The sequence below is a fragment of the Amaranthus tricolor genome, chromosome 14 (genome assembly GCF_026212465.1).
Source record: "Amaranthus tricolor cultivar Red isolate AtriRed21 chromosome 14, ASM2621246v1, whole genome shotgun sequence".
Lineage (NCBI taxonomy): Eukaryota > Viridiplantae > Streptophyta > Magnoliopsida > Caryophyllales > Amaranthaceae > Amaranthus > Amaranthus tricolor.
Window position 1 is genome coordinate 6,258,331 of NC_080060.1, and position 121,896 is coordinate 6,380,226.

Sequence of the window (121,896 nt, forward strand, 5' to 3'; positions counted from 1 at the left end):
ATAAGTACCAGTGTTAACGGATACTAGATTAAGGTTTTTTTTGTCATCCTGATTATTATACAGGTTCGATTTCAGTCTCTTATCATTATCTCTGTGCCTCTGTTGCTTGAATGCAGGTTGCGGTTGAAATCATTGAGGATTACATAATCTTGGGTGGCAATGAGTTCTTAAGTCGACATGCCTCTAGTGTAGCTAAGCTCTTGGATATGATAGTTGGCAATGTAAATGATAAGGGCCTTCTTTCGGTTCTCCCTGTCATTGATATTCTAGTGCAGGTATACATACGTAACTCCATTGTTGAGTTGTTTTTTTATATTGTACTAGTGTTTTGATGTTACCATCCCTGTATTGACCTGATTTTATGCTTTCCTGTGACATAATCATAGTCGATTAGATGCCTGTATTGAATAGATCCATTCCTTAAAGTTTCTATTTCACTATTGGTCCAATTTTTTTAAAAAGGGTTCTGCTTCAAACAAATTAGGTTGTTGGATGTCTGTTTGATTAGCACTGAACTGCGAAGCATATTTTATTGTGAAAGGGATCCAAGTGCTCGTATTATCTCATGCTTTTAATTAACAAAATTTCGCCACTGAATGGATCACTGCTTGCTGTTACAATTTTGTGCATAATTTCAACTGGATCTAAGATTCTACAATTTTCTTTTCTGCAGTGTTACCCTATTGAAGTTCCTCCACTTATCAGCAGTACTCTCCAGGTACCTTCTGGTTTTTCTCTATAATATTGAATTTTCTGATCCCATATAATATTAAATTTGCGTGTATGTGCTTACAGAAATTGGTGGTTGTGTGTTTATGTGGAGGAGATGAGTGTGATCCCTCAAAAAAAGCTGTAAAATCATCCTCTGCTGCTATTTTAGCAAGAGTTCTAGTGCTGAATACCAATTACCTAGCTCAATTAACATCTGAGTCTTCACTTTTACAACTGCTCCAAGGTGCAGGTTTCCCTATGGATGAAAACATACTTCTCTGTCTGGTTGATATATGGTTAGAGCAGGTCAGTGTGCATGCAATTTACTGTCTACATTAGTTAGTCATGGCAGGGACCCTAGTTTTCTGTCTAGTGGATGAAACACTCGTAACAACAGTCATAGTACAAAATTGCGGTAACGGTCGCGATCATGGTAATGGAATGGTGATGCAGTAACGGAAGTGATGTGGTTATTGTAACGCCTAAATATTGGTCGGAAGCATGAGATATCCCTTTCGACGACCTAAAATACGGTTTTTTTTTTACACCTTTACTGTGTGGGAAATATCGGTTCACATTTTTTTTGAAAACCATTACAATGCGGCTGATGTTATGCGAAGCGACATTGTTTTTGCACTGGGGCAATAGTTTAGGCTTGTGCTTGTATCGTAAAAAATTGAGGATACACTTTCAGACTTATAATTCTTAGCACACACTTCTTTCATAGTTTCTTTTGTTTAATACAAGGCTGCGAGCTATTATATGGTCACTCTGAACTTGATTGGGTGCAGGTTGATAATATGACTTTAATTCAGAGAAAAACTATTGGCCTAGCACTTTCTATAATTTTGACCTTAAGGTTGCCTCAAGTTCCTGATAAACTCGACCAGATTCTGAGGTAGTTATGTTAATATTGCAACGAATCTCTATATCTGGTCCTTGGTGATGTATCCTTGATTTGATCATCTTACATTTTTCCTTCAGTGCTTGTACCAGTGTGATAATGGGTGGTAATGAGGACTTGTCAGAGGGTGAGTCCAGGTATGATATTCAAATATCTATCAGTTTTTGAATTTCAGTGGCTGATGTGTTGATTGACTTTATTCGCCCCGTCCTATTATATTTCTTCTCCTTATTCAGTGGTGATTACATGACTTCCATCAGGCCTCAAATTGAAGGAACTGTTCTGAGTAAAGAGTTCAAGAAGAGGCAGGTACACAGTTTAGGAACAAACAATTATAAAGAAAGTTATTTTTTACCAGAGTGCAGGTGATTGTTAATATTGACGCAAGTTCATATTTTGATTTAGATCAAAGCCTCGGATCCAATCAGTCAGATGTCCTTAGAGAATGCAGTGAGAGACAACCTTCAAACGTGTGTTGCCCTTCATGGAGATGCCTTTAATGCTGCAATAAATAGAATGCATCCTGCTGCACTGGCTCAAATGAAGGAAGCATTGAAGATGTCATAGCAAAGCAACTGAAATTGCCTGTTGTCAACGTAGTTACTCCTTGCAATTTTTGATTCTCATGCTTGGGGTTGATGAGATTACATCCCGTGAGTTGATATATCTATTTGTAAGTTGGCTTCTCTCTTTCCTTGCTCGTGCACTTCCTATTTGATTTATATATCTCATATCCTGAAAGTTGAAGCCTGCCTAATTTTAATCGTTTTTTATCTAATCATCCAAGATATATTCCAGAACAGAGGTTTGAGTGTTGGTCGTGGATTAAATATTATAATTATGTCCACATATCGTTAGTAAGGTTGTTTTCTATGAAAACCAACGGGTTTGCCAAACTGAACTAAATGAGATTAATCTGTATTAAACGGAAGGTGAAAATGCGACTAAAAGTGATATGCTGGTCCGAGTTGAATTGATTAATAGTTCATAACGGGCCGTTAATCTCATTGTGAATTACCTTGCAGGGAATTTATAACCCCATTTGTGAGCAATCTTATTATCTTGCATTTCCTTTTGTTTTTTCTTTACCTATGATCTAGAAATGGTTATCTGATTATCTCTTACCCGTGTCACGATGTCAAGTAAAATTGAGAAAGGGTAGGTAGTTATATAGTTATATATGCACTAATTCTTTATTGAGACCGTCTCACCATGAGACGGTTTCAATTGGGTCAGTCCAAACTTAAAAAAAAAACCGCTGCTTTTACAATTTAAATTTCATTATTTTTTTTTACAGCTAGTCTCTTGAGAGACGTATTTCAAGCTCAGCCTATTAAAGATTAATACTTATTTATCGTATTTTTAATGCCTAGTTATAATATCCTTAATGCTTATTTTGAATATCTTAAATGTCTATTTACATTATTCTTATACCTACTTACAATATTTTAAAAAATATATAATGGGTTGACTCAATTAGAGATGGTCTCTTAAAGAGACCGTCTCTCACAAGAATTTGTGTTTTTTTTTATGTTTTTCTCCAATGGAGTGCATGTATGAGCTCGTCTCACGGTGAGACGGTCTCATACAAGACTTGCCGGATAATATTTGGAGAATACTTGTTGGCTGGTTCCGTATCTATTTCATTCCGACTTGATCTATGTATAGTGAGCCTGACTAGATTTCGTGTTCCTTACAGGTGCGTGTAGATTTCATTGCCAATTTTTAATGGCGAGTTTGTTGCATGTAGCCAATTCTTTACGATTCTTTCCCATTTGTGTCGGGGATTTCTCTCCATATTATTTTTACTTAGAATCATCCTGTTCGTCATGCTGCTTGGCGATAGGAACTTTGGTCATAGGCATTTGATAGAAAAGCGCACGCAAATTATGTAATGAACTCAAATTGTGTTATATCATGTGTTAAAAAATCATAATGATTTGATTACATTAAATTTTGTGGAATCTTTTTTCTGAATTATGTGGGGGAAAATTAAAATTTTCCTTACATGATTACATTACATCCCATTAAAAATAACTCCCATGGTACTGTTTACTAAGTGGTGTTTTCGGTTACTATTGATCTACGCGTCTCTCCTCTTTGTATTGCATTAAAAAGAAAGTAGGTAAGTTTTAAAAAGTGATAATAAATAAAGAGTGAGAATAAATTGTGTGGATGAAATTAAAAAAGAGTTAAAATGTATCGATGACATTAAAAAAAAGTGATAGACCATTGTCGAAAAATAGAATGATGCAAATTAAGTGGGACGAATTAAAATAGAAAATAATGCAAATTTAATGGGATAGTGAGAATATGTTATATATCATATAATTTATTATTAAGGTTTTAATCAAATACAAATTGTCAAAAGGCGATTTTTTTGAGAGACCTTTTCCAGTCTGGTCCAAGTTTTAAAACAAAAGATAATTTAAAAAAAAAACAAAAAAAGATAAATACTATGTGACATATTATAAATATCTACTTCACATATCATAAATAAATATTTTATATACAATAAATACTTATTATAAATATCATAAAAATAAAAAACGTACTAGTACTACTATATACAGAGACTAAATAGTTTCAACTTCCAAGTATGAGTATAAGTCGAATGCTTCAAGGCTTAAACGTAGGAATGTCTCCCACCTCAACATTACTGGGGCTCTTTGAAACTTGGTAGCTCAAGGAAGTACCAATTTGACTTCTTAGGACTTATTAGGGCAAAGGATATCCTCGTATTTAGTGATAGTTAAATCTCTTAGAAATGATTAACTTTAAAAGACTTTACTCAACCTCCAAAATGGACGTGTTGAATTTATGTTATACACTAAATCATTAAAATCAAAGATAAATCGCGAGTTATAATCCTTTTAACAATTTTGTAATGCCAATCAAAAGGCATAAAAGATTTTGTGATATTCCACGCACAACCCTCTCACCTTAGTCTTGCTTCTCTACATGATATTTTGGAGTCAAAGAACCGTAAATATTAGGTTGGAGCACCTTGAAAAAAGCCCAACACTGAAGAATTTTACAGATTTTCCTCACTTGAAATTCAAAACAAAAGAAATACCCTCAAAACTCGAAAGTATTTACATTACTATTTAGAAGCAACACATGCTTTTGCCCGATAAGATTGTTGAATGTAAAACAACTTTTTAAAGTGTAGATGTAGTTTTGTTGCTGATAAGTCTAAATGCCAACTTCCTTTTATCGACTCAATTTGTGAATTTATAAAAACAAATAGAAATTCTCACAAAATGTTGAAATTTTATTAGTTGATGAGACCGCAATAATTTAAAATTCAATTAAATAAAATTAAATTTTCTAAGAAGTTAACAAAGAAAAGACAAAAAATATAGGGAAATACCACGTGGTAACTCGGAGGTATTGGGTATTCCACGTGGTAACCAAAGCTTTTAAAAAATTCACGCGGTAACCCTAAGGTTTACCAAATTCTTTCTCCGTGACCTTTTTACACAAAAAAAACGTTTGGAAACATTAATTACAAAGCTTAAACCTTGTTATACGCCTATTTAATCGCTTCACCAGATCAAATTGCATCAGTTTTATAAATTTCCCCAAAAAACATAAATCCTAACTCTACTATCTTTCCTATAAATCACATTTTTCTCCCAAATTCAAACCCTAATTTTTTTCAATTCTCTTCTACTATCAAATTATAAAACCGATGCAATTTGATCTGATGAAACGAATAAATAAGCGTACAACAAGGTTTAAACTTTGTAATTAACGTTTTCAGATGTTTTAAGTGTAAAAAGATTACAGAGAAAGAATTTGATAAGCCAAAGTATTATACTTAGGGATGGCAACGGGTCGGATCTGGATCCGGGTCCAGGTGGACCCGGTCCAAATCCGTTTTCAAGAACAGGATCCAGATCCGGACCCAGATCCGCATGTCCAGTTTTTCAAGACCCCGATCCGGATCCGGGTCCAAAACGAGCCTGACTTGTTTTTGCTTTTTTTTTTTTGTATTTTTAAATGTGTTGAGATTGCAATAAAGCGATATTTATAGACTAATGTTAATAATATATATAATTTCACAATGAATCACCCAAAAAAACATTATACAACTTAAAATTGTCTTCAAAATATCCAACAAACACATTCAAAATAACTTAATATAATTAATAAAAGTCAATCATTCATGTTCTTAGTCATCCAATGTTCCCAATTTGTCAAAATTCTTCAACACTAACATCATCAATATCCTACAAACCAAAAAAAACCATTAATAGATGCAATTTTTAAAAATTTAAATATAAGAATATAAGATTATAAATTTATAACGCAAAATAAATACCATATCAAGATTGTCCATTATTTCCACATCCTCACCATCTTCGTTGATAGTTGAACAAGCATAAGTTCCTTCAAAATTAACTTCAATAACGAAAAATATAATTACATTAGTTAGTAAAATATAGACTAAATGTGCAAATTAGTATAAAATTACCTTTGACATCATCGACCATCCAATTTTGCAAGCACATCAAAGCCTCCACTATTTGAGAATGAAGCCTAGACCGGTGAGCGCTAACTACCTTTCCACTCGTGCTAAATGCACTTTCCGAAGCAACCGATGAGACAGGAATTGCAAGAATGTCTTTGGCAATTTTTCTTAAAGTTGGGTAGCTTTGGTCTATCTTCCACCATGCAAGTATATTAAATTCATTATTCTCCGGCAAAGTACGACTCTCTAAGTATTGATCAATTTCACTTTTAATGGGCACATAATCAATTTTTTGTCTTAGTCCTAGCGAAATCATCCTCATCACCAAGATCCTCAAATTGTGTCTCCACTGGAAAACTTTCATTCACATTACATTGACTTTTATACTCATCGAAAAGATTATAAAGAGTATTTCTTACTCTTTCCACTTTCTTTGGCTTTTCATTAACTGCTAAGTAAGTAGATCAATCGATTTCTCTTTTCACTTTTAATTGTGATTGATTAGATGCAAGGTTTAAATGTCTACTTGAACATGTTTTTTTAGCATGTTTAAGAAGATGTGAAGTTCCACTACTCCCTTTGTGGGAAAATATTTTCTTACAAGTCTTACATTTTGCCATTTGTACACCATTCACATGTACAAGGTCAAAATAAGTCCATGCTTCCGAAGTTAATTTCTTACCTTTAGCACTACTTTGTTCGGTAGATTCATTCTCAACATCAACATTACCCTCAAATTCCCCATATGATTCATGAATATGATGCTCAATAGGTTGACTAGAAGCACCATCAAGTCAATCATTTTGATTATCCATTTACTCAACAATACACTGATAAATTTACTAGTCATCAATTACCATTGAACTCAACATAAATCAACCACTCAACATAAATAAAAAATTACCATTGAACTCAACATAAATCAGCCACTACACTCAAATAAATAAAAAACTACTCGAACATAAATCAAAAATTACCACTAAACTCAACATAAATCAACCACTAAACTCAAATAAATCAACATAAATCTACCACTAACATCAAATAAATAAAAAACTACTCAATGTAAATCAAAAATTACCACTAAACTCAACATAAATCACCACTAAACTCAACATTAGACATATATCTACTACTCAACATAAATCAAAAGTATTGTAAGAAAAAAAAAATCAAAATTAGGGTTTATTACCTTCAAATCCGCCACTCCAGCGCCTATGAGGAAAGGGAAGAAGATCTGTCGCGGTGGGCCGGTGGCTTTGAGGAGGAGTAGGGCTGGGCGCTGGCATTGTCGAGGGAGATGAGTGATGAGTACTAAATTGATTTGAGATTAGGGATGGCGTGCCCCAGTACTGTGAGGGAGGGAGTCTGGGACTCTGGGTAAGTGCTACTGCCTAAGCGGGTATGTTAATATATTTTTGATATAAAAAAAAAAAAAAAAACGGGTCCTCCAGATCCGCGGATCCGAGTCTGGGTATTTTTCTCAGATCCGGATCCGGACCCGTGAAATTTAAACGGATCCGAATCCAACGGGTCTATATTTTTAGGATCCAGATCCGTAAAAACGGATACGGATACGGGTCGAGTCCAATATATACTCTACAATTTTCTTATTTTTTCTCTTCTCATTATCATCTTCACAATCCCCCTTCTCTTTGATCCTATTTCTTCTGTAATTAGGGTTCCTTTTCACTTTGCTCCTCTCACTCTTAGGTAATTCTTTTGTATTTCATCTTTTTGTTTTTGTGTAATATCTAGCATCATTTTACTGTTTCTGTGTTTGATTTGTGGTAGATCTGCCTCCTTTCTTGTTGTTTGCTCAGATTTTTTTTTAAAAAAATGATTTAAGGTTTTTTATAGGATTTTATTTTGCTTATTACTGTTACATTTGTTTTTTAATGGTTCATCCATTTTAGGTTTTTTCTTATGCTTAATTGTGTATCTAATTTGTTTTCTGTGTGTGCTAGTAATAGTATGCTTTCTATTGTTATTTCTCTTGTTTTTGTTTCGAGAAAAAGAAATTGCTTCCTTTTATCGTTTCTTTTTTTGTTGCTCGAATTGTTAGTGTTTTTTCAGACATGGAGACTCTATCGTGTTGCTATAACTGATTACTATATTGTCAAGGGGCTAATTAGTCTATTTTGTACAGTAGTTGATCATTATTCTGCTGCATTTCAGGCTACATTTGATGTGTTTCAGCCTCTTAATCTGCATAAATTAATTGTGCAAAGACCTTTATGCTGTTTTCTTGCTCTGAAATTATTCCTGATTTTGCTATACCACAATTTAATCATTTCTAATACTGATAATTTCGAGAAAAATGGACAAATCGTTATCTTATACTAGCACGGTATACACAGTTTGTTTCGGCATTTAGCAAGTGCCTAGAATGGGGCTTCTATAATGTCAGGACCGGCACTGTTGACAATGAACGATGTTGCTCAATTGAGTCGAAGGGTTTTGCATCCTGCCCCGTTCTCGCATTTCCTGTCTCGAGCATTTTGTAATTGTAGTTTAGATGGTGATGGTGATGGTGTTAATGCTACGAATGATTTTGGCCCTATTGAAAAATTGATTAGGGAGTTTTGGAAAATTTCTTATGTTGATGCTTCTAAAAAGGATGATGATGACAGTCGAATTCAGGGTAGTTTTGATCTTGAGAAGAATTTTTTGGACACTGCACAGAAAAATACAGATAGGTTGTTTGATGTGTTAAGGCAAGATGGTCCTGGGTAAAATATGAAGTTGGCATTGGATGAATTGAATGTAAGGGTTTCTGGCCTTCTTGTTAGGCTAGTTCTTTCAAAAGTTTTGAAGATTATAAGTTATGAAAATAAAACTTTGTGTGCCAAATTGGCTTATAAGTTTTTTGTATGGTCTAGTGAAGAGGAATACTACAAACATACATTGAACGCGTACCATTTGTTGATGAAGATTTTTGCGGCTGCTAAGGAGTTTAAAGCAATGTGGCGATTAGTTGATGAGATGACTGAGAAGGGCTATCCAGTAACTGCACGAACATTCAATATTTTGATTTGTAGTTGTCATGAGTTAGGGTTGCAAAGAACAATTGTTGAAAGGTTTATCAAATCAAAGACGTTTAACTACCGCCCTTTCAAAAGTTCCTATAATGCAATTTTCGTTTGCCTTCTTAGAATAAATCAGCACAAGTTGATTGAGGGGGTGTATCAGCAAATGGTAGCTGATGGCCATTTGCCAGACACTCTAACTTATAATACACTCATCTGTGCACAATATAGGCTAGGTAAGATAGATCATGTTCATTGGTTGCTAGATCAAATGGGTAGGAATGGACATTATCCCGATATTCATACTTTTAACCTCCTTCTTCATGTCCTTGGGAAAGGAGATAAGCCATATGCTGCGCTCAATCTTTTGAATCATATGAGGGAAGTTGGAATTCATCCCAATTCTCTCCACTTCACCACATTGATCGATGGTTTGAGCCGTGCAGGTAATATGGATGCTTGCAAGTACTTCTTTGAAGAAATGAACAAGAATGGTTTCAAGCCCGATGTTGTCATTTACACTATTTTGATTAGTGGATACATTGCAGCAGGCGAGCTTGAGAAGGCCCAGCAGCTGTTCAATGGTATGATTGAGGAGGGACAACTGCCTAATGTTTTTACATACAACTCTATCATTCGGGGACTTTGTATGGCCGGGAAGTTTGAGGACGCGTGCTCTATGCTAAAGGAAATGGAAAAAAGAGGTTGTAGCCCAAATTTTCTTGTGTACAATACCTTAATTAATAAATTGCGAAACAAGCATCAACATTAGAACTTTTCCAAAACTCCCTAATCAATTTTTCAATAGGGCCAAAATCATTCGTAGCATTAACACCATCACCATCACCATCTAAACTACAATTACATAATGCTCGAGACAGAAAATGCGAGAACGGGGCAGGATGCAAAACTCTTCGACTCAATTGAGCAACAACGTTCATTGTCAACAGTGCCGGTCCTAACATTATATGAGCCCCATTCTAGGCACTTGCTAAATGCCGAAACAAACTGTGTATACCGTGTTAGTATAAGATAACGATTTGTCCATTTTTCTCGAAATTATCAGTATTAAAAATGATTAAATTGTGGTGTAGCAAAATCAGGAATAATTTCAGAGCAAGAAAACAGCATAAAGGTCTTTGCACAATTAATTTATGCAGATTAAGAGGCTGAAACACATCAAATGTAGCCTGAAATGCAGCAGAATAATGATCAACTATTGTACAAAATAGACTAATTAGCCCATTGACAATATAGTAATCAGTTATAGCAACCGATAGAGTCTCCATGCCTGAAAAAACACTAACAATTCGAGCAACACAAAAGGAAACGAAAAAAGGAAGCAATTTCTTTTTCTCGAAACAAAAACAAGAGAAACAACAATAGATTGCATACTATTACTAGTACACACAGAAAACAAATTAGATACACAATTAAGCATAAGAAAAAACCTAAAATGGATGAACCATTAAAAAACAAATGTAACAGTAATAAGCAAAATAAAATCCTATAAAAAACCTGTAACACTTCGGCCCCTCGGACCGCTGGTGACTACTCATGGAGACTGTAGACTAGCCCCACAAACCAACACAAGTCTTTCCAACGCACTTTGGCCTCACTCGTGCGCACCCGAGAAAACTTCCTAAGAGGTCACCCATCTTGAGATTGTTCCCCACCAAGCACGCTTAACTATGGAGTTCTTAGCAAATGGGCTCCCTAGAAAAGAAGATGCACCTTGTTGATATGAGTAGTCTATCAATCTCTTTTCAACCTAAATCTGGGGTATTACACTCACCCCCACTTAGGAATACAACGTCCTCGTTGAACCGTAACTTCAGGATCTTTTCCCTCGCTAGGTGCACTGAACACTATCAGCCACGGTCGCAGGGTTGCTCTGATACCATTTGTAACACCCCGGCCCCTCGGACCGCTGGTGACTACTCATAGAAACTGTAGACTATCCCCACAAACCAACACAAGTCTTTCCAGCGCACTTTGGCCTCACTCGTGCGCACCCGGGAAAACTTCGCAGGAGGTCACCCATCCTAAGATTGCTCCCCACCAAGCACGCTTAACTATGGAGTTCTTAGCAAATGGGCTTCTTAGAAAAGAAGATGCAACTTGTTGATATGAATAGTCTATCAATCCCTTTTCAACCTAAATCTGAGGTATTACAAAACCTTAAATCATTTTTTTAAAAAAAATATGAGCAAACAACAAGAAAGGAGGCAGATCTACCATAAATAAAACACAGAAACAGTAAAATGATGTTGGATATTACAAAAACAAAAAGATGAAATACAAAAGAATTACCTAAGAGTGAGAGGAGCAAAGTGAAAAGAAACCCTAATTACAGAAGAAAGAGGATCAAAAAGAAGGGGGATTGCGAAGATGATAATGAGAAGAGAAAAAATAAGAAAATTGTAGAGTATATATTGGACCCGACTCGGATCCGTGGATCCGTATCATTTTTAACGGATCTAGGTCCTAAAATATAGACCCGTCGGATCCGGATCCGTTTAAATTTCACGGGTCCGGATCCGGATCTGAGAAAAATACCCAGACCTGGATCCGCGGATCTGGAGGACCCGTTTTATTTTTATTTATTTTTTATATCAAAAATATATTAACATACCCGCTTAGGCAGTAGCACTTACCCAGAGTCCCAGACTCCCTACCCTCACAGTACTGCGGCACGCCATCCCTAATCTCAAATCAATTCAGTACTCATCACTCATCACCCTCGACACTGCCAGCGCCCAGCTCTACTCCTCCTCACAGCCACCGGCCCACCGCGACAGATCTTCTCCCCTCTCCTCACAGGTGCTGGAGTGGCGGATTTGAAGGTAATAAACCCTAATTTTGATTTTTTTTTTTCCTACAATACTTTTGATTTCGAGAAAAATGGACAAATCGTTATCTTATACTAACACGGTATACACAGTTTGTTTCGGCATTTAGCAAGTGCCTAGAATGGGGCTCATATAATGTCAGGACCAGGACTGTTGACAATGAACGTTGTTGCTCAATTGAGTCGAAAGGTTTTGCATCCTGCCCCGTTCTCGCATTTCCTGTCTCGAGCAATTTGTAATTGTAGTTTAGATGGTGATGGTGATGGTGTTAATGCTACGAATGATTTTGGCCCCATTCAAAAATTGATTAGGGAGTTTTGGAAAAGTTCTTATGTTGATGCTTGTAAAAAGGATGATGATGACAGTCGAATTCAGGGTAGTTTAGATCTTGAGCAGAATTTTTTGGACACTGCACAGAAAAATGCAGATAGGTTGTTTGATGTGTTAAGGCAAGATGGTCCTGGGTATAATATGAAGTTGGAATTGGATGAATTGAATGTAAGGGTTTCTGGCCTTCTTGTTAGGCTAGTTCTTTCAAAAATTTTGAAGATTATAAGTTATGAAAATAAAACTTTGTGTGCCAAATTGGCTTATAAGCTTTTTGTATGGTCTAGTGAGGAGGAATACTACAAACATACATTGAACGCGTACCATTTGTTGATGAAGATTTTTGCGGCTGCTGAGGAGTTTAAAGCAATGTGGCGATTAGTTGATGAGATGACTGAGAAGGGCTATCCAGTAACTGCACGAACATTCAATATTTTGATTTGTAGTTGTCATGAGTTAGGGTTGCAAAGAACAATTGTTGAAAGGTTTATCAAATCAAAGACGTTTAACTACCGCCCTTTCAAAAGTTCCTATAATGCAATTTTCGTTTGCCTTCTTAGAATAAATCAGCACAAGTTGATTGAGGGGGTGTATCAGCAAATGGTAGCTGATGGCCATTTGCCAGACACTCTAACTTATAATACACTCATCTGTGCACAATATAAGCTAGGTAAGATAGATCATGTTCATCGGTTGCTAGATCAAATGGTTAGGAATGGACATTATCCCGATATTCATACTTTTAACCTCCTTCTTCATGTCCTTGGGAAAGGAGATAAGCCATATGTTGCGCTCAATCTTTTGAATCATATGAGGGAAGTTGGAATTCATCCCAATTCTCTCCACTTCACCACATTGATCGATGGTTTGAGTCGTGCAGGTAATATGGATGCTTGCAAGTACTTCTTTGAAGAAATGAACAAGAATGGTTTCAAGCCCGATGTTGTCATTTACACTATTTTGATTAGTGGATACATTGCAGCAGGCGAGCTTGAGAAGGCCCAGCAACTGTTCAATGGTATGATTGAGGAGGGACAACTGCCTAATGTTTTTACATACGACTCTATCATTCGGGGACTTTGTATGGCCGGAAAGTTTGAGGACGCGTGCTCTATGCTAAAGGAAATGGAAAAAAGAGGTTGTAGCCCAAATTTTCTTGTGTAAAATACCTTAATTAATAAATTGCGAAACAATGGTAAACTTTCAAAAGCCCATGAAATAATCAACGATATGATCAAGAAAGGGCAATATATCCATCGCATCTCAAGATTTAAGAAATATAGAAAATACTGAGTCGCGGGTTTGTGACATTGTAACTGTTACTTGAGGTATTAATTGATTTTTTACACATACACCGCTTTCTTGCTTCAGTGCTCGATGAATGTTGAGCGCAAATGGTATGATAAACTCTTCAATTACCCGATTTTGCTTCACAAATTCTCGTATGAGACGGTCTCACCGTGAGATATTGATACAAGTTAATTGTGGTCTAGGTAATATAAGCAAGCTAATCTTCTTGGTAAGCTTGTTTGCTTAACATATGGGTGTGGTTCATTATGCAAGTGAGAACAAGGGCATTCATGCATGTGTGATGATCATGGGGAACTTGGTAAGCTTGTTATGAGCAGTTTTTATTGGGTATGTGCAACAACACACAGCAATAGTTCAGTATGTGTCTGCACAAAACATCGGGCCATCACAGCAGGCCAGCAGTAGGTTTCCTGATTCAGACCATAAGCAGGAGGATCAATACAGTAGTCCAGCACGCAGAATGTGTGCACTAGTATCAATAAATAGTAGCAGATGCATTGATCAGCAAACAGTAGTTCAAGAACAAGTCAGCATTCAAATCAATAGCAACCAACAAGCAGTAGGTGTATTGGGCATTAGATTAGCAAGCTTAAATGCAGCAGCAGTGCAGTACAACCCTCAACAGCAGATCATATGACAGTAATGGATGTGTGTGCATGAACATCAGAACAAGTGCATTAGATCAGAAGCAACAACACAGATCAAATGTGTGCATTTTGCAGATCTGAACCAACAGCAGGCAACACCCAGCCATGAAGGACTTAGAATTGAGGACAATTCTTTTCAAAGAGGGAGGAGTTGATACAAATGTGGTTGTATCAAATGAAGATACCAAAGGAGCCACACAAGGCTGCATACAGACCTCACAGAACAGGTCGTGGCTTCAGAACAGCACAGCAGCAGAACTAGCGACCAGGCCATCTTGCACAACACGTGGAGACCAAACCTGTGCATCCAGGACCTGGGTTAAAGTGAAAATGGAATCTTGGTACTTGGTTCTAGCCATCAAGGTCCGAGGACTATGCTAACAATTCACGTAGAGTCCTAGAAGCTGAGCTGAAGGAGGGCTGCTCGACAGTTTTCAGATTAGAATTTGTTCAAGTGTTTTTTGTTTTCTGTTTTCTGTTTTAAGTGTTTTGTAATAGCACATGTCTTTTTAATGAGGCGTGTGCTAATATAGCCCTTATGTTAGTTGAGAGCTCTATATAAGGAGAGCGTCACTTTTGTAATAAACAATTCAGAATTCAGATTTAGTTAACAAACTTTCCTTCAAGTAAATTGTTTGCAATTACTATCCTGAGTGATTTCTTTGTGAGTGAAGCAAAGAGAATATTCAGTTTTTTCACAAGAATTATGAGAGTGAATCTTAATTTGAGTGTGAGGAAAAGGCCAGTGGCTGAGTGAAGGTCGCTTGTTTCTATCCACGACACAGAACCATTCCAAAGGAATTGTTCTGATCACCTTCTGTTTTCATACAAAAAACTTAAGGCTTTTGTGTGTGTTTCATTGTGTCAAGATTGTTCTTGGCATTGTTCTTGGAAGGATTAATCGGGTTCTTGGATCAATCATCATCATATTCGCATCAGATATGCCTTATATTTGGGTTAAAAATAACATAAAAATGAGTTTATTCCCAATCTATGGCCAAATTAAAAAAAAATTCCCACTTTCCTTAAAATGGGAAAGTATTTCCAAGTTTACCGTCCACGTAGGATTGCTTTGAGAATTTTTTTTTTTTTTTTTAATGAAACCGCTACATGAAATGGCGGTTTTATTCAGGCATTTGGAGTAAAACGCCATCTGAGATGGCGGTTTGGTTAAGGTAAATTTTTTTTTTTTAAAAAAAAAAAAAGTAAAGTGGAGTAAACCGCCACTTGATTTGGCGGTTTGGTATTAGTACAAATCTCCAAATGTCGTGAGATGTTGTTCACTGCATTCCATTTTGCTCTTCATTCAACTTGCTGCCGGTTTTGCTAAAAAAAAAAAAAAAATTCTTCACTCTCATTTACTTCAAATTTACAATTCCTCTCATTCAACTAAGCTAATCAACTACATTCCCATCTTCTCCTTGTGTACTAGTTCATTTTCATCCTCATTTAAGGTATGAATAAAACCCTAATTTTTGTTCAATATGCAAATTGTTTTTTTTGTTCATTATTGTTTGAATTGAAGTTATAAAAACGTTAATTGTTTGTTACATTCTATTGTTTTCATGATTTAAGCTTACGTTTTACACATTTGTAGTTGAATTTTAGGATTTTTTTTGTATGCATATAAAGTGTTTGATGAAATGCTTCAATGAAAGTTTATTACTTTGTAGGGTTAGTTTAATGGTTTTTGTATATATTCATGGTATTTTTAGCTTTTATATTTGAAATGAACCTTATAATAAGTGTTCTAATACCTTAGTATCACAAATTCTTGTATTCAAATTTACACTTCCCGTTATAGTGTATTGGGGTGAGGAAGTCATGATATTGGTTGCAAATTGGTAGCAAATTGGTGGAGATATCACATGAAAGATCATTATCCCATTGAAAAACATGTTGAATTGGTTGCAAATTTGGATAATGCGAGGGAAGTCATGATATTTTTATGATTTTTATAACACTTATGGCGATGAAAAACACGTAACAGCGATCATGGCGATGCCGGGCCCAGTTGTTCCATCAGTGCTTACGCTTCAGGCGACACACAGGAGCGTAGCTGCGTGGGAGGGCTCCACTGCCCAATTGGTTACTCGTTAGCACTACCAGGCGAGTACGTTACGGTGGGAGGTGGATGACAGGGTATTAGACGTAGTTGAGCTAGCTGGTTTCAGATACATTCACCGGTTGTTGGGCGGGGGCTTAGAGCTCGATCGAGCTCTTATCACTGCATTGGTGGAGAGGTGGAGGCCGGAGACACATACCTTCCACCTCACAATTGGCGAGGCAACGATCACGTTGCAAGATGTGGCAGTTATCATGGGACTGCCGGTTGAAGGACAAGCAGTCATTGGCCATGGGGAGGGAAATTGGCCAGCATTAGTACATGAGCTGCTAGGGGTTTGGCCGGAAAACCCTCAAGACCCCACCCAGCCGAAGATCATCGTTGGATCGTCATTGAAGCTGACTTGACTTCGACAGCATTTTAGCGCGCTTGAGGATGATGCAGATGATGTGACGGTTGACAGACATGCCCGAGCTTACATTTTGTACCTGTTTGGATGCATCTTGTTTCCGGACAAGAGCGGCGACTCGGTACAGTTGATCTGTCTCCCTCTACTGGGAGACTTGGAGCGCGTAGATGAGTACAGTTGGGGAAGTGCTACCCTAGCGTATCTGTATCGTAACTTATGTCGAGCATCTCGTAAGGGTGCCAAGGAAATGGGTGGATGCTTGATGTTGTTACAGATATGGTCATGGGAGCACATTCATATAGGGAGGCCCATTATTCGGACGGGTCGACCGGATGGGCAACATGATCAGGAAGATGACGCGGATGATTTTGAACCGATATTAGGGTCACAGCATCGGCGCGGGATGGATCCTTTGGCAGTAAGGTAGCAACACTCAATTCACTATTCAAATTCATAATTTCACTATTTTATGATAGATGAAAATGTTAATCAATGTTTATTTGTTTGCAGCTAGCTTCGCGTATATCTTTCGAGATCCCACTCCCCACATACTCTCGTCTACTACAGGGACGCACTAGATCGACAACGGGACGAGCAGGTTAGTAACATTTACTATTTGTATTAGTTATGAATAAATTGTATACATTACTAAGCATATTCATTTCTATTACAGATGACATGGCAGCCTTACACAGCGGCTAAGATGGAAGCTCTACCGCACATATGTACATCGGGCCACGAGATTTGGAGATCGCGTTGTCCTCTTATTTGCTTTGACATCGTCGAGCTACATCTCCCGGATCGTGTCATGCATCAATTCGGTTTGGAGCAGGTAATTCCGCAAGCCTGTGACACCCAACGTCAACTACATGCGATCGATCGGAGGACTGGGGACAAGAACTACCTCGTACGACATAGATCGCATGTAGATGCGTGGAACGACCGAGCATCTACATTGATTGGAGGAGATAACTTCACAGGTCATAGCTCTGCTATGTACATGAGTTGGTACAGGCGCATCTCCATATTACGCCTAACGAACACCGCATTTGCGCAGCCAGGATCACATTACCATCCGACATCTACGTTACTGGTACGTTTTCTTTCAACACTCATAACAAATAGTAATAGTTTTAAGTAACTGTTTTAACAATATAATGATAACAAACAGGCTGAGCGCATCCGATCGGTGTTGATACAATGTAATGACACGATTCAAGGGGCCGCTACATCGCCAGTTGACATGGGCTATCGGCATGTTCTCAGACCTTAGGCTCCATTAATGCGTCGTTGACCGATGCATTGAGTCAAGCGGGTTATGAGTACCTCATACCGACTCCACCCGTCATTGACGACGTAGATGACACATTCCACACTCCTTCTCCAAGGAGTTCAGCCCATCGAGGTAGCTCTTCCGGAGGATCCAGTTCTCGGTCCACAAGAGGCCGCCAGCGTTCATCTACTCAGGGTCGGTCTTCCAGATCGCCATCGACATCCGCTACTATGTCGCCGTTCGTTCCCCCGTCTTCCATCAACACTCCTCCGCCACATCCATCGCCTCCGCAAAGGATTATCACATATCAGCGTGCTAGTCAACGACGAGCTCCTACTCTTAATGTCATTGCGGAGGTTAACGAGTTCACACCATCATCATCCACCGGTGCGCAAAACAAAAGGGGCCGGGGGTTGTAGTTTAACAAACTTTGTATATTCTTATATTATTTTAACTTCTTGTATATTCTTGTATGATTTTAACTTTGTATGTTCATGATTGTAATATATCTTCGCATTATTTTCATAATTAATTTTTTCAAATCAAGCTGGTTCGTAATTGATTAATATGGAATAGATGGTATTGAACTAGTTTAATGCAGGTTACGTTCACTATTTAGGGGAAATGAAAGAAAAAAAAAATTGTTGCAGGCCACCAGCAAACCGCCACATGAAGTGGCGGTTTACCAGGGATCAAACCGCCACATGAGATGGCGGTTTGCCTTGACCAAACCGCCACTTCATGTGGCGTTTTTGTGCTTTATGTAAACCGCCATTTCAAGTGGCGGTTTGGTCTGAAAAAAAAAAAAAAAGACTTTTCCACGTGGACGGTATTCTGGGAAATTCTTTCCCAAATTAGGTAAAGTGGGAAATTTTTTTTTTTAAACATTATTCTGGGAAATGACTCCATAAAAATAGAAACTTTTAGTTTATGGGCTTCTTGTATTGAGGTCGTCTCACCGTGAGACAATCTCATACAAGACGGGCTGTTTTTGCTTTATGAAATTTATGGTTAAGCTTCATACTATACACATGTTTCATCATGCCTTTGCCACATTTGACCGCAACTTCATTGGGTGCGGATGTTATACTTGCTCCGTTCCACTATATTTGTTGTATTTGATTTATCCAATTGTATTTTGATTATTTATGTTGAACTATACACTTCTAAAAACTATAAAATCTTAATATTATAAAAGTATGAGATTAAAGGATTCAATTAAGATCCCAGTTAACTATACTTTTTCTTATACATTAGACTCAATATACAAAATAAACTTGAATGATTAATAGTGTTAAAAATCCTCAAGTAGCTAAGTATTTAGAACAGAGGAAGTATTTTATGTAATAAATTAGTTTCTTATTTGAAAGAGTGTGTTTGGTGGGAGACAATTGGCCAATGGAATATTGATCATGCAGTACGAGCTGATGATATTATTTACATCATTGTCTCGTTATTTCCCTTTGTGATGATTTTAGTTCAACTTAAGTGGTTGCTAAATGTTCAATTTTTCATTTTCTTGCTTACGTACTGAAATCTAGGTGCTTACATTTCTTCGATCTTTGACTTTAACATAATTAAAAATGATTACTTTAAATAATGATTATTTTAAGATTATAATTGATCACTTTAATATTATAAGTGATGAATTTAAAATTACTAGCTTATGAATTAGAAATAAATAAAATATAAAACGAGTGATTGTAAATTCAACATAAAGTATTTCCTCTGATCCTCTCATTTATCATCATTTTTTATTTTAGGTTGTTTCTTTTATTTTACATTATTTTTATCTTTAAAACTGAACCACTACTTTATACATTTTACTCCCTCCTATTCTTCCAATTAATCCTATTTATTTTTGGGTTACTATTCACTTATCAATCTTAATATATATTTATTCTTGATATATAAGTTAAAATATAGTCAAGTGGGATTTTGTTTGATTCATTTCAATGCAAAAATTATTAATATTAAATTTTCATAATTTTTAATTAAACATAATTTGAGATATTAAGGGTCAAAATATTATCTCGACAAATATAAAAAAAATAAGTAAGACTAATAAGTTAAATAAGAGGGAGTAATACTTTATTAATTTCATCCACACAATTTAATTTTTCGTTATTTATCATCAAATATCAACATTTTCTTAAAAATAATTTACTTTATCTTTGATACCAAATCAAAAGGAAGAAAGAGTAAACGGGAAGATAATAGCGAGATGGATGAGTATGAAATTAAAAAACAATCTTTGTACAAGATCTCTAACCATGCGTTGAACACATACAATTAGTTAATTTATTTAATACTCTTATATCACTAAAAAATTGTAAATGATTATTTTATGGTTATAAAATGATCAATTTTAAATTGTGAATATCATATTAAGGTTATAAATGATTTTAAGATTATTAGTAATGAATTATTTTGAACTAGTCCATGATCTCATAGTAAAACTGTCATATTTGAAAATTTGTTTTATATTTTCACTGCCCTTCTTAATTTGTATTTCTTTTCATTTTTGTTTGTCCTATTAATTTTGCATTATTTTTTTTTTGGCAAAAACTGCACTTTCTTTCTTTAAATCTCATTTACAAACTTATTATTTCTCTCCATCTTAACCATATATTTCTTACATTCATTTAATTTTTTTATCTTATTCTCTAATTTAATTATTTGGATGTATTTTCATGAAGACGGATAGATAAGTATTAATAAGACGAACGAAAAGTAGGGCACTTATGAAATTTGAAAAATCTAGGGTTTGTCGGGCAGCAGTGACAACGGGCCTCCTTCACTCCCCTTGCTTGTACTCGGCAAAGTCATTTACCAGTAAACTCGCTCTGGATTAAACCTCCCGCCTCTTCTACTCATTCGAATTGCAATTTCATATTTTCTCTCTCCTCATTATCATCTTCGCAATCCCCTTCTCTTTGATCCTCTTGCTTCTGTAATTAGGGTTTCTATTCACTTTGCTCCTCTCACTCTTAGGTAATTCTTTTGTATTCCATCTTTTTGTTTTTGTGTATTATCCAGCATCATTTTACTGTTTCTGTGTTTGATTTGTCGTAGATCTGCCTCCTTTTTTGTTGATTGTTTAGATTTTTTAAAAATATGATTTTAGGTTTTTTTAACGTTTGTTGAGTTTTAGTATAGGATTTTATTCTTTGCTTATTACTGTTGCATTTGTTTTTAATGGTTCATCTATTTTAGGTTTTTTCTTATGCTTAATTATGTATCTAATTTGTTTTCTATGTGTGCTAGTAATAGTGTGCTTTCTTTTGTTGTTTCTCTTGTTTTTGCTTCAAGAAAAAGAAATTGCTTCCTTTATTGGTTTCTTGTTTTGTTGCTTGAAATGTTAGTGTTTTTTCAGGCATGGAGACTCTATCGCGCTGCTATTACTGGTTACTAGATCGTTATGGGGCTAATTAGTCTAATTTGTACAGTAGCTGATCATTATTGTGCTGCATTTCAGGGTACATTTATATGTTTTGCCTTTTAATCTGCATAAATTAATTGTGCAAAGACCTTTATGCTGTTTTCTTGCTCTGAAATTATTCCTGATTTTGTTACACCCCAATTTAATAATAATTGATATTCATATTTTCTAGAAACATGGACAAATTGTTACCTTATACTAATACGGTATACACAGTTTGTTTTGGCATTTAGCAAGTGCCTAGAATGATATTCATTCAGCAATATGGAAACTTTAAAGGTTTTGTTGGGATTAAAATCCGCAATTTTGATTTTTATCCTACTCTTACTTGCTTTATGCAATTCTATTGTTTTTTTTCCATTTGCTTGTTACGAAAATTGCTGTGTGGATATCGATTGCTGATTTACTGATTTCATTCTCTGTTGTGGATACTCTCTACCTTATCCCTAGTTATTTTCCCCTGATTTTCAATGATAAGAATTCTATTGTTGACATTAATCATTTGGTGTCTTCCATTGAATTTAGTGTTCCTATAATTCTATCCTTGGTCCACCTTACTGTAAACTATAGCATGATTTTCTGAAATCATTTATTCTGGTGCAAAGATCAAATGTCATTTTTTGGCTTAATTGTTGTTATTCTTTGTTTATGATCCTTATTGTTCTCTTCATGCAGTGTCAACTGAAAATGACTACAGAAATTACTTCATATTTGCTGGCTGCACAATCTCCTGATGCAAAAATTCGCACAGAAGCTGAGAATAGCCTCAAACAGTTCCAGGAGCAAAACCCGTCTGGTTTCTTGCTTGCATTGTCAGTCGAGCTATCAAATGATGGCAAGCCAATCGAATCTCGCAGGTTGGCTGGTATAGTGCTGAAAAATTCATTAGATGCGAAAGATGTTTCCAGAAAAGAACATCTTCTGCAACAGTGGGTTGCTATTGATGCGTCTATTAAGCAACAAATTAAAGAGTCACTTTTGAGGACACTAAGATCCATGACACAGGAAGCATGGCACACTTCAGCTCAAGTAGTTGCCAAAATTTCCTCTATTGAAATTCCAAGGAAGGAGTGGCCTGATTTGATTGGTTCATTGCTTAATAACATGACTCAACCAGATAGTTCAGCTTTGTTGAAGCAAGCAACATTGGAGACTCTTGGATATGTTTGCGAGGAGATATCTCATGAGGAGCTTGAGCAAAGTGAAGTTAATTCCATTCTTACAGCTGTTGTTCAGGGCATGAACCTTGCTCAACATAGTGCAGAAATTCGTCTTGCAGCTACAAAGGCTCTATATAATGCTCTTGCTTTTGCGCAAACTAACTTTGAAAATGAATTGGAGCGAAATTACATCATGAAAGTGGTATGTGACACTGCAACATCTCAGGAGGTGGAGGTTAGGCAGGCTGCTTATGAGTGTCTTGTGGCTATAGCTTCAATGTACTATGAAGTGCTAGAGCCTTACATGCAGGCTCTCTTTGAGCTCACATCAAAAGCAGTAAAAGAAGATGAAGAGGTTGTTGCTCTTCAAGCAATTGAATTTTGGAGCTCCATATGTGATGAAGAGATTGAGATTCAAGAATCATTTGAAATAGAGAGTGACCAGTCAGACCCTCCTCATTCTCGTTTTATTGGGAAGGCCTTGCAATTTTTGGTACCAATGCTGTTAGAAACTTTATTAAAGCAAGAGGAGGATCAGGACCAGGACGACAGCATTTGGAATGTGTCGATGGCTGGCGGGACATGCTTGGGACTTGTGGCAAAGACAGTTGGTGATGCTATTGTGCCACTTGTGATGCCTTTTGTGGAGGCTAATATATCTAGTCCAGAATGGCGTTGTAGAGAAGCAGCTACATTTGCTTTTGGCTCAATCCTTGAAGGCCCCAGTGTTGACAGGCTTTCTCCGCTGGTCCATGCAGGGTTGGACTTCCTGCTGAAGGCAATGAACGATCAAAACAGTCATGTAAAGGACACAACTGCGTGGACATTGAGCCGTATATTTGAGCTGCTGCATTGTCCATCTTCTGGATTTTCTGTCATTACCGCTGCCAACTTACAACCTGTTTTGGGTGTTCTGTTGGAGAGTATCAAGGACACCCCACACGTGGCTGAGAAAATATGTGGTGCCATCTATTACCTTGCACAGGGTTTTGAGGATAGTGGAGCAACCTCATCAAGCCTCACACCTTATCTGCCGCAGATTATAGCTTCTCTCATTGCTGCTGCTGATAGAACAGATGGCAATGACTCTAAACTTCGATCTGCTTCATATGAAACATTAAATGAGATAGTTAGATGTGCTAATGTTCCAGAAACAACTCAGATTATAGAACAACTGCTTCATGCTATAATGACCAAGCTATCCCAGTCTTTCGATCTACCAATTGATAAAGAAAAACGAGAAGATTTGCAAGCACTACTCTGTGGCGTCCTGCAGGTTATCATCCAGAAACTTAATGTCGATGAGTCGAAGATCATTCTTCAGTATGCTGATCAAATCATGCTCTTGTTTTTGAAAATCTTCTCTTGCCGCAGCTCCACAGTAAACGAAGAGGCTATGCTAGCAATTGGTGCATTGGCATATGCAACTGGACCAGACTTTGGCAAATATATGTCTGAGCTCTACAAGTATTTAGAAATGGGTTTGACAAATTTTGAAGAATATCAGGTTTGTAGCATCACTGTTGGGGTAGTTGGTGATATTTGTCGTGCTCTGGATGATAAGATTTTACCATATTGCGATCAAGTAATGTCCCTCCTTCTCAGAAATCTTTCCAGTGGTGATCTACATCGTTCTGTCAAACCGCCAATATTCTCATGCTTTGGTGATATTGCTCTTGCAATTGGAGCGGAGTTTGAAAAGTACCTCAGTTATGCTATACCCATGTTGCAGAGTGCATCTGAAGTGTGTGCTCAGATGGACACTAATGATGATGAAATAATGGAATATGGTAACATTCTGAAGCGAAGCATATTTGAAGCTTACTCTGGTATACTTCAGGGTCTAAAAGATGCAAAGCCTGAGCTTCTTGTTCCACATGCGAAACATCTTCTGCAGTTCTTAGAATTTATCTTTAGGGACAAACAAAGGTATGCCATATCTTCCCTTGACCTCGGAATTTTGTTACTTTGTTCACTTGTTTTTGTTACCATATGTCATTTGTTTTCTGGTTGCCTTGCAGAGACGAGAGTGTGACAAAAGCTGCAATTGCAGCTTTGGGTGACCTCACGGATGCACTTGGTCCAAATGCTAAGATATTTTTGAAAGAATGCACATTTTTCGCTGAATTCATTCATGAATGTCTTGAATCTGGTGATGAGCAGATAAAGGATACTGCATTATGGACTCAGGGTATGATTGGTCAGGTCATGGTCTCATAAGGTCTATAAATATTCTCAAGTGCCACAGAAAAATGTTACTGTTGTCATTGCCTTCATTCTCAGCATTGTGGGTTGGGTTTATCTGAGGATTCAAGAGTCCGAGGTTTCACAAGGTTTTAGTCACCTATGTTTTATGGTTTCAGGATCTCAGGTTAGGGTTCTTTTACAAGGGGGAATGGGGAAGGGGAAGTGGGAAAATTTAGTAAATGATCCTTATCTATGAAAGCCACCGGAGAAAGACGGTGACCTCTTATTGGTCTTGTGAAACTTTGATTAATTCAATGCATCCACTACTTTGGTGGTTTGAGTCTTTTTTTTTGTTTTTCATCCTCTAATTTTTATTTATGTAGTCATAGAAGTATATGGTAAATACTCAAGTTTAGTTTTGATCTAGAACATCGTTCTTATACTTGTTATCAATTTGCACTCTGCATGAACGTTGAAGCTTTTCAATGAGTATGGCTCAATCTTCGGTTTACAAACTACAAGTTTGCATTTGTGCGGTACCCGGTGAATATTATGCACCCTTTAAATAGAAAGATAAGTAGGGAAAGAAACGAAATGAAAATGGAATTAAGTCTTCCTTCACTTAGAACCAAATGTACAAGAGAGGAAATGGGGAAAGGAACTGTATAGGTTGTATTTTGCTGGTATAGTATACTAGTAAATTTCTAACATCAAAAAGAAAACATCATCCTGTTATACGGATTTGAATACCTCTTTTGCGCGCTCCCTCAAGTGATACTCCCTCCGACCCTATGATTTTGGAACACCATTGGATGACACTAAGATGAAGGATTGGTGGGTACATTATATTTACGTGGATGAGAATTAAAAAGAATGGTGGGGAATGTCTGCAAAGTTAAAAGTGACAGAACAATGGTGACGAGTATAACAAGCAGTACTCTCTCTTTCTTTGAATTAAATTTAATCCTTTTTTTTTACTTTGCTACAATTTAAAAATGTCTTTTTCATTTATATCTTTTTTTCTCTTTAAAACCTTGCATCCAATTTAAATGACCCATTTATTTTCAAACATTTTGCTAAACACTATTGTTGCAATCTCTCCAAAAATACAAAATATTAGATTAAATAAATGATTATATCTGAATAAATTCGTCAGCATCAGTAAGTTGATTATTTGTTGGTGGTTCATTCTTTCCGTCATTGGTTTAGTACTCTTGTTCCCCACAAAATGAATCGTTTTCATTATAAAAAACTGACCTAAAGGCTAACGCCACAAGCCCACGAGAATTTGAAGAGTACTGACAACAAGATGTTGAATGCAATATTAGAGTTTTTATGCAACGTAATGTATATTTAAATTAATAATATCTTTAATTATATATATGTAAAAATTATTAAAAATTCATGTATGAAAATCATATATTGGGATGTTTCTATATTTTATAAATTAGTGAGAAAACTAGAGATATTATTAATTTTGATTCACTATATTTATTTTGTTTTATTTTTATTTTTAGACAATGATTTGCCACATTTTTTTTAATCACACTCATACATTTAAATTTTTTTTTAATTTTGTTCATATTTTATTTTCTTTCTTCATTTATTGAGTATTATATACTTTTTTTTCTTAAATAATACTCATTTTTTTTCTATTATCCTAGATAGACATAGGAGTATTGTTCATAAAAGTTGTTTCGCCATTCACAATTACATCTCGTGAGCTAAACTAACTCTATTCTTTTCAATAAAAAAAAAGTTAAATACTAAGTATTTTTTTTTAAAAAAAAATCATTCATCTAACTCACATGGACATATACCAGCAAAGCTGTAAATTCGGTTAATCGATTGAATTTGGGATAAGTTTTTATTGTGTTTGGGTTTTGTGAAATTTGAGTTTTGGCATTTAATTTAATGATATGCTGTGGGCTATTTCAATGGTGTTAAATCGAATGTAGGTCTATGAAAAGTCAAAACCAAACATAGTCCAAATTAGTTATACTCAAGTCAAATTGAGCTCAATTGGACCATGAATTGGGTAACTCTTGGTTTTGGGTTAACTCTAAGTTGGATATTTTGCATTTGTGTTGACGTTGAGTCGGTTATATCATGTTTGGATTAAGTTTGAGTTGAAGGGGGCATGAATGGTCTAATGATGGTGCGCTTTCAATAGAGCATATTGACATACGTTGCACCGAGTTGAAAGCAACCAAAATGATGAAGAGGTGCAACAGAGTTCAAGTAGACTATTCACCTAAAAAAAACACAAATGCCCTACAACCAACATCCAATCCGAGGAAGAAAACCAACTTTTCTATCATTCTATGCCCCACAACAATCCCAAGTCATGATAATAGTCCCCATCCTGTTATCTCACTCGAAAACAGAATCTAAATGAGAAAAAAAAAAAAACAATCCACACCTGTACCTCTAAAAATAGGACAAAGAAGAAAGTGATCAATAATATCCCAAATGATCAAGAATAGATAGGTAATAGGTTTCCTTCCAAACCATTTGGACCATACCCCCCCCCCCCTACTCTGTATCAAGAACAATCTTTTTGTGGGCTCAAACCCAGAAATTTACACATTAAGCGAGGCAACATGAAATTTAAAACATCAGCATCTGAATAGATGTTCCAAGTTGCCCACAACAACCAAATACAAAAGAGAATCAACAGATAACAAAATTTCATGTCACATATTTCAAGTCTAATTAATTTTCAGTTGTAGCACCATTTGGGCTTGCATCCATGGCTGCTGACTCTTCTGTTTCGGCTCTGTCACTCTTCTTGCCTGAAAATAATTATACTAAAGATGTCAAGAACGTTAAAAAAGAGAATTAACATTTGGCTCTACAAATTCTTTATGTACAATCCTACTCCCATCCTGAGTTGCATTCTCTTACCTTTCTTCTTTTTCCCACCACCTTTCTTCTTTGTCTTTGTTCCCAATGCTAACCAAGCTTTGATTTCAGGATCATCAACTGTTTTAGTTGGCTGCAGCTCTTGCAACGACTGGGATGTTACACGGTCCGAGCCATTTGGCATTAGAAGAACAGTGAACTTAATATGCGCAACTAAATCACCTGCACATTCAGCATCTACGGTAAGCACAAGAAGATGAAGCGCTTGTGACGAATTTCTGATAACATTGATGAATGCTAGACTGAAAGAAATAGTACTTACCAGGCTTTTCATGAAGTACCGGATATGGTTGCAAAAGATCGTGATTGACACATTCTACCAAACCAAGGCGAGCCCTCTTTTCCTCCAAAGCCCTATTAAATAAACTCAACTATATTTCAAAACAATTACTGGCAGACCTGTGAAAGATGGATGATACGTAATAGTACTGACCTGGCTGTAAACGGCATGATCGGGAATTTCTGATTAATCTCGCTGAATATAAATCTTGAAGCTTTCATCTTCAAGTGATAGGCCCTCTCCACAGCTCTTTTGTAAATGGTCGTTTGCTTCTCATCCAACATTCTAGGCTAAATCCACAAACATGAACTATTTGAGACATAAACCGAAAAATATTAATCTCAGAACAAACTAGTACTCTGAAACAAATTTCCACCATTACCTTTCCCTCACCCGTACTTGCAACTATATCAACAGCATACACTTCATTCTCCTCAAATTCAGCATCATCAACTTTCGTTTCAGGATTTGTCACACTCAACACAACCTTGTTTCCATCAATCACAAACTGTTTCATCTGGTGAGTAAGCACACCTTCAACAATTTTGCAATCATAGGCCGCAGCAACTTTCTGGATTGCTTCTGTAACATCTTTGTTCTGTTACAACAAAAGAGCAATAAGAACACTGATGAATTACATATAGATTATACAGAGAGGAAATTATTTTGGTATACAAATAAGCATAGCATCTCAGATCAAAAGAACAATGATGAATTGCACGTTAGTCAGCAATAAATTGGATGAATATCTACACATCAATACTCAACATATAACATAGTAATCACCTAAAGCGCAAGTCCAAACATAAAGATGTTGCATAAAGAAGAAGACAACAAGAGGTTGGATATACTCGAAATTGCATCATTGCGCAAATGGGACTTTGGAACGGTGGGAATTATGTATTAAACGGAGAAAGATTAAATTGTGTGGATGACATCAAAAAAGAGTTGAAATGTGTAGATAAGATTAAAAGCAAATGATAGGGTCCATAAAAAAATAAGAAAATTAGGCAAAATGATTGGGATTAGTACCAAGATTGGACAATTATGAATACCACAATATGATTGAAATTTGAAACGAAGAAAACTACTAGTAGCACATGACAATAGTCAAGACATCTTTCTGTTACAACAGCATGAGCAAGAAATAACAGTCAAGACTCCAAATAATGATTCATAAAACAAGGCATCCAGCGTCAAGATCCAATAAATTATTTTACTATCCTTGACCAACACAACCTCTAACCCACTAATTTTCTCTTAAAAATATTAATTGATCAAATTAAGCTGTGAATTCTAGATATATGTTTGATGGGTATTAACATTTTAAATATACATAATTGTAAAATTACAACCACAAGTACTTCAATCTTCTTGATTAAAATGACTTCCATATTTCAATTACTTCCAGAGGGTATTTAAATATGAATATGTGCAACCTGAAATAAGTACCACAGACACTAAAGCATATTTGATGAAGAAACAAAATAGTTTGACCTACCATGGGTGATGTGTAAGTTAAGTGAAACACGTAACAAAATACGTTCAATCAGTGTAACTATGACAATAAAGCTTCACTGGATGAATAACCCATATAGCCCAGGTTGTCTTCATCATATCAAGCAACCTTGCTAGTCTAGCTGGGTTTCTCTTAAAACAGTTTTTATGCAGTTGGAAACACACTTCATTGATGCTTACAAGCGAAAAATGAAATCCCATAAAATCACCAGATAATAATGATCAACAGCAAAAGGGAACTGAAATACATGATGCTCTATCAGTGTAACTATAACTTTAATAGATTCATTGGATCAACATCCAAACAGCCAAAAGCCCAAAACACTTGTCATCATATACAACAATGATCAAGCAATGAAAATTTACTTGGGGTGAGGTAAACAGAACATGGACAGAAACGATTGATAAGGATCCTAATGACAGAACTTGTTAGAGTGAAAAGGATTAAAATGACATAACACCAGCAACAACCAAACTTGTTGCCGATACATTATTAAAACTTGTCTGCATGATGCCAACTTTGTACCAAAAATTATGCACATCAAGGAAAAAGGAAAAAACACTTAATAATCAAATTTAATCCAGAAATACTCCTATTTGCAGAACAAAAAGGCAACAGGATAGCAGATTATCAGCGTAATGGATAGATAACCTTGACACAGTGTCCGTCTCCCACTAGCAGCAAATCTAGAAACTACTCCTGATCAATACAAATGCAAGATAAAAGGTTTGAAGTTCATATGCTGTTGACACTGGCAGCTATTGGTGAGGTTGAAACAAGTTTAACAATATCACTCAAGGCATATCGAATCACAAAATCACATGTAGCCAAAGCAAGGCAGAATGATACAAACACAAACACTCTAATCCATAAAGCCTTGAATATGGTAACAGGATGTAGGCAACAGGAAAGCAAGTGATAAGCATACTAGATTGATCACCTCGGCAAAGTTGCCCTAGTCCGTAACAAATACAAAACCAAGAGACTAACACTCATAAAACTCATGATAAAGGAAGTGTAAGGGCTTGTTCTCTTCGTCTGATCTGAATTTACTAAGGTTTGATCTGATTTGATCTAATCTGGTATGATCTGAATCTTTCTGATCTGATTTGAACATTTTATTATTATTATTATTATTATTATTATTATTATTATTATTATTATTATTATTATTATAATTATTATAATAATAATAATAATAATTATTATTATTATTATTATTATTATTATTATTATTATTATAATAATAATAATAATAATAATAATTATTATTATTATTATTATTATTGTTTAATTAAAAAACTAATTAATTATATATTATTATATTTTAATTAATCAATTAATTAATTGTATTATTATTATTATTAGAATTATAATTTATTTGTTCATTTTTATTATTATTTAATTAATTAAGTTATTAATTAATTAACATTAATATTTTTTAATTAATATTATTATTATTAGAATTGTTATTTATGTATAAATAACTATTTTATTTCTAAAGTAATCAAGTAATTAATTAATATTAATATTAGTTAATTAATTAATTAAATTAAATTAATTAATAATCTTATTATTTATTATTATTATTATTATTATTTAATTAAATACTTAATTAAATAATTTTTTTAATTAAGTAATTATTATACTACATTATTATTATTATAACACCTACAATAATAATAATAATAATAATAATAATAATAATAATAATAATAATAATAATAATAATAATAATAATAATAATAAAAGTGTGGGTGCTCAGCTTGTGGCTCGTCTCCCCACCAACTTCTTGTAAAGCTTCCGTTTTATGATATGGAATACGGGGTTTTTATAATAATAATAATAATAATAATAATAATAATAGTCTTTCAAAAATAATAATAATAATAATAATAATAATAATAATAATAGTCTTTCAAAAATAATAATAATAATAATAATAATAATAATAATAATAATAATAATAATAATAATAATAGTCTTTCAAAAATAATAATAATAATAATAATAATAATAATACTACCTCCTATTCAGCTGAATTGTCCCATTTTTTTTTGGCACTATTCACTTATCACTCTTAATTTGTATTTTACTCTTAATCTATAAGTTAAAACATAGTCATATGGGATCTTGTTTGATTTGTCTCAATACAAGGATTATTAATATCAACTTTTTATAATTTTTAATTAAGCATAATTTGAGATATTAAGAGTTAAAATGTTGCCTCGGCAAGTGTGAAAAGTCAAATGGGACAGTTCAGCTGAATAGGAGGGAGTAATAAGTAATCATGATCTGATCTGATCTGGTCTGATTTGATTTGGTCTGATCTGATTTGAACAAATCTAATCTGTTCTGGTCTGATCTGATCTGATTTCAATAAGAATAAGTAATAAGTTCAAAAAATAAGTTGAAGAGAACATGTTCTAAGTCTCACGCCATGTAGGCAGATTGGCACATAAGTAATCCATAAAGTAATCACTATGAAAAATTATGTTGGACATATTATCCATAGTGACTTTCTCATTTAAGAAATCAAGATATCAGTAAAAAAAAAAATTTAGTATCCATTTTACAGGAATTTTAAAATTAATCGCTTACTAAGAAACACGAGAATAAGGAGAAAACAATGCAGATAACATGCACAAAAGGCTATGCTCTTTCCTTACACTGCCAAAAAAGCAATATCTAATCCAAGATCTATTTATCCTTGTGGTGTTCAAACTTTGACATCCAGGATAAGGGCCAACAGAGATAACTATAAAGAAAAATCTACTAAGAAAACTAACAAAATTTCACAAAAATAGAAATGAAAAATCAAATAAACCTCATTTAAAGGAAAATCAAACTTCGATTTTGAAAACAGCAAAAGCTTTGGTATTCCTAATCATGATTGTGTAAGGTAAAAAAATAGATTCACATTAACCAAGAGTAGATGATTCTAAAATGTGAAAAGCTCTCATGATAACAGTATAAACTAAAGAAACAGCTTTAGTGAGCACCTAGCCACTTGTAGCCTTTTGAAGTCTCTTCCTTTGAAGAAATTTATTAAGAGTACATAGATGTACCTAGGAGGTTTATAAAAATACCAAAAGAATCAGACAATAAGGTAAATAATTATTGAAAAATTTGATCACTTTGAAATTAAGCTTTAGATACAGGAAGAGTTTCCTTGTAGCAACCAACTTGCCAAAACCAAGAGTTTGACTGTAGCCACAAACATACCAAAACCACACAAAAAATTACTACTACATCTTTTGGTCCCAACAATCAGAAAGAAGTTTGAGCAATCTTAAAAAATCATTTACTTCCATACGAACGTCAAGCTTAAATTTTCAAGTTTCCTAATCTATAAAAATAGTAGTATCAAAATCATATGAAAATCTAGAAGTTAAAGCATAATTATGTAATATTCTTATAACAGATCACATGAACATACAACAAAGCCAAGAGACAGGTAGACTTGTTTAGATGTTCAAGCACGTGAAAAAGACAAAATAAGAAAAGCCATAAAAGAAGCAAAATAACCTTGCATAAGAAAATAATATGACACCCCAAGGGCCATGAAGTTGGTGATCAAGCAAGCTAACACTTACTAACGTTCATTTATCCTTTCAAACATCAATTACCAAATAACAATGCAATTTCATTAATAGAAAAAGATAAATAATACCTTTTTCCCAGGCCTGATAAGCCTCAGAGCAACTTCAGCAGCAGTGTTTGCCGCAGCCATAACATCTGCCTTCCGACCAGTTATGGGCCCTTCTTGAATAACATAAGTGTGTGCAACAGCAGCAATGAAACCATCAATATGACAACCCATATCACTGCATTGAAATAAGCACTCAAGTGTGAAAAACTAACTTCAAATAACTAATGGCAGTTACAATTAAATGATAGCAAGAATCAAGAAGCATACATTTTGACCATATCACCTTCTTCGAGCACTGACTCATCACTCGCAAGCGGTGAAAAATGGCAAACGACACTGTTGACAGATATGCAAGTTGGAAAGGCAACACCTCTCTCGATCTTCTTTTTGACATTCTTGTACATGTTCGCAGTATTCCTATTAACATCGACAAATAAACCCCTTGAATAACAATCTTTCTGAATTTCTTATTTCCAAAAAAGAGACCCAAAATGCGCAAAAGAATAGCATTATAGAAAGCATGTTCATAGAATTGAGTTACAATCAAAGAAAACCTTCTACGCATTTACTAATCAAACATAAATAAATATTGAATGAAGATAACATACTCGTTGATAAAAGAATCTCCCTTCTCACAAACATCAACAATTTTAGCTTTGGGCTTGCATTCTGATATAACTAGCTGCAAAGCTCCTGAATAAAAATGGAGAAAAAATACATTTCCGATTTCAAATTCGAAACATACATAAAATCAAACTAAAAACAGGAAGAAAAAAAAAAAGAAAAATTACTGTTGACAATGTCAGCAGCGCTCTTGTATTTAGTAACAACTTCGGGATAGCTAAGATCCAACTCTTTCTCATCCCTTTCATCGTCCGACATGATGCTTCTTTCTACTCGATAATCAATTCAAATGTCAATAATATTCTCAATCTCAATCACTGAAACCAGAAAACAGTACAAGAGAATTAATACTACGCAATGCAAAATTGATCGAAATGAACAAATGAAGAAACGAGATTCGGAAGAAAATTAATTAGGTTTCAAGAAGATTGAAGGAGAGAATACCAGTGAAGAAGGACGGATGGCTTTTGGAGAAGTAATTAGGGTTTTACGGAGTAAGAATGAGGAAGGAATCCATTTTTATAAAGAGAAGAAATATAAGGCCCCCTAGTATTCTAAATATTTCTTATTGTGGTGTCTCGATCTACGGCAAACACCACGTTATAAACGAGAATCCGATCTTATTTCAGTTGGATAACAAGTATAATTTTCTTAACAAAAAAGCTATACTAGTTTTAATTCTCATAATGTGTTCTTATACCTTTGGCATAGCCCGTAAATAAATTATAAATAAATAAAGCCAGCTTTATACTATCTTCTTTATTGAATCATTGCTTAACCGAGAAGTGGTATTAAATCGATCTGAATTGTTGGCTTTGGTCGGTGTAGTTCGATTTTAAAAACTTTTTGGAACCGGACATGAACCACGAGCCGAAAAACTTGTTTAAGCTTGCACTACGATTAGAAATATTAAATTCGACCCACTAATTAAAAAACAAAATGTGAAAATGATTTTCTTCTATAATGATGTATCAGTGTCCCTTATTTTGATGGAGTCGATGATTAATTGTTTTTTGGTTTTGGATTATGCTGAAAAAAAATGGCTCATTCATGTATATTTCTTATTTATATAAAAGATCAATTAAATACAATGTCATTATTATCACTAATAAGGATAATATCGTAATATATTATTACCTTTTATCCTAAACTCCATTTTAAGTGTGAACCATCAATTTATTGCTAATATTTTCAAATAGTCAAAAACAATTTTATCTACCCCTTAATGCATAGAGATAGAATTTATGTGCCATCAATTAGAATACCATGAAATTCTAAAATGGATTGGAGATATCAAATTTGAAAATTTTCTCATTTGGTCCTCCAAAATACTATTTAGACATGTGTTTGCAAAATAAGTTAAAATTAAATGACTCATTGATGCTCATAAACATTAAAAACGATGATGATTAAGACGAAAATGACCCGTTAATGCTTATAGACACAAATATATCAATAAAACCCCCTAGACAAAGTTGAAATAAGCGTCTCCAATTAGACAACAACTAATAAATTCTAATAAATAAGTAAACAATAAAAATGATATTATTATTAGGAGCACTTATTTAAGAGCTATTGGAGTTGTTTAAGGCTCCTAAATGTATAAGTGAATGAATCAATAATGAAAAATGACAAAAAAATTAAACTCAATTGTATTTCATAAGATTACAAAACTAATTTGTGTTTTTCTAAAATTTTTGAGTTTTTGTGTTTTTTTTTTTTTCGATTAGTATGTTTATGTAGCATAAATAAATAGACAAAAATAATTTCTCAATTTTTCTAATAAGTCAAAAGATATTAAACATAACCGTAGGGCAAGGCTACACACTCGATAGCTTTTTGAAATATGTAGCTCAACTACTCGTCGAGCTCTCTTGATTTTGCCACACTACTAAACCAAGTAGTTTCATGCTCCTTCATGATCTAATGTTCATGGACGCCTATCCCCGTGTATTAATACCTCATCCATTAGCAAACCGATTCTAGAGTACTCTAAATACTTAAAAAATTTATTGTACAATGCTATTGATATTAAAAAAATTCGATCAATTTTCCAATGATGTAGAGGAGGTTATGAGCATGTTCAACATGTTTGATCGCACAGTGCCCCGAAAAATTAAAGGTCTTAATATTAAATTACGTAGTATATGTTAAGTTTTAAAGATAAAAAGTGGATAGAAAAATACCATAATTTTTGAAATTACACGAAGCATCAGAAAAATTTATCAATTTTTACTCTGCCTTGTGTAGAATTAGTATAAACTTATGGCTTTTTTTTCACTTTTATTAATCAATCAACTCCAATATATATATATATATATATATATATATATATATATATATATATATATATATATATATATATATATATATATATATATATATATATATATATATATATATATATATATATATATATATATATATATATACAAAGCTAACTCTAGAATTACCTTAACTTAGGCAACTAGAATTTTAGAAAACAAAATATAAAAGATAACAACTAAAAATATTCCCATACAATATATTATTTCCAAAATATATTATACCCACAAAATATGTTATTCCAATACCTTGCAATGATCGTCCATTCAAATCTCGCCATTGGTTGTTATAATACTTAAGATAGTTAGGTTTTACACCTTTAAGAATGTTGTACAAACTTGGCACCAACGCACATCAATGAAGATTTTCATACTATCTAACTATCTTTTTTACTTCTACAAGACAATAAGCTAAGAATCAAAATTAAGTATTTCAATGATTTAAATGGATTGCAACACTAACAAGCCGTTTATGATTCTAGACATAATTTCCAATAAGATTTTAATGTAATTAAAAAATACTTCTAAGAGATGTAAATGGGGTTCTATACGTCTCTATGAATTTGTATTATTTACCAATTGACCTAAACATTTAAGGTTCTTATAGATAAAATGATGTTAAAGTTCATTCGTTTCATTATATTTGTATATATAAATTTTTTGCAAGCTGCTAGCTTATTTTATATATTACGATTAATATATAAAAAAAGTTAAATAGGATCTTGTCTAGCTACATATTTTAATAATATATTATTAAGTTTTTATAATTTTTTATTACACATAATTTAAAATATAAATGATGAAAATGAAACATTGATTATAAAACTAAATATAATAGGTAAATATATCATTAAAAAAAATTCAATAGTAAATACGTGTCAGTTGCCAATGTTGAGTTTTTGGGTAGGAATAAGTCAAATTCCCCATGGGCATGATCCTTATATACTCCATTTAAGAGTTTCATCTCACCTCATATATAGTCTAAATAGTCCATTTTATATATATTTTGAGAAAATAAATATTTTATTTGAGGTCATCTCATAAAAGTAGCTAATAAGGCCGGTTTTTAGCCCATTCCACGGAAGGACTCTAAAAAGAAGCACAAATTGTTGCGAGAGACGATCTCTCTAAGAGATGCATATCTATATAGGCTAAATAGTCTAACTAATACAAATTAAAGAGAAAATAAGAATGTAGACTTCTTGTTTTGAAACGATTTCTCACAAGATTAGACGAAAAAGGGGTTTCAAATATTAAATGGTGTTAATTGCTATTAAGGCCCACACCTGAGCAACATTTTTAAAGTGATTTATTTGCAAATTTTTTTTTATATTTCAAGTTAATTAGAATTTAATGTTACAATATATTTTATCTTAAATTATTTTTCATGAATGAAAAATTTTTAAGATTTTAATATAATGAAAGACAACATTTTCAAAAACATTGTGTTAAATAGGATCTTTAAAATCTTTGCTCCACCTCTAATAGCTCATTTATAAGAAGATAACAATACGTAAGTCCTTACATTAGCTTGGTCTTTAATTCAACGGGATTGATCCCATCCTTCAATCTCAAATCTTATATTATCCTTCATTTCTAAGGAAGAACAAAAATGGAGGAAAATAATAGTGGAATTTTGTCAATGAGAGCAAATCTTCTAAATGAAAGAAGAGAAGAAGTACAGATAGAAAGTGGTAATAATAATTATGGGAAAAAGGGATTAATAATTGAAGAAATAAAAAAACAAGCATGGTTAGCAGGACCTTTAGTATCAGTTAACTTAATGTTATTTAGTTTGCAGTTAATATCAATTATGTTTGTGGGCCATCTTGGTGAATTACCACTTTCTGGTGCTTCCATGGCTACTTCCTTTGCTTCTGTCACTGGTTTCAGCTTGCTGGTTAGTAATATTTTCTTTCTCCCTTTGAGTTTGTATCATATGACTTAAAAAACTCTCATATATATAAATCGTTGTGAGAGATGGTCTTTCCGAGATTCGCATTACATATATGGATTAAAAAACTCAATCAATATAAATTTTAAAAAAATAAGAATATAAACTTTCTGTTTTGAGGTTGTCTTTTTGAGAGATGGTCTCACACAAGAGTAGCTGATATATATATTAATCATATATGTTTTCTCGTTCAGGTAGATAGACTGATAGTCAACTATCAATTCAACCATCAATTTAAGCTGATGGTTAAATTGTGTAATATAGTCTTAACACTAATTTCTTAGTTCATCTCCTCCATTACTTTTTGGTCTTCATTATCTTATATATTTTTGTCTATAGTTGATAGTATCTTTATGCTAGCTGTCCAAACATTTATTTTCCTGTTGAGATAATTCAATTATTTTTATTTCTTGTATTTTTTGAATGAATAATAAAATAACGATAATAATTTCTGTGCCATAATCCCAAAAATAAATCAATATATTTTTTTCAGTGGATTCATAATCATAAGATGTTCAAAACCAAAGGAAGTGATTACTATATAGAGTTGTTCAAAATTGACCTGATTACTCAATATTTATTCGATCTTATAATTGAACCGGATGACTTAAATTCAAAAACAAATTTATAATTATATAAAAAACAATATGTACACAAAATCTGATTTTAAATCGATACCAAAAAGCTGACTTAAATTATAATTCCATAACTCTTATTGAACACCTCCACTCACATGATATCTTGTGTACTCTATCAGTGTGGAATAAGATTCGAAGTAAAACAGTTGTACTAAGCGAGGTCTTACATAGGAATATACCATCTACCATGCAAACGATGTCACTAGTTTAGCAATGAATTCATGTACAACTTCCATTGACTATTTCCCAATTGTTTTAAGATTCTACTTTTAACTAAAAGTCTAAGCTAATGGTTGAAGCCCCAAAATCTGTCGTATACTTATATACTTTAACATGCCTTCTTACATGAGAGTCTTTTAGGCTACAAGTGTAAATGCATCATAGACCATTCTTATACCTTACACTGAATATTCCACTTTAAACAAGCGGCGGTTGAAATTCGAACCCGTGACGCCTTGTCACGCTGGCTTATAATACCATCTCAAGAAACCAACTCAACCAAAAGCCTTAAAATCCCATAATATACTATATACTCTAACACATATTACCAATATTTTGTAGATGGGAATGTCAAGTGCCTTAGACACCTTTTGTGGACAATCATATGGGGCAAAACAATATCATATGTTAGGCGTACATTTACAAAGGGCCATGATCATCCTTATGGTTGTAAGCATACCTCTAGCCCTTATTTGGGCTAATACAAGATCAATACTCATAGCTTTTGGACAAGACCACCAAATAGCAACCCAAGCAGGACATTATGCTCAGTTCTTGATCCCCGCTCTCTTCGCATATGGCCTCCTTTACTCGATCTTACGATTTTTACAAACACAAAATATTGTTTTCCCAATGATGTTAAGCTCAGGAGTATCTACCTTGATTCATTTGCCTGTTTGCTGGATTCTGGTCTTCAAATCTGGCCTAGGAAACAGGGGAGCTGCCCTAGCAATTGGGATATCTTATTGGGTTAATGTCATTTTGTTGGCATTTTATGTCAAGTTTTCTGGGTCATGCTCACAAACTTGGACTGGTTTTTCTAGTGAAGCTCTCTATGATTTGATATCTTATGTTAAACTCAGTATTCCTTCTGCTTGTATGGTATGGTAAGTAAGTTCGATCAAAATTTGACAGGTGTTGGAAATGCTTCATGTAACACCCGAATTTCCTCACGTCCTTTACGGTTTTGGTTTCGTTAAGGGGTGACGGGAGGAAATTCGGGTGTTACACTTCACAAGTGAGAAAGATCTCACATCCGTGAAAGAGTGGGTTGTGAACTTGCATATAATGCTTGAAGGGTAATATTTCTAATACTATATGGTTTGGTAAAGAGTGAACCTCATTAACTGTGTATGCAAGTCAATGCTCATGACCCATGGGTTTTTAAGCCCGAATCCACTTGTGCCCCGTGAATGTGTCCACACGAGTGGGCCCACTGGGTGATTATGTGATGAATTGTTGTCACGGCCTAACAACAGGTATATTTATGATTATAATATAATATATTCTAGGGCTACGACTAAAAGTAAGTTGATACTTCTACCATGCCCCTCACAAGAGACTTTGGGCTTTAAGTATGGACACAATACATACTATGTTCATACATGGCGAATACTCCACTTGAAATGAGGAGGGATATGATTGAATCCATCACGCTTTTGTGATGTTGGGTTTCGCAATGCCTTATCAATGAATTAACTCAACTAAAAGTTTAAGTTGATGGTTGTAGCCTTAGAATATGTTATGTAATGTATCAGTCGTAATCATGACACTTGACACCCATTCTTGTTCCCACAGTTTAGAGATGTGGTCATTCGAATTGATGGTTCTCTTAGCTGGACTTCTTCCCAACCCAACATTAGAAACATCTGTTCTCTCAATCAGGTATGTGTTACTGAACATCACACTTTTGAGTTGAATTGAGTTAGTTCTTGACAAATGCATAAATTGATATGAGTATATATATATATATATATATATATATATATATATATATATATATATATATATATATATATATATATATATATATATATATATATATATATATATATATATATGTATATATATATATGTATGTATGTATGTGTATGTATGTATGTATAAATATATGTGTGTGTGTATATATATATATATATATATATATATATATATATATATATGTGCATATATATATATATATGTGTGTGTATAACAAATGCATAAATCGATATGGTAGAGTTATTACACCATCATGTCTTTCATTTGCAGTCTCAACACAGCTGGAACTATATGGATGATCCCCTTTGGTCTCAGCGGTGCTGTGAGGTATGTCGATCTCTGCTTCTTTGTCATCATTTTTAAAGCGTATATACATCATTCTGAGGCTTCAATGACTAGCTTAAAGTTTTAACATGATATTAAAATTCATGTGATAAAAATGCCACATGTACTATACTCATTTGCCTCTCATTTCAAATGGAATATTTAGTATCGTATATGAAGGCATGATATCAAAAACACAAAAGATTATGTTAGTTATGTACTTTATAAGTTTTTTCTTTGTAATTTTAAAATCATAAATTGTTAAGAATTACGGTCATTTTGAGAGATCATCTCCTTAAGTGGACTTCAATTCTTTTTTAAATAAAGAAAACTAAAAAGCTCAAAGAAAATTAACACTTATTTGACATACTACAAACATCTACTTCACATATCATAAACACGTTATTTGACATACAATAAACACTTCATAAACACTTAGTAGAACTACTGCCGAATTTTATGGTATGTTAAATAGGTGCTTAAAAGAAAAAGTTAAACATCTAATTGACATACCATAAACACATATTTCATAAAATCTTAAACATCTACTACTCATACCATATGCACCTACTTCACATGCTATAAAGTATAAACATATACAACACATGCTATAATCACCTACTTCACATCATATAAACGCCAACAACAAGTAAATCTTTTTTTAAAATTTATTAGGCCGCTTTTGAAATGATCATTTCTCAGAAACATGATCTCGAGCCAGAATTTTTTTTCTTTAAAAATTTACATGAAAATGAAATAAAAATAACACTATATGTTTCTTTTGGTGTGCATTATATATCGAAATGGACGGCAGTACCCGAGTATCTAATGAGCTAGGAGCAGGGCGTCCACAGGCAGCACAATTAGCAGTATTAGTTGTTCTGTTGATAGCCATAAGTGAGGGCATTTTGGTTGGCATGGTTCTTATATTCATCCGAAATTTATGGGGATATGCTTATAGCAATGAACAAGAAGTGGTCTCATATGTAGCCATTATGATGCCTATACTTGCACTATCAAACTTCCTTGATGGACTCCAAGCTGTTCTTTCCGGTAAGCTAACGCTTCTAACATAATCTTCATTCATTTTGATAGATATATTGTTGCTAGAGGTGTTTATTCGGGTCATCGGACCGATTTCGGATCAGGTGTTTCAGGTCGGTTTAAAATGGGGTCTTGTGTCCATTTTGGATTTAACATAATTGTAAATCCATTTTTAAGTCGGCTCAAATCGGGTTCGATTACAAAGTTGGGTGAATATCGGATCATTGAGTCTGTTTTAAATATCTCTAATTATCGCACTTCCACACAATAAGACTCAAAGGAAAGGAGAATTGACTGCATACAAACTGAATGAGATTTCATTATTAAATCAATTGGTACTTGTAGGACTTGGGAGTAGCCTTTTGCATATGGGCTATATGGTTATTTTTCAACGGATTTAAACTAGCTCGTTTTCGTGTATTTCACTAAGATCTCGTTTTAGGCCATGAAGGGTAGTTTTTTTTTTTGAATAATACCTTATTCATTAATAAAGAGTCATATGACATCTACATTAGAGATAAAAATGAGCAAATACATAACAACTTTAACAAAAAATAATTCAAAATTAACAAAACTACGGTCGTTGTGTATTACATCTGACAATTCTAAATATCTTCTTCCACATCGCTGTTTGACACAAACTTCTAAGAGGGGGTCTTTCGATCTGTTGTAGTCTTGAGATAGAATTGAATTTAATGTAATTGAAATTTTGGTGTCTGCTGCATTATCACATTAATTTCTACCAACAAATCAATCAGAGACCGAAATTCATAACCACAAATTCTCATGAGGAGAAAGATTAAAACCTAATATATGGGTAGAATCAACCCAATGAATTAGTAGAACAACTCTCCTGTACGGAGAGGACAAAAATTTTATTTTAATTATATTGAAAAATCTTAAAATAGAAAAATTAGGGGTTTACCATCAACTAAAAGGTTGATGATAGCCCCAAATTAACTATGAAGATTTGGGTTTTTTTAGAGTGAGAAGAGAGAAAAAAAAAAAAGGAGGCATATGAAGTAATTGTTGAACCCCATGATAGTAATGCAAAAGAGTTTTATATTGATTTTTCATTCAATTTGTTATGTCATTTTCAAGATAATGAAGTTCTCAAACTCAAAGAGTCAAGTATATGTTTTTTTAACAGAAAATTGTTACCGAGGACCTGATATTTATCTGATCTTGTAATTAAACTTGATTTTGACATGACTTCAAAATGAATTACAATTTATGTGAAAATCAATATGAATATAAAACTCAATTTTATACTGACTCTAAACATCTGATCTCGACCCAATTACCAAAATGAACATCTCCAACACTTTCCATAGTTTGCTAAAATTTTGGTTGGCATTGCTCGGTCATATATAGTGGTCATGAGAATCGAGAATGAGCTATACTTCGTCCGTCTATTATATTTGCAATATTTTTTATTTTGGTCCGTCTCATTTAATTTGCATTATCCACCGCTTTTTTTAATCTTATATTTTCATCCATACATTTTAACTCTTTTTTGATTTCATCCATACAATTTATTTTCTCTCTTTATTTATTATCACTTTCTTAAAAATTATCCATTTTCTTTGATGCGAATATAAGAAAACATAGGAAGTATTTATTTTTCTTTAGATGTGTTGTCATTTTCAGTGCAACAGAGCTCTTATACTCAAGGATATGTTTTTAATGCATTATTATGCTTATAATATTATCAAATGATATCCTTCAAAGTCCAAAGTATTAATAAAACAAAATAGATTTTTTTAATTATTTTTTTCATTATGGAATATTTATAACTAAATGGATCGTTCTATTAATTAATTTATAGGAATTGCAAGAGGATGTGGATGGCAAATAATGGGGGCATATATTAATCTAGGAGCATACTATATTGTGGGCATTCCTTGCGCAATCGTTCTGGCATTTGTATTGCACATTGGTGGAAAGGTTAGTTGTTTATGTTTTATGTACAGAATAAAATATGCTTATGTTTTCTTATGTTTTCAGTATATAATCATCATTTGATGACCTCTATTTATAATAAAGAGTATATTTAATTTCAAAAACATATTTCCTTAACAAATTAAAATATAAGAGACCTATTTATTTTATTTTATTTTCTAACAGCTATTTTTGTTATGTCAAGACTTAGAATCAACCCGTTTAAAGTTTAATAATTGTAGACAGTATAGCTCTATAATATATTATATATTCTATCATATTCCTCTAATTTTACTTTTATGGTAAGACAAGTCTCATTCCCTAACCTTGTTTTTTTGGTCATGATAGGGTTTATGGTTAGGGATAATATGTGCCTTGACTATACAAGTCGTTTCACTTTTCGTCATCACGGTTACAACTAATTGGGATCACCAAGTAATTATATTTAATATTTTTTATTGTTTCTTTCTTATATGCAAATTTTCCTTACTCTATTTCTTTGAGTTTGCCTTATTTATTTTTTTATTTAAATTTTTTGGTCAAATGAGGCAAACTTTAAGAGATAATGGATATAGTATATGCTAAGTTTGATTCATTTTATGGTTTCATGTCTTAGGCAAACAAGGCAAGAGAAAGAGTGTACGAAGAAGTTATCCCAATTGATCAAGTGTCCTAATTCCTTAAGTTCAACCCAACATATTGATTTTGGCCATTTTTACTTCAAACTCATTATTAAATAATTTCTATAATAATTAGGACTTATTTGATTGACATTAGAATTTAATTATCACGGTATGTTATTTGTCTCAAAAGATTATTTACTCTTACTTTATAAAATTTTTGGGGGCAATATCGACTGTTTTCTTTTGGTACTCCTTCTCAAGGGGGTACGGGTATAAATTGTTCGTCACCTTCCCTCACCCAAACTCTATTGTCAAGCGAAATATTAAGTTGATGATGATAACAACTTTATAAAATTACTAAAAAGTGATTTTTTTTTGTTTGATTAGGATCCTGAAAATCACAATGAATCTTGAAATTTTCAATAACCAAGAGATATTGTTATGGTAATTAAATTACTTTATATATAATCAACATTTGCTTATGTTTTATGTATATAATCAATATTTAATGACTTTCATGTTAGAATAATATCTTTTGATTGCTAGAATATTTTGTCTAATCAGTATAATTGTGTAGAATATTGGGTAAATATTTAGTTTCCTAAAGTATAGATTGTATTATTGTATATATATCATTCCTCCTAATGAGAATGAGACCATTCAACCAAATTATTCTTTCATGGTATCATTTGCCCAGGTTTCTTGCTTCCTACTTCTTCCTCCTCCACCACCCTTGCCGCCACCTCTCCTTCTTCTTTTTATTGTTCTCTCAATGGCCTCTCCCACAAAAATTCATCCCGCAACTTTGGTTACTAACATTAAAACAAGCGTGTCAATCCAACTTGATGAAGATGGCTCCAATTTTCATGCTTGGGTCACTTTATTTAAGCTTCATTGTAGAGCTCATCTTGTGGATTCTCACATTCTTCCCGATGAATCCTCTAAAGCATTAGTTTCTAAAGACTCTGAATGGCAACGCCTTGATGACATTGTTCGCACAAGGATTTATGGCTCCATTAGTCCATCCCTCCTCCAATCCATAGTTCGTCCTGATGATTGTGCTTTTGATGGTTGGACTCGTATTGAGAACAATTTTCAAAATAATAAAACCTCTCGGATTCTTCATCTTGGGTCTCAATTTAATGACGTTTCTCTCTCAAATTTTCCCAATGTGAAATCTTATTGCAACGAGCTTGAGACTGTTGCTACATCTCTTACTAATCTTGGTACTACTATCATCGATAATCTCTTAGCTCTACAAGTTCTTCGTGGCTTGAATTCGGATTATAAAACTTTTCGGTCTTTAGTTCAACATATGAATCCTATTCCCTCCTTTGATACTCTTCGTTCTATGTTGGAATTAGAAGAGCGCTCCAACCATAAGCCCACTTCTCTCGCTCAAGATTCGGCTCTTGTTACTACATCTAAAGCTTCCTTTTCGAAAAATTCAACCCATTATAACTCTCGTGCCCCCCCCCCCCCCCCCCACCGTGGTGGCCACCGTCACCCTTGACGTGGTGGCCGGAACAGTCGTGGCAGCCACCATGGCTCCACCAGCCATCAAGGTCTTTCCTGGCAGCACTTTCCTCCCAGGGCTCCTTTTAGTTCTCGGCCCACTAAACAAGCTCCTCCTCCTGGCCCATTTTCATTTGCCCCTTATCCTTCCCCTTACTGGGCTGGCCAACATTGGGCCCAGCCTGCTGCCCCCTTCCCTACTACATCTTAGGCTCCTCCTTCTCAATGCAATGCATCTTCTTCTACTGGTCTTCTTGGACCGCGACCGGCACAAAGTTATCACACCGGGACTAGTGCTTCTATGGGTTATGTTCCTACGGACATCGATCATGCCATGAACACTCTTTCTTTGTCTACTCCGGATGAGCAATTTTACATGGATACCGGTGTCACGTCCCACATGACTCGCTCTCAAGGTAATTTACTACCATATTTTCCTTTAAAGTATCAATTCAATAATGTTATTGTTGTTGGTAATGGTAATATGATTTCAGTTCTTGGTCACGGGCAAATTTCTTTTCCTTTCTCCCAAAAATCCCTTACCCTCAAAAATGTCTTACATGCACCTAAAACATATTAAAAACCTTAGTTATGTTCGTAAATTCACTCATGATAATATGGTTTCCGTTGAATTTGATCCTTTTGGATTTTCTGTGAAGGATTTGGCCACGGGGAGCATCGTTCTGAGATCTAATAGCACGGGTGATCTTTATCCTTTCCCATCTACACATGGAGCTTCTACTACTTCCTCCACATCCTCGGCTTTTTCCGTATGTTCTTCTAGTATTTGGCATTCCCATTTAGGACATCCGGGCAATGCGGTTTTAAATTCCTTGTATTCTTCTCGTTTAATTCAATGTAATAAAGATCCTACTTTTGTTTGTCATTCATGTCCTTTAGGGAAACACATTCAATTACCTTTTGTTAATTCTATGCCTATGAGTTCTAAGCCTTTTGATATTGTTCATAGTGATTTGTGGACATCTCCTATTTCTAGTCTATTGGGATATATATATTACGTTCTTTTTCTTGATAATTATACTAACTTTTTGTGGACTTTTCCCTTATTTCGCAAATCTCAAGTTTATGATATGTTTGTACATTTCAATACCTTTGTTAATACCCAATTTGAGCTCAACATAAAATCTTTCCAATGTGATAACGGGTGTGAATTCTTCGTTTTTCTTGCCCTTACACATCTTCTCAAAATGGCAAATTCAAACGCAAAATCCGCTCCATCAATAACATAATTCGTACTCTTTTGTGTCATGCTTCTTTTCCTCCATCTTTTTGGCCTCACACCTTAAACACGACTACTTATCTCCTTAATATTCTCCCTTCTAAACTCCTTGGCGATCTCACTTCCTTTATCATAAGTCTCCTACCTATACTTATCTACGGATTTTTGGGTGTTTATGTTTTCCTCTTTTTCCCTCTACTACTATCCACAAACTCTACCCTCGTTCCGCTCCATGTGTCTTTCTAGGATACCCGTCTTCTCATAGAGGTTACAAGTGCTATGATCTCTCATCCCGTAAAATCATTAAATCTCGACATGCTCTATTTGAGGAGGTCACTTTCCCTTTTTCTCAATCTCATTCACCATCTCCCCAAAATTATCAATTCTTAGATGATACTATTCCCATTCGTTTGCTCAAAACAGCCCATCAGTTGCTGTCCATTCCTACGCTGGGCCTGCTCCTACGCCCAGCCCATCAGTCCATTCCTCCCAGCACCAGCAACCAACTAGGCCTGCTTCTACACTTAGCCCATCAGCAACCTTCACTACCTTCCCCTGTACTGGGCTTGTTCCTACTTTCGGCCCAGTTGCTGTCCAGCCCATTCCTCTCTTCTCCTCTTCTTCTCCCATTAGCTCACCTAACTCTACTAGGCCTGCCTCACGCAGCCCAGTCCACTTCCAGCCCCATTTTCCCTCTTCCTCTTCCAATCTCGACTCTCCATCCTCACCACTCGGCGTGGTTACACGTAATAAACATGGTATTTTCAAACCCAATCCCAAATACTACTCCCAAGCTTTATCTGTTTTTTTTTCATCCTTACCCAAAACTCCTCTCCATGCTCTTCGTAACCTGAACTGGAAGTTAGCTATGTAAGAGGAATTTGATGCCTTAATTGAGAATCACACTTGGGATCTGGGACCTCGTCCTCCTAATGCTAATATCATTTGGTCTTTGTGGTTATTTCGTGTCAAGACCAATTCCGATGGTTCTTTAGAGCGCTATAAAGCGCGTCTTGTTGGTGATGGTAAATATCAAAGGGACGGCATTAACTGTGATGAATCTTTTAGTCCGGTTGTGAAACCTGCCTCTATTCGTATTGTTTTAAGTATTGCTCTTTCCCGGTCTTGGTCTATTCATCAACTAGATGTTAAGAATGTTTTTCTTCATGGTCACTTGACTGAGACTGTTTACATGCATCAGCATAGTACTCCCTTAAAACTGTTGAGACACCTAATCAACATAGTACAATTCATCTTTTTCAGTACCACTTTCAATGCTCTTTCCCTTAAAACATCCTGAACAATACTAAATACAACTATTATAACTTAATAGCATAGTACTCCTATTTAGTTCTTTAGTAAGTTGGCTAAAAGATAAGAGTTTGTGAGACAAACTTAGAACAAAAAGACAACTATTTAGGTGAAGTTGTGAAGCAATGTTAATAGTGTTCGCTCCCTTAAAATTCATATATTCCCCATTAGCCATTTTAATGGAACTTTTTTGTGATTTAGTAGAGTTTATGAAGTCCTTTGTATCATAAAACGTAGTGTCAATAGTTCCACAATAAAAAAAACCCATCTATTATGAGAATTTCGGATTTCCTCTCGTTTTTGTAATCTCCGGAGTTTGCTTCTTCAATGGAGGTTGGAATTGAAGCTGTTTGGTGAGGTATTTGGATTTTCTCTCTCCAAATTTTGCTTTTCTAAGCTGGCAATAAATTATTTCAACTTATATTATTGAATGATTTGATAGTATGTAATTATGCTCGTTGGGCTTTTCATGGGGTTAGGCATTGTTCTGTTAATTTTTTTCTGATTGATAGGAGTTTTCTATAATATCTCTATAGATTCATGTTCTTGTTTGTTGGTGTTTGCTTTTATGATTAGATCATAGATTTTTAATCCATATTTTCCGGTGTCATACATTGTTTGGATTCCAATTAATAATTCTCATGCTATAGGGAAATTTATATATTAAAGTACCAACTCTGATTCAATATTTTCAATTATACAAAAGATAACAAACGCATCTTTAGAGTCCATTTAAGTGTAAAATTGGTCGGTTCTTGGAGAATGATTGACAGTGATATGATTGAGTTGTCCTCTTCTACTAATTGTCAGATGTATTAATTGGGGCCATTTTGGTTGTTTAATTTTTCAAAAATATTTGTTGTATTGTTAACATGAGGTTGTTTGTGGGCAATTATTTGTTGCAATACCCGCAAAATTTGGTTTATGGTAAATAGAGTTTCAGCAGCAAAAGCGATTGAGTTTTATGAGGTTGTAGTTATTTTTAGATCTAATTACTCTTTATTTTTGGGTTTGCCTCATTTTATTTTTTTGTATGAAGAAGTTATCCCAATTAATTCCTAAGAATCAGCACAACATATTGATTTTAGCCGTTCTTACTTCAAACTCAAGAACCATTGAAACAAATTTTTCAATATTAAGACTCATTTGATTGACATTATAATTTAATTACCATAAAAATATATTTTTTAGATGTTTATTTACATTTCTAGAAAGTTAATATTTGTGTTTGATTACCATCTTAAAAATCACAATACTAGAATTTTCATCAAAAAATGTCATGGTAATTAAATTCCTATAAGATTTGGAAATCAATTTTCCTTAAAATTTTAAATCACAAATTTTTGTGAGATACGGTCTCTTTGAGGTTTTAAAATACCTTTAGTAGGTATTTTTTCTATAAAGAAAAATACAGAGTATGTATTGCACACTTACTCAGTGAGGTTTTAGAATACCTTTAGTATGTATTTAAGAGATTATAAGTAGGCATTAAGGATACAATAAGTAGACATTTAAAAATGATGTAATTAAGCATTAATGATACTGTAAGTAGGCATTAAAGATATTGTAAATAGACATTAAAAATATAATAAGTAAACATTAAGAATGATGTAAGTAAGCATTAAGAATGATATAAGTATACATTAAAGGTGTGTTTGGTATGAGGTAGGAAATGGATTGAAAATGTAACAAATAAAGAGGGATAAGGGTAATCATAATTGTTACAAATTGTTTGTTTTATCTAAGAAAAGAAAGCAATTACTTTTATTTCTCTTGCTTCTTGTTTGGTACTGCTATGAAAGTAATCAAATGAAACAACAAAATATATAGGTAAATTCAATTATTATGAGCAGGGGTGTAAGTAATTTTGACAAATTTAAAATTTTCTTTTTTAAAATACAAGAAATCTTCCAGACTTCATTTCTTTCTCTCTCCTGTTACAAATTTTATTTTAATTTTATTTTTTGATAAAATCCATTTAGAACAAAATCAAATTTAAATTAGGAAAAATTATGGTGAATAATACAACCTTTAGTTAATTACCCTACACTAATACCAATTATTGATTAATCATAAATAACACGAACTTATGAGTTTTTTTCCTAGAATAATACCAACGTTAATTTATTAATTAATTTACCAAATTTTTTTATCGTATAATTTTCTATAGTTTGATTTTTAACATGTTATGTATATTCTGGGAAAACACCCTTCAAAATTGATATTAAAGCAAAAGATTATATTGTTGCTGTGCTTCAAATTATGGACTCAACAAGCTTTCCAGACTGTTCACATTTCATTCGAGATCTATGCAGAAGCGTTATGAGGCGATGGCATTAGCGGTAGCGTTGAGATTTCTGCTGAAGAATTCTATAATAAAGAGAGTATCAATTTTGTTAATATGAAGAAATAATTAAAGTTAAACACTTATCTAATAAGAGAGCTTGCTATAAACTATTTAACTCATGGAGTCAAAAATCGTTTCCAGTGATATATGAAGAGTAACAAAGTAGGGTTTGGGATTCTCCTGGGTAACGGATACGGTTTCCTAGACTTTGAACCAAACAGTGTGACAGGGAATCACTTAATTGATTCCGTTTCTGAACAGGAAAAACAGCATACCAAACGCCCCCTAATAATATGTTAAGTAGGCATTAAGCTTTAATGTTGGGTCTGAGAGACGTCTCTCAGAAAGAAAAGACCGAATGATTTGAATTATTATGTTATATTCTTACTTCCAAACACAAATCCATCGCCCTTGACCGGGATAAGTTGCACTTCCTATTTTGCCGTCTTTATTTAGAGACCATGAAGTATCCGAATCAAAAGACACAGGAAATGAAGACACGAGCGAAAGAAGAATCATCAAACATAAAACGTCAACAGAAGAAGAAAGTGCTTCATGTCTTTCAAAATTCCAAAAAACGTTAGGGTAATTTTGGGGTTTGGTCACTTACATTGAACAATACACATCGTACAAGTTTGTGTACAAACAATTGATAAACACTCAGACATTTGGAGTAGTTGGTAACTCTCGTAAAACAAAGTATGACTCTACACTCGATCTTCACCCTCACCCATCACGATAATGCACTAGATTTGGCATTGCATTACCTTACACTCTCCCTATCAAAAGAACAGAAATTACAAAGTATCAAATTAATTGTTCCTGCAACGGTTTTCTTGGCAGTGCTAGTTCGTCAAGCTGGAAATGAAGTTCAATTAATAGCTACGCGCCTACACCACCTACAAACCCTCTCAAACAGCAATAAATCTTTCACCACCATCATTAAACCCTGTCAAAAAAATTATTCATTACGGGTTTATCACAGGAGCCAATCGCCTAGCAATAAGCAAGCATAGTGAATGGACGGAATAAGATAACGGAAGCTGGTGATAATGCATACCTGAACAAAAGCTCTCCCCAACGTTCTGAAATTACACAAATTAATAGTGCAAGTTTTAAGCTTTATCAGGCGTCTGGAATTCAAGATCTAGTTTGCGCTTTAGATGTGTTCTGTCAGCACTGCCAAAATCAAAAGATGCAAATTAAATTTAAAGAAAATCATTTCAGACTCACAAACACATTATACGAAATTGTTGATCAAAGAATTGCAATCCAAAAACCATATGACATGTCGAATCACATGTAAGAAATTACTGAGAAAGTGATAAATGACACCTGAGATATAGTTTAGTAGGAAAAAAAAAAAACTGAAAATTTCTATTGGTGGCCACACTAACGAAAATGAAGGATAATTGGATAAGTGATAGGAAAAGAAAATGCATTTGTCTCATCCCACATTTCATTCTTTCGTTTGCAACCGACCTCTCTTGCTATGATCGTCAGCTCGCATTTGGCTTAAATATGAGTTTCAAACATCCCTACCCCAACTTTTTTCTCTTTTTAGTCTCCTCTATTGCCTCTATTCATTTACAAACGCAATAATGGACAAGTTTTTATAACTTAATCATTGCATTTATGGTCAGGGCTTGGTAATTCATCTCTATGCTAAAATGAAACAAACAAACAGAAGTCCAGATTTAAAAAAAAGTGTTAAAGCCAAGTTCACCTCTGGTCAACGTTAAAGGGAGGGGGGATGATGAGCCATTTTGGGGGTTGATTCTTGCGGGAATTTCCTTTATGCTCTTCACGTAGTGTCCTTATTTAGATCACATCACATTCAAGGAAGATTTTGTGACTTCTATTGATGATACTCACCCATAGTGCAAAAACAAGGTCGCATCAGCCGCATTGTAAAGGTTTTCAATAAAAACGAAAAGGTATTTCCCGTGTTGTGAAGGTATAATAAAAAACCCGTCTTTTGGGTTGTATCAAGGGATATTCATATTTTTTATCAATATTTAAGAGTTATAATAACCGCATAACTCCCGTAACCGCATAATCATTCCATTCCCAGATCGCTGCAATATCCGCATATTTGCACCAAGTTTTCACAAAAATTTTATCAAAAAGCAACATCAAATAGCTTTATTCTAGATTTGTACATGAAATTGCTTGTACATTATGTCACCATCTCACTTAGAAGGATACCACCTCATTTAACAATTGCTGAAATGGATCAATGCTATTTACATCAACAGCAACAACATTATCATTACCCTAATGCCATTAAGTGGCTCCCACCAAGGGTGGAATTTGAAGGTTGGATGCTAGCAACCTTAAACTTGTAAGTGAGACAAAGGGGTTGTTTCTAATTGACCCTTGGTAGCAAACATCATATGCAACTTCACATAAATAAGAAGTATACATGATTAAATGAGTCATTTTACTATAGTCCATTATAATTCGAAACCAAAGAATTACTATTTGATTCTACATATAAAGTGGACATCTTCCTTTTCCAACTATACATTATTTTGATGAACTAATTCCTTCTCAAAGGAGAGATGTCAAAACTCAAAAGGATACCATCATACCTAAGAATTGCTAAAAAGTATCACTACCATTGTATTCTACTTATAAAAGTGGACATCTTCCTTATCCAACTATAAATAAAATTAAAACAGAGGGTCAAACTTCATATTTCATGTGCATAGTCCTACACCTCAAACCCCACCCTAGGTGGGAGCCACTTAATGGCATTGGGATAATAGAAAATGAGATAAATAGTCTAAGACCTAAACCCAAACTAGGGTTCTATAAAAACCATAGTGCAGAAACAAGGTTGCATCGCATTGTATCATCCAAATTGCAAAGGTTTACAAATCTACTGAAACCAATACTACCCACATCGTAAAAGCGTTGAAAAATCGTGTTTTAGACCACTCAAAAGATATCTCATGGTTTCACTATCTCGGCCAATATGTGGTGTCACGACAACCGCATTGCACCCGTTATTGCATTATTGCAACTGTTATCACGCGATTGAAACTGTAATTTTGCACTACACTACATATCATAAGTTGGTGATGAGAGAACAAGCTACGGAGACAGAATTCTCCCTATTTGTTCATCAAGGTGCTTGCTTGAAGAGTGCTTACAGATTAAGGATTTGAGCAGGGAGCTTCACACATCTGTTCCTCACAATCTAATCCAAAGGTTTTGAAGGGTAAGGAAAACGAAGTTGTTCAACAAGTAGAAGGGAACACAGCATAGAAAAGCACAAGCCTGTCACAAACTCCGTCTCAGCTAGCCCAGCCCTTTATTAAGAAATATTGTTCATGTATTCATAAAAACTTGACAAATAGTAGCAACCAACAGCAATGCCAATTGCCAAAGCCTTACAAACTCTGCCCCAGCCCTTTATTTAAGAAACATTGTTCACATATTCCAAAAAACAACTTGACAAATAGTAGCAGCCAACACCAATGCCAAAGCCTTAATTCCAAAATGGGGAGGGGAGAGGGAAACCATTTATTAAAAATACATTCATATATTAAAAGAAACAATACAAATTTACCTGCTAATAGTTGGTCGGGATCCAAAGCTGGAAAAGTCCATTGACATTGGCATGCAATCAGTACCTCTGGAGCTTGCTCCAGCTGTTAGTCCACTCTCACCGACATGATCATCAAACTTTGCGTTGTGAACATTTTCTTCAAACCCATCTGTTCTATTAGGCATTACTCTTCTCACCTTTCTAGGTGGAGATAACACTGTGGGCCCATCATTTGGATTACTTTCGGGAACCATTGAGTTGCTCTCACCTTTACGTCCAGGTTGCGGAAGTAAAGATGGAATAGTCGGTGCAGGTGGTGATGCGAAGTATCTGAATGGTAAACAAAATATCATATAAACATAGGAGGACAAAATGCAACAATTAGCTCAGCATAAGCATTTCGCATCCCCATTGAACATGCTAAAATGTGGTCAAGACAGAGACCTGTGCTCCAAAGCCTGCTGTGCTGTAATCCGAAGTTTTGGATCATATGCAAACATCTTAGATAACAAATCCAAAGCATCATCACTAGCCATTGGAAACAATGTGCGGAGAGGAGGTGCTGGCACGTATTGATATTCCACATAATCAGGAAGATAGATTATATCAGGCCATTGAGCAGTCTTTGGGGTCCCAAAGGCCGCAAAGATTTTGCCTAATTGATCCATGTCACTTGAACCCTGCAGGAAAAAGGTAAATAGTCACCTCAAACAAAATACGAGATATTATGCAAGCCATCAAATTCAAAGAAAATTATTGGCAGTAAATGAACAGCAGAACAAAACAGGCATACTATCCAGACTACCAACAATGTATGACAGTGGGAAAGTTCAATTGATTGATAACCCAATCTATAAGCACATTAACTCAATGAGAAAAGCATCAATGAAATAGGAACAATCAATGTATCCAAGTTAAACAGTTTTAGGACTTACAAATAGAGAGAACTCCAGCGAAAAGGTTTGGGAGAAGTCATTCAGGGCTCGAAGAGATATTGAAATATAGTGAACAGAAAGAAAACCCTAACAAGAAAATGGCCATGTGACCATGTCTTACCAAAAAAAAAACACTATGTCTTCAACACAAGGTCATCATGAGAAGTCAAGTCAAGCTTCATGGCTTCATATAAATCCATGGAACTACATCTCTCAGGTTCCCATTCCTTCTTGACCATAATGAGCCATGACGATGAAATAAGAGCAAGCTAAGCACCTGGTCAGGTGATTTTTCAACTTAAGCACTATATCTTTTTTTAAAGATCCTTAAAAACAAGGAAATGGTGGATTACAACTACAACCGATGATTCCAGTCTTTGACAAAAGTAAACTCCTAATAACTGCTGCAACAAATTCATCAAGACATGCAATATATATGTGCACCCAAGCATGTGATTGAGCTTTTAAAAGGTAATTAACAAATACATGGAAAGGGGGAATGAAAGGTCTTCAAGAAGTCTTGACGATGAAAACGAAGCTTATGCCATTTCCAACTCAAATAATCAGACAAGCCAGGGAAGATATATATGACAAGCATTCCATATGTACAGGTATATAGATGATTTCAGGAATGGATATACAATATAAAATAATTCCAAAGATCCAACATAGACACAATGTGTGAGGTATTACAAAGCTAACCTGTAAAAATGGTCTTCTCAACAGAAGTTCTGCAAACACACATGCAGCACCCCAGATATCCACTGCAGGACCATATTGTTTAGATCCAAATAGAAGCTCAGGCGCTCTGTACCACCTAGCAAAAACCTGCAAAAAAGAAGATTTAGAGTCACACTAATGACAGATTGAGTAGATGACATGTAAATGGAGAAGAATTCTAAAGCTAAATTACTAGAAAAGTGAATTTTATCGCTCATGCAATTCACAAGGAATAACAATACAATGCATAATCCTCAATCTGGTCCTCTTTTGATAAAAAAAATAATGAGGATGCGCACTAAAGTGGCAATTCGACAAGGCTTTATCCTTCTTTCTTCTATAAGAAAATCTTGCATAAACAGTTTTGCTCAAAGGCTTAGGGTTATCTATATGCTATAACAATTTTAACCTTGTATCCTTGCGCTCTCACTTCATAGGCGATATCTCTAAATTGTTTATGGAAAAGTGGCAACAACCTCCACTTACTTGCAGCAGATAAGTCTCAAACTTCAGAATCACCTTGAATCAAAGCACCATAAAATGCATGCAATGCTTCAAATAAATAATATTTGACGTTATCATGAAACAGAATAGTTAAGAAAAATGAAAAAAATCACTTAAAAGCAAATGTCATAACTTCAATACCAACATGTGGGGTTGGATCATAGCGCAAAAAACAAAGTCGGGTTATGTTGTTTCAATAAAGGTTTTCAAATCTACCCAACCAATAGTACTAGCATTGAAAAGGTGTAAGAAAACCGCAATTTGTGTCGATTCAAGTGATAAATCATGGTCTCGGACGATCGACTAGCCAACCGCATCTACCCTGTTACTACCCATTGTATCATTGCAATAAAGGTTATCAAATCTACCAAATTGATACTACACGCATTGTAAAGGTGTAAAACAATCGCATTTATGCCCGTTCAAACTTCAAGTGATCTAGGACAATATTGTCGTTACGGCAACCGCATCAACCTAGTCACTACGTCACCATATCTACCACAATGTTAACCAACACCGCAATTTTTGCACAAATGGTAAGGTACATGATCCAAAACAAATCAATGCAAGAGACTATCAGTTTAATTACTATACAAGAACTAGAGGAATCAATTACATTGACCAATCACTTAAAATTTCCTCCTGTACTTATAATCTTCTGCATATCCCAATTATCCATGCCATTTTCACTCCTATAATATAAGTGATCTTCTAAGTGCCTCTTCCTCTTTAAGACATGTTCACTTTTCCACTTTTCTAATTACTGCATTCAATAATCTCCTTTAAACATAATCAAACCAATTTTACGAGCTTTCTCTCATCATGTCTTTATCTACAACATGACTATTTCTCCTGTCTTCATATCAAACTATATCTTATGTTTTTTTGAAATTAAATTATATTATATAACCAAAAAAAATACAAAGCATTTGAAAATTAGGAGGAAAAAAAAGACCCCAAGACCAAAACATAGGGTTGATGTTTAATCACTAAAGTACAAGCACTAAGCCAACGTGTTGAAAGCCTTAAATAATAAAGCATCACTTAACAAGGAAATAGGCCCCCAAATACATGACAAAACAAAAATAGGCCCAAACAATGGCAGAAACATTAGATTAAGAATGGTTGTGACGTCACAACAAGGGCTCTTCATACACATACTAGGCATAGAAGAGTTAGACCACAATGGATTTAACGGAAAACTGCACACAATCGCACGTTCACATCATTCATGCCAACCACCGACACCATTGGAGACCATGGAGCAAACCCTAAACTAAATAGCCCCAACACCCAATCTTCAGAGTGATGTTTGTTAGTCGTTTTTAGCCATACAAACCAACTAAACCACATGAGAAGTCAACTCTAGCAACCAATCAACCCAGTGAAAGGTGGGAAGTTGATTCCAAGGGGCCAAAGACCCATATTCCATCGATGGAGACGGCCTAAGTCATCCAACCCCGAAGGAAACCCCAACTCAAGAACAACCTAAGCCCACGAACATTCATACAAACTAAAACTAAACCCAACCAAAAAACACCATAGACAACGTCAAAAGCAAAAAAATTTGTGAATCCCCCTTACCCCGTGTAGGACGCTTCAACTATCTTTGAAGCCTCACCAAGGAAAAAACCTTGGGATATGACCCCCTCTCCATCGATAGGAGGAACAAGAGAAAGGGGCAGAATTTTGAAGTCCCACCATATGAGCAAGCCTATATCCTCCACACACACCAAGCCTAATTGACACTTGAGGAGCATCGGGAGAGGGGGAACCTCCACTCTAACAAATTGTCTTCACTAGCATCTAGTACAACCTACCTTTATGAAGCCCCAACGCTAAAGCCCCTTCCATGGGAGGTGAGAGCAACTTCTCTACCTTCTCTCTAAATCCGTTCACTTAGAGACTTATCCCCTTACTGTATAACCATTTATCCATCCTATGATAGTTATCTTGATATTCCATCTTCTTAAAATGATCTTTCACGGAATTCCAGTATTCTAGAAAATATAATAGCGTAGGTCAAATGGTACCAACAGTATTTTCCCTTTAAACTTTATGGTACACTTGAGTAGAAATAGTTTATCCACACCACTCCATTTAAGTCACTCGCACTTAAATTACAATTACATGTTACCAATATTTGTGTGATTCTAGGTACTTGAATCACCCCCTTGGAGAAAGCCTTCATATCAAACTTTATCAAACTTTTGCATAGATCATTCATGCCAAAATGACAATGTCTTACTCGAACTTAAGACTATGTCTTACCCAGCCTTAGTTTAAAACCTCTCTAATTTATCAACGATCTCCTTTGAATTTTATCCACTAATACGATGCCATTAGCAAACAACATGCACCATGCCACTTGTCCATGGATACGTCTTATCTTATCTGCTCCAAATGCATAAGCGTTCAAATTCTTTTCCTTGCTATCTAAGTGTAAAGCCTAATAATCTTTTCTCATTTGACACCATCCACAACAGAATTAGAACTGCTTACAGAGTGATGACCTTGCAATACTTGCATACTTAACACTACACGCGCGGGTTTGAGAGATAAAACGTAGAGCTCATGTTCATTCAACGCCACATTCAAGCGATATGAAGTGACAAGTCGAAGATTAAATTATCCTCACCACAACTTAGATAGTTCAACGTATCGATGGGTAAAGGATAATTCGCGTCAATTTAAATTTGGTTTAGGTCATAAGATGTGACAATATTTTCGTTACTAATTTATTGGAACTCTCCTCCTTCACTCGAGTTTGGCACGAGTTGAATTAAATTGCGAAATTTGTCAAAATAATTCTTAGTAGAGTACTCTCAATAAAACAAATGTCAACAAAAGCCCAAGCCCATAGTAGCAAAATAGTCAAAAATACATAAGATTCCAAAGGAATTTAGAAAAAAATATATGAAGATTATAAGGGCAAGCGAGAAAGCATTCCATCCTTATATTTTTTCTACAACTAATAACAACCTTTATGTTGCTATTCATTCTAACAATAATAAGTAAAGAAAATACTACTTTTAAATATCACATAATATGGGCCATTGAACCTAAAAGAATGACGAACAAGGCAAGCCTATGAAATAAAATATATGCGAAAAGTATATAAGGCAAGCAATACCCCTTAAAGATAACTTGACCTAATTATTCAAGCGAATTATTCGAGAAAGCATAAATGATAAGGGGTCTAGAAGCCAAAAACAATCAACTCGAAGGTCTAACAACAAATTTTCGTTGATCTCTAGTGCCTTCCAAAATATCCTATTGACTCCTCAATGACAAAACTTGAATACAGCAACATAACTAAGGTTGATCTCATAAGCGTGCCAAAGTCAAAAAGAAGAACAAGTGTTGCAAACCCTTCAACTAAAAAAAAAATTTATCATTATTTCCAAAATTCCAAAAGGAAAGTTTATGAACGAACACTTTGTTCTGAGTTCCAAAATGGAAAGATTGCTTCAACAATTGAGCATGACAAGTATTATGTTCACTACAGTCACAAAACTTTTGACACATAATAAATCATAACAAAATGCAAAGAACTTAAAACACTGAAATTTCCTATTTTTTGTTTTCTTGGCGTATAGGAGTGAAGGAAAAATAAATGATACCCCTGGCAACTATGATAATAGAGACACCAACCACTTGCAATCCAGCAGCAATGCATGAATTCAAATGTATCAAGGTTACAAGGACAAATATTAGTCAAACTCTAATAATATTATTTCCTTTCACGTATTAAGGTTACTCATTTGTGGATAAAAACAAATCAACACACAAAAGGAAGCAAACCATTTAGGAGGCAATAAGTAAACAACATACAACAATTCAATAGCCAATGGAAGATACTAAAAATGAATCTTTAAAAGGAAGAAAACCTTTTAGGAAGCAATAAGTAAACAACATACAACAATTTAATAACCAATGAAAGATACTAAAAATGGATCTTTCTAAATCATCAGATAAAGTGTTTTTCTTTCATTCCTCACCTATTATTGTTACAAGTATATAAGTTTTTTTAGCAGAATCCAGCTGAAATAAAAGCGCAATTACTAATCAGACATACTAATCTTTTGACAATATAAGACTTTGATTCCTAGGCACTAGACCAACAAACCAAAAATGTGTTTGGACCTAAATTAGAGTAATATTAAAGTGTCCACCGGATAAGATCCCAAAAGAGGCGAATTCCTTGTAATTTACTAGTTCATGTAGAAACAGCATCCAAGATTCTAGTTATAATTTATGAGGATATTAGTGAACTCTATTTGTACTCACTTGATGCGTAAACCTGCGATCTGGACTCCCAAAAATGCGTGCTAAACCAAAATCCCCAAGTTTAAGCTGTCCATCAGATGCAAGCAACAAATTGTTGGGCTTCATATCTCTATTTATAAAAGTAAGTCCGTCAGTCCACAGGTGAATGAAAGCTTTTAGAAAAGGCAGCAATATCTTTGTAACATTTGCAAAGACTTGGATACCAACCTGTGCAAGACCCATTTCTTGTGACAAAAAGCAAGTGCTTTCAGGGTCATTTGTAGATAAGATTTAATGTCAGCAGGAGATAGAACAATATTTCGATCCCGAATGACAGCCTCAAGATCGCTCTCCATAAACTCAAATACCAGATGCAAATTATCCTTATGGGGAAAGGCATCCGTCAATTTTATTATGTTTGGATCATCAAGTTCTTTCAACAACTTAATTTCTCTCAAGGCAGTAAAATTGACACCTTCCTTCTGCTTTCCCAGGCGGATTTTCTTAATTGCGACAGTACTATTGGTCTGCATAGCATCGGCATCAAAAAAATAAACATGATCACATTAAAACATAGAGTTCAAAGAACAGGAAAAAAATCATCACAGAGTCAATAAAACTGATAAAAAAAAATATCAAACTGAATGAATTAGTAACAAAAAAGAAAACCCTAAATTTCAAAATTCAATTAATTAAACAGGCGAACCTGGGTATCGATGGCCTTGTAGACGACACCATAAGTACCTTCACCAAGAACTTCACGCTTTAAGTAACGATTAGCAACTTTCTTTGTAGTCAAATTTTCAAATTCCGACATTGCCGCTTATTTTCCGAGTTCTCCCTAAATTAGCAGATTCCTCAATAAAGGAATTTCAGTACTGATAATCACAATCATAATTTTTCTTAAAAAACCACAATTATATAGGGTTTCGGGATTTTGGGGGAGAAAAAGATTTTCAGGGTTTTAGGAGAGATGAAATGAAGAGAAACCAGAACAAATAAATTTGGAAGTGTGGTGCTGGAAGTAACACTCGGATTCGAACTCGGGCGCGGAGCTAATAAATTTAAAAATAATTTTAAAATAAATTTAAAATTGATTTTGAGTTTTGCCGGTTAGATTTAAAGCGAGTTTGACGGATTTAGAATGAATTTAGGTAGTATTTGGCAATATAAAATTTATTTGAAAATAAAAAATTAATTTTGATATTTAAATTTAAGAACTGTAAATGACACCTATATACTTAGAATTTGCAAATTTTAATACTTGACCAATTTTACATTGTTATTGAAATTCTATAAAACTCACTCAATTTCATATTTTTAAATTTAAAATTTGTAAATATACTATTTGAACCAATACAACATTTGAAAATAAATTTTAAATTGCCAAACATATCATTAGTAGATTTATATTTTAAATGGGTTCAGATAGAGAATTTATGTTGGCTTGATGTCCCAAACTTTTTTATACCCGAACTCAAATTTATTGGGCGTTGGATATATAAAATAAATCCATACCCTACATTTAGAACATGTTTAACAGAATTTTAAATCTATTAATTAATCAACCTTAATTGAGGACAATACTTCACTTTTTTTAAAAATTAGCCTAAAGAGTACACTGCTTCACTTAATTATGACCGAGACAAAATATTATAAAAAGACAAATATAATAGGAGAAAAATTTATTATTTCTATGTCATTGATTAGCTTTAATTTACAATAGTATTTAAAAATTATTTTTCTATTTTTAAAGTTAGATTAAATACTAAGTTATCCTTTTAATAACAAAGAGATACGAGAATATTTCTTTTCTTCTTGGGTGGTATTCATTTTTCATTTATTCTAGATACATTCAATCTATTCTCCTTTCTCTCTACATCCAACAAGACTTCAAATTGGGGCTTATGGTTGATGGATTGTCACTTAATGTCGTTTAAATCTAAATTTATAAATTTTTTCCGAAATTGGATGTTGATGATGAAAGAGTTCAAAAACATAACCTTTTTGTCCCTCTAGGATATTAAGAAAGAGAAACTTAGTGTTTTTCTTTAAGGAAAAGAGGTATATATTGTAAATAAAAAGAGATACTAAATTTTATAAATAAAATTAAAAGAAAATTATAGTGTATGAATGAAATTAAAGAAAACAGTCAATAAGAATCCTCATTCTGGTGTATTAGAAATGATAACTAGTTGCCACTTGGTAGCATTTAAGGGGTGTTTGGTATAAACTTTTTAATACTAAGTAAGGGACTCAATTACCATTACTCCACATATTTGTTTTGTATGATATTAGGTTAACCCAATCCCTTTCTTGAGGGTAATGGATACCCTTACTTTGTTACCATCCATTTATGTCAAGTAATAAATTCTCTTTCTATGATCAATTAAGTGTTTCCCTTAGATTTTCATACCAAACAACATATAACTACAACCCATATCCTTACCCTTACTCCTCTTTATCATTTTTCTTTCCATTACATTTTATATTCCCCTACCAAATACCTACTTAATGTGGTAATTTAAAGGAGTCTATCTACATAGTACTATTGTATTTTATTTTATGTCTTTTATATTTTTAAGTAATAATTATATCAATATTTATATGATTTTTTCCATTTTATAATTAAACACTTATTTTGTTTATATATCATCAAATGAAAGTCACTATTTTTTCTCTTTTAAAATTCCTTTTATTTCTTATTTATCTAAAAAATTATACTAGTTTATTAAAAAAAAATAAAAAAAAAACACTAGTCTAATATTAAGGTGAGGTATACTAAGGTCATAATTCACATTAAAAACTAAAGTAGCATGTAACAAGTTTTGTGACTAACAAATCGAACTACCAAGCTATTATTATTTTTTTTATCATAGTTTAGGCTGAAGGAAGGGTAGGATTATGTGAGATTCGATTTCAGGACCTTGTCTGGGAAAGTAGTACTTGATCAAATTGAAATATGACCCAACTACTCAGTTGTTAATAAGGTTAGATACTTGGATTAAATTTTTGTTAAGATCTAGATCTCTACATAGTTGAAAAGATTTGGAAAAAAAACTTTATTCTCCTTTTCCTTCTATTTCTTCCTGAACGTATAAGAATTACTTTACTTCTATTTGTCTTTCATTCCTTCCCCTTTCCTTTCTTTCTTTTCTCTCTAAATTTGTTATTTAAACATAGTATTAATCTTGAAGACTAATCCGATGTTGGATATCATTTCGTAGTATAGTAATTTAAACTTTGAACGCTAATATTATCACATGACCCATTTGTGGGCATCGGTCTTGGAGCTAGGCATAGGCAATTGGTTATTGCGCTCCTAAACAGATACTTTCTTTGCTTCCTCCTTATGAAGGAAAGTCTGTCTTGGAACTTGAAGCAGGCATCGGTCGTTTTACTGGTGAACTGGCTAAGAAAGCTTTGTAATTCATATGATGCTTTGTAATAAAATCATTTCACTTCTCTTCTTTGCTTATACTAGTATCTTGTCACGTGGTATTTAATGGGCGGGTCCGATTATTGTTTGTTATCGGGCTACATATATTTGTTGATATGGGTCAATAATGGATATTAATTCATATGGTTAGCTAGATATACTTGTTTCCTTTCTTGTCTTGTTGATGTGTTGCTTCTACCTAACATCTGGGTTTTATTGTTTTGCTTCTGTCAAACTACGAATTACCAATCAGATGTGTTTTTGAAGATATTGTTACTGGGTTAACTTAGCTTCATTAATTATATACTTCTTGGATGTAATGAAATATCATGCTACCTTGCTTTATTATGTTGCAATAACATGTTCTTACCCCAATGCTATTAAGTGGCTTCTACTCAGGCGAGTTTTGGGGGTCGGATGTATGCAAATTCACCCTTTTTAATGATAGTAAAGAGTTTGCGATTGACCCTTGGTACCAAACATCATTTCACATAAATAAGTGTTCATGATTTGATGAGCCAATCTAATAAAGTCCATCATATTCAAAAAACCAAAGAACTATAAATCTTTGGTCCCTACAAAATAAGGACATCTTTATCTTGTGGCACATGCCCCTACTGGAGGAATTGGTAATTTTTGGTTATGAACATTATTGCTACAATGAGTCTACAGCTTTAGAGGAGATAGTAGTGGGGAGCACATTTGTGAAAACATATTTTGTATTATATGTTCAATTAGAGATCGAGAGAATATTTAATTCGAGTGTGTTTCATACAAGACACCATTCCCTGTTACGGGATGCATCATCGTGGATCAAACATATTTCTAACAATGCGAAAAGTAGGTAGTAAAGAAATCACCTCTATTTGTTAGTTTGTTATGGGACATCCCCTGTAAATTATTCTTTTTGCTCGCCTTTTAGGTATTCATTGGGTGGTTGAGGGCCTAAGGAATTGTGGTTTATAGAAAGTCAACATTTTTGGATTGCATGTGTTATCTGTCTCATATTATTGCTTTGGACGCTGATCTATTTGGTGCACTAAGTAGAAACAATCAGAGTTTGTGTCAAAGCTTGACTTGAAGCCTGGACAGAAGGTCCTGGATGTGGGTTGTGGCATTCGTGGTAGTGATGCTTAAGTATAACATTTAGGGTTATGATGCTTAAGCTGTCTGACTTTCTCAAGATGTGCACACCTCCCTTATACTATCTTACCTGGCAGTGCTAGGGTGCCCTAGCCTCTGACGTTTTTCATGATTGAATAGTTACTAAGCACTGCGTTTTCAGTGTAAAAGCAATGGTGTTGCATTCAATTTGAATAGTAATTCCATGATCGTAACTTCAAGGATCTACAATGTATATTCTGAGAATAATGGTGGAAATTCAACCTCAGAGTTGATGGAGTAGGAATATTAGTTTGGGTGGAGAGGGTATATCAAAACTGCACCGAGACTTAAATATTATTTGCACAGATGTAGGAAAACCTAATTTTTGAACATGTCATTTTGTTTTAGGACAAACCCTAGTTATTTAGATCCTTCTACAAATGGTTGAGGCCCGGAGGGAAAGTTCTTATCAGCAACTACTGCAAGAGTGCTGGTCCACCTTCTCCTGAATTTGCTATGTTCATCAAGCATAGGGGATATGATCTCCAGATTGTTGAAGCATATGGACTGGTAAGTTTATACTATTAGTTCGCTTTAAATTTTGAGTTCAATATCTGAACTTGTTGATATCAGCAATTTTCAATTCTCATTAATTCTTTCAGATGCTTAGGGAGGCTGGATTTGGCGAGGTTATTGCCGATGATAGGACTAATCAGGTTATACTTCCTCATAAAATATTCTCTATGGGTGTTTGGAAAAATAGCTTTTGGACAATATAAGTTTATTTAGGTACAAATTCAGTATTGACTGGTTGGTATTTGGTAAATTGACCGGTTGAAACAGCTTGTTATGATTCAACTAATTTACAAGTAGCCGTTTGCCAAACACTAGACTTGGAGAGCCCAAAACTAAAGTTCTATCATTTGTTGTTCGGTTTTAGTTCATCCAAGTTCTGCAGAAGGAACTACATACACTTGAGAAGGAGAAGGAAGATTTCGTTCATGATTTCTCCGAGGCTTGTACGCATGCGCATTCTACTGCTTTCACATCCTTTCCATTAAATGGTCTTGTAAATTGGAATGATTTACATAACTATGCACTCTATAGTTTTGCTTAATGATTCTGTTTTTGTGGGTGTAATTTTCAGGAAGATTACAATGACATAGTTAGCGGTTGGAAGGCTAAGCTGACGAGGAGTTGCGTGGGTGAGCAGAGATGGGGTTTGTTCATTGCCTTGAAAAAGTGATGTTTCAACTGATGTACTTTACCTGAAACGGTTTTGCTTACAGTTTATAGGTAGGAAGTCTTGGCCATTTAATATGGTCTTTCTCCTTTAGAGCTCGGCTACGATGATGGTGATCGTAGCAAACATTCAGGTGAAACATTTAGGAATCCCGAGGAGACTGTATTGAGAGAAAACATACAAAGATGGTCCGTTTCCTCCATTTAGTGCCTTGGTGCTCTATGTAGGGTTTCATATCATAGATTTGATATGAATGCACCACCTTACAAGTCAAGCAACAAAGAAGTCCAAGATTGTCATATATCGATGCAAAAATTCACGGTCACGATAATGTTCGTAGAAGAAAATTCATACTCCCAAGTAAGGTTCCATCCATATGCGCCATGGAAGGAAGTCCTAGTTTCGTAATCAAAGTTTGATCGAGCGCATGAGTCGTATACCATTCTAAACTTTTTTATCTTGCTTGATTCGTTCGAGCACTCGTACTTGTTCAACTGTGAGCCTTTTCATCATATTTCGTGAACCGTCACAGACTAAGTCATCTACTACAGTCATGATGGTAGACAAAATACAATTTCTTTCAAAATAAGTTGATTTGTATTGACCTAAACAAGCCCTTTTTGTTGCATACTTTACCAGAATAAGCAACACAGTAATTCCGTCTATGAGCAAACTAAATAAGGTAGATGCTTTCGGTAATTACTCTATCGGTAGCTTGCATGATAATGCATGTTTTGCATTACGAGTAGGATATGAATAAACTAAATCGAAGAGCAATTTCAACATAACCGACTTTTCTCTCTAATACAACCTAAATCATTAAGTTAACGTACAAGACATTAACGCTACAAGATTAAGCACTTCATTTGCACAAAATTAAGGATACAAAGCATCTAGCCATCTACTAATCTAACTATCCGTGGAATTATGAAAGGTGTGTACACTTTATAAGCAAGATCTCCCTCTCGTTTCACAACATAACAATTGCTGCTTACCCGACACGTTCTACTTACCGTGTTTGTCGCAATACCTTCTTGCTAGTCGCCGGTATTCAACATCTCAATTCCATCGACGAGCAAATATCACAGCTGATATAGGATATACTTAATGGCTGGTTGCCAATGCAGTCACTAGAAGACCAAGAATCAGAAACGGTTGCGCACTCGCCTGAAAAATTGCATAATAATGTAGTCAAATCTAAACTCTAAAGGCTTAAATAAGGTTCCAAAGCAAGGGGAGAAGAGTACCTGATATTTGACATCATATTTGATAGGGTCTTTAAGGAGATATTGGGTCTGTAAAAGAAACAATAATAAGGTAAACAGAATGTAAGTTCAGCACTGATTTTATGAAGTGAAAGAACACCGTCTCACGAGATTCATGAATAAAATTCCCGTCCCTGGACGATTTTAAAGTGAAGGAACATTTTGTTTAGCGCAAGGTAGTTGTTAGTTGTCTAAGTAGTTGTAGCGCAATAATTGTAGTTGTTAGATCAGTGTCACATGTTTTACTAATCTCCTTGTAAATCGTGAATCAATAAAAGCGAATTATGGTCGATTTTGGGCTATTTTTGGTTATTTTGAGCGAATCATGAATACAAAAAGCGACTGGTGAATTATGTTACATTGTGTTTGATGTTAAGATGTCTAATTAAATGTGTAAATAATGTTATTCAGTAAAATTAGTGGGGTTATGGTAGCTGTTGGATTATAATTTGTTGAGAAAAATATAAAAACAAATCTTAAACTGCTACTTTTGTTTTTGAATTGTTACAAGTTGTAATGTTTTGAAAACAACTAATTGCATAACTAAATGCTACTTAAACTGCTTCCAAACAGTGACATTTTTTATATAGCGTTTCCGCCTCATTAAACTACTAACAGTTATTGCTATGCTGAAGTGGTCAAACATGAAATTTAGTGCACAGTGAGATGAGGTAACTAAGAGCATACCTGGAAATAAATTTGAGGAAGAACCAATCCCAATAAAGCCAATGCATAGTACGGTTTGCCAGCCGCAAGGAGGTAACCTAAATCAGAATAGTAGGATGGTAAGAATGATTTAGTGAGGAGCAAATATCTATCAATTGAAGTGCTGAACTCAAAATCAATTGGTAACAAGATTACAAGAGCTACTTTTGTGATAGATCATTTCTCGATAAGCCAACCTCAAAAAAGAAGCCCTTATTCTGATGATAATATGTATTAGATGGGCTATTTAGTCTCTTGGTGAGACTGTCTTATACAACAATTTGTGTAATTGTGTTACAAGAATCAAACGTGTATATCTTTCTCCAAATAATCTATTTACGAGCATATTCAGTTACAAATATTGAACATTTTACTCAAAGTTAACATAGTAGTGTCATTTATGGGCGCACTTGTGCACGTTAAGGAGACAAACAGGTCAAGGTTAAATTAAATGATTGATCCTGTATTACCTAATTCGCTATCGATTTCGCCTTTTGAATTGGCAATTCGACTGAAATGGGCCAGAGATAAACAAAACCTACCATAATTTGCTTGCCTCAATTTGCAGTTTGCAACTCTTTGGGATATAAGCAAAATATTGAGATTGCCGACCCCAATCTTTTGTGATCAATGGCCGGCTTTGGCATTATTGAGATAGTTTTGGCAAGAAAAATTAATCGTTTTCAAAATATTGTATTTGAAAGGCTGATTACCAGCAACGGACAACTGAGTTATGTCAATGGCCCCAACGCAAATCCATTTAGCAGTATCAATGCCAAAAGCTACCGGAAGAGACTGCAAAGAATTTTCTACGGATTAAGATCTAGGAACTAAAAAATTAAGAAAAGCGTAGCGACTTGATTCACCCTAAAGAATTTGACAAACCTGCAATCCCATCGCTCTGTCACCCTCGATGCTCTTAAAGTCATTGACAATGGCGATGCCAAGCTATAACATGGACAGAGAAGAGCTTGTGTTATTACAAATTATGCATAGTGTTCACAATTAATGGAGAAGATCAATTTAAATTCAACAAATTAAATAATACTGTTTCACATTATCTTTTCATCCCATACAATCTTCCCATCTCTCTTTTCTGGACTACAACTTTGTATTCATCATATTTATAATTTTTAATTCTGGCCAACAGAGTCAGAGTCAACAACTTGATATCCCGCACAAGTTAGGGTGCCGGTGGGGGGGGGGGGGGGGGGGCGCTGGAGGAGGGTAGCAGACAGATCATACCCGTGCCCCCTCCAAGGAGAGGACAACCCAGATGTGAAATTCATAATGACATGTAGTGGGTATTAATTTATTCGAGAATGAAAGAAAGCATACCCCAGCAATGCTATACAGGAGTGTAAGAACAATTATATCAGGCGTTAGAGTGCCAAACAAAGCTTGACCAGCCCACCTATCAACAAATCAAACAATCGGAACTTAAGCTACAAAGAAATAGAGCAGAACCAGAAAAGGCAATAGGAAGACTGGTAGCCCTCGCTATATCCCTTGTTTTGATTGATTGTTAGTTTCTAAAGAAGCTCCTAGGTCATCCAATCGGGTTGCCTAAAGATCTCATGTAGGTAGTTCACTCAGTTCTGGCAAAGAATCATCCTTGCTAATATGTATCATAAAAAAAGAGCAACTAATTCGCTTTTGAATTCTCAATTCGCTCAAAATAGGCCAAAAATAGTCCAAAACAGACCATAATTCGTTTATTTTTGAGTCGCGATTCGCGAGGAGATTCACGAATCATGTGATACTGTTTCAGATGATTTTAGTTGCTCTTAAAAATCCACACCATTCTTATAGGTGTAGCTATTAGCATGGGGGGAACAAAAATCTCTGGACTGCAATTGGCTTGTAAGTGTCAAAGAAAGAGAGGACCAAGAATGAAGGAAAAGCAGAAAGAAACACACCATGGCAAACTAATGTAGCTTGATCCAAGGGCAAAATTTCCAATCCAACCATTTTGTTTAAGCTGCAGAAAATATTAACTTGTCAAGATAGGAGTCTTTTCCAGTGTCGAACAAAACTATCGTAAAACAAGAAATCACCTTCAAAGGGGGAGCGGAATAAATGTATGAGATAAAAGATCCACCCAAGGCCAAGTAGAAAACTACCGGAAATTTATGCCCTGCCTAAAGAACAAAGGATTAACATAAAAACTGAACTAAAGAAAGCCAGAAAATTTTTGGGAATACACTATTTATGCTACGATTGCAAGATGCTTACCCACACATCGAGCCCCCCGGCAATAACAAGTCCCGCTAGAAAAAGCACCCAAATTTGAGTAATCACCTACAAGCATTGAGAAAATTGTCATCAATTACAATAAATTCAGGGGGGCTACAATTCAGTTTATGTGGTTAAAAGTAGCACTTACCTCGTTCTCAGAAATTGCACCCGAAGGAATAGGGCGATAAGGTTCATTAATTGCATCGATCTCTCGATCATACCAGTCATTCAAGGTCTACAAAGAAAAAAATATTAACACAAGCGAATTATAAATAAGGTCCTTATAGAAGATATATAATCTGCAGAATATCCAACCTGTGTAAAGCCGGTCAGGCAAGGACCAGACATCATCATGCAAAGAATTGATTTAGCCACATCTTCTGGAGTCCAATGAAAGTTTCCTACGAGTTTGGCAAATAAGATAAGTTGTCACTCTTATCTACTATAAGTATAAAAACATAGAAATATAGGGATCAACATGTCCTAGATGCTTGTTATGGAAATAATTAAAAAGACATTTGGTGACTCAGTCATCAAGTGAAATATCCAAAAAGTTGATTTATGAAGAGTGACCGACTAACCCAAATATTCAATGCCCTTGTCGTAAGTTTTTCTTGTCTTACGAATGAATTCCCACTTAAAAAATCAAGGACAATATACAAAGAGAAAAAAGAATTTTAACAGAAGCTCATTAGCCGAGCTCAGTAGCTTGAATGTCACTCATAATGTATCGAAAAAAGAATGGGCTAATATAATAACAACAAAAAATTAATCACGCCTCATATCATTGTACTTCACAGCTCCACTAGCAAAAACAAGTTGTTTCGACCTTTCAAAACTAAACCAGACATGATAAATAAAATGAAAATTTTATTTGTTTGCCCTCATTCATATCGAATCGATACAGAAATTGTGATGGGGCTGAAAGGTCACAAAATTTGCAGTATGAACAAGACTTATAGTCCAAAATCTCGGATACAGTCGCAATTGCAGCAATGGTTGAGAAACCATTTTTATAGTCAATGCGGATGGTATACATTGTTGTGGCCTTTATTGCAGTCACGATAACCTCAAAGACCTTTACAGTATGATCGCGATGCGATGATGCGACCAATATTTTGCACAGTGGCATGACAACATTTGCAAACACCAATATGTATTAATAGACAGATGATAACAAATCTCTGAAAGATACAAAGATTATATGAAACCATACCTGAGGCTGCAGCTCCACAAACTACTCCCCAAACCAATGGAGGCCATGTAACAGGCTTTGTAAGCTGGAGACGAATCTTCCATTTGTTCTGCAACAATAGCACTAAAGACAATTTAGTTCAGGAAATAATTCTGGTTTTCTTTATCTCTTTTGGTTAATTGTTCTCTTTTTGACGTGACTAAAAGTTTTTCAAAAGGGGTGGTATTCTCTCAAGAACACAACAAAATGATTTGCATTTACTCAAAAATTTAATAAATATCTTAGTTCTTATTATTAATATTCCACTTTAGATAGAATAATGTCAAGGTACCTAGCGGGTTAGAAATACTAATAAAAAAGCTTATAAAAGCATTGAAAAATTCTTGATACTTCCTCAAAATATAGTTGAAAATAATACACTAAATCAAATCACGATCCTAATTTTAGTAAATGATCCTTAAATCACAATCATATCTCTAAGTCTCTACCCCTTGATCCAAGAAGGCCCCATTTAACTCCTGAAAAGCTTTATTGAAGAAAGAAATATAAATGGACTATTATTGCCATTTTTTTCAAGTATTAAAGTTTAGTTCATAAGTCCAGTTTATTTTACTCACATTTTCACTATAAAGTAATTTAATTCTCTTCTCTTCTCTTGTGCCCTAATAAGTTCAGTTAAGAATTTTTGTCCTGATAATTCTAAGTTAAAATTCTTCTGTTCAGTTCTTTACATATAAGAACAAGTTAGACATGACGACCAGCTTTGATTTTGCATTTGACCTCTCATTCAAGTTCATTATTGAATCCTCCCTTTATTCAAAACAGATACATCCTAATGTATGCTATGTTCATGCAATGGTCCAAAATACATTTCTATTTCTATACTTGATGTTACGAATCTAGCAAGTAGCTGAAGCTAGGAGCAAAGCCCAAAATCATGTTGAATATTTTGGCTTGAAGGTGTATGTTATGAGCTAGACAATTAGTAAGTAACAACATGAAATGTGCAAGAAAAAATGACAAACAATAACACCAAATTTAATGAGATTCATCAACTTAGCTACATCCTCTTTCTAGGCTAGTGTTTTGTATTTTGTGTTCAAAAGATAAGGAGCTACTAGCTCAAACAAGCTTAAACAAATACAATGAAGGAATTACAACAATGGAGATAATATGTGAGGAGGAAGATAATTAGGAAAGAGAATTACAAGACTAATAATGAGGAAGGAAGAATTAGAGAGATACATGAAGCTCAAGCCTTCGCTTATCTTGGCTTGGCTTGGTTATACAATTCATACATATGCCATTGCCAATATATAGGCAAAGCAAAGAGGATCAATGAGTCAAAAGTCCAAAGTCCGAAGTCCAATGTACCATAATGCTCCAATTGCTCATAGACAAAGTGAAGCATTATATGTTGATACCAAAGCTTGACAACAATGCTACATGAAAGTCTTAAGCAATGCAAGCATGCTTTTACAACTTCTAGATCTCATTCACCAAAATAGTCATACACCAATTTCTTGATTATAATTTATAAAGCATGTGTCAATGAATCATTTAAAAAAATGGCAACCACAAAGTTACACTCTTCTTTATAGGTGTTTAAAACTGACCTGACGATCCAACATTGACCCGATCTTATAACCGAACCCGACTTTGACACGATTTCAGAATGGATTTACTATTATGTAAAAATTATATGGGGACAAGATCATTTTAACAGACCCAAAATACATGACCCAAAAATAACCCGATAACCCGAATGAACACCTCTGCTCTTTTTTCATACCAAGTCATGGGTAACACCCATGTTCTAATGTCCAAACAAATTGAGTCTAACAAGTGACTCGAGACACACTTTGCAACACTTGACAAAAATAGACTAACTCAAGTTACCAATCATTGGCATTCCACTCAATAAAGGAAAAGAAGGGAAGCTATAGAGAAATCATAAAACATAATCCATTCAATAAAGTACATTGAAAAGTAAGAAGAAAAAAACCCACTGTCTCTTGAGCAGCTCCCTTAATTCCAAGAAGCTGGTTGAAGCTGGAACCATCTTTAGATGGTGCCTTATCTGGTACCTGAGCTTCCACTGCCACACAACCCAAACATCAACAATTTTTTTTAAAAATCAATAGAATTCAACATTTTTTTTTCACAACTACTAATTGAATCAACTATTAATCAATTATCAAATTAAATTAAGGCTTAAAAAAGCAATTAAAAAACAATTATTTACCTTCATCAGTATCAGTATCCGCTGCTCTAATCGTGAATCTTCTCCCTTAATCAGAAATACAAGAAAAACCCGTGAATTACTGCATTAAATCAAAAACTAAAGTAGATGAAATGGAAGAATACAAGCTTACTGGTGAGGGAAATTGAAGAAGGGGAGATAAAAGTGCGAGTTCTATAATGGGTAATTCCGTTATTTGATGATAACTTAATTGCTGCAAGTGTGTTAATTAGAGCCGCCATTCTTGCGAAAGGGAAGCTTTTGGTGGATAGCTTCAATGGCAGTCTAGAAGGACTGAAGGAGTAATGTAAGCATGTAAAGATATCGTTGAAGTTTAGGAAATGTTTGTTTTGCAATAACAAAGGATTGGTGGGACCATCACATTTTTTACAAATTTTTTTTTTTTGAATTATAGGGTAAATAGAAGGAAAGAGGAATTAGTGTAAATAAACTCGAAAATTTATTTGAGATAGGTGATACTTCGAGACAAGTAGAATCACCGACAATGTCTATCATATTTTTGTAATAGCAAATTGATTTTATGCTACAATATTGGAAAGAAAAATTCTAGCAACGTGTTTTTAAGAAACAAAAGTAAACTTTTTAAAAAGATTTTTTCATACAATAATAATATGTTTATGCATTTATCAATTGATGTAGACTAAATGCTCTAATTTTTACAGATTTTCATTAAGTCTTAATGGAATACCTTTTTATCCTTACTAAGGGTGGGAGCCGAAGGGAGCCTTTAAATTCAAAGCACACCTATTTTTATGTAGAGAAAAATTCATCATCTCCAAATTGAAATCTACCATTGTTAGTACCCTCATTCTCAAACATTTTCATTTAGTCTTGATCACAATTCAGTTTAATGTGTTTTATTTTTCAAACATATGCAAATGAAGGAAAATCAGTCATAAGTTTACAGTTCTAATACACTAATCTTTCCAATTCATTATCAAAACTAACAAAGTAACCTTATCTTTATTTTCTACATCTAAGTCAATATCATCACACAACCATTTAAACCTTAACATCACAAATTTACTCATTCTGCAAATCAAAATCAAAGACAAAATTAAAATCCTAATTTTCACAATTTCAGAAAATATTAAATAACAAACATGCATTACAATTAAGCCCAATTTTAAATAATAAACTAGTAATTGAAACATATTCGAAAATTGAAATGAAATATATTAACATAATAATAAAAGCAATAAAACCCTAATTTTGCACACATATATAAACTCAAAGAAAGTTAAATTAATGAAAGATTACTTCAAAATGTATAAAAAGAGTGTATATCTCAACAACAATCCAAAATAAGGTAGAATTTAGGTTACAATGAAGGGAAAGAAGAGTTTATGTAAGAGGAGTTTAAGGAATGAGGAATCGTAGAATTTTAAAAGACTTTATAGAAAAAAGTTTTTCAAAAAGTGGATTTAACGGTTACTTTAATATTTCTTTGCTTATTAATATTATTGAATATATAAGTAGACAAATTTTATACTCCCTCGTTTTTTTTTGTTCTTCCCATTTACTTTTTGCATAATTTTCAATGTAAATTTTAAACTTTAATATCTCTAAATACATATAATAAAAAATACATAATAAAAAAATATACATTAAGACGAATCTAATAAAATATCACATAAATATATTTTATCTTCTAAATATATATCAAATATATTAATTAAATTTCTCAGGTGGAATATTCAAAATACTATACTATAAACAAATCTTAATAAAGAACAATTTTGGTTTTTCAAAAACACTTGTTACCGTATAGAATTTCAATGATTTAAAGTTGAAAATCCCATAAAAGAGCCCTTATTTACACCATCGCAGCAAACTCAACTCGAATGGCGTCCTTATTGTCGTCTGCTCCTTCCATTTGACAGTCTCCGTCATAAATCCATCAATGGCTGAATCAATGGGAATTCTCTCCTCCCTAGTAGTGTTTTGCTTCGTCTTCCCCGCTTTACTATTGGCTGCCACTGAAGATAAAGCACGAATAGAGGAGTTCAATGAAGAGCTGCTACTTAGACCGTTGCCCGATCGGAAAGTTCTAGCTCATTTTCACTTCGATTCTCAAGCTAAATTCTCCTCCAACAATGGCGGTTACCACCCTCATCTCTTTCCTAAAGCTATCTATCAGCTTGTATGTTCCTTTCCTCTTCTTTTTTCTTTTACTCAATTTTTTGGATCAATTTTAGGTGTTAAGGGGTGGTAATTATAGCTTCAGCTCAATTTTTATGTTGCTTAGTGTTGATTTGATAAATGATTGATGATGCCGATTAATTCAACTTTCCGACTGTTGCATACCTGAATTTGCAAATTTACATATAAATTAGGTGATTCTTACTTATTAAATGCTGTTGTAATGGTGATAGTGAAATTGTTTGCTCTACTAGGTTTTTAAGTTCAATCAGGAACCTGAACATTGATGAGATTCAAGATTTATGAACAATGAAGATACTCTATTGAACATTGATCAGATTCAAGATTTAATAAATGATTGATGATGGCGCTTTTGTTTCATTGTTCTTAGGTATCATCTCAATTTTTTTAGATCTCAGTCCAAGCAGACAATCTCTTTACACGGAGGATATGCTTGAGCGATAATCTTTTGTTAGAGTAAAATGGGAATGAACAATGAAATTATCTACAAAGAATGAAAAACAGAATTGCAAAACTAAAGAAAACACACAAATGTGGAACGTGGGGAAAATCCTAATATCACTGTGATATTAGACAATAAAACCCCATCCAAAACAATTAAATGAATATTATTGATCGAGAGTTTTTTGATTACAATGTATAATCCAAACTCTACTTGAAGAACCTTCTTAGTATTTCCTCTCACTAGAAACCCTAAGATTTGATGTGGCATTCATTTTGTAATTCCCAATTGAATTGATCTATATGATCCTCCTTATTCTATACAAATGATGTAAAACAACCTTTTATAGGCTTTGGAACAAGGGGAAACAAAATGATAAGTCATTTGAAAACATAACATCCCGCGCATATAAACAGAATGCTCAACATGTCTGCTTGACCCGGTTGAGCGGTTTAAGTGAGGTCGAGCGTCGGTTGGGCGAGAGATCAGTATCTTTAGCATTTCTTCTCGACTTGGTCGAGAACAGGTCGAGCGACCATCAAGTCCCTGCAAGACCATGCACAGATTCACCAATACTTCAAATGCACCCATATGCCATTTCATGCCTCTAATCCTTCCACATCATTAATATACTCAAGTTGGGATTATTGAGTCACCATATCCGACATCTTTTGTGTTTGATCAGGTTCACAAGTTTCACATCAAGGAAATGGAGCTGTCTTTCACTCAGGGTCGTTGGAGCTACGAACATTGGGGTGGATTTGATGCTATTTCAAGTAGTAATGCTAAGCCTCCTGGAGTTGAACTATGGGCAGTTTTCGATGCTCCATTGTCTCAGGTTGATGCTTTATGGAAAAATTTGACCCATACCCTTTCAGGGCTGTTTTGTGCTTCTATAAACTTCCTAGAGTCTTCAACTACTTATTCTGCACCTGACTGGGGATTTCGAGCATCATCAGGAAATTTGAGGTATGGTACACTGCCACGTGAAGCCACTTGCACAGAGAACCTGACTCCGTGGCTAAAGTTACTGCCCTGTCGTGATAAGGCTGGTCTGGCTGAACTAATGGATAGGCCATCTATTTATCGTGGATTTTACCATTCTCAAAGGCTTCACTTGGTTTCCAGTGGCTTTGATTCAGAAGGTGTTGATTCAGAAATTAAACTTGAACAGACCCTTACTGTTGTTCTCCAGCCTGTGAATCACAGATGGGCTAAGACTCATAGCACTGGCTCTGTCATGCAACCAAATTGGTCCGTAAGCACATTATTTGGAAGGAAAGTCAACAATAAATGTCTGCTTGCGAAATATAGCAATATTTATCTTCAACTGGATGGGGGCCTAGTCTCTGAACTGAAAAACAAGGGACTTGACCATGATTTTGTAACTTCAGAATTTTCGATCGCTAATCCAGTGTTTGAGTTATCTTCTATGCCTGATAAGGTGATTAGAGAAGTCGATGATTACTTAAAAAACAAGGAGTCATCTATTCTTTATGCATTCATTGAGAACTATGCTTATGATAAACCATTTGATTTAGCCCTAAGTTGGAAACTCCCTGTACTTTGGTCATGTTCCAAAGCACCATTACTTGCCAATAGATTCTTAATGGGAAGTGGGAACGAACGAGGTGCTATTGTGATCTCTTTGAAATCTTCTGGTCACCATCAACATTTAGTAGGTACTTGTGCTTCTGGGGACAATTGCAAATTGCATATCAATGTTTTCCAAGTTGTCCCTTGGTATGTTAAGGTATATTATCATACATTACAGATACATATCGATGGTCAAATTCAATCAGCTGCTAATGTCACCAGAAAGATGCGTGTTTCCCCTTCTGAAGACAAGGTATCCCCTGGAGAATTGGAGTTGTCCTTGACATTTCCCTGTAGCATGAAGTCAGCTGCACTTTCTCTGGACTTTGATAAGGTATGCTTGAATTATCTCTGTTTTCTGTTTTATATTGTTCTACTGTCACGAATAGAATCAAGAACGGTCATGTGATCAGAGGGGGGGTGGTGGTGGTGTTGTTAGGGCAGTTGGATGTGCTGACAGGATTAAGAAAACAGAAAAAAAACTCATCCTTGAAAATTTTGATTTAAATGGTGACAGGATTCAAGAGGAGCTATTGTGAAGTACTCATGTTGTCAACCTTAGTCCCTAGTCCCTACTTAAGCTTATTGAATCATTGTCTGGTTATGCTGTATTGACAGAACTAGCAATTATCTAAACTGGTTCCTGTATAACACTGCAGAGGTTGTTAATGGCACATTTTTATAGATTGCAAGTGTTACTTCTACTTCTACAGCTACAAATATGTTTCTTCATGTTGTATCTGTACTTTTTCTTATGGCAGGGAGATGTATCCCCCCTCGTCATCCCTTTTTTAAAAAGGGGGATGATGACATAAAATCAGATTTCTAAGGTCTTTTTTTCTTAAAAAGCATTTGGTTGCAAAGTCTGCGGGCATGTAATTTTTTTTTAACCATATGAGTTTTTGGCCGTATGAATAAGGTTTATGTTTATTTCTACATCAAGTGTTTTTCTGTGTTCAGGGATTTTTGCACATCGATGAATACCCCCCAGATGCCAATCAAGGTTTTGACATTCCATCGGCTCTAATCAGCTTTCCTGATTTCCATTCAAGTCTAAGTTTTGCTGAAGATTCAAATGTTTCCCCTTTATTATCAAGTTTGCAGGTCCCTAAAACTTTTTAGTACTATGTTCTCTTACTTAGATGCCATTTTCGCAGTTTCAATATATAAAAATAGATCCTTAATTGTACATATGATATTATGCTTCCCTTTGAGTGCAGAAAAGAAGTCCTGCTCTGGCTTATACAGAAGTATTGCTCGTGCCATTAACAACTCCTGACTTCAGCATGCCTTACAATGTTATCACAATTACATGTACAGTATTTGCTTTATATTTTGGATCACTGCTCAATGTAGTAAGGAGGCGTGCTAATGAAGAGGAAAGACTACTAGCAGAAAAAGGTAAATACGTAAATACAGTATTTGCTTTATATTTTGGATCAATGCTCAACATACTGATATAAAAGCAATATTAGTGTTGCATTATGGCTTCTTTCTGAGCTGAGATCCTCTCTCCAACATTCCCTCCCCTCCCCCACAAAAAAAAGAATGCACTACAATGAAAACTAAGAACCCATGGATATGCATGTGTCAAACCTTGATTTGGGTTTCTTACTCTAATCTGCAAGAGTTTGCTATAAAGCTTAAACTTCCTGAGATTCCTTAGTAATGGGTCAATAGTTTTTTACTTTTTAATCACAATTTTTCCAAAAAAATATACCATATAGAATATCAGTGCTGTTCCTGTATTTGACATATGAGGTAGCAGGTGACAATTTCAGTCAGAAAAATTGAAATTATCTGATCATTTGATATTGTTGTTCTTGCAGTTAAAGTTTTTATGCTAACAAAACCTCCTTATATAGCATGGAAAAGAAAAGTCTTTCCGTATTAAAATTCCATTACCCCAACGCCATTAAACACAACCTTAACCTTGTTTATGATGACAAAAAGGTAGTTTCCGAATTTCGATTGACCTTTAGTGGCAAGCATTTTCTCCCACTTCACATATATAAGAAGTGAACACGATTTAGTAAGCCATTTTAATCTAGTTCATTATGATATGAAACCGTAGAAGTATGAATTCTTGGCCCCATCAAAATAAAGGGACGACCAGATTTCTATGGTAGTTTTGCGAAAATTCAGATATTAATTTTTAAGCATAATCTTTGACAGAGATGATTTGTAACTCCCAAGTCCCAAATTATACTTGATCAACTTATCATGTCCTATACTAACCATACCCTTTTGCTAAATTTGAATCAGCCAAGAACAAGGGCAACAAGCTTCATCAGTTGTTTGCCAGATTGAGGGGAAAACAATTGGAAGAGGAACAAATCTCCCAAGTCTCATCTTCATCAACAAGAACTGTTCCTACTAAGCTATTTTTCAAGGTTGTAGTGGTAGCTCTGATAGCTGTAGTGTGGCAATATTACTTGAGATAACAAGGAATCTACCAAATAGGCACCTTTTTTTTTTTTTTTTTTTTTGTATTGAATGTTTTTCATTTTCTGTACTACATCTCTGTTCATAACAATATTGAGCTTTAACCTTTTAGATATCCGATTTTGTTCGATTCATAGAGTTGAATCGATGCCGCTGAGAAGTCGAATCAGTGTCCTTACTAACGTAATAATTTTATAGTTTACTAGTATAACACTTAGACACTTTAATTTTATTTAAAATATTGAATTTTTTTCATAAAATTGTCAAGTTGGATATTTACATACGCATTAATTAAGACATGGGTACAACTGTACAAGAGTTCGATAATATAGTACTTACATAGTGCATGATAAATTTATAGGTACTAATAACATAATTGAAGCTTTACAAGTCATTCATAGACCAAGTTACTTCAGTCATCACCAACTCACCCAAAAATTTCAACAGCTAGTCTCTTGAGAGATCGTCTTTTTGAGAGACATACCTCAAGTCTAGCCCATTAAAGATTAATGCTTATTTACTGTATTCTTAATGTCTACTTACATTACTCTTAATACTTACCGTATCTTTAATGCCTACTTTTAATATCTTAAATGTCTACTTACATCATTCTTAATACCTACTTATAATATTTTTAAAAATATATAATGGACCAGCCCAATAAAAATAGTCTTTCAAAGAGACCGTCTCTCACAAGAATTTGTATGTACGAAAAACATACATATAGTGTTTTGGCTTAGTTCATGCGCATTTCTCATGGTAAAAACACAACATATGTGCGTTTTTTCCTATTGATAATTTTTTGTATCTTTTCGTTTTATTATTATTAAGTTGTTATTAATATTATTATTATTAATTTTTTTAACTGTCATTATTATTTTTAGTACAATGAGATCAAATATAAAAAGTTGTATAGAGATAATTGACAATTTTGAAAGACAAGCCTACGCACTTGCCTACTAGCACAAAAACAGGAAGCAAGTTACTTATGCTCATTGGAGATATATATTCGCTATTAATCAAATCCGAATACAAATAAATATTAACCACATGCTTACAAATGATTGATAATAACCATAATCGTCTTAAACATTTAAATAAATAGGTAATTTCTTTCGAAAAATAAATAAAAAGGAATACTCTCTTTTATTTATATTTCAACCTCAAGGATGAAAATTTAACAAAATTATAACTTTTGTGAAGGTGCTCTATTCAAAATTCACCTACTTATTTATGCTCCTACTTAGCAAGCTCCCTTGTAAACAAGCCTTGAAACTAAGACTTCACTATAACTCTAACCTATTTAATACTTCTATATAAGTTCGATGTATGATTCGGTCTTTTGATACACTTGTCATTCCGTAACCCTCGACAGACGGTGTGTATGACAGCCTCACACATCTAATGTACACAACATATCGATGAATACAACTACTGTGCAGTTTCAGCAACACGCCCTTTGAAAGCACTGTGAGTGTGAAGGCAGGTGCACGAAAAAATTTAAGAGTATGAGACGTTCACCACCGTATGAATAGGTAAATATTCCATAGAAAGAACTAATCAACTGCATGAGATGGACTTCATTATGAGTTACCTCAGTTGAAGCAAGGTTAAATTATCTTAAAACCATTGACCACTTTGATGTTGTTCATGTATCACTTATCAACTACAAGAGGAATATTTGCTTTTCCCAGATAAACTTGTTGCATCTCCTCCCTCCATATCTGCAAAGTGCAAAAATGGCATATATTTTGTATCCGTTTGAATTAAGTAGCAGCAAACGTCGTTAGGTGGGTGGAGGCGTTGCCCCTCCTTTCATTAAGATAGGCAAATATTGACCTTATAAATTCAGGAAGTGATTAAGAAGAAAAGGTCCTTAAAGAGTAATTATTTCTTCTTTTGGTTTTTTGACAAGTTAATTCAATCATCACCAATATTAAGAATTCTTAGAGGTGTTCAAACTGACCTGACGACTAGCGTTGTTCAGAAAAACCCAACCCGCCCCGTCGACCCGCAAAATATACATGGCGGGTCAATTTTTAAAAACCGCTTTAACCGGGTCGGATCATGGGCCAAAATTTAATTGAAGCGGGTACCCGGTGACCCGCTTAAAAAAATTAAATACCCTTTTTTTCTGTTTTTAATTTGATATTTCAACTGGACATATATATATATATATATATATATATATATATATATATATATATATATATCATCATACCCAATATATCCCGCTCATAGAAAATTAAGGCCAGGGTCTAGGGAGGGAAAGACGGCGGCAACTCATACCCATAAAGGAGAGCGCGGCCAAAGGAGCCCCTGGCTCGAGGAAGATAAAGAGACGTAATAACACGTGAAAAATAACTTAAAAGGCCTACAAAAAATAAAAGAAGGACCATTTCAAAAGAAAACAAAGAACTAATAGAAAGGAAACAATTAAAGCAAGAGGTTAAGGACACTAAAAGGTAAACTAAGAGGACATCAGTAATATAAGACATGGATATGGCGTCTCCAACTGCTTCTATCCCTAGTCAGGTCCGCAGAGAGGTTTAACTAACTTCTTAAACATAAGAAACTAACTAATAACAAGTCCTTGACTAAAACAAGATTAAGACAACAAAATAAAAGTTGGACATACACATAAAATGCACCTAGTAGGATCAGTATATATCAAAGATCTCATGCATCAAAATATCAACCTCCTGGAGCATCAGTAGGTATATGTTCATCATTATGCTATTGTTGCTGCTATAAAATTAATCTTTTTTTTAGTTAACGTAATAAAAAGAAATAAAAATCGGGGACCCGGTGTCCCGACTTGACTTATCCGAGTACCTGCATTAATTGGGCCGGGACACAGGCCGTTACCCAACTAACCAGGTACCCAAAATGCGGGTACCCGCTAATGAACACCCCTATCGACAACCCAACCACCTGATCTTGTAACTAAACCCGACTTTGACCCGATTTCAAGATGGATTTACTATTATGTAAAAACCATATGCACACAACATAAAATCGACCCTAAACACATGACCCGAATGAACACTCTAGGAATTCTCATCAAAAATCACCAATATCCAAAAGAAAATCACAAATTTTTGGGCATCTCACAATTGTGCACGTAATTATTGATTTCAGATGAAGAGATTAGAGAACTAGCGAAGCCAAATCTTTCATATTTCCAATCATCAACAAACTTACCATGTGACGGAATTCAACTCGTATATGAGGTACATTTGTCTTGTGGATATCATTCCCATCTGGACCTCTTTTAAAGTAGTGTTCACCAATCCAGTGCCTCTGCAATAATGGTGACAAAGTTGCAGCAATTAGCCACTATTACACTAACATGTCATAAACAATGTCATGTTATGAGGATCAACACAAACAGCAGACATCATCATTTGTCCTATCATATAGAGTTCATTAAAAACTTATCATGGTTCTTCAGGATGAAAGAATTATAAACCTGACAAATATACGAATACATGTAACTACTAATAAGCAAGATACCTTCAAGGCATGAGAGAATCCAGATTGGAGAACTGAATTGCGAGCAATCTCACACAAATCACAAGAACTAAGCTTCCACACCTATCAGAAGTGCAATGACTTTAGATCACTAGAGTAAAGTTCATCAACAACGCCAACTGCACGAAAAAAGGATACTCACCGAAGCAGCTATGCTGTATTCTTCCACTAATGGCTCCTTAGTTAAATGAATTTGTAGCGGGTCATCCGTTGATAGTGATACATTAAGTCCACGCAAGAAGAACATAGGAAAAGGGTTACGATGATAATCCAGAAATAAAGAATTGTTGCTAAGAGGAGACATTGCCAGACCAATCTGCAAAAAACAACATAGAAGCTCGTCACTATATCTACTGAAACAAAAAGCAAATGATGGCTAATGCAATCAGACACTCTCGTAACCTCCAGTGTACCTGTGCTAAATAATAAAGGTACTGAAGTACAGGAGATTTCCTCAAATTGATCCCATGTGCTATATTATGGGCAGTGAGAAATGTTGCAGCCAGATGGTCAATATCACCAGCCTGAAACAGCAAACAAGAAAGTTTATATATATGCAAATCGCTTCATTATTCGTATACTGAGGACTGCCATCATTTCTGGAATGAACTATTTATGGGTCATTTGGTTGTTGGTATTATATGGTGGGAATGGTAATGAAAATATAATGTAATTCAGCAAGAAATATTACTTGAAAAACTTTATTTTCACCCATTACTACACGGGAAGGTGGTACAAGAACTAAAAGGTAATGGAAATTTGTGAAAAAAAAAACACGTTTGAGGATCAGAACTTCATTATCATAGAATGACAACACATTTTATCAAAATTAACACTCAAACTAGTTCTCATTCATCACAATTGAATACCAATAACCAAATGGGTCATTAATGTGAACCATGACTCCTTGAGGGTTCAACAGATTCTATTAAAACCACATCATCAAACATTTACAAAACTTACTCTCAACACAGCTGCTACATTAAGTAGGGAACTTTTAAGCTTAGGGAGAGGGGATACGTAACAATATCTGGAGAATTTAGATGTACCTCTCCTGCATGTGGACGGAATTTAATTGTCGTCATACCCTTGGACTCCCGCAGCTACAAGATAATATAAGGGACTCATTAGTAACGATGTGGTATAGAATAAGCATCTAACGCATAATGTTGCAAGATCTAAAATACAGTGACCATGTTCAGTTTTTTTTTTTTTTTTTTTTGAATTCAGAAACAGCAAAAGTGCTTAAGCCTATAAACCAGATTCGATATAAAACTAGTTCAATGAGCCAAACCAGTAAGAACAGATTATTCATTTAGTTCATCAAATGAAGACATTACGTCTTATTTATAACAACCATCTCTCAATCAACATTATATGTGCATCCTTGAGCCTTGAGGTACTATTACATCAATACATCACCCTCTCCATGGCCGGACACACAACAGAACACTTCACTGTTTAGTTACCAGACAGGACCAAGTGCTTTAAATTTCTTCACTCAAACTCCAAATAAGTGTATTCATTACTAAAATGTATCAGGTCATTTTCGAAAAATTCAAGGCCCCTAACGCACTTAACGCATGTTTTGCAAAGCAGTCCAACTCAAAGTCATAATCAGACACAACCGAAGATACCTCATTGATATAAATCAAAAACTTCAATTGTCCAAGATGAACGAAATCAGGATAATCTTTATGAATTGGATACAATTTTAACAAATATTTCATTATTTAGTTTTTGTGATTACTATATGCAAGTTCCAAATAGAGAATCAAGTCCAAAAATCATTGAAGTTCATATAAGGAAAAACATGTTTGAGGGTCATCAAAAGTGTGATCCATATGTTCATAAGAGACAAATTTCTAGCGGAAATACCTATCATTACAATCATATGAAGGTCCAAAAGTCGTGACAAATGAGGATGCAAATATCCAAGATAAGTCCAGTGTTTACAAGGGAAAAAGTTATAGTCAACTGTTTATGTCAAGCTACACGTGAGAAAAGAGAATCCAAGAGAAGCACTACAATGATCATTGAAGTCAAAGTATTGATAGTCGTCATAATGTTCATTCTATTGTTAATTACGATTTTTCGGAGGAAAGTTAACACTCTTGCACCGCAGGAGTTCTCTTTTGTTTTTTCTTTCCTCATTCTGTTTTCCCACCATGTGAATGTTTCGGAAAGAGGCAAAGAGAGAGGGGTGTATGCACAGCATGACAAAGATGGAATATGGATAGAGAAAAAAACAATTTAGTAGTTATAATGAAAAAAGTCTCAGATCAAACCTTGTTTAAAGTGTAGAGATTAGCATAACAGTAATAAGCATAGTACGAAAATGCTGGATTGAAAATGTTTGTCCATTGTTGAGGAGTAGGCATATGTTTTGTGGGACGCCGTTCAGGTTTACTTTCATCATCCACCAGATCTAGTCCAACCACCTACAGAGCAACATAATCCAATTCAGCAAAAGCATATTAAGACAATTTTAAGAGAACAAGAGAACAACATTTTTCAGGTCTTGTTCCAAAACAAACACAAAAAATTTTCACTTAGCTCCCAATTTCTATTTCATTTGTATAATCTCAAATTAAAAAAGTACTATTAGGCTATTAACATGTGAATCAACAGTATGTAGGCTAAAACTAAAGCTACGGCTCGATTAATTCCTTTTTACTACAAAGTCAATGCGGAAAAACAGGGTCAAAAAATATCCAGAAGAAAAATATTTTTTTATTGAGGGACGCTAAACTAGTGGCAACAATGTAATTATCCATCAATGAATGGAAGTATTTTTATGTATTACACCATGTGGCCAACGATGACGCTTAACCAATACAAATGGCACAAGGCCATTATGAGAAGTATGAAGGACACAACTGATAAAATTATGCTATGGCAGCTACGACTCTAAGTATGATTCTGCAATGCATGTCTGTTAGCAGCTTACACGACTACAATTCAAAACCGTAATATGGAAGACTCCTATTTTCCTCCGCTGGTTTTAGGGAAGATATAAGAGATGGGAAGCATGGTTAGAAGACTTCAACTACCAACTCCAATATTACTTTCTTGAAGACTGTTGAAAATCATCAAGCTAACACCAAATTATTTAAAAAGCAATTTCAACAGCTATTCATGGAATTATCAATGAAATATAATCCTTAAAAATGTGTCTCCAAATTCTACCAATACCTCTCCAGTCCTCACATGATCCTAATCATGCTCATGGCAGACACAAGCAGAACAAAAAGCAAACAGTTTAAAATTCACTAATTACATTGCTCGACATATTTAGTGAAGTTGCAGCAGTAATCTCACAGAGAGCATGATTTGGTGGTGAAAGTTGTGAAAACATATTTACCTGCTTCAAGAATAGGTGCAAATGAGGATGTGAATCTGGATCAACAGTAACCTCAAACAAAGGTAGGAAGATGTTGTCAAGCATGTTTTGAAATGATGTAACTATCCCCATTTCCTTGTATACATTGTACAGTCTTGGTATCTGAGGGAAAAGACAAAAAGGATAAGCAAACATAATTCCATAATCAGAACAAAGCCTAGGAAACAAGAACTATCCAATTGGAATACAATAGATTGAACTCAGAAGGAATAAACAAGTATCAAATGAGGTGAATGTTTGAATAAGCATAAATGCACCTTTTGATGCATAGGGCAGAACATACCTGAATCAACCAAACAACATTTTCGCTATACAAGTCATTATTAACAACCCAACTGGCGAGTTGGTCCCACTCACTTTGCTTTCTACCATATATTGATATTCTATACTCTGCCATCTGTTAAGTAGAAATTCATATTGTGTTAATACATTGATGAGATTTTCAAAAATGTGAAAACCATGAGAAAGAAAAACCCACAAATATACTTTTTCCTAGAAAAGAAAAATCGAATGACAAAGACTATTTTACATGAATACTTTACCATATAATAAACTTCGAACTCAAATATGTTTAACCACATGCAACTCACCGAATTGTTGAAGTAAATAATGCACATGCTACATACTCGAGGAAAGGCTCATTACAGGAGATTAGAAGGCAAAGTATAAGTAGTACTTCATGCACACATAACCATTAGGATTGTAAACACAATATACAATATTTTCAAAAAACCAAATTGAAAAATAAATCAGGAACATTTCCTTAGAACAAAACAATGATAGAATAATCCTCTCCTCAGCCCTTTCTTAATGTTCAATCAAATAAATAACTTTTATTTTGATGATGAAATTTTTTTACTAATGAAGACATATGCCATACATCAATGGGATGAGGAATCCCAAAAGGCAAATAAAGATAGCTACTCGCATTCCAATTACTTCTACATAAATCATCAAGAGAGCAATGTTTAAATAATTCATGTGCCTTAGCCCAAAAGTGACGCCAAAAAGACCACCTTTACCCATAGAAATCGATCATTAAAAATTCTCATATTTCTTTCTGACAATATAGACCATAGGATGGTAAAAGAACAAATCACCCACATCTTTTTAAAATCATTATCCCGTCAGATTCCACAAGGGTTAATCGAAATAAAATCTCCACTCCTTCTCGTAGCAAGCTATTCTTCACCCATGATCTTAAACAACCTTTGCGATATTCAATATTCAACCCATTCCGCTACTTCTCCTGTTTGTGTTCACAAGACCTCCAAGGTTGAAAAGGACATAGAAAATAAACGGTCTGAATTTCTAAGGGCTCCTTTGGTATTGTTCTAATTTTCGGTTCAATATTTTATGAGAACTAAAAACATTTTTGTTTTATTCCTCAATTTTTTCAAAATCATTGGAAAAGTTTTATTTTTCCAAAACCAACTAATATTGAAAACTGATATCATGGTTAAATCCTACATCCTTTAAAATCCCAAAAGTAAAGAGAAAGAAGTCAATTGTAAACAGTGAAGTGACGACTAATAGAAGGTTGAATCCTTCATCCATTAGAATGTCAAATATAAAGCCAATCCACTAAAGCTCTTCAGCAATGGAGACTTCATTAATGTCATCTCTTCCAGTACAGGGGCCATGAGGGTTATGTATAGGTGTTACACCACGCATTCTTCCATGGTTGACAAATTACGTGGCTTTGTGAGCTCTAGATCTTATCATTTACAGCTGCTCAAATATTATTACTAGAACATGAACTTGACGACGACATACTACTACGAGGGAAGTACCAAGTTTTGTTTTGACCATCTCTGCCTCTGGTAATTGTCTTGCATCATTTAATTCAACTCTGTATATTTATATTACGACAAAAAGAGATGAAACTCCGACCAGAAATTTACAAACACCTTGTTTTGGTCGCCTATAGCGACCATCACTGCCTCTGGTAATAATTCAACTCTGTATATTTATATTACGACAAAAAGAGATGAAACTCCGACCAGAAATTCACAAACACCTTGTTTTGGTCGCCTATAGCGACCACTCTTTAATTAATTTTTTTTTTTATTTTAATTTTGTCTTTTAGTCTTAGTTTGACTAATCACAAATTGGTCGTAAATTCAAAAGGAACATGGAGGGAATTTTCTCGCTCACATTCATGTCTATAAATAATACACATCCCACAATTTTAACAAAACATACCCATTATTTCAAATTTGTTTAAGATTAATTATTTTAAATTAATATTAAATTATTATTATATTTAAATTCTAATTATTATTCAAAAAAGGAGAGAATTTCAACAATTTAATATGACTAATAATACACTAACATTACTAATACAATATAAATACGACTAATACATCATTAATATGACTAATACTTTATTAATAAAACTAATATTATACTAATACACCTAATAATAAGCTAAGTAGCTAACACGACTAAAATAATACCGGCACGACTAATAATATATTAAAACTATACTAACACGACTAATACTAAACTAATACACCTAAGACTAAACAAATACTATTTATACTAAACTAATACAACTAATACTAAACAAATATGACTTAAAAGATACTAATATGTCTAATACTACACTTATACAACTAATACTATACAAATACGACTACTATTAAACTGATACAACTATTATTATACTAATTAGACTTATAACACATTAATATGACTAATATCATACTGATACACCTAATAGTATTCTAATATGATAATATTACACTAAATAAAACTAATATCATGCCTTTGTTACCTGGACTCAGGTATGAGTATCGGATACAGATCCTAGTATCCGCTATGTCATTTCTAAATAGGATACGGGGACACCGTCTTAGTATTGTATATGGGCACGAGGATACGTAAAAAAATTTCTCTAATAAGATTAAAAAAAATTGAAATTGCCTAAATATATAAAAAATTAAAAATTTTGAATAATTTATATAGTCAATAAAAATTAAATGTAGGATAAACGACCGTCATTATTCTTAGGTGGGCTTGCTTTAGAAGTAATATAAGTAATATACCAAACAAAAAAATTAGTGGGGGGAGAGAGAAACAAAAGAGGGGGGAACAACTGCCTTTAAACAATAAATATGAATAAAAAATTTAGTAGGGAGAGAGAAAAAAATAAAAAGAAACTTGTGTTAGTAAACAATAAATAGTTCTCAAGTATTTAAAAAAAACAATAAAAAAAGTATAGCAGTATCACGTGATCTCTTGCTCATGAAGAAAAATACATAGAAAGATAGAGAAAGGGCATATCAACAATAGAGAACAACAGTGGAGAAGATACGAAGAATGATGATGATGCCCATAAAGACGATTCTTATGCACTTTCATCAGTTGGGCGACCATAAGACCTAATTTTCGACCCTTGATGCAGCAAAGTTAGGGGTTTTGATTTTCAGATTTAGGGTTTTGGAAAATTCATAAACCCTAAAAAATAAAAATGACGGTATAGTTATAATATATTCCCTCTACCTTTCATATGTCGTCCCCATTTTTTGTCCGGCGTATCGGATATGTATCAAGCACCGTTATCCGTACAAGTCGTACCGAACACTGGTGAGGCGGTGAAATTTCCAAGTCCAAGTAAAAAAAGGTCGTCGAAAACCGATTTATTCCCATAAGTGATTCAATCGGCAAAAAAACCCCGGTTCGAACCAGCGAATCGAATCGTGATTCACGGGTTAAACCACCGAATAACGTGACACTAGTATATACACTTTACAAGAAAAATTACTAAACAATTTGTGGCCTAGAGGGTAAAGTGTTGTGTGACTACCTTAAGGGCATGAGGTTTGAGGTTCAATTTCTAGTTCTTTTATGATTTATTAGCCTATTGGGAAAAACATCATTGAAGACGTTGGGTGTCAAAATGAATTTCAAAAACGAGTTTTGAAAAGAGATTAATGTGGCCAAAGAAATTAAAATAATGATAATGATTTTTTTATGGTGGTTGGCAACCAGACGGCTACTAGAGTGATTGGTCGCCAATGGCAACCAGAATGGTGGTATCCACGTAATAGTCGCCAACGAATTGCTGCCAAAAGGCGAGCACATTGCTACCATTTTGTCTGTATAAATATTAAATACCAATGATAACATCTTCTAGGGTCCCTAAATGCCTATAGCGACCAAATGGCTACCATTTAGTATGGTCGCTATTTTTTTTTAAGTTGACCCAATGGTAAAGTTAAAACCACATGTAGTAGTTTTCGTATTTCCTTTTTGGTTTTTTAAAATATACTAAATTTTTTAATAATCATTTTGTCGAACAAGTTTTGGTTATTTTTGTGAGAAAATAAATGAAATACATAAAATTTGAACAGTACACACAGCCTTCAAAAGGTTTCTTTCATGTGGAATAGTTTGAAAAATAGTAGTAACATTGGCAAAATTGCCAATCTTTCAACCTAACTTATACGTACAAAGTAATTAGCTTCAGCCTCGTCAATTATCTGATAAAATCGTAAAAGCTCAAATGTGCGCGAATGTATCCCAAGTGAAACTATTTAATGAATCTGGAGCACCCAAAAGGAAATACTTATACATAATAGAAGTCAACATTGAATCCAGCCTATCCTCGATGCAATATAGAATCTTGCCTAGGCTCAAATGCAAAATGAAAAAAGATTTCACCTAATTCGTTTCCCCTCTCTTTCACAACCTAACACGTAACTGCCAAACGAAGTATAATTTGTTATCTTTAAAATCACCTCATCCAAACACTTGTAGAAGATGAATACTCCCCACCCCATCCCATCTCCACAGGAAATATTAGATCATCAAACACAATGCAAGAAAAATTACTCCCCCGAGTATCCACTTCTAACTTCTAAGGCCAATTAGATTTACCAACAAACTCTAAACTTATATTGCTGAAACTCGTTTGTACCAAAGTTTCTTAGAATTTAATGTATTCCTTGCTATCATTATCTTTGCCAAAAATGTACATAAACAAAATTGCAAAGCACTAATAGTTGGTGAAACATTACCTGATATTTACTAGCAGCAAGGTCACTGAAAACTTGCTTGGTCAGCTCCCCAAGAAAACGTCCTGTGGCAAGAAAAGAGAGACGACATGGAAGTAACATGTAAGTGGAGGAAACACTTCTCTTGGACAGCATAAAGCAACAATGAACACACAAAAACTAAATTGTAAAAGGAGCTAGAGAGGCAAGAAAGCCCCTACAAAACATGCAAAGAAACACACAAAAAAAGAGTGAGAGGTCTTTTCTAAATTGAACTCTAAAGTTAACAAACAAAACAGTGAACATTGGCACTATATTTGGATAACAACTTTGGAGAGAAAAGAAAGGAAAGAATGCCAAAGGGGGAGGGAAAAGAAGGAAAGAGAAATGAAAGGGATGTAGCTTTTGTTTGTTTAGGAAGGAAGGGAAAGGAAGGGAGATGAAAATTTTCCTTTCAAATCTTTCCAACTTTAAAAAGATTGATACCTTAACAAAAATCATCCACCCAATCCCTCCAAATCCCTTCCCATTTTCTTATTAAAATAAGGGATCTCTCATCCCTCCAAATCTTTTCCTTTCCTTTTCCTCCATTTCCTTCCATTCAAAGTTTCAAACATAGTGTGAATGTGGAAAGAAGGTAGATGAAAAAAATATAAATCTCAAGTTCCTCTATTCTTTTAATCAAACACATGTAGTATAGTCATGACTCCAGCTGCCATGCCCTTCAGAGTCTAGACTCCGAAGTCCAAACTGCTTATCTTACACAAAAATGATTAGGTCAATTCTTATACATGACAAAATTCCACATGAGGGAGTCACCCTTTTCCTATTAAAAGTAGCCATCAACACTAATAATAGTCAATATGCTATTCAACAATGTAAGTTCATCACTTTACAAACACGTGGAGCCTTTTGCTATGGCGTTAGAAAAAATAAACTGCACGAAGCAAGAAGTGATGCTAAAGCAAAGATGGATGAAACAGTTCACATAATAAATTAACCTAAGCTACTTCAGTTGCACAAACTGAGGTTGATTCGGCAAGTTTTTCGTATTCCATTTAGAGGTAATCATAGCTCAACAAGGCCAATGTGATCCTTTTCCAAACCCTAAAATTAAAGAAACCTACATTCCATTTTCATAGGTGCATTTTTTCAATCATTTAAAGCAATTAATAAATAACAAAAGTGCCATCAAAAACGTATCATCAAAGTACATTGCACAAAGAATAGAAGCTCATACAATCCAAACAACTAATTGAATAAGAAATGAGCATGACCAACCTTGGATGAGATTGTCCTGTTTAAGGAAAATCTCCCTTAGCCTACTTTGACCACAAGGATTGTACTTGAGGTTAAACTTGTCAAAACGATGGAATGTGCTCTTGTCAGCATGAACATCCAAAAGATCAACATTCAAGTCATAACTGTGCATCCCAATGCAAAAACCAAGTTACCAGAAGTTCTAGCAGCCCTAGAGGTTTCAAATGCATCAAAAAGAAAGTGCAAAACACAAACTAGACCTTAAAAGGTGGCATGAAATCACTTGCTTACCCAGTCAAGTCCAAGCTCTCAAAGACCTCTTTCAAAGTTAAATACGTCCCATCACGAAATATTACAACCTGAGAAGGACGAAACCTTAAGATAAATAATGGAAAATGAACAAATGTGTGAAGGGAGATTGGTGGGTAAACCAACATATATGTTTAAATATTAATGATGAAATTATACCCAGTTATAACTTATAAGTTATAATTGCTGAACTATCATGTATTCAAGTATTCTAGTACAAAATCACAACCCTACAAAAAGATGATAGTTCATAATGCAAAATAGCTAATGAAAATAAAAGAATAATCAAATTGTGAGCATTACCTCATCAGGCTCCTTCCTTAGCTTTGACTTAATAAACCTTAAAAGATGCTTTTGGTTCATGCATGCTGAATGATGAACATGAGTATCAACTTTCCTAACATTGTAAAAATCACGATGTGGTGCACTCTTCTGGGCAAGAAACTCTCTATCCGCGTTCAGCATCAAATGTAAATTGAATTTCTAGAAAGAAGTCATTGAAAAAATGTCATATATTGGTTAGTCTAGGAAACATACAATCATTCAAATGTAGACTATATGAGAATAAATACTTGTTCTAATAGCACAAGTCGATGATGGCATAAGGTCCGAATGTTTCCAGCTGCTATAACTCGTAGAATGTGATGCAAATCAGTGAAAAATGTTGTTGCATCAGCAACTGGAAATAGCTTCTCCTTTGCTAAGCAAAAGAAAAAAACAAAAAAGTAAAAAAAGATGGTAAGCAAACATATATATATATATATATATATATATATATATATATATATATATATATATGGAACCTTTATGAAGTCCCATAAAAGTAAATAAACAATGGATAAAGCAAATAAAAGAAAAGGTATGTACAATCTTTGCTAGCATAAACTTGGACAACTCCATCCTCCATTTGGAAAAAGTGCTGTCAGTACATGCATTAAACATTAATAACTGAGCAACTAAGGAAATACAAATACAATTCTGAAACAAAATTTAATTTCGCATCTAATTCGTTTCACAAAGGAAAAGCACTAAAGAAAAGTGAGTTGGAGAACTCACATTACTTCTTTTCTCGGGAGTAAAATAGAATGGATTTGGATTTGGCTTTGGAGTACTTGGGTCAGATATGATTTCTTTCTTCCACGGAGCAATCCTTTCCCTGAACACATAACTTTCCCGTAGCTCAAGGCATTCTTGAAGAACCAGGTATGATTCTACTTCATCAGATGCCGGTGTCTCTGGCACATATATAAGACAAATTAAAAGAAAATTCCAGAAGGACGTCAAAACATCAGTAATGAAGATTGGAATAAAACTGCACTCCTGCTTAACATACTAAGAGAACCATTGTATATGCATCCCCAATACTTTACCACACGAGTCAATCATAAATTCATAATATTATTATAATATTTTTTACAGCATATTGTTTCCTTTCCTTTCTTGATAATAATTTTGGTGTCCAAGACCAAGACAGGTCAGAGGTATATTAGTGGTATTTTGAGTTACAAATAAAAAAAAAACCAAAAATACTTAAGTAAATGAAATCAGAATTTTTAACGGATACCAAATATCCCATAAGAAAGCCCAAGATAATGAGTAAACAAGAAAAAAAATACAAGGTTTGTTGAAAATCATGAATAAATGGAATTGTACCACTTGGAGAGATTTTTAGTCGTACAAACGTTTCCTGCTCTGGTTCCTTTCTCAGGATATCAGCAGATATGGGATCAGGTTGAACCCCATGCAAGTCACCAGATATGCTATGTGAGCGAATCATGTTTGAAGTAGTTACAGGAATTTGGTCTCCATTGTTAGTATTATCGGCTGAGTCTTCATGTTGGTTCTTCAACTCTGGACCCTGATCAAGAATTTACACATTATATACAAGGGAACTTTTGTCTTTTATAACCTCCTATGGATGTATTTCAAAATCAAGGGCTCAAGAAAATGAAATTATGAAAAATTTAGACAGAAAAACCAATTAAGATATATGATGAGAGCAAATTCACAAACAAAAAATTATGCTCCTTCTACAACCCAAATTATTGCCATAAGATATCAACTTACAGCATCTCCATTTGAATGCAAATATGTAGGATCCAATTTAGAATTATTCACAAAGTCTTCCTCGTCATCAGACGCTTCTACACTTTCAAAGGCACTGGCAACAGGGGATTTTGGAGAGGTCGCTCTCATCAAAAGAGATCTACTAGCTGAACTGGCAAGGCTAGCAGCTTTTCCTAATGCAAAAGCGATGTTATGAATAACAATATCTTTTTTCTAAATTAACATAAAAAATCATAAATAACTAGAATGCAAAGTAGCGAAGGACCCATAAGCCCTTCCTCATGCACAAACTAGTTCATATTTGTTCACTACAATTTAAAAATAATACATCTTTTCTTACTTACCATGAGCTGTAGGGGCAATACATAAAGAGGAGAGATATTGAAATATGTGGGGGAGCCAAATGATCAAGAGAGACTGGAAGACAGTAAAGAAATAAAGGAAGTGTAGAAAGTACTTTATAACTTACCATAAAGGAAGTGTTGCATATCAAAAAGAATGGAATAAGTATATTCATTGTGCAAAAATGATAACGCAACACAAGATATAGCACCACAGCATAAAGGCTAAATACTAATGCATAAAGAACTAGCTTAGATTAGTGAACTCTACTTCCGAATTTCACATTAATTATTATTTCTTTTGCTTTTAAAAAGCTATAATCCATTCATACACTACAGTTTAAAGCTGTTTCACTTACTAAATTTTTTTTACTACTAACTCTAGGCTCTAGCCATTCCTCCCCATCAATCCTAAAATCAAATGTAAAAGCATTCTTATCTCAGAATTACAATTTCATATCTAGATTGTGCTTGAAAAACAGCTAAGCTTCACAATTCACATCAACAGAAATGGACTTAAAACCATCAATAATGTCACCATCTTCAAACCTTTGTAAACCTGATTTTGAACAGTGTATCCTGAAGATCAAGATTTCAATATACAGAAATTTTAATTAGGAAAAATCAGAATTATGAACTCACAGAAAGAGGTGTCGTATTACGAGTACGCATAACTCAATTATAGTTAGCCGATAATGCCCATGTCACCGAGTGTGATAGAAAAAAACTAAGAATGGTTACATCCAACCATCTAAGTCAAAACCTCTTTCTCACGCTTCAATAACTTGAAGACTTCATTACTTCAAGATAATAAAGCAAGCTTTAATCGGAATTATGTTTAGTGTATTGAAAGGAATCAACAATCCATCCAAAAATGTTGGCAAAACTGATTATTCAATAACATGGTTCTTACAAACTTTTTGAAGATTCCAAGCAATTCAAGAGTCAAATACACAGACCAACGGAAAATTCAAACAGTAATCAAATCAAAAATATACTCAAAACTTCTCAAAATCAATACCTTCAGAAAGATTACGAAGCCTAGGCAAACCATCTGGAATACCAGCAACAGGAAACACACCATTGCACTTATCAACACCATCAACATCACCAGAAATCGCCGTAACATCCGGCAAAGACGCCGAAGCTCGACGATAAGCTCCAGTATTTTTCCGGCTACGGAGATCCTTCAAATGAGAAGGCGAAACCTGCTGTCCACCAATCTCACCTTCGCCATCCTTCTCCAAACACTTAGCAAACTCCAGTAACTGCGACAGAGTTTTCCGGTGCATATAATAGGCTGAAACTGCCACAAACGATGCTCCAAATAGTGCCGCCATGGCCAAGTGAAGCGTGTAATTATCCATTGTTGTTGATAAATTATGATTTCAATGGAGTATAAGGAAAGTGAGAAGCTGAAACCCTACAATTGGGAATATTTGGGAGAGAGAGTGATAATTGGCAAGCAGTGAAGGAAAACTCTGTCGTTTATTGGTACGTATTATTAGGATGAAATTACGGTGTTTGGGTATGTATTTATAAGAGTGGGTTTGGAAGACTCAAGAGGAGGGATGACATTTGGTTCACTATAATTGTTTCTCACTCTATCCACTTTCTCCCACTAGAAATGCCCGGCATCTTTTTATAATAGTTATGCGACAAATTATACTCCCTCTCCTATCCCTACTTGACAAGGACATCCTAGGCTTGCTTCTGCGATAGTGTTTGGCAAACGACTGATTGTTGGTAGTTGATAGCTGATTATAGTGGTTAATTTGATCGGCTGATTTGAGCAACTTAATCATAACAATAAGTTGTTTCAAATAGCTAATTTACCAAATATTAGCATTGGCTGGTTTGACCATCTAACCCAACCATTTGTATCAAATTCAGCTAAAATTGCCCAATGATTTATTTTGCCAAATACTTCCTTTTTCGATTGGGGTGATTTAATATATATATATATAAAGTTTTAAAAGTAATTATTCATAACGTTAATGTGATTACTTATAATTTTAAAGTAACTAATTAAATTCTTATGCTGATCAATTTATACAACTGCAATCACTTACAATTTTAAAGTATTTACTTTATATAGTATTAAAATGATCACTCATAGCTTTAAAGAGATTACTTACAATCTTACAATGACCAATTAGATAAATAAGTTGATTATATAAATCATGGTGAAATGATTTAATACAAAAATTCCTGTCAAATTTATCAATATAGTAATTCAATCCTTATTACTCAACAAGTCTTATATGAGATAATCAGTTCATTTAATTAATTACTTTAAGTGATCATTTTAAAAAATGTAAATGATCAATTTTATTAAAGTCATAAATGATCACTTTAAAATTGCAAGTAATCTCTTTAAAATTGTAAGCGATCACGTTAAGGTAATTGATTATTTTAGATTGTAACTTGTAATTGATCACTTTAAAACTTAAAGTGTATATTGACTATGTCCAATAAAAATGATCTTACCGTGAGACTGTCTCCATTGTGAATTGGTTGATTAAAAAATACTTTCATTCTTTTTATTTCATATGGAGTACTATTTTAGTTTGTCCTATAAAACATGTATTTTCAGACATAGCCTCACTTATAATATCTCACTAAAACCTACTTTTTTTGATTTTATGTTGTTGGTTATATTTGTTTTATTTAAGTCTCAATATCTATAATAAATACTCCCTCTTATTCATATAGAATGAGACATTTGGGTTTTGCATCAAAATCAATAAGGGGTAGGGGACCACTTAAAAGTGGGTAGAAAACTCTTTTTTTTCATAAAGGGTATTGATATTTATGTGTTATTATGTTATTGTAGTAAGGATAAAAGGGTAAAAAAGAATGACAAAAATTAAAATGTGACATTTTTAATGAATTGACCCAATAAAAAAAGATTTCATTCTCTAGGAATAGGAGGGAGTATTATACTTACCCAACTCAAGAATATGACTCAACATATAATACTCCACTAAAATATTATAATTTTCATTTTTCTTAATTTTTATCTAGTTTTTGATATATTAGAAACCTCAACAACAAACATAAGACAATTAAGAGTACTATAAATATCTAATGCTCTTTCCTATTCACATCAAATATTATATTTATTTACTCTAAAAATAATTCAGTCACAAATTTTTGTGAGAGACGGTCTCTTTGAAAGACCATCTCTAATTGGATCGGCTTATTATATATTTTTTAAAATATTGAAAGTAGGCAATAAGAATACGATAAGTAAGCATTAAGGATAATATAAGTAGTCATTAAAAATATAGTAAATAAATATTAATCTTTAATGGACTAAACTTAAAATACATTTTTCAAAGAGACGATCTCTCAAAAAGACTAGCTAATCAATAATTATGGACACTCCCATGTATGTGTGCTATTGCCCATAGTCGAGTATCTAGTAGGAGTATCCATCAATAATTATCTTGATGATGATGTGACCTACTGACCCCATCTAAGCATCGACTATCAACCGCATTCTCCAAAATTGTCATGTTTTCTAGATGTGTTTTTGTTTTTTAAAGGATATTTATTATTCATTATTTTTTTTTTGTTTGAATTTGTACCATATATGATAATGATGTATAACTTAATAATATCTTACTCTTTGTATCTATATCTTTACCGCACTTTTTTTAGTCTATCTTTTTATTTTACTATAATTATGTTTCCATTATTTTTTATTTCTCATTTACATATTAAAAGCTCTTTTTTCAAACACAAATTTTTATATGAGACGGTCTCACCGTGAGATAAACTTCATGATTAGGTTAAATAGCCCAATAATAAAATCTTTTAGCTTATGTGCTTCTTATTTTGTTAATATATGGGGCTCGTATCATAAGAAAATATGTCACCAACTAAGCTACACTTGAATTACAACGAGTTTGTTAATATATGTGGCTCGTATTTTCTGGAGAGCCCTAGGCAATCAGACACCATAAATGAGTCTAAAATCGCCCCAGGAAAAGCTGATATTATAGGTGATGTCTCCAATCTTCTCATCAAGAGCTTTGAATGGCCCATGAGACCTTGGGCTTAATTTAGAACAACGTTCCGAAGAAAATCGTTCTTAGCCATGTGAATCCAAACCAAGTCACCTTGAATTTTTCTTTTCCTCTTGGAATCGATACTTTTCTCTTTACCTATGCATTCATAATTTCATATTCTCAAATTTTCTATAATTAGTCATTATAATGTAGTCTATTGTATCAAAATTTAAAAACTATAATTCTTAAATCTCATCCAAAATAAACAACACTTAAAATAGACCCACAAATCATAATGTTAAGACAACCGAACGTACATGATAACAAAGTATAACGAAAAATCACACAATAAAAATTAGCGCACCTCTAAAACTCACTGGTGCTTTAGTTTTTAAGAACAAACCCTCAAAAACAGCATAAAAACACACATAATAGTACATAAAATTATCTCAGTAATTTATTTTATGTTGTGATAATTATAGCCAAAATGTAAGATGCATAAAATTTTACCATGAAAATTTAGCAATTCAAAATGATTTCAAAGTCGAAACTTTTTCCATTTTGAACCACATTAAATTTTGATGATAGTATAATCATCGAAATTTATTCATATGTAGCAACTTTTATTTTAGTTATAATTATTATAACATATACAACTTACTTCAATTCTATGATTTGTAAAAAGCTTCCTATGGACATTAGGAAGGATCAATAACCTAGATTAGATGATCTTTCCCTCTTCTAGAACTCCTCAAACTTTGGAGAAGTCTTAAGGCAACAATGAAGAACCTCAAACATTGATACAGGGTTAAAATCTGGACTACTTTCGCTCCGGTTGTCACCCTTAAGGAGTCGGCGTTGGCTATCACAGCTTCGATAGCCCTTCTTAACTGATTCACCGGTTCACTTGTCGTATTAAAGGAATCGCCTTCTATTACCCACGCAGCATCCCTTAACACATCGATAAGTGGTGGTGCGGATGCGGTCTCTTGTATCCTTGCTACTTCATCGTCAACAATCTTTTCCTTTATTCTCGTCTCTCTTTTTAGCCTGGTTATTAAAGAAAAAATACGTCAAAAACAGTAATTAAAAAATATGATGCGACAATAAATGAAGTAATATACGATAAAGAAACATTAATATGCACATGAATTTTATTGATTTGATGATAGTGTATGTCAAAATTTCAAGTGAAGTACTTTGGCCGGTGATGGCAAAGAAAGATATGCCACGTGAATATATAAATGTGGTTCAAAATATGTATAAAGAGCGGACTTACATTAATAATTTTTAAAATTTTTTTTTTATTTATAATGGTCTTAGACGAGATAACAAGGCCAACTTCATTATATGAATCAGAAAAAACTAAAAAAATTAAAATTGAAAAGATCATTATACAACATATGAGAAGTTGAGAGATGAATTGATATAACTTTATAGATAAAATTTTAAAATTAAATGTAAGAAAGAGTCTTAAAGTTACATATATTATTTTAAAAAATATATAAGAGAACAATTTGCATTAGTTAAGCTGTTGAATATAACTTGGATAACAAGAGCCAAGAAAGACATCAAAAATTGAGATTTGCAAGAGCATGTAACAATAGTGAAAAAATAAATAAAGGAAAAGAATATATGTGGATAATATTTGGAATAAATTACACAAATTTTCACATGAGATGGTCTTACGATCAGATCATTTTTATTGGGTTAGCCGAATGTCACTTATTAATTTATTATCTTATAGTGATCACATAAAATTTTAAAGTGATCACTTTTATAGTCGGTTCACTTATAAGTTTAATTGATCTAGTATAATTTTAAAGCGATCAATTACATAAATAAACTAATTATATGAGCTCGTCTCATGGTAAGACAGTTTTATACAAGACTTGCTCAATAAATTAGATGTGGATCCATATTTGATAAGGTTAGATAAGACGTACCTGTAAATGATGAAATCTCACATTGACTTGTTTGTTTCGTTTCAACGTACCTTGTAAACTCTTACATTAAATTGTCGTAAAGTAGTTTTAAATTGACCTAATTGATAAATTAAAAAATGAGTCGACCAAATGCATAATAACCCATACATGAGAATCAAAATCAAATTATCAAAATATTTATATAAATTTAAAAATCAAAATTAACTTAACTCGAAACATTTTCTAAACATCTAAATTAACGACTCTACCTGAATGTCATTTTTTTCCTTGTGAATATAGTATATATATAGTAAAAAATAGAGTAACATCCCTCCCACTAGTGAGGAAATATTTCCCAAGTGAAAGTTTTTTTTGGAAAAGATAACTCGCACTAATGAGGTTTAAAAATTTTCATGTATGGAAAATTTTTTTTCTACTCAACATCAGGAAATTTTGTATTGATGACGGACTTGTGAAATTCAATCACAATTTCACAAGTGTCTCAATAAATATATACATATATTAAATAGATTTTTATTTATACATATTAAATTATGTATAAATTTACTAATGGTCATAAAATTTTATGTTTTATAATAAGACATTCATTTTGTTATATTTTAATATGCTTTAATTTTTTTTTTTTTTTTTTTTACTTAATTTAGTATTTAAGAAGTAATGAGAAAACTTTTTTGTTTTCTCATTGATCAGATAAATTTTTTATGTTAAAAGTTTCATATAAAATAACGATGTATATGAGAGGAAAACTGTAAATAGAGATTAGTGAGAAATATTTTTTTTCCACATCATTGAGAACAGTCTTAGAGGTACTTGTGCAAACTGAAAAAGGAAAGGCCAAAGGCCAAAGGAACAGAATATTTGCGAAGCGACTTTAGTGGGACATAACCGATAGGTGAGCCGGAGGTGACTATAGGAAAAGAAGTTGTTGCGTGTACGACTAAGTTCAGGTATTTAGGATCGGTAATTCAGAGTAATGGGAAGATCGACGAAGATGTTATTAATCATACACAAGCGGCTTGGCTTAAGTAGCGAGCAGCCACTGGGGTGCTATGTGATAGGAATTTTCCTAGTACATTAAAAGGTAAATTTTACCGAGTTGCTATTAGACCTACTATGTTGTATGGGACGAAATGTTGGGCAGTAAAGAAGATATTTGAACATAAGATGAAAGTTACGGAAATTCGTATGTTGAAGTGGATGTGCAGTCACACAATGATGGATAAAATAAGGAACCAAAAGTTTGGAGAGAAGTTAGGGCTTGCCCCTCTTTCTGCAAAGATTCGTGAAAATTGGTTGAGATGGTATGAAGAGGAAGACATATGATGCATCGTGAGAAAGATTGAAAGCATCATAATGGAGGGTAAGAGAAGTCGAGAAAGGCCTAGGAGAACATGGGAGGAACTGATAAAAAGGGACCTACATGAGTTACAACCTTCTGAGAACCTGATTAGGGATGGAGGTAGTTGGAGGCGTCTTATTCATATCTTAGATTACTGAGACTTTCCCCTTACCTATTGATGTTCTTGTTCCTTGCCTTTCATATATCGCTCTTTGACTCGTTTTTACTTTTTCTTTATTTATATGCTTAGTTTTTACATGCTTAGTAGGTCAAACTTATGGTGCAGGCCGGCGAGTAAAGGCAGGAAGGACTTCTTCGGAAGATCAATTTTGAGTCAGAAGACTCTTTAATCACATCCTTCTTTATGGGTATGGGTTGACTCTTTAATCACATCCTTCTTTATGGGTATGGGTTGCCGTCTTTTTTCTCACCCTAGACCCTGCTCATAGTCCCTGAAAACGATCGCCAAATACTTACGATGTTAAGAACAAACAACAATGAGCAAAAATAAGTTTGACAAAGTAACAAACAAGGACACAAAAATTTAAGGAGGTTCACCCAATGATGGCTACGTCCTCCGTGGTGTGTACAAATGAATACAAACAACACTTCAATATGAAGAATTACAATTGAGATAGAGATAACAACAATAGGCTATGTGTTTGGCTTAAGGGTTGTGTTTGATGTGTTTTTACATACTTGAAGTGTGGGTATGAGAGCCCTATTTATAGTGCTAGGTACTTGAAGATGAATGGCTCACATAAATACATAGTTAATTTAGGGTAATGAATACTATGAAATAACTCTAAGAACTTGAAAAGGCATTATCTCAAGAGTCACACACATGAGACTCTTCACCTTAATCTTCATTAACACCAATAATTCCCATGAATACTCTTCACCTTATTACACCCTTTTGGATTCCACAACTCAAGAGTCACACACATGAATTCAACCCTTTAATGTGCACTCAAGTCACACATTAGTATACTATCATTTATAATCACATTAGTATACTACCATTCATAACAATCTCCACCTTGACTTGAGTTCACCCAAGTCACAACATTCATCAATCCACTTCATATTCAAAAAACATACACACCTCAAAATGCCCAAGAGGGCATTATCTCAAGCAAGGAGCTAAACCTACCAAGTCAACACATAACTCAAACTTGGTAGTAGGTAATGACTTTGTCATCATGTCGGCCGGATTTTCCGTAGTGTCAATTTTCTTCAATAACACCCTTTTGTGCTCAACTTCATCCCGGATAAAGTTATACTTAATATCAATGTGCTTGGACCTTCTATGAAATGTGTTTTGATTCCTAGCCAAATGAATTGCACTTTGACTATCACAATGCACACTTACCTCACACACTTTGTTGCCCATTTCACCAACAAGACCTTTAAGCCATTTTGCTTCCTTGAATGACTCGGCCACGGCTATGTACTCCGCTTCGGTTGTAGAAAGAGCAACCACATCTTGCAAAGATGATTGCCAACTAATCGCCGAACCACCCAAAGTAAACACAAACCCACTTGTGGACTTTCTATTATCTAGATCACCACCATAATCCGAGTCACAAAACCCGGTTAGCTCACTTGAATTTTTCCCATACATGAGACAAACATTTGAAGTATCTTTCAAATACCTCAATAGCCATTTTAGTGCCTCCCAATGTCCCTTACCCGGATTAGACATATATCTACTCACCAAACTCACCGCATGAGCAATGTCGGGCCTAGAGCATACCATAGCATACATAACGCTACCAACGGCACTAGTGTATGGAATTCTTACCATTTGCTCTTCTTCCTCTTTTGTTTGTGGACACAAATTCTTGGACAATTTGAAATGAGAAGCAAGAGGAGTAGACACACCTTTAGCATCATCCATGGAGAAACGTTGAACAACTTTCTCAATGTACTTCCTTTGACTAAGGTATAAGACACCCTTAGCCCGATCTCTCAAAATCTCCATCCCAAGAATCTTCTTGGCTTCACCAAGATCTTTCATATCAAATTCACTTGAAAGCAACTCTTTCAAGTCCTCCACCTTAAGCAAAGAGCTACATGCTACTAGCATATCATCAACATATAAGAGCAAATATAGTAAAGAACCATCTTCAAATTTCTTAAGATAAACACAACTATCATAAGAACTTCTAACAAAATCATGTGAAATCATAAAGGAATCAAACCTTTTGTACCATTGCCTTGGAGATTGCTTCAACCCATACAATGACCTCTTCAATCTACACACATGATTCTCCTTACCGGCTACCTCAAAACCTTCCGGTTGCTTCATAAAGATTTCTTCTTCAAGCTCACCGTGAAGAAAAGTCGTCTTTACATCCAATTGATGTAACTCCAAATCCTCCATCGCCACCAAAGCAAGCAATGCCCTAATAGAAGAGTGTTTCACGACCGGAGAGAAAACTTCGTGAAAATCAATACCCTCAATTTGAGAGTATCCCTTTGCAACAACCCTTGCTTTGTAGATGGGAGGAATATCACTAGAAGGACCCTCCTTCCTCTTGAATATCCACTTGCACCCCACAATCTTCTTTTTCTTTGGTGTAACAACGATATCCCAAGTTCCATTCTTCGCAAGAGATTCCATCTCTTGTTTCATAGCAATCAACCACTTGCTTGAGTCATTTGAGGCCATAGCCTCCTTGTACGTACTTGGTTCATTTAACCCTTCGACTTCGCTAGCAATGTTGAGAGCATAAACAACATAATCACACTCTTCAATGTACCTCCTTGGAGCCACGATCTTCCTTCTTTGCCTAGTTGTGGACAAAGGAGGAGACCTTTGTTGAACATCATCATTTTTCTCATTATCAACATTGGAGGATTCAACCTCCACTTGTGCTTCATAATCATCATTATTAAAAGGTTTTTCAACATTAGATACAAGCATACTATCTTCATCAAAAACAACATCTCTAGAAACAATAATTTTCTTTGATTCATTACACCATACCCTATACCCCTTTACACCCACACCATACCCCACAAAGATACCTTTTCTAGCCCTAGGTTCTAACTTACCATCATTTACATGAATATAAGCTGGACAACCAAAGATTCTAAGACAAGAATAGTTTACCGGAGTGTTGTACCATACCTCTTGTGGCGACTTGAACTTCAAGGCGGTATGAGGTGAACGGTTGATCAAATAACATGCCGTAGCCACCGCTTCGGCCCAAAATTGTTTCCCCAAATTTGCTTGATTTAGCATGCATCTTGCCCTTTCCAATAACGTTTTATTCATCCTCTCCGCAACACCATTTTGTTGAGGACGACCTGCACAAGTTCTATGTCTAACAATACCTTCATTAGAACAATAATTGAGAAACTTGCTATCAACAAATTCAAGACCATTGTCGGTTCTCAAGGTCTTGATGCTCCTACCGGCTTTCTTTTCAATCATCTTCTTCCATTCCAAGAAGACATCAAAAACTTCATATTTATGTTTTATAAAGTAACACCAAACTTTTCTAGAGTAATCATCAATAAAGGTCAACATGTAGCTACAACCACTAAGGGAGGGCGTTCGTGAAGGCCCCCACAAGTCGGAATGGACATAATCTAATATCCCCTTAGTGTTGTGGATGGCGGGTTTAAAACTAACTCTCTTGTGTTTCCCATAAACACAATGTTCACAAAAACCAAGGTTCCCAAAATTTTTTCCATCAAATAAACCTTGTTTAGAGAGTTCAAACATACCTCTTTCGCTCATGTGACCAAGCCTCAAGTGCCAAAGTTTGGTGTCACGATCGGACATTGTGCTTGTGGATACATTCGCCGAGCCAAGAATGGTTGAACCTTGAAGAGCATACAAACTCCCATTCAACCTCCCCTTCATCACCACTAGTGAACCCTTGGCTACCTTCATAACTCCACCTTCACAAGTGATTCTACACCCGATCTTATCAAGAGTACCCAAAGATAAAAGATTCTTTTTCAAGCCCGGGACATACCTTACATCGGTTAAGGTCCTCACAATCCCATCAAACATTTTAATTTTAATGCTCCCAATCCCAACAACCTTACATGTGGTGTTGTTTCCCATGGTAACATTTCCCCCATCAACACTTTCAAATGTATGGAAGAAAGTTTTGTTGGGAGTCATGTGGAATGTGCACCCCGAATCAAGAATCCATTCATTATTACCTTTGTACTCATGAGTCGCAACAAGAACATCGCCATCATCACTATCATTCACGTAACTAGCATTGGCATTGCTAGTTCCTTCCCTTGCCTCTTCTTCTAGCTTTCTCTTAAGCTTCCAACAATCCTTCTTGATGTGGCCCTTAAGCTTGCAATAGTTACAAGACTTATTTTTGTTTGGCCTCACGGACTTGGACCTTCCTTTACCCTTGTTTCCACTCCCACTAGTGGAACCTTTCTCTTGTGACCTCCCTCTTACAAACAAACAGTCACTAGCATTGCTTGGTGACTTTTGTGACAATTGTGTATCAATGAGATCCCTTTGAGTCAAGGCATTCTTCACATCATCACTACTCAAATTATCTCTACCATAAAGTAGAGTTTCTCTAAAATTTTTATAAGAAGGGGGTAAAGAACATAAAAGATAAATTGCCAAGTCTTCATCATCAAGCTTAACATCAATGTTTTGTAAATCCATAACAATGGAACAAAACTCATCCAAGTGAGGTTTTAAAGGTTTACCTTCCTCCAAGCGTAAGTCGTAGAGTCTACTCTTCAAAAGTAGCCTATTGGTAACACTCTTGGCCATGTAGAGTGATTCCAATTTCTCCCATATACTCTTGGTTGTTGTTTCTTTAACAACCTCTCTTAGAACTTCATTGGATAAGCATAATTGGATTGCCGATAACGCCTTTGTGTCTATCTCTTCCCGTCTCGATGCGGACATTCCTTCCGGCATCTTCTCTACACCATCAATCGCCTTGTGCACACCATTTTGAATCAAAATGGCTCTCATTTTGACTTGCCATAAGCCAAAGTTTACATTCCTATCAAACTTCTCAATATCGAGCTTCATTGTAGTCATGATTTTCAAGTAATAATTTCTTAAAACACCGCAAAATAACCTTGGCTCTGATACCAATTGAAAACGATCGCCAAATACTTACGATGTTAAGAACAAACAACAATGAGCAAAAATAAGTTTGACAAAGTAACAAACAAGGACACAAAAATTTAAGGAGGTTCACCCAATGATGGCTACGTCCTCCGTGGTGTGTAGTTATGTTTATATTATATCAAATGAATACAAACAACACTTCAATATGAAGAATTACAATTGAGATAGAGATAACAACAATAGGCTATGTGTTTGGCTTAAGGGTTGTGTTTGATGTGTTTTTACATACTTGAAGTGTGGGTATGAGAGCCCTATTTATAGTGCTAGGTACTTGAAGATGAATGGCTCACATAAATACATAGTTAATTTAGGGTAATGAATACTATGAAATAACTCTAAGAACTTGAAAAGGCATTATCTCAAGAGTCACACACATGAGACTCTTCACCTTAATCTTCATTAACACCAATAATTCCCATGAATACTCTTCACCTTATTACACCCTTTTGGATTCCACAACTCAAGAGTCACACACATGAATTCAACCCTTTAATGTGCACTCAAGTCACACATTAGTATACTATCATTTATAATCACATTAGTATACTACCATTCATAACAGTCCCTATGAGCGGGATACACCGATGATGATGAAAATGAAATGAAGTAACTGTAAGAAGGACTTAGGTACGATGTTCCAGGTGAACCTAGGACAGCAGCAGCATGGAGTAGGGCCCACATTTTACCGTCAGTTTTCTTTCATCAACTTTCAACGCTAAACCAAGTAACCAAGTATTCGGTAACAATTAATTTCTACTATTTTTTATTTTGAATTATTGTATTATTGTATTATTTTGCGTTAATTTATTCAAAAAATAAATTTAATTTTTTTTGATAAATTAGATTATATTTTGTACTATTTATCTTTTAGAACGAACCAACTATTTTATTTTTAATCTCATAGCAACATTTTAATTCTCTCGTCCACAAAATTCATATTTCTTTAATTATTACGAAATATTTACATTTTTCTTAAAAACACTCTATTTTATCTTTAATATTAATTTAAAGGGATAAAATATTATGACTTCGTTAAATTTTTTGGTTCATTGTAAAATAGTTTAAATCACTAGAAACTCTTTGAATTACTACTAATATTGACATTTATCCATACAATATACCAATATCAATAGTAATTTTGCAATTCTAAAGAAATAGACGTCATGTCTTAAATTTAAAAATTGAGACTAGGGATGATAGACGGATAAAATTATACTAATTTTACATCGCATCCGCCTAGTTGGGGTAGGTATGGGTACTAACTTTGATCGGTTAGTGGGTAGGTATGGTTTGAGAAGTCCTACTCACCACAGGTAATGAGTAGTGGCAGTGCAAGGTCTTACACGCCCCATCCAATACCCACCCGCCCCACCCCGCCTATAGTCACCCATCCTATATTTATAATATATCAATTTTATATATTTTTATTAAAAACTATTGCCAAAAGTTAAGAATATTAATTTTATTTTATTACATTATGAAGCATATAACACGAATTTTGAGTGAATGTGAGGTGAGGATAGAGTATGATCTCGTTCTCAATATTAAGTGTATAGCTAGAAGTACAACTTTACTTATGATAATTTACAAATTACAAGTTGCACATCCACCAGATCATGAATAACCCATTTTAATATTTTTAAAGGGGTGTTCGATAAATGAGAATGAAAATGGGAATTATAAGAATCCTTTACTCCTTATTTAGCGCAATGGTCTCATTTACTATTTCAAATATAAGGAGTAATATATTTTAAAATTTAAATTTTCCTAATTATACACGATGAAAAATAATTAAAAAATTATATCAATAAAATGTTGTGAGAAGAATTAAATAAGATCTCATTTCAACTCATCATATGAATAAAAATAAAAGATTAATCTATCAATAAATCATGTCATAGAGTAAATGAATTTACATTTTGTTAGGTTATTGATATTAAATAATGGTAAAGTAAATAATTTATAGTATAAATTTTACTAAAATATATTATTTCCTCCTCTTTCTTAAAAAGTTTTTATTTCTCATTTTTGGTGTTTTATTGTTGTTCTCATAAAGAATCTTTATGTTTATATCACAAATTTTGAACCAAAGTAACCTTGTTCATCCTTATTTTAATATTTTAATAATACTTATGATCTTCATATATCGTCCATTAATTTCATTTTAATATTATTATATTTCTTATGGTCTCCATATGTATCCCATACTTTATAAAAATATTTTTTATTAGTTATAGTCCCTATATGTTTTGCCCTAACTTTCTTTTACTCCCACTTTTACTTCATCAAATACCCACTTTGTCTTAATGTTTATGATTCTCATACTTTAATTTTAATATTTATTTTTTAATGCTTATGATTCTCACTTTTTCTTCATCAAATTTATTATGCAATTGAATAATATATTCGTTATCTAAAAGATTTTATTTTCTTTAATCCCATTAATATTCCTTATGAGAACTTCATTAATAAAGGATGAATATGTCACTCGATCCTTATAATAATAAAGAAAATTATTCATTATTTTCTATAACACGCAATACCACATGTTTAACTGGTAAAATATTAGAAAGAATTTTATGAAATATATGAGATAAATAAACTAAAACAAGTATCATCCCTAAACTTTATCAACATATTCTCTCACCAAACTAGTCTAAATTTTCATTAGCATTTATATCATATAATACCGAATACCAAATTAGTCATTAAATTAACCAACAGAGACAGAGTAAAAATTGACAATTTTTATAAAGAGCCTGTGTAATTTTAAAATTTATGATAGTTTTCAAACAATTTTGTTGGATTAAAAGCCTAACATATATATACTAGTAATTAATATTGAGGCTTCTAATTTTTCGAGATTCTATACGGTCGAACATATTGAACATGTTTAGAACCTCCCAGAGAGCGTTGATGTACAGCATATGTATATAGAAGTATAAAAGGAGTATGTAGTGTGAAAGTACCTTTGAAGTGCTTGAGTTTGATCAGGAGACAAATCAAGAACATTTTTGAAAACAAGTTGCAAAAGAACCGTGGGCCGAAACCCGGCCGTCCAAAGAAAAGCACATTCAAGAGAAGAAAACCAAGTAGGGGAGAACATAGCAAAGCCATTAAGATTAGCCGCACGGGATTTTTGTTCATAGTACTCCTCAAAATGAACGAGAACACGGCCGATTAATGCCCGTGCGTCTCGCTCATCTATAACTTGTGCTTCTTCGCCGTCCTTACCGCTCACTGCGGCGCTGATTTCGGCGTAGAGTTGCGCTTGCCGATGGCAACAATCGTTAAAGAATTCCTCGAACGGGTAGACGGAACGGCATGATCCAATTGGCATGTTTGTTTTTTGTTTAGAGTATTATGAAAGTTGCATGAAAAAAGATGTGAGATGAGAAAAGACAATTAGATTTATGTGTGTTTTATAGAAGTATTTTTTTAATCTTTTTATTTTGAATTATTTTTTATTTTATTTTATTGTGAAATTTCACATGGCAGCATCGAATTTTTATGAAACGTCAGCAGTAGCATTTTTGTAAGATTTTTCTACATGGTAGCATTTAGTTTATACCTTATCTAACTGCAGTTGTATTTTTCGTTAAATTCGTGTCAATTTCGTTTAATTCACCATTTTGATGTTTTAATCTTTATTAAGTGTTGGTTGTTGTCTTTATAATTTGCTCTAAACTATTTTATGCTTTTAAATGTTTGATACACCATTTTGACATGTAATCCACCATTTAATTTATCAACGCTCTCAAATGTTTAGGGTAAATTATAAAAACAATAATCAACATTTAATAAGGGTAGAAATGTCAAAATGGTGAATTCAACGGAACTTGACAAGAATTTAACGGAAAATACTACGACTGTTGGGTAAAGCATAAACTGGATGCTACCATGTGGAAAAATCTTACAAAAGTATTACCACTCACATTTTATGAAAGTCCGATGCTACCATATGAAATTTTTCTATTTTATTTTGGTGATTTTGTATCTTAGCAAATAGCCGCACTCTTATTTTTTTTTAATCTCATCTCTAAATATATATATTTCTCGTTTATTTTGATCATTTATTTTTAATTTTATCTATTTTTTATCTTATTTTTCAATCTAATTAAGAAATAAAGAGAGTATGTGTTTGAGTTATCGAGGAGGTGAGCTTTGCAAGTTGTAATATTGTATTTCGACAATTTTGGGGATGGCAGGTGGATGAGTGACGAGGATGTGTACCAAATAAAGTTGCATGTTGGCCCACCCGCAAATAAGCACTTAGAAGTTTAGTGTGATTGTCGATGTTTCTTTCTTTTTCAGATTCTGATAAGAACTTATGTATAATAAGTTATTGTTAGAGTATATAACATACTTTCTCTATTCTGAATTTGTTGCAAAGAGATTTAGATGATGACACAATATTTAAAAAAGTTTTTAAATAAAACAGTCTCATGAAGAGGTCATTTTTACTAGACTGATTTGTGTACATTCAGTTTGTTAAAATAATCATTTACATTTTTAAAGTGATCATTTTAAAAAAAATAAGTTATTTATATAAGTCCATCTCTAGATGAGACAATTTCTTATAAATAAGTTGAAATTAAGAAAAGCCCCTTTCAATGCACTTTTGTTTAATTTACCCTTATTTGGATGATAGGTGAAAAAGCGAGAATAAAGAATCAAATAATTGCTATTTTTACAATGATGAAAATGTGAGAATAAAGTAAGAATAAATAGAGAATTATATTTTAACCGATATTAGTAAATACCTATCAACCGTTATACTTACTTCTTTCTCCTTATGCTTTTTTGTTGGTCTATTTCTACTATTTTATGATAAAAAAGCTACCTATAGTAGTCGGTTAAAATATCGCAAGGGGTGCTATTAACAAAAAAATATACAAAGGTAAGATTATTTAGAAATAATCAATAGTAAAAATTATTCATGTTAGAATTATAGGCTTTTTCAAGGTCTTTACAAAATCTTCTAATGGCTAAAATCATCAACACACATTAGTGATAATAATATGTATTCTTTCTGTCATACTGAATTTGCAGCATTTTTTATTTTGGTTAGTCTTATTTAATTTTTATCAATTCTATTTTTTGATAATAGCCCACCACTTTATTTTAATTTCATTTATACATTTTAATTTCTTTTAATTTCATTTCTGATACTAGTGTCAGACCAGACCAAATCTGATCCACAAATATAAGCAAAAAGAAATGAAAGAGTGGGGCCAGTCTGTGACTGTTACAAAAGGTAAGTGGGGCCAATCTGTGACTGTTCCAAATTCCAAACGTTTTAAGCATCTTATTAAATTTCCTTCTTCGAAGGGTTTTTGTTGGAGATACACAAATGCAGATACATGAATGTTAGATAAAATGCGGAGAAATTCTGCATAACTCTGTATGTAATGACAGAAAAATGCCAAATCGGTCAGACTTACGCGACCATACCGCAATTCGATCCCATATTTTATACGACCACACTGTGGTTCGGTCACGCGCGATTAAATGTTAGAAATCACTGCAAACTTTAAACGGTCGTTATTTTTCGCTCGATTGTCAGAATTGGGCATATAATACATCGTTGGAAAGCTCTTGAAGTCTAGTTTCAAATGCCACCTTGCATTAGTACAACTTTTCTATAAAAAGTTATGCCCAAAATATTGAACATGTATCAAGTTTCAGTACGAACAAACTTTAAATGATCGTCATTTCTCGCTTGGTTATCAGAATTGAGCATATAATATATCATTGGAAAGATCTTGTAGTCTAGTTCTAATGCCGCAAACATTGCAATTATATGATTTTTCTATTTAAAGCTATACCGAAAAGAGTGAACATGTATCAAATTTTAACACAATCATATTGATTCCGCAATCATATTGATGCTCATTTTCGTTGGCCATTGTAATTGATTTTTAGTTTTAGCTTGTTTTAGTTCAATGAGTGTTCGGATAGAGTTTTTAAAAAAATGTTAGAGATTGAAGGTTTGAAAAGTAACTAGGGGTAATCTTGAAAGTTCAATATATAAGGGGTGGCGATAAAATGAAAAGGGTGGCGAAGTTTAACAGTGCCCTTATCGTTATTCACTTATATAAATATATAAACTGCCCCTTGACCATAACGAAAATACTTGTTCGTCCAATTTATTTTTATTTTATGTTGCAGATTAAGAGGTTGAATACAGTAAATTAGAATACAAATTGTGTAATGCACGGATTTTAAATATGTTAATATTTTTTAAAAATTAAAACTAATAAAAATATTAAATGGAGGTGAATAATAAATCAATTAGGTATACGTATATGATAATTGGAAAAACAAGTTAAGGGGAATTCCATGTGATAATTCTGAACTTCCAACTTTTTCATGTGGTAGACAAATATTTTTTTAATTCATGTAGTGACCTTGACTTTCCAATTTTTCCACGTGGTAGACAAAAATGAAATTTTTTTTGTTAATTTTGCGCTATTTTTACTCAACGTAATGACATTTTTTCAAAAAAAAAAGTCGTGATCACTTTAATTGACAACATATTTCGAAACTCAGTCAAAATAGTTACTTAATATAACCAAAATTTGACATTTTGTCTACTACATGAAAAACTTGAAAGCCCAAGGTCACCACGCGAATATAAAAAATATTTGTGAAAAAACCTAAAACTCAGAGTCACCACATTGAATTTTCCAAAAATACAATATAAAGAAACAAAAAAATAAGTCGTTACTAAACAGTTATAGGTTTTGAAACACCTTTATATATACTACATTCTCAATGCAATGACATATTTCACCATTCTTATCGCATATGAGAATTCTCAGTCTTTTCTTGCTTGCCACTTTAGAAACTGCAACGTAAAATTATCCATGACTAAAAATAATCTTAGGTAGAAACATACCAACATGGCAACATGGGGATGTACGTGTATGTCATTGACTTTTAGTAACAGTCATCTCAAAACAAAGAGAGAGGGAAATTGCCTTTTTTAAATAGCAATTGGTATTTTGAAGTTATTGCAGATCATAATAGCTCTGTCCTTTACTACGGGGGAGTTTAGCAAATTAGCTTATTAAGCAATTTTAGATTATTTTGATATAAATAGGGGGTTGGGTGGTCAAACCAGCTAATGCTAGTGTTTGGTGAATCAGTTGGTTGAAACAGTTTATTAATACGAATAAGCTGTTTTTGAACAAGCTGCTTATAGCAACAGGTTCAAAATTAGTTGGTCAAACCAATTAATAAAATCAGCTGGTCAAATCAGCCACTATAATCAGCCATCAACCATTTGCCAAACACTTTTATATCATTGCATTTGATGTGGTCAGAAACCTTTTCAGCGAAATTATCTGATAGGAATATAGAATATTCCTTTAAGATGCTGGCTCAAATATATCTTCTAGGTTCATATATATAGATACTGTTTTTGCTTGTATCATTGAGTTTTTGAGGGGATCAATTTCCAGATTAAGAAATTCTTTCTAAAATCTCAAAATTAGATTGTTCAATAAGGGTTTACAGATGAAAATGCAATAATAAAGAAATTAGATTCTTCAATTCTTTCTCTACATGGTATCAGTGACCAAGGTTTGATTAAACCCTAAAATTTCAAAATTGATTCTTCTTCAAGGCCTGCTTCTGTCTCAAAAGCTTCATCCATGGCGGCTGACGATGATAATCGTCCACCACTATCATTCTCATTCAAAATTGATTCTTCTTCTCCTTATTTTCTTGGCCCTCAAGATCGACCAGGTGACTATATCACTCCGACTCGCCTAAAGGGAGATAACTATGACGAATGGGCAAGCGACATTCAACTGGCTTTGGAAGGTCGCCGGAAATTTGGGTTTCTTGAATGCACTTTTACTGGACCTGTTTCACCTTGCACTCAATCCGATTGGAACACCATTCAGGCCATGATTATTTCTTGGATTATGAACACGATTGATCCTCAAATTAAAGGATCTCTCTCTAAATATCGCGATGCCAAGAAGCTATGGGACACATTAAACACTCGATTTGCTGTTATCAATGGACCAAGAATTCAGCAACTTAAGCAATTTCTCGCCAAATGTGAACAAACAAAAACCATGACAGTGGCATCATATTTTGGTAAACTTTCTGCTTTATGGGAGGAATTAAACATTCATGAACCTTTGATTAAATGTACTTGCTGTTCCAATTGTGCTGCTGGTCAATTGCATGAAAAGCGACGGGATGCATCAAGACTTCATCAATTCTTGATGGGTCTTTATTCTGATTATTATCGTCAAGCACGCAGCAACATTCTCTCTCAAGATCCGTTGCCTTCTCTTGATCGTGCCTATCAATTGATTATTCAGGAAGAACGTCTTCGCTCTGCTAACCCAGTTCACGAAGAACAGTCTACTGAAGCGGTTGGGTTTGCTTTAAAAACCAATTCTGGACGAAGCCAAGAAACTGTTGAAGGAATTCAGAATAAATTCCTTCTTTCTTGTACCCATTGCAAGAAGAGGGGACATGACATTTCTTCTTGTTTTGAAATTACAGGCTACCCAGAATGGTGAGCCACTCGTTCTAAGCCCAGCAATGGTCGAGGCTCCTCTCAAAATAAAGGTCGAGGTCCATCATCCAAGTCTCATACCAATACTCCTACTCCTGCAGTGCGTCCTACAGGAACTCCGGCCTCTAAGGACTCCTCTTCGATTTTTACAGCTGATCAATGGAAAGTTCTAGCAGGTTTTATTGGTAATACAACCGTTTCTGATAATATAATGAATGGTAAGTTCAATGATACATCTTGGATTGTCGACTCAGGAGCATCTAGACATGTCACTTGTCTTGATACGTGGCTATTTGATGTTCATCATATCTCCAAATGTCCAGTTGGTCTTCCTGATGGAAAGTCTATTACAGCCACTAAGGAAGAATCGATTCGCTTGACTGATAAAATCATTCTTAAAAGTGTGCTTTTTGTACCAGATTTGCGTTGTAATCTAATTTCTAACTTATTAATGAAATGCAATGCACTGTCCACTTTAACTCCTCTATGTGTACTATACAGGACCAATCGAGGAAGCTGATTGGAACGAGTGTTAGACGAGATGGACTATTTTACTTTGAAAGGTCGCCTGTGGTACAGCATGTTTCGATTACTCATGATTCATCTGCCTTGGATTTGTGGCACAAAAGGATGGGCCATCCTTCCGAAAGAGTAGTCAAATTACTTCCACAAGTTGCTAATTGTAAGGGTGGTTTACATAAAGCATGTGATATCTGTTTTCGTGCTAAACATCCTAGGGACAAATTTATTTCAAGTGACAATCGTGCTTGTCGAATATTTGAGAAAATTCATTGTGATTTGTGGGGAGCATATAGACATCCTTCTTCCTGTGGTGCTAGATATTTTTTGACTATTGTGGATGATTACTCTCGTGCTGTTTGGATTTATTTGCTTGTTGATAAAACTGAGGTGTTTCATATGTTTATGCGTTTTGTTTCCATGGTTGATCGTCAATTTTCACAAACAATCAAAATTGTTCAAAGTGACAACGGCACTGAATTTAATTGTTTACATGATTATTTTGTTGCAAATGGTATTATATTTCAAACTTCTTGTGTTGGGACACCTCAACAAAATGGGCGAGTTGAAAGGAAACACAAACATATCTTAAATGTAGGCCGGGCTTTGCGGTTTCAAGCGCACCTCCCTATTTATTTTTGGGGAGAATGTGTATTGGCTGCTGTGCATCTTATTAATCGAACCTCATCACCTTTTCTGCAAAATAAAACACCCTATGAACTGCTATATGGCACTCAACCCTCCTACGATCTTATACGTACATTTGGTTGTCTTTGCTTTGCCCACAACCAACAAACACAGGGCGACAAATTTGCTAGTCGTAGTAGGAAGTGCATCTTTGTGGGTTATCCTTTTGGTAAAAAGGGGTGGCACTTGTTTGATCTTGACTCTCACAAATTTTTTGTTTCCCGAGATGTAAAGTTTTTTGAAGACACGTTTCCTTATCTTGACCCAAGTTCTTCGCATATAATACCAAAAAATGTTGCTCCTACGAATAATGAAATAAATTTTGGTCTAGACGACATTTACGAGCAAGATTTTGAAATTCCCATTCCAAATGCTTTACCTACCAACCCAGACACAACTGAATCTCATACTAACAGCCCAGATACAACTGGGCCAGCCCAGTCTTCTACCGTGCCTAAATCTGCATGTAATGCGGATTCTTTGACTGATGGGCCTGCTTCGACATCTAGGCCTCAAGACTTCTCAAGCATATCTCAGTCCACTACTGCTGTCCCCATACCGGCTCCATCTCCTCCATCCTCTCCTCTAGGCAAAGGTTATCGTCAAAAATGGCCTTCGGTATTATATAAAGATTTTGTTACTCATACAGTTATTACTAATAGTCCATCTCCATCTTCTAACATCTCGTCTCCACAGTGTTCCTCAGGTACGCCCTATCCTATAGCACACTATATAAATTGTGACAAGTTTACATTGCATTATCGTAACTTTGTTGCAGCTGTCACCTCGGGTGTTGAGCCTAAATCTTTTAAAGAAGCTATGTCTCATAAAGGTTGGAGAGAATCTATGCAACAAGAAATTCATGCTCTTGAAAAGAATAATACTTGGACAATGGAGGATTTACCTCCTGGAAAAAAGGCTCTTGGATGTCAATGGGTTTACAGAATTAAATATAAATCTGATGGTAGCATTGAACGATTGAAATCCAGACTTGTCGTTTTCGGAAATCACCAAAAAGAAGGTATTGACTACACAGAAACCTTTGCTCCTGTTGCCAAGATGGTCACCGTTCGCGCTTTTCTTGCTATTGCGGACTCCAAAAATTGGGAGCTACATAAGATGGACGTTCATAACGCATTTTTACATGGAGATCTTAATGAGGAGGTCTACATGAAGTTACCTCCAGGTTTAGAGTCTACCTCTTCTAGCAAGGTATGTCGCCTTCGCAAGTCTTTATATGGACTTAAACAAGCTCCTAGATGTTGGTTTGCAAAACTTGTTTCCCCCTTGAAGGACTATGGATTTTTACAGTCTTATTCCGATTACTCTTTATTCGTCTACACAAGAGGACGGATTCAATTAAATGTGTTAGTCTACATTGATGATTTAATTATCTCTGGCAATGATTCTAGTGCTTTACAAACATTCAAGTCTTATCTTAGTCTTTGCTTTCATATGAAGGACCTAGGTCCTTTAAAGTACTTTCTTGGTATTGAAGTAGCTCGAAGCTTTGCAGGACTTTTTCTATGTCAAAGAAAATATACTCTAGACATTATTTCTGAAACAGGACTTCTTGGAGCAAAACCAGTTGGGTTTCCAATGGAACAAAACCATAAATTAGGACTTGCTTCTGGTATTATGCTATCTGATCCCGAGCCATTCAGGAGACTTGTAGGAAGACTGATATCTGGCCGTCACTCGTCCTGACATTGCATATTCAGTTCATATATTGTCTCAATTTATGCAAGAACCCCGAACTGATCATTGGGATGCTGCATTAAGAGTTGTTCGTTACCTCAAAGGTACACCAGGTCAAGGTATTCTTTTACGATCTGATAGTGACCTTTCATTACAGGGATGGTGCGACTCTGATTGGGCAGCTTGTCCTATTACTCGCAAGTCTGTTACTGGTTGGCTTTTTTTTCTTGGTCATTCTCCTATTTCTTGGAAAACCAAGAAACAAAACACTGTCTCTCGTTCCTCTGCAGAAGCCGAATATCGCTCAATGGCGGCCATTACTTGTGAATTAAAATGGTTAAAAGGCTTGTTTCTGAGCTTGGGTGTGCATCATCCTAAAGCTATTCGATTATTTTGTGACAGTCAATCTGCTTTACACATCGCCAAAAATCCGGTCTTTCATGAGCGTACAAAACACATTGAAGTAGATTGTCACTTTGTTCGTGATGCTATTACAAGTGGTTTAATTCATCCCTCATATGTTCCCACTCATACTCAGCTGGCGGATATCTTCACTAAACCTCTTGGAAAATAGAAGTTTACTTTTCTCCTAGACAAGTTGGGCATTTTTAATCCATATGCTCCAACTTGAGGGGGGTGATAGGAATATAGAATATTCCTTTAAGATGCTGGCTCAAATATATCTTCTAGGTTCATATATATAGATACTGTTTTTGCTTGTATCATTGAGTTTTTGAGGGGATCAATTTCCAAATTAAGAAATTCTTTCTAAAATCTCAAAATTAGATTGTTCAATAAGGGTTTCCAGATGAAAATGCAATAATAAAGAAATTATATTCTTCAATTCTTTCTCTACATTATCCCACTATCTTACACCCAATTTCAATCAACTAAATTTAGACAAAGATAAGATGGAGTACTGAACAGTGTATCAATCATTAGATAATATGTTAGAGTATATACTTTATGTCCCAGAAA

The 121,896-nt window shown here is 34.2% G+C and overlaps 11 protein-coding genes, 1 long non-coding RNA gene and 2 pseudogenes across 16 annotated transcripts in view; 9 read left to right on the forward strand and 5 right to left on the reverse strand.

Moving 5' to 3' along the window:
* The window catches only part of LOC130800021 (pentatricopeptide repeat-containing protein At1g55630-like), a 6,133-nt gene extending 5,065 nt beyond the window's left edge, over positions 1-1,068 (forward strand). Inside the window, exons 4-6 of the mRNA XM_057663350.1 lie at positions 117-275; positions 674-718; positions 796-1,068. Of these exons, the coding sequence (XP_057519333.1) occupies positions 117-275; positions 674-718; positions 796-1,050 (459 nt within the window). The 3' untranslated portion in view covers positions 1,051-1,068. The remainder of the gene's footprint in view (positions 1-116; positions 276-673; positions 719-795) is intronic.
* Positions 1,069-1,387: 319 nt separating this feature from the next.
* Positions 1,388-3,569, forward strand: LOC130800022 (uncharacterized). Its single transcript, XM_057663351.1, has 5 exons — positions 1,388-1,609; positions 1,696-1,752; positions 1,852-1,924; positions 2,021-2,288; positions 3,315-3,569. The coding sequence occupies exons 1-4, from the start codon at positions 1,512-1,514 to the stop codon at positions 2,180-2,182; spliced, it is 390 nt and encodes a 129-aa protein (XP_057519334.1). The 5' UTR covers positions 1,388-1,511; the 3' UTR covers positions 2,183-2,288; positions 3,315-3,569.
* A 4,950-nt stretch (positions 3,570-8,519) lies between these two features.
* LOC130799221 (pentatricopeptide repeat-containing protein At1g55630-like) lies at positions 8,520-9,893 on the forward strand (annotated as a pseudogene).
* A 2,215-nt stretch (positions 9,894-12,108) lies between these two features.
* LOC130799222 (pentatricopeptide repeat-containing protein At1g55630-like) lies at positions 12,109-13,593 on the forward strand (annotated as a pseudogene).
* A 3,127-nt stretch (positions 13,594-16,720) lies between these two features.
* On the forward strand, positions 16,721-17,531 carry LOC130800024 (uncharacterized). The gene is made up of 3 exons (XR_009039355.1): positions 16,721-17,155; positions 17,243-17,330; positions 17,406-17,531. It is a non-coding gene; the product is annotated as an uncharacterized LOC130800024 (long non-coding RNA).
* Positions 17,532-17,536: 5 nt separating this feature from the next.
* LOC130800023 (serine/threonine-protein phosphatase 7 long form homolog) lies at positions 17,537-18,604 on the forward strand. 2 transcript variants are annotated; one of them, XM_057663352.1, is made up of 2 exons: positions 17,537-17,825; positions 17,904-18,604. In XM_057663352.1, the coding sequence occupies exon 2, from the start codon at positions 18,093-18,095 to the stop codon at positions 18,501-18,503; it is 411 nt and encodes a 136-aa protein (XP_057519335.1). In that variant the 5' UTR covers positions 17,537-17,825; positions 17,904-18,092; the 3' UTR covers positions 18,504-18,604. The 2 variants fall into 2 exon arrangements, with proteins under 2 accessions (XP_057519335.1, XP_057519336.1); XM_057663353.1 differs by having other exon boundaries at positions 17,904-18,376.
* A 2,145-nt stretch (positions 18,605-20,749) lies between these two features.
* On the forward strand, positions 20,750-25,280 carry LOC130800025 (importin subunit beta-1-like). 2 transcript variants are annotated; one of them, XM_057663354.1, is made up of 4 exons: positions 20,757-20,999; positions 21,382-21,484; positions 22,123-24,536; positions 24,629-25,280. In XM_057663354.1, the coding sequence occupies exons 3-4, from the start codon at positions 22,135-22,137 to the stop codon at positions 24,825-24,827; spliced, it is 2,601 nt and encodes an 866-aa protein (XP_057519337.1). In that variant the 5' UTR covers positions 20,757-20,999; positions 21,382-21,484; positions 22,123-22,134; the 3' UTR covers positions 24,828-25,280. The 2 variants fall into 2 exon arrangements, with proteins under 2 accessions (XP_057519338.1, XP_057519337.1); XM_057663355.1 differs by lacking the exon at positions 21,382-21,484 and having other exon boundaries at positions 20,750-20,999.
* Positions 25,281-27,322: 2,042 nt separating this feature from the next.
* On the reverse strand, positions 27,323-34,376 carry LOC130800027 (ERBB-3 BINDING PROTEIN 1-like). Of its 2 annotated transcripts, none has more exons than XM_057663356.1 (10): positions 34,239-34,376; positions 33,962-34,111; positions 33,779-33,863; positions 33,438-33,587; positions 33,192-33,345; positions 28,382-28,597; positions 28,153-28,289; positions 27,982-28,073; positions 27,702-27,881; positions 27,323-27,589 (listed from the first exon to the last, which is right to left on the reverse strand). In XM_057663356.1, exons 2-10 carry the CDS (start codon positions 34,050-34,052, stop codon positions 27,510-27,512), a joined length of 1,185 nt encoding a protein of 394 aa, XP_057519339.1. In that variant the 5' UTR covers positions 34,053-34,111; positions 34,239-34,376; the 3' UTR covers positions 27,323-27,509. The 2 variants fall into 2 exon arrangements, with proteins under 2 accessions (XP_057519339.1, XP_057519340.1); XM_057663357.1 differs by having other exon boundaries at positions 33,962-34,063; positions 34,239-34,371.
* Positions 34,377-37,583: 3,207 nt separating this feature from the next.
* Positions 37,584-44,899, forward strand: LOC130800028 (protein DETOXIFICATION 16-like). Its single transcript, XM_057663358.1, has 8 exons — positions 37,584-38,018; positions 39,272-39,816; positions 40,508-40,594; positions 40,961-41,017; positions 41,829-42,067; positions 43,887-44,005; positions 44,348-44,434; positions 44,616-44,899. Exons 1-8 carry the CDS (start codon positions 37,731-37,733, stop codon positions 44,673-44,675), a joined length of 1,482 nt encoding a protein of 493 aa, XP_057519341.1. The 5' UTR covers positions 37,584-37,730; the 3' UTR covers positions 44,676-44,899.
* Positions 44,900-51,517: 6,618 nt separating this feature from the next.
* On the reverse strand, positions 51,518-62,061 carry LOC130800029 (cyclin-dependent kinase D-1-like). Its single transcript, XM_057663359.1, has 8 exons — positions 61,726-62,061; positions 61,248-61,546; positions 61,041-61,149; positions 56,229-56,354; positions 55,036-55,271; positions 54,613-54,921; positions 52,096-52,214; positions 51,518-51,984 (listed from the first exon to the last, which is right to left on the reverse strand). The coding sequence occupies exons 1-7, from the start codon at positions 61,834-61,836 to the stop codon at positions 52,151-52,153; spliced, it is 1,254 nt and encodes a 417-aa protein (XP_057519342.1). The 5' UTR covers positions 61,837-62,061; the 3' UTR covers positions 51,518-51,984; positions 52,096-52,150.
* Positions 62,062-67,650: 5,589 nt separating this feature from the next.
* On the reverse strand, positions 67,651-74,819 carry LOC130800030 (chlorophyll synthase, chloroplastic-like). The gene is made up of 15 exons (XM_057663361.1): positions 74,584-74,819; positions 74,454-74,498; positions 74,218-74,306; positions 72,230-72,317; positions 71,329-71,414; positions 71,162-71,248; positions 71,011-71,076; positions 70,833-70,916; positions 70,695-70,756; positions 70,114-70,189; positions 69,661-69,723; positions 69,489-69,570; positions 68,758-68,834; positions 68,053-68,100; positions 67,651-67,972 (listed from the first exon to the last, which is right to left on the reverse strand). Exons 1-15 carry the CDS (start codon positions 74,690-74,692, stop codon positions 67,910-67,912), a joined length of 1,125 nt encoding a protein of 374 aa, XP_057519344.1. The 5' UTR covers positions 74,693-74,819; the 3' UTR covers positions 67,651-67,909.
* Positions 74,820-76,232: 1,413 nt separating this feature from the next.
* Positions 76,233-81,377, forward strand: LOC130800032 (uncharacterized). The gene is made up of 5 exons (XM_057663363.1): positions 76,233-76,614; positions 77,762-79,006; positions 79,633-79,776; positions 79,893-80,073; positions 80,938-81,377. The coding sequence occupies exons 1-5, from the start codon at positions 76,375-76,377 to the stop codon at positions 81,114-81,116; spliced, it is 1,989 nt and encodes a 662-aa protein (XP_057519346.1). The 5' UTR covers positions 76,233-76,374; the 3' UTR covers positions 81,117-81,377.
* LOC130800031 (AMP deaminase-like) lies at positions 81,114-98,648 on the reverse strand. 2 transcript variants are annotated; one of them, XR_009039356.1, is made up of 20 exons: positions 98,053-98,631; positions 96,691-96,863; positions 96,277-96,481; positions 95,680-95,858; positions 95,491-95,542; positions 95,196-95,323; positions 94,927-95,106; positions 94,606-94,673; positions 94,336-94,478; positions 93,079-93,140; positions 88,338-88,451; positions 88,016-88,156; positions 86,940-87,092; positions 85,701-85,754; positions 85,065-85,175; positions 84,794-84,967; positions 84,634-84,714; positions 84,322-84,420; positions 82,712-82,841; positions 81,114-82,585 (listed from the first exon to the last, which is right to left on the reverse strand). XR_009039356.1 is itself a non-coding variant. In XM_057663362.1 (19 exons), the coding sequence occupies exons 1-19, from the start codon at positions 98,396-98,398 to the stop codon at positions 82,773-82,775; spliced, it is 2,532 nt and encodes an 843-aa protein (XP_057519345.1). In that variant the 5' UTR covers positions 98,399-98,648; the 3' UTR covers positions 81,114-82,772. The 2 variants fall into 2 exon arrangements, 1 of the variants encoding a protein (XP_057519345.1); XM_057663362.1 differs by having other exon boundaries at positions 81,114-82,841; positions 98,053-98,648.
* Positions 98,649-104,759: 6,111 nt separating this feature from the next.
* LOC130799223 (protein ZW2-like) lies at positions 104,760-112,812 on the reverse strand. Its single transcript, XM_057662328.1, has 2 exons — positions 112,442-112,812; positions 104,760-104,784 (listed from the first exon to the last, which is right to left on the reverse strand). The coding sequence occupies exons 1-2, from the start codon at positions 112,810-112,812 to the stop codon at positions 104,760-104,762; spliced, it is 396 nt and encodes a 131-aa protein (XP_057518311.1).
* Between the last annotated feature and the right edge of the window lie 9,084 nt (positions 112,813-121,896).

Coding starts and splice junctions, on each gene's coding strand:
- LOC130800022 (XM_057663351.1), top strand. CDS start 1,512: ATGACTTTAATTCAGAGAAAAACTATTGGCCTAGCACTTTCTATAATT. Junction 1,610..1,695: donor AAACTCGACCAGATTCTGAG/GTAGTTATGTTA, acceptor TTTTTCCTTCAG/TGCTTGTACCAGTGTGATAA. Junction 1,925..2,020: donor AAGAGTTCAAGAAGAGGCAG/GTACACAGTTTA, acceptor ATTTTGATTTAG/ATCAAAGCCTCGGATCCAAT.
- LOC130800023 (XM_057663352.1), top strand. CDS start 18,093: ATGACACATTCCACACTCCTTCTCCAAGGAGTTCAGCCCATCGAGGTA.
- LOC130800025 (XM_057663355.1), top strand. CDS start 22,135: ATGACTACAGAAATTACTTCATATTTGCTGGCTGCACAATCTCCTGAT. Junction 24,537..24,628: donor ATCTTTAGGGACAAACAAAG/GTATGCCATATC, acceptor GTTGCCTTGCAG/AGACGAGAGTGTGACAAAAG.
- LOC130800027 (XM_057663356.1), bottom strand. CDS start 34,052: ATGTCGGACGATGAAAGGGATGAGAAAGAGTTGGATCTTAGCTATCCC. Junction 33,864..33,961: donor CGCTGCTGACATTGTCAACA/GTAATTTTTCTT, acceptor ATTTTTATTCAG/GAGCTTTGCAGCTAGTTATA. Junction 27,882..27,981: donor GGTACTTCATGAAAAGCCTG/GTAAGTACTATT, acceptor CTGAATGTGCAG/GTGATTTAGTTGCGCATATT.
- LOC130800028 (XM_057663358.1), top strand. CDS start 37,731: ATGGAGGAAAATAATAGTGGAATTTTGTCAATGAGAGCAAATCTTCTA. Junction 40,595..40,960: donor ACATCTGTTCTCTCAATCAG/GTATGTGTTACT, acceptor TTTCATTTGCAG/TCTCAACACAGCTGGAACTA. Junction 44,435..44,615: donor CAACTAATTGGGATCACCAA/GTAATTATATTT, acceptor TTCATGTCTTAG/GCAAACAAGGCAAGAGAAAG.
- LOC130800029 (XM_057663359.1), bottom strand. CDS start 61,836: ATGTCGGAATTTGAAAATTTGACTACAAAGAAAGTTGCTAATCGTTAC. Junction 61,150..61,247: donor AAGAAATGGGTCTTGCACAG/GTTGGTATCCAA, acceptor TTTTATAAATAG/AGATATGAAGCCCAACAATT. Junction 54,922..55,035: donor CAGCAGGCTTTGGAGCACAG/GTCTCTGTCTTG, acceptor TTTACCATTCAG/ATACTTCGCATCACCACCTG.
- LOC130800030 (XM_057663361.1), bottom strand. CDS start 74,692: ATGGCGGCTCTAATTAACACACTTGCAGCAATTAAGTTATCATCAAAT. Junction 74,499..74,583: donor TTCTTCAATTTCCCTCACCA/GTAAGCTTGTAT, acceptor TTTCTGATTAAG/GGAGAAGATTCACGATTAGA. Junction 70,917..71,010: donor CCGGGGGGCTCGATGTGTGG/GTAAGCATCTTG, acceptor TTTGTTCTTTAG/GCAGGGCATAAATTTCCGGT.
- LOC130800032 (XM_057663363.1), top strand. CDS start 76,375: ATGGCTGAATCAATGGGAATTCTCTCCTCCCTAGTAGTGTTTTGCTTC. Junction 79,007..79,632: donor TTTCTCTGGACTTTGATAAG/GTATGCTTGAAT, acceptor TTCTGTGTTCAG/GGATTTTTGCACATCGATGA. Junction 79,777..79,892: donor CTTTATTATCAAGTTTGCAG/GTCCCTAAAACT, acceptor CTTTGAGTGCAG/AAAAGAAGTCCTGCTCTGGC.
- LOC130800031 (XM_057663362.1), bottom strand. CDS start 98,398: ATGGATAATTACACGCTTCACTTGGCCATGGCGGCACTATTTGGAGCA. Junction 94,479..94,605: donor GAGAGCTTGGACTTGACTGG/GTAAGCAAGTGA, acceptor TGGGATGCACAG/TTATGACTTGAATGTTGATC. Junction 85,755..86,939: donor ATCTCTACACTTTAAACAAG/GTTTGATCTGAG, acceptor ATTATCTTGTAG/CTGCGGGAGTCCAAGGGTAT.
- LOC130799223 (XM_057662328.1), bottom strand. CDS start 112,812: ATGCCAATTGGATCATGCCGTTCCGTCTACCCGTTCGAGGAATTCTTT. Junction 104,785..112,441: donor CAAACTCAAGCACTTCAAAG/GTACTTTCACAC, acceptor GATCGTTTTCAG/GGACTATGAGCAGGGTCTAG.